General features: G+C 37.8%; 1 protein-coding gene and 2 long non-coding RNA genes across 3 annotated transcripts; all 3 read right to left on the reverse strand.

Annotated features, from left to right (window-relative positions):
- Positions 1 to 3215: 3215 nt before the first annotated feature.
- On the reverse strand, positions 3216 to 7033 carry LOC131512728 (uncharacterized). The gene is made up of 3 exons (XR_009262286.1): positions 6840 to 7033; positions 4259 to 4366; positions 3216 to 3306 (listed from the first exon to the last, which is right to left on the reverse strand). It is a non-coding gene; the product is annotated as an uncharacterized LOC131512728 (long non-coding RNA).
- A 37380-nt stretch (positions 7034 to 44413) lies between these two features.
- LOC131517761 (uncharacterized) lies at positions 44414 to 111077 on the reverse strand. Its single transcript, XM_058740358.1, has 6 exons — positions 111011 to 111077; positions 107657 to 107984; positions 76910 to 76947; positions 73187 to 73222; positions 52191 to 52279; positions 44414 to 44470 (listed from the first exon to the last, which is right to left on the reverse strand). The coding sequence occupies exons 1-6, from the start codon at positions 111075 to 111077 to the stop codon at positions 44414 to 44416; spliced, it is 615 nt and encodes a 204-aa protein (XP_058596341.1).
- On the reverse strand, positions 98836 to 101553 carry LOC131512846 (uncharacterized). The gene is made up of 2 exons (XR_009262336.1): positions 101435 to 101553; positions 98836 to 98964 (listed from the first exon to the last, which is right to left on the reverse strand). It is a non-coding gene; the product is annotated as an uncharacterized LOC131512846 (long non-coding RNA).
- Positions 111078 to 144179: the final 33102 nt, after the last annotated feature.

Raw genomic sequence — 144179 nt, forward strand, 5'->3', positions numbered from 1 at the left:
ATATTTTCAGAAGAAGGCATGCGTGGGCTGTTCTTGTGTCACGAGATCCCCTGGCAGCTACAGGAAATCTCCTATTTTAAGAAGGAAAAAATGTTTTTCTAAAGATTAACACAAGGTGATTGCCAAGAGTTTAGCTTTGGAAATGCCACCTACAGAGTTTGGGAAGAGTCTCAACATGCATTCAGTGACTCCTCAATCATCTTTTTGAGAAGAGAACTTGAAGTCCTTGGAGCAGGTGCTGCTCGTCCCTTGGACGCCAGCTAGAACCACCACCAAGGGACCTGTCCAAGCGGTGGGCCGTCCTGTACTGTTCATGTCATGTTTATGTCACTCCCCTTTTCTGGCAAGTAAATCTTTAAAAACAAAGTGATTTCTTCAAGAATAGAGATCCTAAGAATACTCTGGTTCTATGGCACAGAACTCCAGGACAATGTTTGGATGGGGCAGCTGGCAATGAAAATGAGGCATTCTGCTATCTTGTGTGGTTGATGAAATGTGCACAACATGTGCCTTCTGTTGGCCAGAAGCTCGCCTTCCATATCCATCAGGAGTCTGATAGCTGTCATAAATGAATCACCGCGTTCCAAACTAAACCTAAGAGTGGCTTTTAACCAACTATATGTAATCATTACAATTTGGAAATCTGATAGAGGGGGAACAAAAGGAAAGATAAATTAATTCTTAATCATCATAAGCCATTCCAGTGTTTCGCAGAGGCCTGACTATGAAACACATCTATGTTTCATACTGTGTTCAACACTCTCAAGGGTGTCGAATCTGTATCACAGCTTCTCCTGTTACCATATGTTGTTGATAACTTACTTCATAGCATTTTACCATTTCATTATCTTTTAGGTGATTATTTTTACCACCGATGTTCTTCTGTATTTTCACCTCCAGGTTTTCACCCGGAGGCCTAAGAAATTACGGGGTAAATTTTGGAAAAGAAACTTTGGCAACAATGAACCCACTTCCCCACATGGCACAAATTAGCCGGTATTGAGCACCAGCTGCAGTGAGTGGTAGAGAATGCACGTCCTGTCTTCACCGACAGGACATTCACTTCCAGGTTCACTCATTTATGCTGCCTGACTGGCCCTGGAGGCATCTGGGACTGTGACTCACACACTCGCCAAGCCCGTTGATGGAAAAAAATAAATTCATTTCCATATTCTTTGGAAACGTTATTTTTTTCATTATTTCTACAATAAACTACAAATTAGGTCAAGCAGAATAGATTTACAGGTTTAATAAAAAGAACCAAAAATTGTTAAGCAGTAGTAATCAAAGAAACAAACAAAAATATGATATAACCATGTAGTATGATCGAGTTAGCTCAACAAACCCAAATTCTGACTTACCCTAATGAAAGTGCTTTATTCGTGTACTGCTATGGCAGTGTAATATGGAATATTCATTTGGAAAGCAATTTCACATCACAAGAAAAACTTATTCATGCATTCATTCCTTTAAGAATTGTTATTGTTACTGTTGTTTTAACAATTACAATATGTCAGGCACTGTTCTAGGTGCAGAGACCATAAAGAGGATTAGGCAATAATTGTCAATCAGAAGTAGCAACCAAGGAGAATGAGATAAATTACAAAAAAAAAAAAAAGTATTCACAAAAAGTACTAGGGAATTAGGAAGAGCTGTATAGAGAAAGTGAGATTTGGGGCTGGGTTGTATATTATTCATTCATTAACTTATGCATTTGTTCAACAAGTGTTTATTTAGTTCCTTCTGTATTTCAGGATGTCAGGAATGGTTGTAGGCACTGGAGACACATCAGTGAACACAACAGACAAAAATCCCTGTTTGCTTGAAAGTTACATTCCAGATATGCAGACAATAAACAAGGTAAATAGGCAACACATAGATAAGTGTTAACGAGGAAAAGTAAAGAAAGATGAGGACAAGAGAGGGGATTGACATTTTAGGTAGGGTAACCAGCGAGGACCTTGTACAGAAGGTTACATGTAATAAAAAGTCTAAAGGAAGTTAAGAATTAAACCACACAGATCTACCTGGGCAGAACATCACAGGACCTATTGATTGTGGGTATGAAGGCTCTAAGTGGGGAACATGCTTGTGAGGCAAACCTGCTGGCTGGAGGGAAGTGAATGAGGCTGGGAAAGGAGGATATGCAGGCTAGGAGGCCATAGGAAGCCAGGCTGTTTAGGTCATGTGAGTACTTTGCTTTCTCCTTGCATGGGATTTTTGGTCATTGGATGGTTTGAGCAGAGGAGTGACAAACAGGTTGTATTTGTATTTCAATCAGTTCACTCTACTCTGCTGCAGAAAAAAGGAGGAGTGGAAAAAGGGAGACCAGTTAGGAGAATCAGCTAAGAGACAGATGATGTTTCTGACAACGGTGGAAGCAGAGGAGGACCTGAGAAATGGCCATATTCAATATGTATTTTGAAGGAAATGCTGACAGAATTTGCCAAAAGATGGCGGGTCAGGGGTCCTCCAGACCACCCCCAGGTTCTATGATTTGCTCAGACTCATAGGACTTGGCAAATAGTTGTATTTGCAGCTACAATTCATTATATGAAAAGGATACAAAAAAAATCAGCAAAGGGAAAAGGCACATGAAGAGAAGGCCAGAGGAAACCAGGAACTAGCTTCCAAGAGTCCTTTCCCCATAGAGTCACACAGAATGTGCTTAATTCCTCCAGCATTGAATTGTGATAACATGTGTGAAATGTTGTCTGCCAGGAAACTCATTAGAGAATGAATGCCTAAAGTTTTGCTGGGGTCTGGCCACACAGGCACTCTCTTCTTAGCCCATACCAAATTTCCAGACTCCCAGAAGTAAGCAGGTATCCTGGATGAACACTATATGTACAAGTAGCATAGGTATTACCAACCACTCTTACCAGATAGGGAATGGTGGGAACTCTCCAGAAATTCATATTCTTCACCCCAGCTGAGGGCCAGCCATGCGAGCAGATCTTCTGAAGACAACAGTCTCAGGTTGGCTACATTAACTCTTTTCTGGATAGACAGAATATGAGGGGTGCAGTAAAAAGCTGTTCAGGAAGAGAAATGGAGAGTATGGGTGTATTCTAGGCAGTGAGAGAACATATACAGCAGAGAACAAGAACAAAGATTCTAGCAGACATGGTCCCTCTCCTTGTGGAGAATATTTGCAATTTAATAGGAAAGCTGGATACTAATAAAATAGTCCTTAGATCTGTCATTACCTTACTAACTCAGGAGTGGTCAGCCCAAGCACAGCAAAACAGTATCACCATGGGAACCTGTCAGTGATCTTCACGTCCTCCTAACGCATCCTATAGTCTAAAGTCAAATGAGGTTTCTTAAAATCTGATTCCAAGATTATTGCTAATGTTTAAGAGTTTTTAATATTTTTCTACTTCTCAGGTTATATTCCAAGATCAAATAAATCAGAAACTATCCTTTAAGACCTGTCTATACGCACACATGCATGCACACACACACACACACACACACACACACACACACACATTCACACTACACCTTCTATAATGAGTTTGCTCATTTCCATCACCATACCTTAAGGTTACATTCTTCCCACCAGAAAAACCTCTATCAAATCCATTCACATGGTCCTGATTCTTTTTTGGGACACCTCTGGTGCTGCCTCCTCCACAAGTCATTAATTATCTGTCTGATATACTCAACTCTGGCCTCCTTTCTACACATCATAATATCTGTAGAACACAAGCACATCTTTTCCTGTGCTCTTCTCTTTGGTGATATGGATAAACTTTATCCAACCATATCCTAAATGTTGGTTTATCCAACCATTTAGGGTATGGTTTACCCAACCATACCCTAAATTATCTTAGAATTGGGGACATGTTTTTTTATTATAACTGTAGTGTCTACAATACAATCATGCTTGGCCATAGTAGGTCACTGAGTCACATTTATTGACTTGATTCTTTAACTTTAACATCCAAACTTCCAAGCCTAGATCCGTGCCATATACATATGCACTAGTTATCTATTGATGTGTAACAAATTACCCTCAAAATCACTGGCTTAAATAACAATAAACATTTATCATCTTTCATAGCTTTTATGAGTCTAGAATTTGGAAGGAGTTTATGTAGGTGGTTGTGGTTAAGGCTCTCTGATATGGATGTAATCAGGATGTTGTCTGGGTTGTCCTCTGAGGGCATGACTGAGATTAAAGAATCTGTTTCCATTAGGAGTCATTCATTTGGTTGGCAAGTTGGAGCTGGTTGATAGCAGGAGACCTTACTTCTTCCTCTGCTCATGGGCTTTCCATTGAGGCTGATTGTGTGTTCTTATCACATGGCATCTGACTTCCTCCAGAGCAAGTGATACAGAGGGTACAAAACAGAAGCTTCTGTGGATTTTCAAAAGCGACACAGTGTCATTTCCAGAATATCCTCCTTGATCTATCTTACACAGATCAACAATATTCAATGCATAAAAAGACCTACACAAGTATGTGAACACCAGGAGGCAAGTTACTGGGGCCATCTTAGAAGCTGGCTGCCATGCTCTATCTGATTAAATTTTACTACTGATGATTTATTGTCTCTGCAAAAGGGCATTACTTTAAGCAACTCCAAATTAAAACAACTGAAAATATTTTTTGAAAATATTTTTAATAGGGGCGCCTGGGTGGCGCAGTCGGTTGAGCGTCCGACTTCAGCCAGGTCACGATCTCGCGGTCCGTGAGTTCGAGCCCCGCGTCAGGCTCTGGGCCGATGGCTCGGAGCCTGGAGCCTGTTTCCGATTCTGTGTCTCCCTCTCTCTCTGCCCCTCCCCCGTTCATGCTCTGTCTCTCTCTGTCCCAAAAATAAATAAAAAATGTTGAAAAGAAAAAAAAAAAAAAAAAAAAAAAAAAAAAAAAGAAAATATTTTTAATAAATGAATAATTATTGGAAGCTTTTACATAAGGACTTATGCGTCTTCAAAAGAATGTCTTTACATTGCAAGCACACCAGATTTTGAGGATAGCGTCTATGATATTAGGTAGGGATTGTAAGCATCCTTGTTTTCCATCTCTTAGACTAAAGCCTTAATTTCTTAACTAATAAGGTAACTTGAACCCCACAGCATTACACAAATATTTCTCCTTTTTCTTTTCTTCTACTTATCCTCACATATATCCACTCATTTTCTCCACCATTTCACCTCAGTCCTGACTTTATAAGCCTGAAAAGCAGTCATTCTTATGTGTAGGCAAAGCAAGTGTGGAGCCTGTGTGGAGTAAATGGAACTTAAGATCTCCTTCCCCCATTGAAATATTTTCTCCACCTGCTCACTAATGCCTAACATTCTGCAATTAACAGATTCTTTTTTTTCTTTGACATGTGGTTTCTTGTCTCCAGTTAAAAATATCAATATTCTCAGCAAAAAAGAATATATTATGGTTGTAACAACTGTCTGCTCATTAGTATGAGTTTTTTTCTGCATTTCTCCTGAAAACACATTTTCAAAAGGGAGAAGAAGAAAAAGAACACTTGAGAGAGGTAATCCCCCAAAGGGAAAATTCAGGATTCAGAAAGAGGAACCTCACAGAATGGAAGGATGCACTTACAATTTTGTCCAGGGCCAACTCTTTTATGAGACTTTGCCAAGGATAGAAAGTCAAAGGCCTCTAACCTCATTCTCGTACCAACCAAGCTCACTATATTAAACTGTATTTCCTTAGTGCACCATCTGTCAGAGACCATCACAATGAGGAAATGAGGACAATCCCTTTTCTCAAAAAAAAGAGAAATGACTGGTGAACATAAGCCATAGAGATGACAATGAAGAACTGGGAATGCAGTTTAGAGAGTGGCTGTCTTGTTAAATCTTGAGCAAAAGCTTGTTTATTTTATTATTTTTTTTTTAATTTTTTTTTTTTTTTGCAACGTTTTTTATTTATTTTTGGGACAGAGAGAGACAGAGCATGAACGGGGGAGGGGCAGAGAGAGAGGGAGACACAGAATCGGAAACAGGCTCCAGGCTCCGAGCCATCAGCCCAGAGCCTGACGCGGGGCTCAAACTCACGGACCGTGAGATCGTGACCTGGCTGAAGTTGGACGCTTAACCGACTGCGCCACCCAGGCGCCCCAAAAGCTTGTTTATTTTAATGATGACTTTGGTCTGCAAGCCTTTAGCCCTGTTATTTATTCATAACCTTGCAGGGGTCTTGGATTCCTCATTTGCAAGTATAAAAATGAGAAGCAATTTGCACATGCCAGGTGTCTGGACAAATGTTCTCTATTATCTACATAAACCAGATGCTCAATGATTTGAACCAAGTTGAACAGAACGCATACTGTTCATTCGCAAGCTGGCATCACACTTCTAGAGAGACCCTGGGTTTTGCAAAGACTTTTTATCAATTACAGGAAAATCATTATCAAAAAAATAATGACTTTTCTTGATGACGTGCTGCTAACTGTAATGGTTGGGTTGTCCGGTAGAGTTTAATGGCTTCAGATTTTTCTTATGATGCTTAATATATGGCCCAAGAACACAGAGAGACTATGGACACCAAAGCCAGGTTTACCCCCCACATCAGAGCAGCCCTGTTCAATTTTATTTGAGTTAATTGCCAGAAGAAAGAGACCTAGCACTTACTAATAGACCTGCTGTAGACCAAGCATCCTGCTAGGAGCTTAAGTCACATTATTTCATTTCTACAACTGACTGGATCATAAAATATCAAATCTGATTTGATTGTGAGATTTAGTTTTTTCTATTAACCAAATTAGACTGTGTGTTGCTCACACTTTTATTTAGCAGAATCAGCTGTTCTGACAGCTAAAATTAAAACCAAATTCAGCTCCCCATGACTAATGTGCTCGCAGCCTTACCTGCTGTGCGGCGCATTCACACTCTCATGCTCATCGCCTAGATTTCCATGCAGGGCAAGGGACGCTGAAGATTTGTGGACTGGCTTGAGGCAGAGCAAGCCAGGAAGAGAAGGATCAGAAGCTGGGTTCAGCCACAGGGAGGAGCAGCCCTACCGAAAGCAGACATGCAGCCACCTTGAGCATGGAGAGTACAGTCCACCTTCAGGAATGGCCAGAAGAGAAACAATTTTCACAACTGGAGGGGATGCTCAGATGAGCATCAGGATGTCCAAACAGGACAAGAAGGCACAAGAGAAACTTAACCGAAGTTTCAAAACCCTCCCCACTGTAAACCAGGAAAGCAAAAAACATCAAAAATCTGAAAGACACAAGTTTTCACAGAACAGCCTCCATCACCCAGATAACGCTAATGAGCTTGTGTGCTATTCAAACAGATCCACGATTTGTGCTTCAGAATGGACGACATGGGCCTTCATCACCTCAGAGCCTTAAAATGGAGCTTGGAAATGGTGTTCTCCAAGGTGTGTACCAGATAAAAGAAACATGAATAGGGATGTTTTTTCTTTTTAAAAAACCAAAAAAATATATTTATTTATTTTTAACAGAGTATGAGTGGGGGAGGGTCAGAGAGAGAGGGAGACACAAAATCCAAAGCAGGCTCCAGGCTCTGAGCTGTCAGCACAGGGCCCCATGAGGGGCTGGAACTTATGAACCACAAGATCATGACCTGAGCCGAACTCATTTAAGTGGCTGAGCTACTCGGGCACCCTACGAGGGATGCTTCTTAACAGTAAATACCACCTACTGTCACAGAGTTCTCCCATTGATGAACAGTGGCATTTTCCAAGGACATTCTTGGTATACTGACATACTGATGACCTCTCTGAGCACATCTGGTAAACAGCCGCTTATACCTGTGTCCTGATATAATTTTATGTCAGTGCTGGAACATATACCATTCCAGACTAGGGCTTCTCAAACTTTGATGTGCACAGAAACCGCTCAGGGCTCTTTGTAAAATCCAGATTCTGATTCATAAGGTTTGGGTGGACCTGAGAATCCTTATATCCAAAAAGCTCTCAAATGATGCTGAGATCACTAGTTTTGGCACCATACTTTAGTAACAAGGGCCTATGTTACAGATAGGGGCTTTGTTTTGTTTTCCAGTAACAACTGATTCACATAAAAATTCAGGAACAAGCCACACAAAACTGGCATCTGAAAGAACACAGATTCTTGTTTTCTTGTTGGATAACTATTAGGATATTTATATATTTGGATAATGGTTTCCATTAAACAATACTCTTATTTAAGGATTCGTTCATATTGCAAGTAAATAAATTCTTTTGTTTGATGAAGTCAGGAGGAATATCAGGACCAAAGTTGAGTTTCCTTACCTCCAGCCAAGCACTGCTTCCAGGATATCACAAGACAATCATATCATTAAGAATGATCTTATACACATCATTGTCTTTATGAAAACACCCAGAAACTTTAATGATGTTCTCATTTGTTAATTTGGACGTGAAGTGTAGTCCGGAATTTCAAAAGTTATTATACTGCTGATTTGTTTGTATGATTGTTTTCTAATGCAAGTCACAAAGTTCATTGAATTTCTCCTGATTAATGAGACAGAGAAAAATCTTTTTATGTAGTTTTATGGCCAAGAACCAGTTTCAGTGAACAACAAGAATATGTGCTAAAATATGTCAGTGGAATTATGTGGGCATCTAAAAGAACATGCAAGAACCATTTCTAGTATGACAGAAAAAGCACTGGATTAAACCAAGTCACTTTGTTGAACCCAGCCACTCATTACCTGTGAAACTCTGAAAAAGCTAGTGATTATCTCTGAACTTCTCAAGTTGTGCATGTCATAAAAGGGGATAATAATCCCTAGTTTGCTTACCTCAGTGTTGTTGCTAGTCACAGCACACCTTGGTGAGGATTATAAAGTGTCTACTCTGGGGGCACTGGGTGGTTCAGTCAGCTTACCATCTGACTCTCAATTTCAGCTCAGGTCATGATCTCATGGTTCGTGGGTTTGAGCCCCATATCGGGCTCTGTGCTGACAACACAGAGCCTGCTTGGGATTCTCTCTTTCCCTCTTCCTCTGACCCTCCCCCACTCATTCTCTCTCTCTCTCTCTCTCTCTCTCTCTCTCTCTGTCTCTCTCTCTCAATAAAAAAAAACACTTAAAAAGTTTTAAGTAAATAAAAAATAATCATAAAAAATAAAATGTCCCCTCTGGGCAAATCTGGCCTGGTGCAGGTTCAGAGTTCTATGCTTGTGTGGACCAACTTGGAGGCACCAAGTGTCCTCTCAACAGGGGCTCATCAGCAGTGAACTAACCTGTCAATCCATGTAGATCACCATGCCCTATCTCATCAGGTAGTAGAGAGAATAAAATGAAGGCACTTTGCAAGGTGTAAAGTGCAACACAAATATAAAAGAATGGATAAGCATGCATACAATCAAAAGCTGACTTGCAAGGCAGAAATTTAGAAGGGTTCCATGCATATGAATCTCTCAAAATTCTTAAATCAAGAGACACAAATTATCAGGTATACACCAAATACATCGGTAGCAGAGTAGTAGGGCTATGGAAGGCCAGAGATACGTGAAATCTATTTAAAAAGACACATCTAGGGTACTACATCTGAAAGCTTCTGCATCAGGAGGCCTGAGAGAGAGAGAGAGAGAGAGAGAGTCTTTAACATTCTTACTGACAGTGTCTTTGATGTGCATACCAAGCTTAGGGAATTCAAGCCTAGCAAACAATTCAGGTATTTTTAAACCTTATTTATTTATTTATTTATTTATTTATTTATTTATTTATTGTTTATTTGTTTATTTATCTATTTATTTATGCCTGAATTATCCAGAGAGAAGAAAAGGTTCTAACATAAGGAATAATAACAAGCTACAGAAGATGTTATGTTCTCCATTAAAAAAAAAAAAATCAGCTAAGATATTGCTCAATAAATTGATGACTCATACACTGGCTTTTGGTTTTTTTTTTTTTTAACATTTATTTATTTTTGTGAGAGAGAGAGAGACAGAACATGAGCAAAGGATGGGCAGAGAGAGACAGAGACACAGAATCTGAAGCAGGCTCCAAGCTCAGAGCTGTCAGCCCAGAGCCTGATGTAGGGCTCAAACTCACAAACTGTGAGATCATGACCTGAGCCAAAGTCAGATGTCCAACCAACTGAAACACCCAGGTGCCACAGCTCATAAACTATTTATAGAATGCACATTCCACGGTACATAACATGTGACATGAACTATCTCTGTACAGTCCCATTCATTGAGCTACTAGAGCAAACATCCTAATCTTGTTCCCTACGCTAAGGGCCCACTGAGATACAAGGGAAATCCCAGATGACTATGTCTGTTATCAATTTTGGTATCCAATAAGGCTATCATAAATCAAATCAAAGCAATCGATAATCATTCTGCATTTATATAAATCCACCATCATCAAAAGCAAAGGCAATAATTCAAACCCAAGCATAGTGGTTTGAACCACTATGAATTAAATCCTTTATGAAAACACATGTTTCTACTTCCAACTTAGACATTACTGTATTTAGTTCTAGTCTTCCATCTTCTTTGCTTCTCTGTATTCCAGGAATTGACAGAGAAGAAACAGTATTTGGTACCTCTTTTAAGGTATTGTTAATACCACTGGGAGTGGATGCTATAAAATTACGAAAAAAATTAAAAGGACCCATTTCAACCTACAAAGAAAAAGCTAGTGCATCTCCTCAGGCTGATTCATTAAAGTACTGAATCCAGGATATGAGTACTCTACTTTTATAAATTCTCTGTAATTATGTTTAATTATCACAGAAAAGTAAAAAGGAGAAAATAAATTAGACATATGGCCAGGGACTCTGAATTTTGAATTGACATATTATTGTCCCCAACCTTACTAAACAGTCATTGTCTTTAGGCTATTGGCACACTAACCAGTGAAGAAAACAGTTGGGAATCTGATGTCTAATTAATCATAAAATATTTGAGGGGAAAAAAAGTCATCCATACAAGATTGATTAGATCTGGCATGTGGAGCCTTTTTATATAATAGATTTATAAAGTAACTATTGATAACCAATGACAAGATTAGAAAAATGAGTTTCTGGTTGCCATGACAATTCAGACAGCATTCTAGCACCCACTCTAACGGCAACACTTAAATAATGAGAATAAAGACAGATAAGGGAGCCCACACAGAATTCCGTGTTAAAAGCTAAGGAGCTGAAGTCTAGATACAGTAGAGACAATGGAAACCTTAACATAGGAAGTGACCACTGAGTAACAGAGAAATCTTCTTGAGGTAAAGCTCAGTCTGCTAAATCCAGGATGGTTCATGGATGCCCACACCTTACTCTATGCTAAAAGAAACTAACTTGTCATTCTCATGTCAGCAGGCAATTGCAGCTGATGATTTTGCAGAGTGCTTATCAGAGAAGAGAGAACATTTTTACGCCCCACTCACTATGTAAATGAGTGGCAGCAGATATAAACACATGTTTAAAACTATTAAAAGAAAAGCTAATGAAAATGTTCTATTTTAAATTGTGAATTATGAGAAATGAATACAGTACCTCTTACTGTAATGAAGGGACAGGCCTATCCAGCGGGAATACACAATACACAGGTAAAGAAGAAATGTAAAGTACATTTCACTGAGACTGTAAAGTGTATCATTAATTTTATATGAAAGAAAAAATGCTGCCAATATAAATTTAAGACTCATCTATTTTCAGAGATATTAATTAGAATGTGAAAACATTGGGGCGCCTGGGTGGCTCAGTCGGTTGAGCGTCCGACTTCGGCTCAGGTCATCTCATGGTCCGTGAGTTCGAGCCCCGTGTCAGGCTCTGTGCCGACAGCTCAGAGCCTGGAGACTGTTTCAGATTCTGTGTCTCCCTCTCTCTCTGCCCCTCCCCTGTTCATGCTCTGTCTCTCTCTGTCTCAAAAATAAATAAACATTAAAAAAAAATTAAAAAAAAAAAAAGAATGTGAAAACATTGCATCTTAAAAACTGATGGAATATGGTATATGTAACTGTTCCTGTCGTATGGGATCATTCACTCATTTAGTCACTGAATGTTTTTAGTACCTCCAAAGAACCAGCTACCTGTCGTACAAAGTGCCAGTTTTACATTATCAGTCAGACGTATTGTTGTTTTTACGGACCCTAAGATAAGAATCTCATTGAGTAAACCCACTGACAACTGTGAACACGATTCTGGGATTCAAAATGAACACATTACGCAAGTAACTCAATAAGGCATGTTCCTGGATGGTGGGTCATGATACACTTGCATGCAGGAAGAATGCTGTTTTTTAAAGTTACAGATGTTAGTGCCAAAACTTAAGGGGTGTATATATCTATTTATCTCCAACTTACAACTTCCTATGTTATCAAAAAGAGGTTTCCTTACAAATGGATGTATTTCTATAAAACAGTATGAACAAATTTTGCATGGGGCTGAGGCCAAATCATAAATGCTGCTTAATTCCCAACTAGCTGAATTATTACCCTCTAGTTTCATTTCAGACCACAAGAGACCTTCCCAATACAGGAACACTTCTCCACCCTCACACCTCAGAGCTTCTGGATTACCGTCACATCCCCATCCTGGTGGTGAGGGCAGGGCAAACATGCCTTACAGTTACTCATGAACATCATGGAGAATCTGAGGTCTCCCGGCATAATGCAGTGCTCTGGTACAGATAAATCTGGTGGTGTCAGTTAAAGCTGACATAGGGACACCTCAAAGTAGCAAAGATGTTCCTGAATTGGGTGTTTATATTTCCAGTGAGAGACAAGACAGATTAAGCAGGACAATAAGCCAGATTCTATACTCAGCCCCATTCCAGGTTAAAACACTCCTTACTCCAATGCAGAAAGATAGGGTCAATGTCATTCTTGCTTGACCTTATGAAATGAACATGTACCCTTTTACTAAAAGCCAGAAATGTGGAAGCAGGTAACTGAGAAGCTGAGAAAATTTACTAGTAGGACTTCAGGCAAGTTCCTCAACCTTTCTGAGCCTCAGTGTTCTGACCTCTAATTATGAGGTCCAAAGTTTTGTAAAGTACAGGTGTCAGTTATGATCATCACAGAAAAATACAAATGTTATTCTTTATTTTCAGAAAAAAAAGTTTTACAACACAGTAAAATGTTGGTATAATCTAGATGGTAGGTAGATAGATGTTCCCCTAGACATATGCTTAAACTTTTTCATAATAAACTGTTGAGAAAGAAAGGAAAAGCTATGGTCCTTGTAATGGGGCAAGACGTCCACCTCAGAGTTTCTCTACTGTCAAGAACTGTTAAATGTCTGAGATTTTACCCTTCTTGCAAGCTAACAAATCAGCTTGACACCATACCCTGGATGCTGTAAGAAGATACAGGATTCCTGGTTCAGAGACAAAAGACTTCATCACTCATAGAAGGTCAGCAGGTGGACCAGCTCCTCAAGCCCCACCTACCACACAGTGACACAAATAGGGTCAGGTGATACCGACATGTGCTCACCTTGTGCTACAGAAGAGGAAGCCCAAGTGTGAGAAAATCCAAATCTTTTATAATGGGCAATAAACCTGCCTAGCTTTTGCCCCAGAGGAAGACAGTGCCTTCACTTTAATAGACTATATTGCTCTAGAGGGAGCTTTTCTCTAGAGGTACATACCACCTCTATCTTCCAAGGCTGTTTGTTTTATAACACCTTTGAAAAGATCATCTGAAGCAAAAACAGTCAGGGCCTCTTCTTGCAAGGCATACAGGAACAAACTGTCTTCACCACTTACTATGCACAAAATAAAAACTGAAAAAAATCACCAAGTGGTATAATACAACAGTTCTCATGTAAGTAGTAGGTAATGTAGACATTGTGCCAGTTATTTAACACTGTAATACTTAATTGGTACAAAAAATTCCTAAGAAAAAGACACCCTTCCTATCCTCATTTCAAACAAACAAACAAACAAAACTAAAAAAGAAGCCATAATTCAAGTAAGTCATAAAACTAGAAGGCATAATATTACAAAATAATGGAAGTATAATTTGAATACAAAAGCTATGCTTTTAATCACCATGCTTTACTACCATTTTTAAATGATGTGCAGTATACTGTATTTCTATCCCTGCCTATACCTAATTACTTTGTAATTAATGGTCCATGTGTCTGTCTTCCCCACGAAACTATAATCTTGATTGTAATTTTGGTTGTTTTATTCTCAAAAACTGAAAGTATCTGGCTAGTACATACTAGATATTCAAACAGTACTGGTTGAAAGGATTTTTGTTTAATTAGCCTTCAGTAAATTAGTTTCAGAATAAGAAGCTACTTCTTGTGCTTTTTGGTGCTCTAGTCTGAGGATAACATCTAATTTCAGATAACATCTGATCTAATAACATCTAATCTAATCTAATATTAACATCTAATATCATGAATATTCATGATATGTTACAAAATAAGTTAAACATTTTTATTCTCATTTTTAAGATAAACTGCAAATTGAGGCATTTATGACATTATTTAAAATGATCTTCCCTGACAATTTTTTTCAAGTCTAACTTATTTTGGAAACATCATAAGCTGAATTTCTAAGGAATTTATTATGTGAATTTATGGAAGTTTTAACAATGAATCAGAACAGAACAGTGGAATAATAGTATTGTAGGGGCCCTTGGAGGTCATCTAGTTCACTGCTTAAAAAAGAAATAAACAAAGGAACCATGTGTCCACAGAAAATACTCCAAAAAAACCTAATATTTAAGGAGATCACAGTGGAGATTCTAGTTAAAATGGAATTTGAAATATGGATCCCCACCTAAGTATATTCTCTGCTTCCCACTGAGTGATCTTTGAAGGGTTTTAGGGACTTTTCTGAGGGATACAACTTGAGATCAGTTGATTTAATTCATACTTCTCATTTTTGAGTTGAACTACTAAAGACCAACAGTAACTCATACAAGATGTCTACTGAATTAGTGGTTGAACTCACATAAAAGTTCTTACCCAAGAACTTGAAAATTCTCAGTCTAGTGTTCATTCCACACCAGTGACCCTTAATTATTACAAAAAGAGAATAATATGACAGGTGCAGTGTTTCCCTAAATGGCATTATAAATGAAGATAACTAAAGCCAAAGTTATAAATGCCAACATGAAAGCACCATGCTGAAAACAGTCTGTGCTAACTCAACTTTCAGAAGTAATGTGTCAAGATGCCTTCATCCAATCTGTTTTCTTCACTGATGTAACAACTAAATGCACTAAGTTGTTGCCCTTTGGAGCCTTTTCACCCAGTGATTTATTCAATTAATTGACAAATTTCATTAAGCCTCTATTATATGTCAGATACTCCGTAGCCACAAGGATATTATGGGGAACAATTCAAACACCAAACTCTTTCTAGAGCCCAGTGGGGAAGAAACTCAAGAAAATGGGCAAACACAATATATTGTGATACATGCTAAGAAAAAGGAACTGAAGATTCCTGAGGAAGCACAAAGAAGAAATGCCTGACTTACACATAGGAAATCAGGGAAGGAATCACAGAGAAAGTAGTGCCTAGACTGAAACCAGAATAACCTGATAATCTGGCCTTTGTGCATGTTTCTCCAACTGTCAGAACTCTCTTCGCTTTACTCTTTACTTAGCCAGTTGTTAGCACTGTTTACATTTTAGTTTCCACATCACATCTTCAGGGATACTTACTCTCCCCCAGACTAGCTTCTGGTACCTTGCTTTCAGAATACGAACAACATTCTTCATTATCACTTTCTGTCTATCTCTGCAACCAGCCTGAAGGTCCAGAGTTAAGGACTATGTCGGTTCTGTTGTAATTGATTCAGGTTTGGAGTTGGTCAGATAAGAGAATGAAAGGGCAATGGGACAAGAGAATTAAAAATATTGGTGAGCAAGTGGTTGAGTAGACAGAATATGAATCTGGGCACTGATACTCCTGCTACTGCTACCAGATAGAAATCACCAAGCACTTGTTGTGAGCCAGAAAACATTCTAGTAAAGAGAGGAGGTGACTTAGGAAGATGGCAAAAAAGAGGATCAGGAGGCTCCAAGTCTCAGTGGAGTTGAAGAACACATGTGGAGCAAGGGAAATGAGTAGGAGATCCACAAGGACATCCTTGATATGTTGAATTTTAAAATGACAAGTAAAAGTAAACAGGTAAAAACTTGAGTCATAACAAGTCCCCAGGACAGCCATGGTGTGAGATGACTTAACTGGAGAGGAGGTAAGGACAGTAGGGATGTCAGGACAACACTGAGAAGTTGAATACTGATTGAGTTATCCATGAAGATGAAAATTTGGAAGACAACAAAAATTGCAAATTAGAGCAAAACGAAGGGCATAGATAGCATAACAAGATGGCTTCAGTATCAAATTAGCAGGAGTTTTTCACAGAAATAAAGGAACATATGGCTTGAAAGTAATGCTGGAGTACAAGAAGTATGCCAAACCTACTTTAGTGGGCTGAATGGTGGGCCTCAAAAAGATAAGTCCATGTCTTAATCCTCAGAACCTGTGAATATTACCCTACTTGGAAAATAAAAAGGCAATTACAAAAAAGTGATTGTAAATTTAATTAGGTCAAGGATCTTGAGATGTGGAGAACATCTGAATTACATAAATAATGAGAAAAGATTGAAATGATCTGGCAGAAAAACCAGCAAAACTCAGAAGAGAAAACAGAAAAGGTCAATACATTTATCTTAAAATGTACTCCTTTCATTAGGTATGAGATAGGGGCACCTGGATGGCTCAGTTGGTTAAGTGTCCAACTTCAGCTCAGGTCATGATCTGACAGTTTGCGTGTTTGAGCCCCGCAACGGGCTCTGTACTGACAGCTCAGAGCCTGGATCCTGCTTTGGATTCTGTGTCTCCCTCTCTCTCTACCCCTCCCCCACTCACTCTCTGTCTCTCTCTCAAAAATAACTAAAAATATTTTTAAAAAATTAAAAAAATAGATATGAGATAAATGCAAAGTTTAAAAAAAGATACTTAATTTTATACCCCCTATTTGGCAAAATTTTTAAATCTGATAATGTTGAATATCAGTCAGATGTGGACCATATGGGTTCTTACAGACTGTTGGTGGGAGTATACATTGGCTAACTACTTGGAAAATAATTTGGCGCTGTCTTAAGAGAAACATGGAATACACTGTGTCTCAGAAATTCGACTTCTAGAGAAACCCTTACACATGTGTGCCAGAAGATAATACAAGACTACTTATAATATCACAACTAAACTAAGAAAAGAAAGGATTAAGTATGGTACATTTATACCAGAGAATACAGTAGTGAAAGTAAGTAAACTACAAGCACACTCATCCACAGGTTAATTGTTTGGTTGGATGGTTGACTCTAACACACACAGTCACACCCAAATGTTGCCAGCCCAGAACCTGAAAATGGAGAAGTTTATAAGGATAACTTAGCTACACTCAAAGGCTGATAGGAAGTCAAAGATCCTCACTGATAGAAGAATAATGAAATATTAAATCTTTAGTCTTTTGTACATCCTATGGGTTTGATAAATAAAATCAGAAAACAGGAGCCTCCATATTTCATCATACCTATCATTCCATTAGTTGAAATATGTATCAACAAAGACAAAAGCACTGCAATGAAACTGTGGAAGACCACACAAGGCACATTCTGATTTTACAGATTTAAAAATGGACACCAATAAAATACAGTAGAAGAAGGAAGGACAAGTATACATTCCCATTTCTCTCTGATTTCTAATCTGTCAACCATCCAATATGCATTGTTATGGATCTAGAGGAATACCTATGCTGGGGAACAGCCTTAGAGATGATTCTGTCAGTGTTTAACTTTCCCCTAATTAATAACAGCATGGCTAAATCTTATAGGCTCATCAAAACTCCTTAATGGGGTAAAAATTAATAAGTGTTTCATGATCATTGTTATTATAATTTAATGAAAAGGGCCCACAAGATGATCAGAGGCATGATTTAAGACTAAGTTCTTTTTACTAAAGAATAGTTCACATTCTAGGACCTTCTAAAATATTACACATCCCTGGTATCACAGTGAATGATCCTGGCAAGTCCTCATTTCAATTACTGCTGAATCTTAATATATTTCAAATATTCTTAAATCTCAATGTAAGCATAATAAATAAAATTTTCATCAGTTAAATAGTATCATGGATGTCCATTGGCCAGTTTAAACCACCAGTAGAGATCTCTTGTTTTTATGACTGTGCCGGTCATTGTCTCATGTGGTTATGCCAAAAACCATATTATTTTTATTCACTTTTTATTTTTATTCACTTCCTTTCAGTTTACAAACAGAATGCCTATTTGCATACACACAGGAGAGTACATGAAGACTCTGTGGGTTGGTAGTAATCTAGATCATCACTTTGCACACATTTTTCAAATTAATGCATTAATTTGGTATCTTTCAATCATACTGCCCAAATCTCAGATGTCTGGGGTTCTTCAAGTAAAAAGTAATCCTACTGACTAAACATATTTTGGTTTAAACTTTCCTGAGAGGAAATAAATACGTGACTCACTTCAAAGATCGAGATTACAATAGGGCAGCCCTTAAGTAAGTAGAGCCTTTTCTTCATGTAATAGTTTAAGAGGTCAAGGCTATTAACAGTTTTTTTTTTGTAACTTAAGCTGGGCACATTTGGAAGGGCATCTCAAACTCTTGTCACGTTGCTCAAGCAGAAGTTGTAAGCTTAAATGCACTAGAGTTTAAAATTCTTTCTGATCTGTGATCTTTTACAAATCCCAACTATTGAGGAGTCAGCAAAAGACATACCAGAATGCCTTCCCTGCTCCTTCTTTCACGGCCCTGTTCTTTGCCCGACCAAAAGAATGTATGAGACACAAAAACAACAATGTACTGTGGGACCATGCAGAAACACCAAATCTTTTCACGTTTTTAAAGATTACGCTGGTATAGATGCTATGAGTTTTTCCTCAGTAAAATACAACCTGTTCACGTTAAGATGCAATGAAGAGCAATAAATACAGTAAGCATTAAGATATCAAATTTAAATTTTTAAAGACAAGTATATCAAGGCAGAATTCATTTGATTGGGCAGCTTTGATTTTCTTTTTCAAAGTTAGATTGACATTGGGCCAAATTCTCATGAGTGAAATCTATTACAATTTGCTAATGTGTCATCAAATAGTCTGCACAAATTGAAATGTAGAGTGAGTTGGAAATATGTTTTTGTAGGGTCATCTTGCACTATATAAATTCATTGCATGCTAGTCTAGATCCCACATTGTAAAAGTTGGTATTTACCAAGAAAATCTTTTTGGGGGTTGATCTTAAAGTGACAGAGCCAAAAAAAAGAGTATTTCCTGGACGTGAAATAAATTGTCTTAAGGGCAAATAAAATCCAAATTTAAATATGATAGTAAAATAATTTGTCCTATTTTTAACTATAGTTTTCTTATTTGATTTTACAGCAAAGGCATATTTTAACTAATATAGTTGCTAAATAGTCAAGCAATTAAAATTAAAATTTGATATAAAAGTTAATTTTTTTTTACCAATGACACATTATGACACATTCCTTTAATAGTCTTCCCAAATTATTTTCATAGATCTTGATCATGTCTTTTCTTGTTCCTTTTATTCATATCCAGACCTGAAAAGGGAAGAATTATGTGAAAAATTTCAATTACTTTCATAAAGAACTATGAATAATGAACTTAAAATCCTTACATTTCTGCATTAAACTTATTAAATAACAATTGTGTACACTCCAATAAATGTTGATGATCTAAGTGAAGAAGTCAACTTAATAAATTAGTGTCATAGATGTTTCATTATTAATGGTTAAATTTTTATCTTATATATAATATCCACAAGTACAGTATTACATTACATAAAATGTCAGTGCAGGACAATTGTTAAGAGTATAAAGATATACTATCTCACCTAAAATTGACTGAACAAATACATGCTATATTATTTATCTTCAGAGTATTTCCCCACATGACCAAATTAAATCTCTAACACCCTTATTTAAAGATACTAAAACCAGCCAGTGAGGTCATTCTGCAAATATTACTCTACCTTGACCATTTTAAATATTTTACTTGAATAATGCAAAAACAATCTTTACTCATCCTCGTATGCAAGCTAGTGCTCATTATAGAATTCTACCCATTTTAACTTGGAATCAATAGGGAAAAAAAGAAAAGAAAAAGTAAAGCAAATGAAATTTTATTTTAATATTTATTTTGTTTTAGTATTTATTTTTGGGAGAGTGCAAGCAAGGAGGGGCAGAAAGAGGGCATTCAACAGAGGATTCAAGGTGGGCTCTGTACTGACAGGCTGACAGCAGTAAGCCGATGTAGGGCTTGAACTCACCAACCACGAGATCATGGCCTGAGCCAAAGTCAGACACTCAACTGACTGAGCTACCCAGGTGCCCCAAAGCAAATGAAATTTTAAAAAAATAGGTTGTATAAGACTGAAAGAGCACTTTGTATTTTAATCTTCCTATTTTTTTCCATGTGATGACTTCTAATACTATGGAAATGATACACGACTAACAAAGAAGGAGAGTAAATAAGAGAAAGACAGAGCGACAGAGCTCCTCTGTAGTTGCCAAAGGTAGCAAGGAAGGAAATAGTAGAGCAGCAGATTTCCCTGGAGGATTTTGTAAAATTACAGAGATCAGTATACATACCCAAACCCCAGAATATTCTGGCCCTGATTATTCTATCCTTCACAGTGGCAACTTAGCTGCTACTGAGGCAGGAGACAGAGATGCTGGAAACAAATTCAGATTAATGGTCACCATATTACTCACTTAATGTACAAGATAATGTGTTGCAAAGCAATTAAAAAATATATTTCATTATGATCAGATTTTGTTGTTTCTCTAACACATAAACATTTTATTTTATATATTGACAAGGTTAGATTTTGAGATCTATATAGTTTTGATAGATTCTTATAAAGTTTGAAGAATATAAATAAAAGCAAAATAAAAAGGCCCAGTAAGCTGTCAGTGAATATTTTTGATTTTACAATTTACCTGGAATAAGATCAAAACACAACAGTCAAGTATCAGGCATGTCTATTGTGAAAATTATCACCTTATCCAAAGAAGAACATTTGATCGCTTACAGTAAATAGTGTTAATGACCCCGGTGACCCACACTTGATTGCAAGCCAAAGGTGAGGACACTTCCCTCCCAAGCCACTCTGATCCAACCTTTTAATTATGGTAATAATGTTATTTATAACATGTCACCACCAAATGGCCCTGAGGATTAGGCATGCATGGTTAATAACGATCCTAAAAAGGACAATGGGCCATAGAAATGTCACCCAGTAAGATAAAATTCTAAGCAGGTACTGTGACAAAGTGCAATGGAGAGACTAAAACAGTTATTTATAAATTGGAATTTGTAAAAGTTGGTGTCTTAAAATGGTGATATGTTAAATCATATGATTTTAAGTTTCATAAAAGCCTTCATAGCAATGAGTATAAAATGACAGAATTTTTCAAAATAGATACTTTTTATTTTATTTTTTTATTTTTTAAAATTTACATCCAAATTAGCATAGTGAAACAATGATTTCAGGAGTAGATTCCTTAATGCCCCTTACCCATTTAGCCCATCCCCCCTCCCACAACCTCTCCAGTAACCCTCAGTTTGTTCTCCATATTTATGAGTCTCTTCTGTTTTATCCCCCTCCCTGTTTTTATATTATTTTTGTTTCCCTTCCCTTATGTTCATGTGTTTTGTCTCTTAAAGTCCTCATATGAGTGAAGTCATACGATTTTTGTCTTTCTCCGACTGACTAATTTCACTTAGCATAACACCCTCCAGTTCCATCCACATAGTTGCAAATGGTAAGATTTCTTTCTTTTTGATTGCTGAGTAATACTCCATTGTGTGTGTGTGTGTGTGTGTGTGTGTGTGTGTGTGTGTGTATATATATATATATATATATATATATATATATATATATACCACTTCTTCTTTATCCATTCATCCTTTGAGGGAAATTTGGGCTCTTTCCATACTTTGGCTATTTTTGATAGTGCTGCTATAAACTTGGAAGTGCCTGTGTCCCTTCGAAACAGCACACCTGTATCCCTTGCCCAGTAGTGCAATTGCTGGGTCATAGGGTAGTTCTACTTTTAGTTTTTTGAGGAACCTCCATACTGTTTTCCAGAGTGGCTGCACCAGCTTGCACTCCCACCACCAGTGCAAAAGAGATCCTCTTCCACATCCTCACCAACAACTGTTGTTGCCTGAATTATTACTGTTAGCCATTCTGACAGGTGTAAGGTGGTATCTCATTGTGGTTTGATTTGTATTTCCCTGATGATGATTGATGTTGAGAATAAAGAGATACTTTTAACTACACATTTACTTGACCCAGGATCATTCTAGCAGAAGTTGTTGTTGTTTTTTGTTTTTTTTAAATGGGTCAACATCACTAGGTATTGTAAATTTCAAAGACTGGAGCACATAAAAAGGATAAGCACAGTACAGTGATGATGATAATGATGATAATGAACACAGCTAATACTTACTGAGTCCAACTATATCCAGACACTTTAAATACTTTGCATATATTATTTCAGTTAATTCTTTTAACCATATAATGAGATATATACTATTATTATCCCTGTTCTGATTGGTGACAATACCTAGGCCTACAACATTATGTAGGCTGCCTATAGTTAGTTCCAATGAAACCTGGACAAGGCAGATCTGTTTCCTGCTCAACCATTACATATGCAAATTGCGGCACAAAAGATATAAGTAATTATCTTCTCTCAATGGTCATCATGGACTAGTGAACACATTCACACTCTTAGTATTAATTTAGACTATGGCAATATGCCCTTACCAATCAAGAGTTTGTACTAACTCACAAAGAACCCAGAACACTGGGTTAGGCCAGAAAAAATGACAATGGGAACACAAGACGATTTTGGTGTTCTTCAAGTGCTCAGTATACAGTCAGAGAAAGGACTAAGGATCAGCATAAATACATGTACATAATTACAAGTGAGAGAGAATACTAAGACACCAAGCAGAATAAAGAAAGAAGATACCAGCATCATTAAGAGGACTAAAATCAAAGAAGGCCTATAAGGATCTTCTTTAGAAAATAGTTTTATCTTCTATTGAATTTCTGATTTCTACTTCTGCATGAAGCCCTGTTGTCTATCCCTAAATACAATATCTTTCCATTTTGAAGTCACAAAGACATTCTGATGAGATAAAGAAAGAATGGGAGTTATTATTTTATTTTATTTTATTTTATTTTATTTTTAATGTTTATTTATTTGAGAGAGAGAGAGAGAGAGCAGGGAAGGGGCTGAGAAAGAGGGAGACAGAGGACCCCAAGCAGTTTCTACGCTCCACAGAGCCCAATGCAGGGCTCAAACTCATGAACCACGAGATGATGACCTGAGCCAAAGTCAGATGCTTAACCGACTAAGCCACCCAGGTACCCCTATTTTTATATTTTTATATATAGAGAGAGTGAACAGGGCATAGGAGCAGATGGGTGGGGGAGAAGGAGAGGGAGATGGAGACGGAGAGGATGAGAGAGAGAGAGAGAGAGAGAGAGAGAGAGAGAGAGAGAGACTCTTAAGCAGGCTCCTACTTTACATGGAGCCCAATATGGGGCTTGATCCCATGATCCCTGGGATTGTGACCTGAGCTGAAATCAGCAGTCATATGCTTAACTAACTGAGCTATTCAGAGGCCCCTGGGCATTGTTTTTTGTTTTTTTGTTTTTTTTTGTTTTTTTTCTAATAAGATACTTATCTATCCTCTTTACCATCTACTCACCTTTTGTTTAGAGACTCTCATCAAAACTTACTACTCATTTTGGCACTTATCATTCCAGTATCATAGAACATTCAATAACATTATGCAACCAAAACTCTGCCCTTAAGTTCACCATTGGACACGGATTTGGATATGATTTTGTCCAAGCTGTTTTTGTCAGACCTGTCTCCATTGCCAGGGAAGGAATCTATTTCTCCCATTTCATATGCCTCTTCCCCTTTGAATAATCAGTAAAACTTTCAAGCCATGTTCATTCACTTAACCAACTGAATATGGAATGATCCTCATAACCCCCACAACAATTTTTACTGACTACTTTTTACTGAAACTGGTTTGATTTATGCTATTCGGGCTAAAACCTGTTACAACAATGACTGAAAAGTTCGATATGCATTGTTATTAAGGCCACTCCAAAATTCAGAAACTCATTATTGGGTTGGTAGTGACTGATGTCAAAAGTTTTATAAAAAATGTGGCCTTTCTATCTAGGAAGACTGATTGGACCTGAGATTTCCATAATTCCTTTATTTGCCTTGCTTCTCAGAAAAAAAAAAAAAGAAGAAGAAGAAGAAAGTATTATCACATGTCTACCTCAAAGAAAAAGAAATCAATGCTGCTCTTTGATAAAGATTCACATTATTTATTATGCAATAGTTAAGATTACGGTATATCTATATATATGGGCATTTAAGAAAACACCCTAAGCAACTGGTTTAAACTTCATGACGAAATACTCATAATGCTTTGTTTTTTGCAAATTTGGCAAGGTCAAGGAGTTTATGGAAGTGCTGTAACACCAATGTGATTTACTTAACAAAGGTAAAACCTGTCATTAACCAGGGATGTGCTATGCTGTGGGTGTGGAAAGGGAAAAACAGAGTTGCCTTGTCCTGGTAAGCAGAGTCAGCAGTAGTGTGTCTGTTTATTGGGTATTTTCATCTTGGACTTGGCAGGGCTCAGCCATCTAGTGACAAATGCAGGACTCAAGCTGGATCCTGGCCCAAAGGGAATCTTGCTCTGAGCTTTCAAGCAATCTCACAGGCTTGACCATCATCAATGAACTGACCCTTATTTGTTGATACGCAGCCCAGGGTTGAAATCATGTTCCTGGCCTCTAGGAGGTCTTCCAGAAATGCCAAAGTTCTGGCACAGTACAAGGAAGGAGGCAACTCTCTATGAAATCTCTGCATTCTTTGGAAACAGACTACAAATGACAAGGCTTGAGAATAAGGAGAAAGGAGGAGGGGGGTAGGAAGAGAAAAACAGAGGGAAGAGTCATCATTGCCACTAATAACATTTAAAGCTAGGCGTGATGACCACAAATTGTTTACATTCTTCCCATCGAGATACAGAATTGACATCACCTCCTCTGGAGTATGGGCTAGATTGTGACACACCTGACTATCATGCAAAGAGGCCCAATTTTGTCATGGGGAAAGACCATGTGGAGAAAAAGCTCCTAGCCAGCCAGATGGCCCTGCATTCATTAGACATGTGAGTGAGCCATTTAGCCATTCTAGGCTTAGTTGCTATCTTACTGCAGCTACAGGAGAGACTTCAAACAAAACTAGCAGAAAAATATGGTTGTTATTGTTTTCAGTCACTAAGTTTGGGGATGCCTTTTTTTTTTTTTTACAGAGCAACAGATGACTGAAATATGTAAGTAGCATCTCTGAAAAATATTCTATTCTTCCCTTTCATGTACATACTGCTGAGTCATTACAATGAGTTGATTCAAGAAGACCAAAGACAAATGAATGACATAAATGACAAAACCCAAAACAAGTCATGGGTCCATTATTTCCTAAGAATTTGAAGAACTTTAATGTGTCACCATTAACCCACAGTTTTGTTGATTATTATTTTCTTTACATTGTATTTTATTAATTAATCTTGACCTGAGTTTGCAAAAGAGAAAAAATTTAGGTTAAAGATTTAATATGAAAATCAGTTTAATAATAGATTTTGATCCACTGGACTATTAGGGAACAAAACAGCTTTAAATTATTTAAAAAAATTTTTTTGGCTATGTCTCAAGAGCTATACTTCCCTGAAGCAACATAACCTTTTCTTTGAAAATATACTCAATTATTGCCTTTGCATACTGTGAGAGGTAAATTGCTTTCAGATTCTCACTAGAGAGGAAAAATGCCATTTATATATGCAATTTTCTTCTTGAGTGACCCTGAGTAAGATCATGTACTGAGAAGTTAGGCTAAGAAATTTCCTTGGTATGTGATCATACTCAAGAATGCTCTTTGTTCCTTTATTTCCTGTAGACCTGGCCCTTGTACATATTTCTGCTTCAACTTTAAGAGTTTCTAAATAATCTCTACATGTCTTATTTCCTTGATACAGATCTGAATCTGTGGCCCATGTTTACTGTATAATTCATGTGTCTTGTTTTTAACTCAATACTGTCTTTCAGTAATTCACAAAACTTGAAAATATGTATCAGAATAAAACAAAACTCAAATGAAATCTAAAAAGTTCCCTAATATTTACATTAGTATATATTCACAGCACTTGTGATGTAGGACTATTTTACCACTGAAATATTTATTGATTAAGAGAGAGCACAACTCATGGTGATGTCATTGAGTAGAAGTGATGCTACTTTTCATTTAGCACATGGGAATAGAATTATTCCTATTTATGCCCTTATCTCCCATTTCTGCATTTTTCTCTCCAGCTCTATCTATGTCACCATGTTGTCTGAAGAGATCCCAACCCACAGAGCAAGATGTTCTGGATCAACTCAGTGTCTTACCCAGTACAGTGCGTGACTGGTTGCCTACACACACTCTTCCATCTGATCCGACCCTTTCCAGAGGTTTATGAGGTCCCCAAAAGAAATTGTGGTAGTGCTTCTTCTCTCCTCTCACAGAATTTTCCTGCTAACCAATATCACACATGAGAAAAACAGAAGCTCAGAGTAGTTTAGGCATGCCCCACCACCACAAAGCTAGAAAGTAATAGAATTAGGATTTGAACTAGTGTCTGCTTGACTCTAAATCCATTCTACAACATAAATATTAGCCAGTAAAAAACATATCTCTCACCCTTTTCTGACATGGAGTCCAAAAACATGAATGTTTTGAACAGTTGGAGCTATTGACTCTTCAAATACTTATTTGGCTTCAAATACATATACCTTTTGAGGGGCGCCTGGGTGGCTCGGTCAGTTAAGCGTCCGACTTCGGCTCAGGTCATGATCTCATGGTCTGTGAGTTCGAGCCCCACATCGGGCTCTGTGCTGACAGCTCAGAGCCTGCAGCCTGTTTCAGATTCTGTGTCTCCCTCTCCTTCTGCCCCTCCCCTGTTCATGCTCTGTCTCTCTCTGTCTCAAAAATAAATAAACGTTAAAAAAATTAAAAAAAAAAAAAAAACCAAATACATATACCTTTTGACTTAGGACAATTTGAATTGCATCACTATCTCCTACAACCATGAGGGTCTGGAATAATACGATAATACAAACATGATATTGAAACCACAAGCAAATGAAAAATACATTCTTGTTTATAATTTTTTATAGTTTATATATTTATTTTAAGAGATAGAGAGAGGAAGGGAGGGTCAGAGAGAGAGACAGAGAGAGAGAATCCCAAGCAGGCTCAGCTCTGCCAGTGCAGAGCCTGACATGGGACTCGAACTCACAAACCATGAGATCATGACCTGAGCTGAAATCAAGAGTCAGACACTTACCCGACTGAGCCACCCAGGTGTCCCAAAAAATATATTCTTTTTTTTTTTTTTAATTTTTTTTTCAACGTTTTTTATTTATTTTTGGGACAGAGAGAGACAAAGCATGAACGGGGCAGGGGCAGAGAGAGAGGGAGACACAGAATCGGAAACAGGCTCCAGGCTCCGAGCCATCAGCCCAGAGCCTGACGCGGGGCTCGAACTCACGGACCGCGAGATCGTGACCTGGCTGAAGTCGGACACTTAACCGACTGCGCCACCCAGGCGCCCCCCAAAAAATATATTCTTAATAAGGCATTAGAAAAGCCTGCTTTAGTGGATAATGTTTTTATAGTTAAACTGTACATTGGATAGCAGTTGGGACTAAAGAATAGCCAAGACATTTTTGGAAACTCTTTTTTTTCAGTGCCTTGGCAACCTCAAAGCTTCATAATAACAAAGATTTTGTTATTGTTAAAAATGTTTTTCCACACACTTTCTACCTTTTAAAAGCTACATGTATACTTCTCAAGTAATTTTCTATGGGTAAAAAAAAATCCTCCTAAATTTGAATTGTGTTTGCCCACAGCTTTTATATTTATTGCTTACATTCATGTAATGTTTTTCATGTAAAATCCATGCTTTAAAATCTTTTTCCTATACTTGCCCACACTACATACATCCTAAAATTGGAAAAATGGAAGTGGTGTGTAATTTAGAATATCTGAGTTTCAGATTTGGGGAGCAAACATTTTGTTTCTTACCTAAGGAATACCTGTTTATTTCCTTTTGTGGCATCATATTTAGGAATTTACTTTTTTACTAAAAATCAAATTAATTTGGCTTCAAGATATTTGTTAGCTCATGTTTTGGTGATGGGCAAGAATGATGATTTGGACTCAGTTCAGTGTTGCTTTTACTTACGTACTTATTTACTCCAAAAGTAGCTAATAACAAGTGCGAAGAATTTATACAGAGCAAAGATGTAAGTGAGTGGTCATGAGCCCCATTACTTACTTTCTGTTCCTACAGGAACAAATCCAAAGCTGCCGATCTTGGCAGTCTGGATAGAGGGAAATACCCACAAGATAAGATGAGTACAGTACTACTTTCTGTTATATCCTGGGCATATCAATATCTGAAATAACTGATAAAGCAATCAGGCTCCCAGACTTGAAATGTTTGCCATGCCAACACTGGGTAATCTCCTTATAGAGATTGATGCCTCCTTATGGGCAGGTCTAGCCAAGGGTTTTCATCACAAGTAACTAGTTATTGCTACTCCCTCAGATACTGATTCTCAAGAAAAAGTAGCAAAAATGGATTATTATAAAGTAGTATATGTCAGTTTTATTTATTTATTTTTTGTTTCCTTTGCCTTTGGAATCAGACTTAAAACATTATCGCTAAGGTAAATGTCAAAGGGCTTACCAGCTATGTTTTCTTCGGGGAGTTTTATGGTTTCAGGTCTCTCATCCATTTTAAATTAATTTTTGTATATGGTGTAAGAAAGTAGTCCAGTTTCATTTTTTTGCATGTAGCTGTCCATTTTTTAAATACCATTCATTGAAGAGATTGTCCTTTTCCCCATTCTACATCCTTGGCCCCTTTGTCAAAAATTAATTTACCATATAAACATGAGTTTAATTTTGGGCTCCCTATTGTATTTAATTGATATGTGGGTCTGTTTTTATGCCAATAAGTACTGTTTTCATTATTATACCTTTGTGGTTTAGTTTAAAATTTGGAAGCATGATACCTCTCAATGTTATTTTGGCTAGTTGATGTCTTTTATTGTTCCATAAAAACGTTTTAATTCTTTATTCTAGTTCTGTTAAAAATGTCATTGGGATTTTGATAGAGAATGCATTAAATTGTAGATTTCTTTGGGTAGTTTGGACAGTTTTAACAATGTTGATTCTTCTAATCCATGAGCACAGATTATCTTTCCATTTATTTGTATCTTCTATTTCTTTTATCAGTGTCTGATAGTTTACAACCTAAGAAGTTCTTCACAGCAAAGGAGACCAACAAAGTGAAAAGTCAATCTTCTGAATGGGAGAAGATGTTTGCAAACCATATATCCAATAAAAGGTTAATATCTAAAATATATAAAGAACTCATACAGCTCAACAACAGCAATAATTCAACCCAATTAAAAATGGGCACAGGAACTGAATAAGCATGAAGAAGACAAACAGATAAAGAAAACAGACAAAGAAGATGTACAGATGGCCAATAGGCACATGGAAAGATGTTCAACATTACTATCAGCGAAATATAAATCAAACCATAATGAGCTATCACCTCACACTCTTTTGAATGGCTGTTAACAAAAAGAAATAACAAGTGTTGGAGTGTAGACAGATAAAAGGGAACTTTTGTTAGTGGGTATATAAATTTTAGTGCAACCATTATGGAAAACTGTTTGGAAATTCTCCCCAAAAAATTAAAAACAAAACTACTATAAGATCCAGAAATTCACTTCTGGGTATGTATCCAAAGAATACAAAAAACACTAATTGAAAAAAATGTGTGTGTGTATCCCTGTGCTCATTGCAGCATTACCTACGAGAGTCAAGATATGGAAACAACCTAAGTGTCCAACAATGGATGAATGGATAAAGAAGTGGTATGCATGTATGTGTGTGGTATGTATATGTATACATATCATGGAATGTCACTCGGTCATAAAAAGGGAAATCTTTCTATTTGCAACAATACAGATGGAGCTCAAGTGTATTCTGCTAAGTTAAATAAGTCAAACAGAGATAGACAAATACTATATGATTTTACTTACATGTAAAATCTAAAAAAAAAAAAGAAAAACAAACAAATGAAAAACAAAGAAAACAAAAACAAACTCATAGATACAGAGAACAGATTGGTGGTTACCTGAGGAGAAGGGGGTTGATGGGTGGGCAAAAAGGGTAAAAAAGAGCTCATTTGTATAGGGATAAATGGTAACTAGATTTATTGTGGTGATCACTTTGTGGTATATATGAATATTAAATTATAATGTTGTATACCTAAAACTTATATATTGTCATATACCAATTTTACCTCAATTAAAAAAAAAGAGAGTATGTCACTTTCTCTTAAATATTCTTCATTTAATATCATCATCCCTAGTTTCTTTAACTTGGTGCTATGAAGGAAAATCTAAAATTTGATTCCAGAATTCATCAAATAAAGCAGGAGATATCATTCTATCTTCCCCTTCAATTGATTAGAACATTGCCGTGTCTTTCATCATAAGGTGAAACTGCCTTTCATCCACAGAAGAATAGAAAGACATTCTCATGTCTGCTACTCAAGGTTTAATGGAAATATTTTTAGTAATAACCACAAAATAGACCACAACCCAAAAGATGAAAATGTTTAAGAAGCATTGTTTTGGATATATGTTATGTTCCGAACAGAAGGCTCATTTGTCTGGCTTATGGACAGAGCTCAGGATTGAGTTCCTATCCAAAGGAACTGTGCCAAAAATGAGGATTTTGAACTCATAAATTGAGTGAAGCTAACCTATTTAGACTGAAATTCTATCTCTCTAGGTTGAGGGATTTTGAAAAGGCTAATCCAGCAAAGCAATTTTCATAAATACCAGTGGTTTCATCTCAACGTTTATATCTTTATGTGATTTTGAAGCAATGTCAAATTGTATATAAATGAAACTGGATATTAAACATGAAATATAAAAGTTTTTATCAAATATGACTTAAAGAGTTCAAGAAATAAAGATAAATTTGTTATATCTTTGAGATGTTCTAAAAATATGTAATTATCTCTCAACCACCAAACACAGAACCTTAGCCTAAAGGAACATATGGAATATAAACACATTTCTTCTTTTTTTTTAATTTATTTATTTTTTGAGAGACATAAAGAGACAGAGCACAAGTTGGGGAGGGGCAGAGAGAGAAGGAGACACAGAATCCGAAGTAGGCTCCAGGCTCTGAGCTGTCAGCACAGAGCCTGACGGGGGCTCAAACTCACAAACCATGAGATCATGACCTGAGCCGAAGTCGGACGCTTAACCAACTGAGCTATCCAGGCACCCCAACACATTTCTAAAATTATTCATCTACATACTTGCAATCTAATAGACATTTTGATTGATAATAAACATAAATTCTGTCTTGCAAATGAGAACAGTGTAATCGTTCTAGCTTGAATAAGGGAGATGTGTGGTCTACCAGGATCACGGCAAAAAAGGTAGTGAGTTGGCATACTTTATTATGACAGGTGGTAAAAATAACCCCTAGTTTACTCCTACGACCCAAAACAAATATGAAAACTTACCGAATGGAAACAAGTTAACTGGTCTTTTGAGAAAATTATTATGGCTATAGGGGTTGAACTCTATATGGGAATAGAGAATACAATATATTAGCTACTAATTGTTGTCAAATGTTTCCGTTCTTGTATTGGTTTCGAAGTAAACACATACAGGTTTAAATCTCAATTCCATGATTTACAGCTCTGTGAGTAGAAATTATCCTCTCTGAGCCCATGTTTCTTCTTACATATATAAAACAAGCCTGAAATCTGTGGGGTTCTATAGGGCTCATCAGATAAAACATTGAAGCCCTAAATAAGAGCCTGATCCATTACAGAGGTTCATTTCATAGAAGCTGTTATTATTTTTCTTACTATTCTATTTTAATCTTGCAGCATTAGAGACAACACAAAGAAATAGAAGATTGATAAACAGAGTTTGGGTCATATATTTATTATTTTATCCCCATCTTAAAAAATACTATTAAATGACTCCATATAGAACCTGCAGGAGTCTATGGGTTAAACTTCAGTCACCTCCCCTAGGCATCTACCACATAGCTCCTGCACCCTGAGGTCCTGCATACCTATTCCAAAAATGCAGCCCTTACAGGTTTCTACAGTTACCTGGACCTTGGAAATTGTCCTATTTATCTCCTCTGTATGTAAGCATTCCCCACAGATCAGTTGCTCTCACCAAAACAAAAGCAGTTTCATTGGGCTTTCTGCCAAATGCATGAGCAAGTAGGACTTCCTTTTCTAGTGTGAGAACTGCAAGCAAGCAGGTCAAACCACAGCTCGTGGGCCTGCATGATGGTTCTGGATTTGCTACCACAAATGTCCCTATTCCTATAATTATCACTGAGGGTATCACTAAGCTTCGTCCCAATTTCAGGGCACAAAATAAATTATTCAGCTGTCAGAATCATGCTGGTGACAACTTGGTAGAAAACATAATTAAAATACAGTGCAGGGCGTCTGGGTGGCTCAGTCGGTTAAGCGTCCGACTTCGGCTCAGGTCACGATCTCACGGTCCGTGAGTTCGAGCCCCGCGTGGGGCTCTGGGCTGATGGCTCAGAGCCTGGAGCCTGCTTCCGATTCTGTGTCTCCCTCTCTCTCTGCCCCTCTCCCGTTCATGCTCTGTCTCTCTCTGTCTCAAAAATAAAAATAAAACGTTAAAAAAAATAAAAAAATAAAATAAATAAAATAAAATACAGTGCAAATGTATTTAGACTGAATGTATTAGCCACCAAGTCTATGGTATCCTGTAAAAGTGGCACAGGCTTCAAGAAATACTGCATACTTCAGGCTGGACGCTAGGATTTCTCATGGTAATAAGTTAATTCTTGAGGTTATTTACTATGTGCAAGTTGCTATGTTTCACACCACTGGTTATCCCTAAGTGAGCCGTGAATTCTAACAAACTGCACAGTGGAGTCAACTTGTAAGGGTTCAACCCTGCATCTACCACATGAAATTTCAGGTAAGAAACTTACCCTTCCAAATCTGTTTTATCATATATAAAATCAAGATATTAACAGTATTGATCTCAAAGGATTATCAAAGGCATTTAAATAAAATGATGTATACAGAGTATTTGATACAGTCAGTATGCATTGGAAGGCATACGAATGCTTCAATAATTCCATAGTAATGTTATTACTGGAATAATCTAATAAACACTATATTAGTACATGAAATAAATACTACAGTGCCCAAAGTGCCACTGCAAACTTAGCCAAGATGAACTGAACACTGTAAGGATATAGACACAGAATATGCATATACATTTTAGAGAGTAATTTATGAAAAGTACTGAAAAGGTGGGACATCACACAGACCAAACTGCAAACTATACTGTGTTAGTGGTTTGTGCTGCTGTAACAGGATACCATAGACTGGGTGGCTTAAACAACAGACCCTCATTTCTCATAGTTCTAGAGGGTGGAAGTCTAACATCAAAGTGCTAGAAAATATGATTCCTGGGGAGGACTCTTCCTGACCTGCAGAGAGCCACCTTCTGTGTCCTCACATGGTAGAGAGAAAGAGAGAAGAGACAGTGTGTGTGTGTGTGTGTGTGTGTGTGTGTGTGTGTGTGTGTGTGCAAGTTCTGGCTTCTCTTCTGAGAACACTAATCCCATCATGAATGCCCCAGCCTCATGACCATCTAAACCCACTACCTCCCAAAGACTTGCAAAAACCATCACATTAAGAATTAGGGCTTGGTGGGCGCCTGGGTGGCACAGTCGGTTAAGCGTCCGACTTCAGCCAGGTCACGATCTCGCGGTCTGTGAGCTCGAGCCCCACGTCAGGCTCTGGGCTGATGGCTCGGAGCCTGGAGCCTATTTCCGATTCTGTGTCTCCCTCTCTCTCTGCCCCTCCCCTGTTCATGCTCTGTCTCTCTCTGTCCCAAAAAAATAAATAAAAAACATTGAAAAAAAAATTAAAAAAAAAAAAAAAAAGAATTAGGGCTTGGCATATGCATTTTGGAGGGACACGGACATTCACTTATTATCACATATGCTGAAAAGTCAGTTTGCTCTGATTTATTTCTATAGCAGCTTTTGGGCTACAGAAGAGTAAAATGATCAAGCTAGGGATCCATCCATCATTTCCTTGAAATGCTAGGCATGAGGATTTATGCAAATAAAATCAGGGTAGATATGGAGACAGAAAGTAGCACTAAGAAATGGAGAGGAAAACAAAGTTAGGAGAGAGATTATTTGCACATTAAGACATACAATATGACTTGCTAGCTAAAAACTCAGACTTGAAGAGTCCTTTCCAGCAGACATTCCACAGAATCCCTCCTATCCATCAAATGGAGTTCATTACCTTAGTATCAGATAATTACATGTATATATTTATAAAGATACATTTATAACATTCAAATTAAATACAATGGACCTAAGTCAAATAGATTCCCAAAAGGTTTGCCTTTCCCTTTTCACCAAATCTGATCTGCCTGAAGTTCTCTCAAATCAGGATTGTTCTATTTAGACAAAGTTTTAAGTCCTTTTTAAAGACACCCACATTCCAACCATTAATTTTAGCAAAAGATTTACTCAAACCCAGGCTCTGTACCTATTAGCCCTGTGACTGCGGACAGTGCACTGAACTGTAAATGCTTGAACTCATTTGTGTAATGAGGTTATGAAGACCTGTCTCAAGGGACTGTGAGAATTTCTCAAAGTCTATGAATACGAAATAATTTGCAAATCCTGAAGTTACTCCAGTTACTCAGTACAAATGCCTCTGGAATAGGTGATAGTTTAAATTGCTTCCATTCTTTTATGCAGAGGCAATATATAAGGCAGACCTCCATCAGAGCAAGTTTTCACTGTTCATGGCAGCTTGAGCAGGAAGGATTAAGAAGGAGGATGTTAACAAGAGGAAACAGGGACAAAACAAATTCCACTAGCTCAGAATTTTGTGCTGGTCCAAGTATGCATTTCCTCTGGGCATGGCTTCTTGTGATAGGTAGAGAAGAAAAGAGGGAGTAGAAAAAAATTAGACTTGGTTGAGGCCAAGATAGGTCAAGATGCCAGTAGGTTTGGAAGGGGATAGATCTCCCATTAGAGCAACATTTTCAAAGTGCACAGCCACCTAAATGTTTATATCACTAAAGAGATTAGGGGACATGCCCCTTAACCTTAACTGGTTAAGTGTCAGACACTTGGTTTTGGCTAGGGTCATGATGTCAGGGTCATGATCTTACAGTCACAATCTTACCGTCAAGTGATGGAGGCCCTTGTCAGGTTCTTTTCTCGGCATGGAGCCTGCCTAGGATCCTCTCTTCCTCTCTCGCTCTCCCTCTCCCTTTCTCTCTCTCTCTCTCTCTCTCTCTCTCTCTCTCTCTCTCTCTCTCTTTCTCTCACTCTCTCTCTCAAAAATACCAACCAAACAAAACACAAAACAAAACAAAACAAAACAAAACAAAAAATCAAGGGAAACCCATGGGTTGTTTCCATTTCTATTTATGAAGTCAATCCAAGCCTAATTTGGGCTCTAACTGGTGGAAATTCTAAAAAATAACATGGTCCAGTGTGAACATTTATGTTGTCCTCCTCCAGAACAAGAAAATATGATTGATCTTGCTTCTACTATGATTCATATGAAGTTTTTTGGCCTGTGGATGATTTTGAGTAATTTTTCAATTTTATTAGTTTTTAAATATATTAATTGAATTTATTATTTTTAACAATACACTAATTGAATTAGTAATGATTATAAGTCTTTTGTAGTATGGTATACAATTTTTAAAGTCACTTTGGGTCATGGTTAAAGTTGCACAAATCTTACTACTCCTGGAGGGTTTTGTTTTGTTTTGTTTTCTCTTTATTTGGGGATATTTAAGTTATAGAATTAGGCTTTTATTTTTGTATACCACTTATGACCACAGACCATTAGGTCTCTGGCTTAAACCTTTTTTTTATCAGTTGAAATACTTGACTGGAATAATTGAGAATTTTTAAAAAACTATGAAACTGCATAATGTATCTATAACACATATGCTATGTATCACAAAATGAGGTAAGGGGCAAAAAATGAGGATATAACAAAGATGGTAAAATAAATTTCAGGAATTTTAGGCATTCCCAGAATAATTATATATGATAGTGGGCAGGCGATATAAAGTCCCATTCCCAGCTACCAAAGGAAGTTGATAATACATCTGTCTCTATACATAGTTGCATTCCATTTCAGATTTCAGCTTATTATCACAAGCATTTACTAAGAATCCTTCTGGCAGAATACAAAACACTTTAAGAGAGAGGAACAAAACTTCTCAAAACAGACACATCACTAGTTGAAGATACATACCCATGGAAAATGTTCATGATCAAGCACATCATAGATGCACAGGTAGCAGGGAGTTAAATTAAATGATATATATTTTTTAATCAGCCAAAAATTTCTTTGAATCAACTTGCACTGAGATTTAATGTTAAGAGAAATGAGTGTCCTTATTAGGAAGCTGAATGCACAAGGGAATCCCCAGCCATAAAATTACAGCATATATAAGGAATGTTATTTTTTTGGAAGTACCTGACAGTTATTTCAATCAAAGCAATGATATTTGGATGGAGTAACTAGTTGTCTCCCTTCTAATGTTGGATATTTAAGATGGGAGCAGGGAATTGACAATAGGAATCTGAGAAGATGAAAATTTTCCATTACTTAGAATATTAAGGAACTCCATGTTATCAATGACCAGCTTAAGCATAGAGGAAATTTTTAAAGCCTAACAAGATGAACAGAGAGAAGCAGGGAATCACTACACACACAGAGAGAGAGGAGAAGAGGCTGTGAGGAGGAGAAGAGCTTGTGAGGGCCTAAGGCAAAGTGGCCTTGGTCTCTGGAGGAAGGTTCATCAGCTCTTCAGAGGTGGGAGGACAGTAGGGCTATACTGGAGCAAGGCTGTGTGGAAGAAAATGGCTTTCGAGGTGATTGATTCAACATGGTAGGTGGAAAGTCGTCAGGATATAAAAACAGACTTAGAATACAAACTTGGAAAAGTGGATTGTTGTAACCGATTTAAAATAAAAGTTACATACCAGGGTGCCTTACAAGAAGGGGGAACTTCATTGTATTCGATTATGTGTTATAAAGCCTGCTCATTTCTGATTTTTAAGATACTCCATGATGGGGCACCTGGATGGCTCAGTTGGCTGAGCATACAACTCTTGATTTCTGCTCAGGTCATGATCTCAGGATTGTGGGATCGAGCCTCCCACTGGACTCTGTGCTGAGCATGAGGCCTGCTTGAGATTCTCTCTCCTCTGACTCTGCCCCTCCCCCATTCACACTCTTTCTGTTTCAAAATAAATAAATAAAGCATTTCAAAGAAGATTTCTGTGGGATGATACAATTGTAACATCTCTTGATCAATTTGGAACAAACATACAAAAAAAAAAACACAGTCACCAACATTACCTCAAGAAAATAGAGGTTGAAGTTGGAGTGATGAGGGACTTTTACTTTTTATCATTTAGAATTTTATCCTAAACATAATTTTATTAAAAGCTAGTTAATTAGGAAATAAAATTATTTAGATAAGATTTTTTCAGTTTTGATGCAATATACACATGATTCTCTAACACGGAAAAATATATGTATGCATATTAAAGGAGTAGAGATGATGCATCACAATGCTGAAAATCACCTGTGAGTAGTATGTTAATAGGTTTTTTCTATTTTTCTATATCAATTACTGTGTTTTCCAAGTTCTTTGCAATGAACCTTTACTATTTTTATAATCAAACAAAAGAGAAGCTATTTTTATGTTATACAAGAAAGTTCTTTTTTTTTTATACTGCCCTATTGAGGTATGACTGAAATACAAAATGCTGTACCTATGAAATGAACAGAATTTCATGAGTTTGGAGATAAGCATACAGTTGTGAAACTATTATCACAATGTGGCCATAAGTATATCCATCACCTCTAAAAGTTTCCTCCCATACTTAAAAGAAAGTTCTTTTGGCATTTATTCTAATTAGCAACTATTTTAAAAATTCCCCTTAATCATTGGAACATACCCCGTAGTTGAATATATTTTGATGTCATACCAAGAGAAAGAATATTTTGATTTTAGATCAATGGCAGAATATTCTATGAAATAAAAGATGAACTTAAATAATCTCTTTCTGATTAACATAATTAAAAGCCATTGTAAATAGGCCTTCGATTCTGTGTTTTAAGTATTCCATGGCCATTCTCTTCTTAGACCTCAAATGCTATGCAAGTTGTTCTGCATACACATAGCTTCAATCTATATGCCAGATTTCATTACAGCTTCAAAGATAGCAGTGTGGGCATAGTGTCAATTCAAGGACACCAGAGAGAATTTTTCCACAGGTTATGTAAATAAGCATTAAGAGAGATTATTTGGTCTCATTCTGCATCTTTACATACAGTGCTCTTATAAATAAATAAAAGCACACATAATTAAATGCATTTGATTTCATCATACGCAAAAAGCCAAACCAATATCTGTTATCATGTTAACAAACGCAATTTGATCCTCGTGGATTTTAATCAAGCCCCTGTTTTCTTCTCTAGCTTTATGCAATCTTGCTGATAAGTTCCCCTGAGAAGAAGGAATCATGAAGGTTAAGGACTTTTCTCAAATGCATTTCTTATTGTTACAATTACAAAGAAGAGCATAGAACTGGCTGAAGTGTTTAAAAGAGCCCAAATTCATCCTCAAAGGTGTGGTTTAATTCTTCTCTGCTTCCTCACTGCATGCCTAGGGAGGACTTAATCCCCAGATCAGAACATAATAACAACTCCCTGAGCACTCATTCCATGTACACTGTTGAGACAGTAAAACCTCCAACCCTTCGTGGGTTAGCACTGTGTTTGTTTGCAATCATGTCTGCACACCGTCCTAAAGGGAGGGACAGCTTACACTCTTCTCAGAAAAACAAAAATTCAAATATAAAAAATGGTACATCATCGCGCTGTTCTTGGGAGCTATTGCTAAGTCCACTCTGCTTTCCATTTCTAATATGCAATAGTGCTGTGTTAGCCAGCGTTCTCCAGAGAAACAGAACATATATAGATCATATATATGATCTATCTATGCTTTATATATATATATAAAGCATATAAATATAAAGCACAAATCCAACCTTCCTCTTCTCTATTTTTTCTTTCTTTTTTTAATATGTTAAAAAAATTTTTTTTAACGTTTATCTATTTTCAAGAGACAGAGACAGAATGTGATCCCCAGAGGGGCAAAGACAGAGGGAGACACAGAATCTGAAGCAGGCTCCAGGCTCTGAGCTGTCAGCACAGAGTCTGATGTGGGGCTCCAACCTACCTACCATGAGATCATGACTTGAGCCAAAGTCGGACTTAAGGACTGAGCCATCCAGATGCACCCCCCCTTTTCTTTCCATTCAGGCCCTCATCAGATTGGATGACACCCACCCACACTGGTGAGGGTGATCGGCTTTAATGGGTCCATCCACACAAATGCTAATTTCTTCCAGAAACACCCACAGACACACTCAAAAGCAATGTGTAATCAGATACAGGCATCCTGTGGCCAGTCAAGTTGACACATAAAATTAACCATCGCAGGGTTTTACATTAAAACCAGCTTTTGTTAGAAGACCTAATAATAAAGAAGTGGTAATCAGGTTTTTTGACTGATTTCCGTTTTGATTTTTAAGGACAACCTGAAATCCTACCCAGCTGACATTACTCTAGTGCTCTTGTTCTCCTCCAATCACAGCAGTTTTGCTCCTATCTTTGGGACATGTTCTGGCATTCCAGATGCCCAGACTGCTCTTCCTTTAAGGATCTATAGGGCTAACTCCCTCACCTCCTTTCCATCACTGATTAAAGAGAAGCTTCCCCAAGAGGCCTATGCTGACCTTCCTATTGAAGTCACAACTGTCCCTACACCTGATCCCCTTTACTTTGATCTTTCTTTATAGCACCTATCACCTGCGACACAGCTCTTTCTCATTTACCATGAAAATTTTAGAATTCAGGAAACTAGGGGCCCCTGGGTGGCTCAGTTGGTTGAGCTTCTGACTGTTGATTTCAGCTCAGGTCATGATCTCAGGATCACTGGATCAAGCCCCACATGGGGCTCTGTGCTGATAGTGCAGAGCCTGCTTGAGATTCTCTCTTCCACCCCTCCCTCAGCCCCTCCCCTGCTCTCTCTTGTGTGCTTTCTCTCAAAATAAATAAATAAATATTTTTTAAAAAATAAAATAAAAGTCAGACAACTTGAGTACAGAATGCCAAGCATCTGGCTCTTCAACTGGATAGTTACTGTTTTTCTTAATTTTTAAGTAAATGGTTGGGGCAGCAGAATTATATCCAGCTACTTGTTTTGCTTCTGAAAGTTAGAAAGACTTGTAAATCTCAAGAAGAAAAAATACTTTGTCAACTGCCTTGTCTTAAAAAAACCATAGTACCTGCCAGTATCACCCAGGATTTTGGAGTTTGCCATTGTAAAGTTAATGGAATGACTATCAGTTTTACTCTACAATAGGCCTATTCATTGCTACTACATCACAATGTCCACAAATCATAATTGGATTCTATAAGTGGTATTCTTTATAAAAAGGTATTTCTGTGGCATACTATTATGGGAGAACAAACTGTTCAAGTTTAAGGGTACTGGTTAGGAAATATAGCAGATAGAAGTCTCTCTTAATATGGCTATAGTTCAATTTTTAATATAGAAGAAATACAATCACCAGAATTATGTCTATTATTTGTGAAATTCCCACAAACATTTCCTCAGTTTAAAGATTTTTGGTGGGTATTTATATAGAACTCCCCTTTTCATGTGAAATAACTCAAGTTATAAAAGATATTATCAAAGGATTGCATTTGTTAATTGTTCATTTCTCAGACTATGACATTTGCTTTAGGGATAACTAAAATATACTGAATAAGCTACTTTAAAATATAGAAAGAAGGGGCACCTGGGTGGCTCAGCTGGTTAAGTGACTGACTTCGGCTCAGACCTGATCTCTGAGTCAGTGAGTTCGATCCCCACGTTGGGCTCTGTGCTTACAGCTCAGAGCTTGGAGCCTGCTTTGAATTCTGTGTCTCCCTCTCTCTTTGCCCCTCCCACACTCATGCTCTGTCTCTCCCTGTCTCTCAAAAATGAATAAATGTTAAAATATAGAAAGAAAAATATTAGGGATTGTTTTCAACCATGTATGAGGTAAGTTTAAAAATGTTTAATCAATTGGGCCGATCAACCTCTTTCTCTTGAAGAAGACCTGGGGCTTCTAACTTATTGTGCCATGGTCAAATGGGATACTTTATAGGGAGACCCTCATACTAATCATTCTCAAATTAAAATCCAGATTTGTTTTTGCAATTTGAAACATTTTGAAAAGACAGGTTTCTACTTATTTCAAACTTACTTAGTTTTAAAGATGTAATTAGATCTCAGTGCTGAAATTCAGATCAAAAAGAAGACAGTCTAGTCTTAGCCTCAAATATATCCTGTAGGCTTCATATTAAACTCCATGATGACCATCAAAACCTGGCACATTTACAGCAAAAGCCAGCTTTGTAACTTCCCACATAAGCAATATATATGCCTAATGCGTTATTCTGGCTCTGCAGAACTAAGTGTCAAATTACACGTGCAGCTGTTGTTTCACGGATAAGTCAATAGCCTCAGGATGATGATATTTAAAACAGAGCTGAATTATCAAGATGGAGACTTATCCAGAACAAATGAAACGAACTAAAATGGTTATGGGCTGGGGACTCAGACAATGGTTCTCAGGCTGGTATCACCACGTTTTTAGTTGCCTGACCTCAATGGATTTGGGTTTCCTGCCTATACTTCCTGATTAGGAAAATGAAGAGGATAAAACTCACCTTGTAAGATACTGGGGGACTTCAATAAACTGAGGCAGGTGACTCACTTAGCACAGTAGCTGGGACTTACAGGTTCTCAGTAAATGATAACTGTTACACATAGGAGAGGAAGCTGAGACTAATGGCAATGCATTGAGTAAGCAGCTGGACAATCACAGACTCAGGGCCAGCTTTCCTCATGCCCAAGCAAAGCTGCATCCACTTGCCAGTGAAGGTTAGAGCTTCAGAGCAGCAACACGGCGCTGAGGTTAGGCATTCCAACCCTCGCCCAGCACCGAGCATCTGAAATCCTTTTCATCCTGCCACACCAAACTTGCAGTGTTCATTCTGCATATGGTCAGAATACCATGTATTCATGTGGTCTCAGCCATCTGTGGTCAGTCAGGGCATGCCTACAGAACTCCTCTTACTGTAATAGTTGACTAATGACAAAGCATGTTCCATTTGTCAAGCTGCAGTGGAGAAAATACCAATCATGCTCCAGCCTGTAGGATGGCCTCAGACTGTGGAGGTGAACTGCCCCTCAGGGCACATGAACTTCCATCCACCCTCCCTTCAAGCCACCTGGTGAATTCCTACTCATCCTTCATATGTAACACAAATGCTACCTTCTTTCTGTAGCCTTTCCTGACCTCTGTGTCACGGACAGTTGTGATAACTCCACCCGTGAGCTCATGATGCTGTGCACAGCTCTATTATATGGCAATTCTAATGTAGTCTTCTAATTATCTGCTTACATAACTGTCAGTCTCTGCAATGGTTGTTACTTTTTTTTTTTTTTTAACATCAACTCCTTTAAGGATTGTTTCAAATCTTGGATTTTGCTTGCTAAAGTGCACATGCACACACACACACACACACACACACACACACACACACACTTAAGAGGATTACACACATCTTGAAAAAGTCATTAAATCTTAGGGATCCATGGATCTAATGTTAGGAACTCCCATTCAAGTCCTTGTGCATATCCATTTATGTTTTCCTTGCACATCACAGTGACTGGCACATTATAGTCATTTGATAAATGAGTAGACAAATAATAGTCTATCTAAAAGAAAGGCAGGATTTTTTTCCCTAAAAGCATACACAAAGAATTCACAACAATCTCAGAGACAACTAGATGTTAGAGAGTCTCTGAAGAAGTTTTGATCAATTCATGCAAGGCTTTCTAGACTCACTGACCTAATCCTATTTTGATTCTCTTTCTAATGCTTCTGTATAGTGAAGACCATGGTGGAGGACAAAATTAGTTACACTGGGTTTCTGAAATACAAACTACAGCAATTTTTCACAGGGGCACAGGTTAAATGAGGGGAGATTATTTCCCCCTTTGGCCTCCTGTTTCTATTATAGACCATTCAAAGGCAAATGGAGATTAATGTGTTTTGCCTTTTTGGGAAAATGGTGAAACTTCATCTACCAGTCTCACCTTACACATGTGTCCCATCCATGGCTATTGAATGGGGTCACAGCTACAGGCCTGCCACTGAAGGTGGCAAGCACCTACAAGAAGGCTACCTAGGGACTGCAGCAAAACATTGGGACATGGTGGGGTATGAAAGGCATTTGGTTCAGTTTCATAATAATATCCTGGATCTCACTGCCTGTAAGCGGCACTCACCTTTCCTCTAACCTGATAGGAAAGACTCTCAAATTCCAAGAACTGAGGCTGGCTTCCAAGTTTCAGTATGGATAGCTCCTTGGAGAAGGGGCTTTTCTACCTAGAAAAATCTCTATTTTGTCATTTCCATGGTATTTCTTTAAGACACATTCTTTCCTCTCCAATTTTTTACACTGTGCCTGCTTGAATAAGCCTCAGTTGTTCTAAAAAAGAAAGAAAGAAAGAAAGAAAGAAAGAAAGAAAGAAAGAAAGAAAGAAAGAAAGAAAGAAAAGAAAGAGATGACACAGAATTATTTTTCTTTGATGGTGAACTTCACCTTCTCCCAGAGGCCACTGGCAAACTCTTAACTTTTACTGCCTCAGTTGTTCTAAAAAAGAAAGAAAGAAAGAAAGAAAGAAAGAAAGAAAGAAAGAAAGAAAGAAAGAAAGAAAGAAAGGCAAGAAAGAGATGACACAGAATTATTTTTCTTTGATGATGAACTTCACCTTCTCCCAGGGGCCACTGGCAAACTCTTAACTTTTACCACTTGTGGAGGAGCTTTGTGAGCGCTGGTCCTCCCCAGTCCTCCTGTGAGCAGCTAGAGGTCTCTAGTGGAAACACAGAGCCATCACAGCTTAATCGGGTGTGGCAGGCTGGGAGGGCCCAATAGCGACAGCACAGGGCCAACAAGAACTGCTAGCAGAAGCCACTTCCCAGATACATAAATACACGGGTTGGTTAGAATTTCATTAGTCACAAGTCCCCAACTTCAAAGATTCTTGATATCTGGGAGAGCTCATTGGGATCAGGCTTTGAAAAAAGAACAAAAGATGAAGGCAGTCCTTGCCTCTTTCTCTTTCTTATCTGCTTGGAAACTGTGCTTCTAGTTACAAAGTGTACAATTCCAGGAGCTGTGAGTGTATTACCAATGTAAGACCTATTCTTCCATAAATGGGGAACCCTGTGAGACTATGTAAATTACCACAAAATTGTCAAGAGTAAGAGGCTTGTAAATATCCTAGCTCCACCACAGCAACAGAAGGATAGGAGTTTTTCCCTACACACAAGATGTCCAAATGTTACAGATTCTCCTTATCAGGCAGCACAACATTTTAATGTCTTTTTCTTCTTATCTTTTTTGAAGTATGGGATAGCCTCATGATTCTTTTAACAGAGAAAAGACCATCATGGATAGAAAACAACAACATTACTGGACATCATTTGTTTGTACAGCCAAAGTTTCATTTCAGTGAGAAAGATGCTCCTAACATACAGTCACTGATAGCTTTTAAACCTACCCTTGGCTGTTTGGAAGCAAAATTCTAATGAATTATTTAAGAATCTTTCTGTTTTCACATCCTTGGGAATAGAATGTGATTTACTTCAGTTAAAAAAAAATGTAAGTTTGAAACATTTGCCCCACAGGGTGCTGATAAAGTCAAGGTGAAGACAATGTGGGTAATTTGGAAACAAGGTGGTTAGATCTTGTCAGTTTTGATTGCACTCACCAGATCCAAAACCTGCTCTTGCAATGTAACTGCTATGGACCTCTACAAGTGTAGAGACTGGTTTTTGTCACCTCCATTGGCAAGACTGAAGTGTACCATAATAATCAATAAAAAGTTGGCATATTTTAAAGCCTAAATTAGGGAATGAAACAATCCCCTAAAATAGGTAAAGTCAAAAACATGAGTGAAATTGATTTTTGTGGCAACCGCAACAATAAATCCCTCTAAGTATTGTTTCTACACATCAGAATGTTCAGGTTCTCTTAAGCCTCCACTGTAAGCCTCTCTACAATACTGTGTAGTTCTTCCTTTGTGCTGGTAACAAGTCTTGTAATTGCTTGTTAAATGTCTATGCTCCCTACTAGAATACACACTCTGCTTTGTGTGAGAATTCAGTCTTGTGCACCCGCACTTCTGGGATGCCTGATACACTGTAATACTTACCATATATTTGTGGATTGCTTTCATTGTTAATATATGACTATAACACAATGATTTCCAGGAATGATACCACTAATAGAAAGGCCCCAAAGAATATGATCAAACTCTTTATATTAGATTGTAGTTTTTATATTCAGGGACCATAAGACTAGCAATAAAAAGAGAAGAGGTTATAGTAAAAATATTCAGTGGAAAAAGAAACTAAAAATAAAAGTTACAGAAAACTCCTCAGTCTTTTAATGGGTATATCTCATCCATTCTTCCCATCAACCCTTGGAGGGAAATATTGAAGAGAAAGGGCAAAGGGATTTTAAGAAGCAAGGGCAGTCTTATTCTAATCTGTGTGACACAGACAACAAACATAATCAACACGCTTCATTTAAGGAGGAAGAAAGTGTTAGTTTATGTCTGACAAAATGTATTCTTGAAGGGGAAGAATAGTCTGGGATTGAGATATGGAACAAGGAGGGAATAGTAGGCTTACTTCCAAGCGATGGGAAACATGGAGTAGCATGTGCAAGAGAAGACGACTGTACTAGATTCTTACTTCAGTACAAGACAGCCTGGCTCCATCCAGGAAAGCTGTGGGAATCTACACCATAATTTGGGAGACCAATGGTTGAAGCTTTCATCAAATCTCAGTAATCAGCAATTCTAATTTCAAAGTGAATAAAGACCTGTTAAAATATGAACATATTTACAAACGTACATCCTGGTGTTCTTTGAAGGCAGACCTCTCCTAGGAAAGACGCTTCCATAGATAACTCCAGATCAGAACTCTTGTGCTCAGACCCTTGAAAAGACTTTATGGCTCCCAGAACAGAAGACCCAGCCTGGCCAGGATATACAAGGCTCCACAGGAGTGACCCCCAGTTGCCTCTCTGCCTCATCGTCTTCCACTTTCTCTACTCGGTGCACTGCAGTTACAACTCATCTCTTCACCAGTCTCAGAACTTTCTCCACAGATCATATATCTTTATCTATATACCCACTTGGCTAACCCCTCATTTCCTGTAGGTCTCTTCCTTGGCAACTCTATTTTTTTTTATTAAATATATTTTATTGTCAAATTAGTTTCCATACAACACCCAGTGCTGCACCTTGGCAACTCTAAAATCACACACACTCACCCAGCCTACTCCCTCTGACCCCAACAATTCATATCTCCTACCCTGCTATAGGGTTTGCTCCTTAGTGCTCCTCACTAATGTGAGAATTGCTTATTTATCTTTTTAAAATTTTTTAACGTTTATTTATTATTGAGAAACAGAGAGAGAAAAAAGCATGAGGAGGAGACAGAATGTGAAGCACGCTTCAGGCTCTGAGCTGCAAGTACAGAGCCCGACACGGGGCTCCAACCCACAAACCGCGAGATCATGACTTGAGCCCAAGTCAGATGCTTAACCGACTGAGCCACCCAGGCAACGCTAGAATTTATTTATCTTGATTATTGTCTCTCCCCCTTACTGTAATGTAAGTTCTATCAAGGCTGACGTTTTTACCAATCCAAAGGGACTCAAACATTCTGCTTGAGTGGGTGGTTGGAGCACAGAGGGACTTGTCATGTCTCCTTTTCAAAGCCCAGAGAAGCACATGCAGAGGCTGAATTACATCTTTGTGCCCCTTGAGGTTGCAAGAGGCAGGAAGCAATCTTCCCAGATTCTGAGATTGCATGTTTGAAGACAGAAGCTGATGCTTCCGGGACAAATGAGAGGGAGCTTGAGAGGTGTGTTCTTTGCAGAAAATTCCTTTGTGCAATTTGCTTGTTCAACGCAGATTCAGGCTTTCTAGGAGAACTCAATGATTCTGTCTGATTGAATTCATTTTCACAGACTCCATGTGTGCCCAGAGAAAGCCACACCGCTTCTTTCCAGTCCACACCTGCTTCTCACTGCTTCTCACAAATGGCCGCCACAAGCCCTGGGGGCAGGATGGGGTGGGACCTACATGCAACATCTCAGGTCCATCTTTAGAGAATGAAAGAGGTCTGGTAAGACTGTTGCAATCATGAGGATGCCTCTCCCGGCAAGGAGGGAAAATGGCCACAACCCAGAATGCCTGCCAAGAATGAGAGAAACTCTAAGGGCATTCATGTTTTCAGGGATGACTCTTCTTTCAGACAAACCTCAAAAACATAATGCTGTATTTATCTTTGAAAGCATACATTTAGACATCTTTATTACCAGCTTGACTCTTTTGAGAGTTTCTGGTGAGTAACAGGAACCCAGAGTGACAGAACATTAATATTAATTATCAGCCATTTTCTTACTAATGGATTTCTTTATAGCAGCTTTGGTTTATTTTTTTAAAAATGTGATATTTATACTAAGACCAAAAAGATGTATAAAAGATAGCCAGGAAGGCTGGTGGGGAAGAGTATTTCAGATAGAGGAAACACCATACAACAAGATCAGCTGTCTCCAAATTCATGACATATAGTAGCCTTTAAGAATTGGCAATGAGCCCGGGCGCCCAAGTGGCTCAGTCGGTTAAGTGTCGGACTCTTGATTTCAGCTCAGATCATGATCTCAGGGTTCGTGAGTTCCAGTGCTGCACTGGGGTCGGTGCTGACAGTGCAGAGGTTGCTTAAGATTCTCTTTCTCTCCCTCTTTCTCTGCCCCTCCCCTGCTCCTACTCTCTCTCTCTCTCTCTCTCAAAAGCAATAAATAAACTTAAATTAGCAATAAGAAATTCAAATTCCCAGAAATTCGTGGAAATTCTCAAATCCTAAGTACATTTTTAAAATAACAATGAGTGACCACAGTGCTAAGTAGTGAACAATAAGCAGTGAACCATTTTTCAGTGGTGGAGTTACAACTAGAAGTTTCAAAGGCATTCTTCAACTTCATTCTCATAAAGTCGAACAATCTTTGAAGCTTTATACAATAGGGCTTAATAAATTTTTCAAAGAATGCCTTTAAGACATTAGGTTTTCCTGTTGTTTAGAAACAAAACCAAAGAGAAAGAAAGAGAGACTTTCCAAAGAAATCAATACTACAACTATCAAACTGTCACTAAAATTTAGGTTTTGGGGCACCTGGGAGGCTCAGTCGGTTAAGCATCTGACTGCAGCTCAGGTCACAATCTCAAGGTTTGTGGGTTTGAGCCCTGTCTTGGGCTCTGTGCTTACAGCACAGAGCCTGGAGCCCGGAGTCTGCTTCAGTTTCTGTGTCTCCCTCTCTCTCTGCCCCTCCCCAACTTGTGTGTGCACGCGTGATCTCTCTCTCTCTCTCTCTCTCTCTCTCTCTCTCTCTCTCTCTCAAAAATAATTAAACACTAACAAAAAAAAAATTTTTAAGAATTTATGTTTCAACTGGCTGCTATTTGTAAACTCACTTTATACTTCTCTCTCAAAACAACTTGGAGATCCATAAGTGGCTCGGCACTGAGGTAACAGGATCAAAATGCCAGAAGAGCATGAGATAAAAATGACCTGAAATCTAGAATTTTATTTCCCTAGGTTTAGTATTTGAAATCATAAAATAGTTCTAAAGAGGGATTTCCCTCTTTGAGCTTCAGACACCATTAGTGCTTAGAAGGACACTAAATGGCTATCTTATTCATCTACTCAGACAGTATCCCAGATAAATAGAAATATGCCCTACTTTCAAATACTTTTATACAGATTCAACAGTCTGTCTCAGGAAATGATTCCAGTTAACAGCCCTTGTTGTGAAGAACTATGGTATTTAGATTAAGTAATATATATGTCATTAAAATTGTAGTCTCATCCATTCCATCTATTTGGTCAGGGAGGTCAGTGACATATGAAAGTCCACATATTTGATAATGGGTTTGGGCTTTGGGGTTGCACAATGCTGAGAGGCCACCAGGGACCTGGCCCCAGCAGCTTCACTCCAAGTGAATGAGCTCAGATCTTAGCCCACCAGGAGACACATCAGTCCTGACCACACAGTGCTAGGGAGGAAGGTCTTTCCTGACATCTGCTAGCCTGGAGATTGCAGGTAATGTGTGCCAGATGGGAATGGAAATATCAGCAGACATTTCTTAGACTCCAAAAGAAGAGAATCAACAACATTACCCGGTTCCCTTTCCCTTATCCCTAAAGTTCTTAGGTGCAGAGGTTGCTTAAGAGTTCTTAGGAGTGTTAGGAGAAGAGAAGATTCAGGTAATGAGGTAAAGCTTCGAAGGTGATTTGTACAAGTATGGGTACATGTGAACATGTGTGCATGTACTTATCTAAGAATGTGTATTTGTAGTTTCGTATAGGTGTGTATTCCCATCCTTCTGTTTGTGTCAACATTTGCATATATCCTGTATCTGAGTAATTATATGTGCATTTGCATATGTGCTTGTGTTCATGTATATGTATGTATAAATGGTTATATGTGTACTTGAGTTTATATGTGTGTGTTTGTGTGTGTACATATGCACATGTATGCATGTGTGGCAGAGAAACCAAAGACTGGGGATCTGGAAACAGCACTAATGACCAAACTAAGTGAAGGGAAGACAGAGTGACACAGGCTTACAGATTCCAATTCTAAGAAAAAAGGTTGTAAAATTCGAAAGGATATTTGGAGGAAAGCATGCAAGGACTATTTCTCTAAGGTAAAGAACTATTGTTCACTTCCCTTGAACAAAGCAATATAGCCTCTGCCTTCATAACAGTTAATGTCCTAATGTCCTAATGTCTTGTGACATTAGGACCCTACCTGCTTAGACCCTCTAGCTCCATGATTAGGATGGGATGGATCTGAACTGAGAGAACTCATTGCCAAGTCAAGAACTCAAAGTTTCATAAAATTCTTTCCTCCACAATTTTGAGGAATAAGCATATGATTAGTTGTACTTTTCCAAAATTATAGGATAAGAAAAGAGACACAGACAGCCAAAGATGTCTCACAGATTTACAATTATATTTTCTCTTCAAGAGAAATAATAATAAAATAATGCACTGGCCAAAAACATTTTGGCTTTATGTTGAAATTTTATTTTTTGAAGGCAAACATATTTTGGAACTGAGAGACACTAAGCTGTGTGACAATACTATAAATAATTGCAGCTTAATGTTGATAATAATATTACTATTGACATTCAAACTACTTCATGAAGGTACATGCTAACATGATAATAGTTATTGAGCATCTACCATGTATTGAGAAAGCCAAGCATAAAACACAGTCCCTGCCCTTAGGGAGACACAGCTCAGAAGAGTCCACAGACCAGTAAACAGATAACTACTGTGTAAGCAGCTGAAGAAACCGTCTGCCTGTGGAAAGTGCAGGGGAGCATGAAACAGGAAGTGAGGAGGACAGCTTGGGAGGACTACTGAAGGTATTCCACCGGTGAGGGGTTATTCCACCCGCGTCTTTCTTGAAGGATGAATAAGAAACTTCACAGGCAAATGGAATGGAGTCTTCTGTATATATATCACCCAACATATTTATGTGTATAAAATTGGAATTAGTACTATATATATTACATATAGAAGATTAGTATTTATGATATATAATACCAATTGTACATACATTATAAACTACACACACACACACACACATATATATAGATATAGATATATCCATTAATTCTGTATAATACGAGTCTACCTTCCTTTCAATTATAGATATTTCTATGTTGTTGCTCTTTAGGGCCTTTATATTATTCCCCACATCTACCCCTACTCCAAACCAAGGAGAAAAACATAATAACATAATTAATTAATTTCCTTAGTGACGAGAGTATTATATAGAAAAATTATTAGCAGGAAATATAAACTTTTGTGGCTTTTAAGTTGGGACACCTCAGAGTTAATGCTAAGCCAGCCCCTGCATTTATTTGAAAACCTGCCAAAAACTTTTTGTGAGAATTCAGCTGAACTATTTGTCATTTCTCTGAGTTTCTAAATTGATCCACATTATAGAAAGGGAAAATGTTCTTGCCCAATTTTTTAAACTACCTGATATTAAAATGAACTGCAGTCTTGGGGGATTTGAGAGCCACTCCAAGCTGGTAATAAGCAATACCCTGGTTAAGGAGAACTGCAAGAAAATGCAACTCACACATCTGTAGAGAAACACAGGAATGTGATTAAGAGCAGGGTATCCCATTGGCTACGTCACATACAGCTCCAATGAGTTTGGGGCATGTGCAGAGGGTCAGGAAGCAGCAAGACTGGATTCATTTCACCAGAAATGGGGGAAATAGGACATTTGGTGCCATCCACCTCACACATTTTCATTCAGCCTCTGCAACTGAAATGTAGTATGTTTCACAGTTGGAAGGAAAGAAAAGCTATGCCAGTGACAAAACTGGAACATTGAGGGGAAATTAACAACACTATGCACTTCAGGTTTCCTGGGAGGGTGTGCCATACATATTAAGTAATCATGACATGATTTAACAACAATAGCCTTGCTTGGCTCAAGCTGATCATTTAAAGCTCCAGGTACTGTAAGGAAGAATCACTTTGATAGAGAGACTGTAAAGACTTTTGGGGAGAGGGGAGATGAAGAGAAACACTCTTGCAGAGAAGTAGGCCTAAAATCAGAAGAGCTCATGAAGAAAGACTCTCCTGTGCACTTAGAGGGCACTCATGGGAATTGTGAATGGCATTTTACAGCAGGGAATTTTTGCACAGCTGCAGTCACATCGGAGCTAGAGTTGCACTGGAATCGAGGGGGCTTCGAAAGCACTGGAGTAGGTGATGCTGTTTAGAAAAATCTGGACATTTAGCAAATACACATTAAAAGCCTGCGGATTCTGCCATGCAGTGTGGTCGTTCCCCAAACAAGCTTAAATGTGAGGCACACCTAGATTTTTCTTTCTGGCTCTGACAGAAACCTGGGAACCTGAGCCAGTTACCTCATTTCGTAGAACCTCAGTTTGCTCATCTGCCAGATAACTGCACTAGTCTCACAGGGAAGTTAGGACAATTAAATTGAGTAGCATATATAAAGAATCTAGTCTAGTGTCTTGCAGATGGCAGTGAATAAAAGTCAAGCTAGACAAGCAGCAGGACACTTCCTTTTTGTGGTGTACCATTTTACTCCCAAGGTGATAGCAGAAGTGTAAGTACTATTAATCATAGTAAGAGTATTAAGTCATAGTATTAGTATCTAACAATCATATTAAATACTTGCCTATCATATTGAGTACTGACCATATTAAAGTATTGTAGGGGAGCCTCAGTGGCTCAGTCAGTTTAGTGTCCAACTTTGGCTAAGGTCATGATCTTGCAGTTCATGAGTTTGAGTCCCGCGTCAAGCTCTGAACTGACAGCTCAGAGCCTGAAGCCTGCTTCAGATTCTGTGTCTTCCTCTCTCTTCCCCTCCCCAACTCATGCTCTGTATCTCTTTCTCAAAAATAAATAAACACTTAAAAATTTTTTTAAAAAGATACTGTAGTCTTAGCTTTCTACAAATTATTCCTTTTAATATTCATATAATCTCAAATAACTTAAGATGTTATTTTTCCTTCATTTATACAGATGATCAGACTTGGAGAGATGAAGGACTTATTTGAAGTCACACAGAGCTCATAAAATTCTGAGCTCAAATTTAAACCCAGGTCTGTCTTACTCTTAAACTCATAACTTTCATAGTTGATTCCAAACATTAGATAAACGTAGCTGGGATTAGTATAGCTTCTGACCAAGGGAGGTCAGAAAGACAGGACCAAAGAGACAACATTTTAACAGACTCTTAAAAGATGGATATCTTTTTTCAAGATAGGGAAGTGTCTCCCAGGCAGACCGAACTGTCTAAACATCTAACAACAGCCTGAAAGTATTTAGCACGTGCCATGTGTGAAGGTCTGGGCCTGTCGGGGGGCGGGGTGGGGGGGGGGGGGTTGAAGCAGGGCCTTCAAAAGAGGTGCCACAGCAACCACCATAGTATCACAGGATACTGAATGTAACTCTTTGTTGCTTTGGAATTTTAGCAGACATGCCAAGGTCAAGAACAAAATGGTAGGTACCACTTATCTACAAAGTTTAAAGTAAGGTGCTAAATCATCTCAACAAGATTAGAAGAGGACCACCCCCAAGCTGGTGCTGCCAGAATTAGGTGATCATCCCCTCCAACCATGTAAAAAGTTAAAGTTGAAAAACATCAAAGCAGAAATTTCTTTGGAAAAAAATTGTTATTTTACTTCTCCTTGGATGACGGTAGAAAACAGCTGCAGCCTCACTTCAAACCTAGTAAAACAGGGTGAAAGAGACTAATGGGAAAGCTTGACATGTGTCTTCAGGAATCTGGGGAACACAGGGACTAGTGTCTGATGGATGTTGGGAAAATTCAAAGGTGAAAGACTAGAGAGGGAAAAAAAGGAGAGAAAAAGACTTTGTTCTTTCATAACAAAGAAAAAGAGAACTGTGTGGGAAGGGAGATGTTTTTCCACCCATGACATGGCAAAGGGGCTTTTACTTCCCTGTTTCTAGAAGTAGATCCTGTGGGGAAAATAAAGCCTCTCTGACCCAACCGAAAACAGACCCTCCTCAAGGAGAACATATAGGGCTACAAAGTGTCCCCAACAGTGAGGTGGCCCTTGAGAAGTCCACGGGATGAGGTAGATAGTTTTAAATGACCAGCAGGTGAGAGTTACTACTCATAACATTCACTGAAGTGTGAGATCTTCAGCAGAGAGGGATTCTAAGGATCCCACAAAAACATCCCCCAAGAGAAAGAGCCAACAGTAGTGAGTCCATCGTCCAGAGGGCAGAAACGCAGAGGGCAATTGCAGCAACCTCCCTCAACTCTCCCTACTAGTTCATTGTTCTTTCTGATACCTCCAGGGCCAAGACCTATTTTTAAACTGAACTGAAGTTTTTAATTATTGAATGTAACTGGAATCTTTTTAGTAAGAGTGTCTTGGAAAGCTCTTCCATCCAGTCATGGGGAACAATGGTTTTAACATCGTCAACAATGAGGAGCAATGAGAAAGCACAAAGTTGCTTTCAGGCTTGTATACTACTGAGACCAACTAACAAAATAAAAACCAACCAGAATTGTAGTAGCAATTAGAATAACAACAATAATAAGTCCATGCAAATTCTTCACCTACCACATATTCTTCCTCATCCTTTTGTCCGGTCTCTTCACCAACTCATGTGGGCTTTGAGTTTCATTTTTGTCCTTAGTCTCTCTCTTCTTGTTAGGTGTTAGAATCTGCTGAGCCACATAGATTTTTCTCTTTTATCACCACTCAGACTAGTTTGTTTCTGCTAAATCCATACTAATGTTTGAATGGCAGGAAGGAGAAAGTGTTTTTAGGTGAGGGGCTAATCCATGAAATTGGAAAACTAGACTGGGTCTCGATTTTGAAGGGACACACCTCTCATGCTAATAAGTTCATACTTTCCCCCCCTCTTTTTCAGATACAGGGAGATATCGAAGGATTTTAATCTGAGTGGTGACATATTATATTTGGGGGTTTTCATCTTTAATTATTTTTGGCAGGAAGTGTGGGGAATAGATTGAACAAGGAAGAAACTAGAGATAGGGAAATCAATTAAGAGGTAACCCTGAGATAAATAACCTATAAAGTTAGTGGAAGAAAAATTAAAATTCTCCAATGACCGATCTAAAGGCAGGTACTGAAGTGCAGTAAGCATGGAAACACTGAAAGATCAGACTAATAAATCAAGCTGGATAATCATCTGAAAATAAAGACTTTGATGGCAAATGCAAACTGTGCATTGATTGAAAAATTAGGACTATGGACCTTCTAACTATCACAAATTTTATTTTCATGCATTATCCTGGAGTCTTGGATTGTAAATTTCAAGATTTTCTGTCTCATGAACTTAATTGTATGGATCTTCTTGCAAGGTTAAGAAAAGGAAAACAGCTTCCTGTCTCCTAAACATCTGCCGTCCTTAGACAAAAAGGAAATTGTCTTCCCCTCTCTCCCTTCAAGCACATCTTACATTTAAATGACAAATCCATTTTTTATAAGTAGGTTTTTTATTATTATTAAGCAAAATGGTATTTGTATTTCACTTCCAGTCCCATCTGGAATGAGTCTTCTATTTTACATTAGCTTTAACTTTGGTCTTATTATTTTCACAAACATTTTTAAAACTTCTTTGAAAATAACATTAAATGCTTTGGGGCATTAGCCAAATTCAATTCCCTGAGAAACATCAAAAGAAAAGCTGGCGTTACTGAGAACAATTTTCCATTGTAATATACCAAAGTAACAATGAAATTTTTGTTAGAGAAAAGACATGATAATATTCAGTGCCAATTTACATACCCTATTTCTCCTGTAATTAATGTGCCACACATTCCTGCCTCTGTCCTTAAGAGCCATCTGGTCACACACTTGACCCTTTTTCACCTTGTTTCTCTAGTCACAAATACAGGATAATTCAGCCTACACCTATTTTATTTTGGACATCCTCCATCTTTTTATCCTTTTTTAAAAAATTATTTACTGTTTATTTATTTTTGAAAGAAACAGGGACAGAGCATGAGTGTGGGAGGAACAGAGGGAAATACAGAATCCGAAGCAGGCTCCAGATTCTGATCTGTCAGCACAGAGCCCGATGCAGGGTTTGAACCCACAAACTGCAAGATCATGACCCCAGCCAAAGTTGGATGCTTAACAGACTGAGCCACCCAGGTGCCCCAATCCTTTTTAAATCTTCATATTTATTATCAGTTTTTATTAGGATGATTCCCTTGTAAATACAGGGAATAATTCAAATAGTAATACAAATAGCAGCCATTTATGGAAAGCCTCCCATATGCCAGGTATCACAGTCAGGATTTTCTTACATTATGTTATTTGCACAAGTCCAGGATAGAGAAATACTATTTCCATTCTACAAATGATAAAATAAACTCAAAGAGGTTAAGTGATCTGTCTGAAGTCATACAACTGATGAATGAGTTTGAAAAACCAGAAAACCTTCTGAGAGTTAAGAACAGGAATCAGCGGGGGAAAGAGGGGCACCAGGTAACATAGGCACTGGGATTCCACTCAGGAATATTGGGAGGAAGTGATGTTTACCTGCTACCTTCCAGCTTTGAAATTATAAAAAACTAATTAGCTCTAGATGAAAAGCTTTTGACTGGGCCTTGGAAACACTAAATCCCCTTCCTGACACTGACTCATGTTGTGTCCTATGCTAGTCACATAACCTTGTTGAACCTCATTTTCTTCACTTGCAAAATGGAAATAATAATATGTATGGCACAGAGGTGGTGTGGAGTTTAATTAGCGTTTCTAAGGTACTTTGAGATGATCAGATGAAAGGTGTACTTTACATTTACAACATTAATTATTATTTTTATTGTACATAATCATTTGAAAATACAAGAAGCTCCTGGATGTTATTTTGCCATAACATATATTATAACCCAAGACTCTTTCTGAAATCTGTGCTCTTGTGGTTAATATGACCTGCTCATTCATAGATAATTCCCAAAGAAATCAACTTGGGAACAATATGCAAAATAGGGTAACTAACAGAAATAAGGAAAAGTATATCAGGTAAGTATTGGTTTGACCAATTAGAGCAGACACACCTAACTGTTGAAATCAACACAACAGTCATAGTGATAACTGAAGGAAACAAAGATACAGCTTGATTGCAAAACAATATAATGGTGCCTCTATTTGAAGTGTGCTTTTATTGTTAGGAACCCAAAGCAATTTACCAATATTATCTCCATAAGAAGGAGAGCAAAGGGAATCCACTTTAAATATAGATGAATGGAGACTTAGTGACTAAGTGGTTTGCCCAAGGTCACTGAGTCCATTGCTAACAGCAGGGTTTAAGCTGTCCTCTTCCTTGATGAGGTCAAAGAGTTTGAGGTGGAGCTGAAAACTGAACTCAGATGTTTTGTATCTAATAACTTGGTAATGTTACCTCTCTTCAAACAAATGGGTATAGTCTGAAGATAAAGGCGTCTTTAAAAAGAATCCTCTGCAATATCGAAATAAAACCTCTTGGTGATTAGAGGCTCTAGCAAGGTTGAATAGGTCTATCCTAGATTAACAGTACCTGGGAAAGCATGTTTCTTATTCCATTGTTTAATTGCTGTGATTTCTGTTTCCAGTAGTAATGGTAAATATTCCAAAGGGATGTTATTTCTTATCCTGCATTTTCCATCAGTAGGGAAGAAAATAGCCTCCTACAGAGAAGGTGATTAGGTCTTCAAAACTTGTTCAACAGATAATTTACTTCATATCAGGAAATTTTCAAAATATTTGACTCCAGCCTAAGTCTCAGGAAGCACTAGAATGTATTCATCTCCAATAAATCAGGCCTTAAAACTCTCTTTCCTCATATCTTTACTTTTTGGCATCCTAAACATCCTTAATATAATTCTCATTCAAACTTACAAGTTACAGAATGCGAGAGAAATCCCACTGATAATTGACTTGGATGTCTTACAATATCCAGGACAACTCAAGTACCAAAAAATCACCAAAAATGTCATTACCAGGTTTTATTTTATGTCAACTTGAGTGGGGTTATTAGCAGAAATCTATGTGATTAGGATCCATCATGAAATAACACATTGATGATATTTCTGCAAATTGAGCACGTATTTCTCATTGATATTCTGTTTTTAAGTTTAAGAAATTTCTCCTTCTTTCTCTCTCTCTCTTGATAAAGGCATACTGAGTTAGAGCCTCTCATCAGGCTCTGTACTGACAGCATGGAGCCTACTTGGGAGTCTCTCTCCTCGTTCTGGATCTCCCTCACTCATGCACTCCCTTTCTCTCTCTCTCTGAAAAATAAATAATAAAAAAGTAAACTGAGGGGCACCTGGGTTGCTCATTCAATTAAATGTCTGGCGTTGGCTAAGGTCATGATCTCACAGTTCATGAGTTTGAGCCCCATCAGCACAGAGTCCCCTTCAGATCTTCTGTCCCTCTCTCTCTGCCCCTCCTTCACTCTCTGTCTCTATTTCAAAACTAAATGAAAACATGTAAAAAAAATGAGCTTAAAAAACAAAACAAACAACAAAGGATTAAAACAAGCAGAAAGTACCAACTTACTGAAAACTCGCCAGAAGCACAATGTATGAAAAACTTCCCTGATAAGACCAAACAAACTTATTTGAGAAAAAGGTGAGATGATGAAAAATTTGATCAAGTCTAAGAAATTATCACATTAGGGATGTTTACACATTTGCAAGTTGATACAAATAAAAACTCGTAAAATTCCTTCTGTTTAATTCATTATGACTTACTTGGTATTTATTATTGAATGCATCTGTAAATATAATTGTGTTGAGTGGCACTGTCTTTAAACAAATCAGTTCTGAACTTTTGAATCATTTTCTTTTTGTGTGTGGCATCGAGATCCCAAATGGTGGTTGTGTTACATCTAGAACAGTTTTGCAGAGCAATTCTACCTGTTTGGATGTCTCTGACTCACTCCACTGAGGTTCACAGGATTCTGATTAATTAGTGGGGCAAGTTTCTACCCTGCATTATTTATCACACAATCTCCAGCTTCAAGACTTGTATCAACACCCTGAGCCAAACAATACAACATACGGCAACTTGTGAAGACTTCTTTTCACATAAACTTAGCTTCAAAATAACCAACACCCACACTAGTCTGCAACGGTTAGTCTTCTAACGCCCAGACACAACATCAAACTGTGCAGTGATGATATAACCAAGAGCTAATAATCCAATAGCTTGATTTCCCAAGAGATAAGTAGAAAGTATGCTTGAGTGACTTTGATTTTACCAATAATATTTCAGAACCTAGATAAGATATTACGCATTAAGCTTTTTAAAAATGTCTCTATAAATAAATAATCTTGGTCAAAAGAATAAGTTATAATAATTGCCAAACACTCAGAATCTTCCTTCTGTCCGCCAGTTAGCATTGCTTTGGGTTTTTCTGTGACAATCCAGAACACTGATATCACCAAATGGGAGTGAGGATGTGGAACAACAGGTATTCTTTGCTGGTGGGAATAAAAAATGGAACAGCCACTTTGGAATTTTGGCAGTTTCCTATAAAACTAAACATATCTTCCCATGTGATCCAGCAATCATGCTCCTTGGTATTTACCCAATGATGCTGAAAACTATGTCTGCACAAAACCCAGCACACAGATGTTTACAACAGTTTTATTTATAGTTACCAAAACTTGGAAGCAACCAAGCTGTCCTTGAGTAGGTGAATGTATAAATAAACTGTGCTATATCCAGATAATGAAATATTATTCATTGCTAAAAAGAAACTATAAAGCCATGAAAAGGAGAAAACTGGAACGCATATTACTAAGTGAAAGAGGCCACTTACATGGTAATGATTCCAAATATATGGCATTCCGAGAACACAAATTATGGGGACTGTAAAAAGATCAGTAACTTCCAGAGGTTGGGAGTGAAAGGAGGGATGAGTAGGCAGAGTAAAGAGGATTTTAGGGCAGTGAAAATACTCTATATAATACCATATTGATAGATACATGTCAATATACATTTCTACAAACCCAAAGAATGTACAACACCAACAGTGAACCCTAAGCTAAAATATAGACTTTGGTGATGAGATGTGTCAGTGCAGGTTCATCCATTGTAACAAGCATCCCTCTGGGGGAGGATGTTGATAATGGGAGAGGCTATGCGTATGGGAGGGGGGGCAAAGGATGCATATCGAAAATAGATCTTTCTCCCAATTTGCTCTGCATCTAAAATTGCTCGAAAAAAAATTATTTAAACACATACACACATACATGCCTCTTACCCTGTTTAAGTTGAGTTAGAGAATCTGTGGTTGACAGCAGCATATAAAGGACAAAAATCAGCCTACATTTATGACAAACCCCAAAATACCATATTAGATAGAATCAGCATGAGCTTCCATTCCAGAGGAATAATGACGTCTCTGTTGATAAAATCTTATTGGAAACATGATGTTCTGTTTTATTTACCTGTCTTAAAAAGGTACTCGTGTTGATTTTGGAAATGGGATATAGGTACCCTAATATAATTTTAAGGGTCCTCATGCAAACAAGGTCTTGTACATAATCTGTTCTACCTGCAAAATGTTGCATGAACTGCTTCTAGAGCTGCAGCTAAGATATTTAAAAGTTCTGAGTAAAAACATCTTTCCTGAAACGTGATGAAAGCCTACCACATTGTCAGGAGAGGAGTCAAGGCTACAGTTGGAATGTATTGCATTGAAGAACAATGACTGAATTACATGCAGTTGAACAGCAGCAAGCTCTCCCAGAGACATATCCTTGGCTTCCATGCTTTTTGATTCAATACAGCCTCCCAGGTATCTTGGATAAAGCTGCGTAAACTTCATCCTCAATGTTCCTTTCATTTCTTTAATTTTCAAACATGAGTAGGGCCAGAGCCACAAGATGACAGCCTCTTTACTTATAAATGTCCTCCCCCCTGGTTCAGAAGATCACACTCAGCTCTACACTAATTCAGCAACTGAAAAGGCAAGTAAACGAATCCTAGGCCGATCTCACCCAACTCCCTGCAAAGCTGCTTTGGCTCAGCTGGGTGTCCAGTGGACTGAGTCATGTAATTACCCCATGGGAAACAGAGAATGGGACTGCATTTAAATGCCATGGACTGATCCCATAAGCTCCATTATTTATTTAATAAAACATGGTTGTGCTTGTTTGGTGTTTGTATTTTTTTAATAGTGATCAAAATTTTAAGAACTCTAATTTTCCACAAATGCATCTTCATCATACAGAAAGTATAATTAATTGGTTTAGTCAAAGAAGCCTCTTGCTCCCACTCTGCTGTTTCAGACCATGAAGACATTTAAATTTTTTTAGGTTTTATTCTCTCAGCAGACATTAACTGGGACTTTTGTGGTCTCCTACAAAGAAAGAACAAAAGTAAACATTGACCATTCTATCACTTGTACTCAATGAAAGATCCCAATATGAAGGTCTCTTGTGACTGTCCATTCAGGTTTATGAAATATTGCATATAAATCATTCCATCTAAAGTACTGTAAGGCTTATTCCAAGCGTCATTGCTGCACATGTCCATGATTTAGTGCTATGTGGGCAGGAGCTTTCACTGAGGACTTCTTGGCTCAGATATTAAATCACGATCAGGCACACAGCCTGGGTGACATTTTCCTCTTCTTAATTCCCACATAAAACTCCCACTGAAGTGATGGGGAAGACTCATGTGTGTGGGAAGCTGACTGGGTATTCACACAGATTCCTAACTAGCAAAGAGGAGTTGCATTTTGTCTGCTCACAATGCGTTAAGGCATGTCATAATCTCCCCTCCTGGCATCAACAATCCAATTTCAGTTCAGAAATTAGAATGGCTAAGTATTGCACACGCTTCAGAATACAGGCATATAGCCTCTGTTAAAAACATTTGGCTTTTCTAGGATTTAACAGCACAACTCTATTAATGTGAACCAAGCTCAATATGGCAAAATCCCACGCAGCTTGAAAACTCAGCGTTAGGAGTTGAAGTCAGCCTGCCCAGCTGACAAGTGACTCAATACTGAAGTTTAATTGTCTTTGCTGTTTGCCAGTAACTGTAAGCCAGTACTTATCTTGGCCTCACTGCGCTGGTTCACCAGCATTTTTCAGTTGGGAAAGTAACTACATGAACTACAGTGGTTGTGCTAGTTGAAAATAGGTGTATTATCATTGGCATTTTGGACAAGCCTTTGGCATTTCATTGTGCTGGCAAAGTACATGACAGCATTACATTGTGTATGAAGAGATCAGCCAAGGTGATGAAATGTTGGCTCTCCTCCAAAATTTCAAGAGGTTTACACCCAGTATCGGCTAGGAAGGCATTTGTTCACACATAGGTTGACACTCTCAGCTTAGAAAAGCCTGGGAACTTACCTTCTTTCACTCACTCATCCACTTTCACACATTTACAAATATAAAACTTGATGTCTAAAACTCATAGTGCTTCTAACAGAAACACAAATCACGAGGTAAACTCATAACTCAAGATGAGTGATTTATATGACTGAATAAGGTTCAACATTTGAATTGTGAGTCACGAAACATTGGAGATTTTACAAGAAAATGTATTTTCAGTTAAGCTTTCAAATTTTTTTATGTTCTTAATATTGTAGAATAAATAAAATCTACAAGTAGCCACCAAAACTTATTTCAATCTTTCCACCAGCCCTTTCTCTACACAACCTGTCCCCCACCCAACCACTTATAAGTGAAAGAATGACCATGTGTTTTACCTCCCTTATTTTTCTCTCCTCCCAAGAACTAACTATGTGAACAGGGAAGTAAACCAAAAGTGAATGGGAGGAGCCATAAGATAACTGATCACCTGAATAATCAAGAGCAAGCAGTCCTTCTCAGAAGGAAGGAGCTTCACTGTGGTGGATGAGGAGGATGCTATGTTCTTGTTCTACACAGTGCTTCTTGATTAGAAGGGACTCTTCTATGAAACAAACCTTATAACCCATAAATGTTATAGTATGGGGGATGGGAGACTACTTAAAGCCATCAATGACCTTGGGCTCTTTGGGACTCAGTTTCCTCATGGGTAAAAAATTTGGTTTAATTATTTTTAAGAATCTTAATATACCTGGATTCTATATTATAACCTTTGGACTGCCATTTATACAATGACTTCACTATTCTACTTTACTGGAAGAATGAGGGAATGAAATTCTCTCATTTTTCTCTTTGATTTTCTACCAATGTAAAAATGCAGTATTGGCACATCCAGTGGTAGAGCAAAGATGGTGCTTATGCCTCTCTATGCTGCCTTCAGAAAGGGAAATGCACTTTCATCCCAGTCTTTCCACACTATTGAGCTCTCTTATAGCTTTACAAATATGGAGAGATGTATAAGCCATTACTAAGAAATGACTGGACAGCACTGTCATTCTCTGTCACTCCAGTTTTTTGTACCTTTTAAGATGCCATTGCCCTATAGAAACAATTATACATTATGGTTGAGGTATTTTTCTGCTAGGAAGGGACCCAAGAAGATAATTTTTCATCTTTACCAATCTAGAAGTGCCTTGATGTTCTTTGCCCTGTTCCAGGTTCATAAACACAAAAATGGTTCTCTATTAAAGGAGAGAATCTCCTCCTCACCCCAACCTCAGCCCCAAGAACAAACAATTGATGACCACTTCACTTTACTTTTCTTTTTTTTTTTTTTTTAATTTTTTTTTCAACGTTTTTTATTTATTTTTGGGACAGAGAGAGACAGAGCATGAACGGGGGAGGGGCAGAGAGAGAGGGAGACACAGAATCGGAAACAGGCTCCAGGCTCTGAGCTGTCAGCACAGAGCCCGACGCGGGGCTCGAACTCACGGACCGCGAGATCGTGACCTGGCTGAAGTCGGACGCTTAACCGACTGCGCCACCCAGGCGCCCCTTCACTTTACTTTTCAAAGCAGTCTCCTTTAATTTTATGTTAAATCTATTTATAGTGCCATCAAACAACAGCCATCTGAAGCCTTTGAAGTCCTAATGGACTTTCTTATCTCCAATCACCAAAGCCTTTGCATTTTTCAGAATAAATCCTATCTGCAATAAGGAAAGAAAATTCATTGCAGGAAACCATTATTGTAAAGGAGTAGAATCCTTTAGAATAGGTACCAATTGACGTGGGTCAAAGGATCTCAGAACTGCAATTGCAATTATTTGTTTACACAAGCGCTATGCCTTTAACTCTTGCCAGCTCATTCCATGGCCAAATAAAAACAAGCTTTTAACAACCCACGTTGATTCATGGTCAGTGTCCTGGACCTGCAGGCTTTGCTTCTTCCTTGACCCTCACAACCAACACTGGTCTTGCATTCTCCTGACTCAAGGACTCTTAATTCATTTAGGAATTTTGGCTCCAGACACTTATTCCTTGGATAGTGTCATTCTCTGACACTAACTCTCAGCCTTCACTTCTAGACACAACTGGACACTCAAATTTAAGCTTCATTCTACTTCAGATCACTAGGAAAGGGGCTTTCCTAATCTAACTCCAGCCCCAGAGCCTATACCAATGACAGATCCTTTGTTTTGTGCTTTGGCAATATCTGACTGTGCCTGCTGCCAGGTCAGGGGTGGGGGGTGTTGGCCCCTGTGCAAGAGTCCACAGGCTCTGAGATCTATCAGCCCATAGAGGCTATAGCTGGTGTTGGACTCAATCTATGGACTCAGTACAACATAGCAGAGACAAGAGTGTAGTCTGGCTGAAGATTTATGAACCAGTTCTGTCAACTCACCTACTGTGCATTTGGCCTAGTCAAAAAAGAAAAGAAAGCTATTCCAAAGGTAAATAGATTCATATCTGCTCCTTTACTACATATTTACCAGTCCCCAAAACCACCCCCTATTAGTGGTTCTCAGCTTTCATTACACATTGGAATCTACAGAGCTTTAAAAATTACTGAGGCCCACCCCCACCTACAGATTCTCATTTAATTTGTTTGGGAAGCAGCTCAGATACAGGAATATTTAAATGCCCAACTCTAGAATTCAAGGCTTATCAACATTTAGTTGAATAAGATTCACCTGGTAATCTTGTTAAAATTCGTAGTTTGGTATAGTAGTGAAGCCTGAGATTCTGCATTTCTAATAAGCTTCCAAATGTTGCTAACCCTGTTGGTTCATGAACAGCAGTTTGAGCAGCAAGATGGAAACTAACATCTAATGCCTTAGAAAAAAACTCACCGTATTTGCTAAGTTGATTTTTACACCTGCATGTGGTTGACTTCTCACAACAAAAGCCAGTGAAGACCAACTTTCTCCATTTCCCTCCGCAGTTTTATAAGCTAAGTTCACAGAATACATAAGTTGCAATATTTAGGTCCATCCTGTCCATAATTACTGTTACCTACCCATCCTTCTCCCTGAAAGCCATCCCAACTGCTCCACACAACATTCGGCTGAAAGTATCCATAGTAGCAAATCCCCTCACTGCTTTTATACAAACAGAAAGTCCACCAAAGCCACATGGAAATAAACCACACTAAATACCTATTGTGCAAAGGACTACAGAAAAATGCAAAAGAATATAAGACCTCATCACTGCCCATCCTTCTCAGCTACTAACAAGGCTTTTATTAAAAAAAAAAAAAAAAGCCTATAATTCAGAGCAGAAGTGTTCAGAGTCAAATGAGTGGTACGGAAAGGAAGTGAGAGGTGAGAAGAGAGGTGAAAAATCTCCCAGGAGGCAGGGTAATTGGGGACAGGGTAGGGGAGCATAGGGAATCTTCAAACAAAAGAATTTCTACCACTCAAGACAGGAAGCAAGCAAGTGGGGAGGATCCCATAACCATGGCAGAGAGGATTAAACCAGCCCTACAAAAGGACAGAAGTGGAAGAACCAAGATTGAGATCAACGATATTGAGAAAGCCACTTCCATAGGACTACAAGGAAGTCTTTCCACTAAAAGAAGAACCAAAATTTACTAAATTCTAATATATTGAAGCCTACATTTCTTTAGGGCTGGTACTTGCAACGTGCTGTCATGTTAAGGAATAAAGGGACACCACAGACACTCATAGCTTTTAAGTCTACAAAGATCAGAGTTTGGTCTAATAATAGTAATACCTAGTAGATATTATGTACTTTCTATATGTCAGGCACTGTTCAAATGGCTTTAGGTACAAAGACATATTTAATCCTCACTACGATGTTAAAATAGAGGTTATTATCATCATCACTAGAACACAACCTACATAAAAATGGGGGTTTTCGAATTTTGTTTATTACTGCAATTCCCAGTATCAAAACAGTGATTTAATCATCAAAACCTGATTCTGCTATTGAGAATGGGAACACAGAGAGATTAAATGACATTTATAAAGTCAAAGAGTCAATAAGCAGCAGAGAGGGGACTCCCACTCAGGTGGCTTAGCTCTGGTACCTATGGCATTCCATCAGGCAACATGGTTTCCAGTTTAAGAAGAGGTCTGAAGAGAAATCTCTAAAAACAAGTTTCTGTAGCCAATGTAAAAGAAATTACTGCCTGTGTTTTCTTCTAGGATCCTTATGGTTTTAGGTCTCACATTTAGGTCTTTAATCCATTTTGAGTTTAATTTTGTGTATGGTGTATGAAAGTAGTCCACTTTCAGTTTCATTCTTTTGCTTCCCCAATACCATGTATTGAGGAGGCAGTCTTTTCTCCTTTGCATATTCTTTCCTCCTTTATCATAGATTTATTGACCATATAATCATGCATTTATTTATGGACTCTCTCTTCTGTTCCACTGACCTGTGTGTTTATTTGTGCCAGTGCCATATAGGTTTGATTACTATAGCTTTGTAGTATAGTCTAAAATCTAGGATTGTGATACCTCCAGATTTGTTCTTCATTCTCAAGACTTCTCTGGCTATATTAAGTCTTTTGGGATACCACAAAAATTTAAGGATTATTCGTTCTAGTTCTGTGAAAAATGTTGTTGTTATTTTGATAGAGATTGCACTAAATCTGTAGATTGCTTTGGGTAGTATGGACATTTTAACAATATTGGGCAGTAGAAACATTTTCCTAGCTGTGTCTCCCAAAGTAAGGGAAATAGAGTAAAACCTTGGTTTGTGAGTGTAATTCATTCCAGAAACATGCTTGTAATCCAAAGCACTGTACATCAAAGCGAATTTCCCCACAAGAAATAATGGAAACTCAGATGATTCATTCCACAACCCAAAAATATTCATATAAAAGTGATTACAATACTGTAATATGATACAAAATAATAAAGAAAATATAAAATATAAAGAAAAATAAACAAGTTAACCTACACTTACCTTTGAAAACCTTTGTGGCTCATGTGAGGGACACAAGAGAAATGAGGGTTACTGTGTAGAACAACTTTCACTATTACTAATGGAGTCATTGCTGTCTACTGGCTCAATGGAATCTTTTTCTTTTTGAGCAACTTTAATAAGGAACCCATCCAATGACACATGCTTTTGCCTCCTTTTGAGGATTTCATGGAAATATGAACTCGCATTGTCATTAAACAGATTCATCGCTCAAACTGCTACAGCCTTATTTGGTGGTGCTCTTCTACAAAATTTTGCACCGTTTCCCTTTTTACACATCTCTCTAATCTCATATGAAGGGAGAGATTCCTCCGACTTTTTCTCCTCCTCCTCTACAAATGAGATACAGACAGAGTCTTCTTATAAAATCTTTCAGTTTCAGCCATTCACATACTTCATCATACTTTTCAATGATTTCCTTCTTAACTTCCACCATAATCATCTCCTTCCTCTTACCTCCTTTCTTTTCAACCTTTTCTGCATGGAGGCCATTGTGTACACTCACACAGATGTTGACTACAGTATAGTATTAATAAGCTCTTGTCATATACTGTATTTAATGAGACTGGCAATAAGGCAGCAGAGGAAAGGGTCTATATCTGCAGGCAGCCTGACCTAGAATGAAGCAAAGCATTCCTAAGCTTACACCTGTATGAAAAAGCAAAGGACTTCCATAGGTGCTTTGAAGTGACAAAAAGTACACTAGTACCAGTTGTGGGCACCTTCCAACATTCTGAAAAATCATGGATTTCTGCCAAATACCACAGCCTGAGACATGCAACTCATATTGCAAGACAATGCTTATTTATCAATTGAAAATCTATTGGAAATGTTTGCTCATCTTGCAGTACACGTGCAAAACAAGTTACTCGCAATCTAAGGTTTTACTGTTAGAGCAAAATTAAACTATTGAGACTACACCAAAATAAAAAGTTTTTGCACACTAAAGGAAAGCATCAACAAAATGACAAGCAACTTATGGAATGAGAGAAGATATTTGCAAATTATCTATTCAATAAGGGGTTAATATCCAAAATACATAAAGAACTTATATACCTCAACACCAAAAACACCACAATAATCCAATTAAAAAATGGGCAGAGGACCTGAAGAGACATTTTTCCAAAGAAGACATACAGATGGCCAATAGACACATGAAGAGACGCTCAACATCAGTAATCATCAGGGATATACAAATCAAAACCACCAGTGAGATGGCACCTAACATCTGTCAGAATAGCTAGGATCAAAAGGGCAAGAAATAACTAGTATTGCCAAGGATATGGAGAAAAAGGAACCCTTGTGCACCACTGGTGGAAAGTTAAATTAGTACAACAACTGTGGAAAATACTATGGAGGTTCCTCAAAAAATTAAAAATAGAACTACCATATGATCCATTAATTCCACTACTGGGTATTTACTTATAGAAAATAAAAGCACTAAATCAAAAAGATGTATGCAGCATTATTTTTATTGCACTATTTTTATTGCAGCATTATTGACAATGGCCAAGATATGAAAGTAACCCAAGTGTCTACAGATTGATGAATGGATAAAGAAGATGTGGTATATGTATGTATGTATGTAAGTGTGTACACACACACACACACACACACACATACATATATTTACAGTAGAATATTACTGAGTCATAAAAAATGAGATCTTGACATTTGCAACAACAAAGATATACCTAGAGTATATAATGCTAAGTGAAATAAGCCAAACAAAGAAAGACAAATACCATATAATTTCACTCATATGTGGAATTTTAAAAAATAAATAAATAAAGGAGGAAATGCACAACAACAAAGACAGACTCTTAAATACAGAGAACAAACTGATGGTTGCCGGGGGGGCAGACGTGAAATAGAAAAATGGAAAAAGGGAGTTAAGAATGTAACTATCATGAGGAGTGCTGAGCAATGTATAGAATTGTTGAATCACTACATTGTACACCCGAAACAAATATAATGCTGTGTGCTAATTATACTTCAATTAAAAATACACATACTTTTAAAGAAATAAATAAAAATTTTTAAAAAGTAAATAAAGGGACACGTGGGTGGCCCAGTTGTTTGAGCATCCAACTCTTGATTTTGGCTCAGAGTATGATCCCAGGGTCATTGGATCCCAGGGTCATTGGTCATTGGGCTCCACAGTGAGCATGGAACCTGCTTAAGATTCTCTCTATCTGCCCATCTCCCCCATGAGCAGTCTCTGTCTCTAAAAAAAAATTAAAAAGTAAAAAATAAATAAAAGGAGATATTTTGGAATTCATTATCTTTACCATGTTAAATCTAATTCTTTCCTCCACAGATATACCTATAATTAATTCAACAACAAAAATTCAGTGTGAATTGAGTGAGCAGACCTGGGTCTAGACCAGAAAGAGCACTGTCCTTTTGCAAACTGAAGTTTTCATTCTTGTAATGAGACGGAGTGTAAGTGTAAGTAATCACCTGAAGGTAAGCAAGGTTCACCAAACATCCAAATCACACAGCTAGTACCTGACTTAGAGGGCTTGAATTCAAGTCCTCAGATTCCAAGTCTAGTAATTTTTCATCCTAAACTTGTCTCTTAAGATATAAATCTCTCTCTCTCTCTCTCTCTCTCTCTCTCTCTCTCTCTTATTCCTGATTACTTGCTTCTTTACTTAAAACTATTACTAAGATACTTCATTTTTTTTCCTTCATCTCTGAATATACATTTTTTGATGTAGGGACACAGAAAGTCCATAGCCCAAAGGCCCGAAAGCCTGGGCTGGAAGGCTGAAATAAAAACAAAAAATAAGAAAATGAGATGGTGGCCCCATAGCATGATAACTGAGGCCCATCTAATAAGAGCAAGAATTCTTCTTGCAAGATCTGGGCAGGTTTTTTAGGTAACATGTCTAAGGATGCTTTCATAACACTAAAGTGGGCACATGTGTGGCTGCCTTCTTCTTAGGGCCTCTGCTCATCCTGGATGCTCTTCAGTTCCTTGTCTTCCTGCATCAGACCTACTCCCAAGCAAGCTTCATCTCTTTAATGGAGACTCTCCTGAACTACCACAATCACTCCTTCCTTTGTACCTGCACAACATCCCATCTCATATTTATATTTATAAGATACCTATAATATTTTATTTCTCTTAAACTGCTACATGTTTGTCTCTGTCTAGAAGACTACCAGTTTCCTACAGTTAGAAACTATATCTCAATCATCTTTCCACCCTTTATGACTAGCCTTTAGCTATTCTTGGGTGTTCTTCCAGAGGTGATAGTTTTCAGTGGCTTATTTGTTCACCAGTTTCCAAATACACATATAGGCTACTTGTCCAGAATTGAAAAGAACAGAGAAGATACACTATAACAACAGTAAAGAGTCTGTATCTGTGATCAACCTGGAGGATTAGAACAGAAACATTCACAGGCAGCAGCATAAGTGAACATTGGTCACTGGTGAAGAAAGTGATAGAGAGATCAACAGTAATCACTCCTGGCATTCATATAGCCCTTGTATTATCCAAAATTCTTTCACATATTTTATTTTCTTTTATCTTTAAAATAATGATATAGTGTAGGGAAAGTACTTATCTACATTTTACAGAGGGTAAAACTGAGAAATAGTGAGATTGAATGACTTATCTATTGTCTATCTATAATCAAGTAAGAACTCAAATTGAATCTCTTGACTCTAGCCCTACGTCCTTATACTACAACATGAATGATATTATTTTGGGCTTATTTATGTATTTAATATATATGATATATGAAATGCACCATACTCATTCTGGTCCTTGAATACACAGAAATAAAAGAAAATTTATAACCCTCAAGAAATTTATAGTTCAAGTTAAAATATAAGCAGGTAACTGCATAATTACACATCAGTGTATTAGGTGTTAATGTTATGGACTAAATGTTTTGTCTCCCCAATACCCAGAACAATTCACATGTTAAAACCTAATCCTCAGGGCACCTGGGTGGCTCAGTCAGTTCAGCATCCCACTTCTGCTCAGGTCATGAGTTTGAGTTCAACTCATGACTCGAACTCATTAAGTTCATAGGTTTGAGCTCAGCATTGGGCTCTGTGCTCATAGCTTGGATCCTGGAGCCTGCTTCAGATTCTGTGTCCCTCTCTCTCTCTCCCCCTCCTCCACTCACTCTCTCTCTCTGTTTCTCAAAAATAAATGTTAAAATTTTTTTTTTAACTTCTCAACAAAACAAAACAAAACACAAAAACAAAAACAAACCCTAATCCCCAACATGATGGTACTTGAAGATGTAGCCTCTGGGAGGTGACTAGGCCATAAGAGTAGAGCCTTCATGAATGAGATTAGTGCCCTTATAAAAGAGACCCAAGAAGGCTCCCTCTCCTCTTTAGCCATGTGAGGACACAGGAAGAAGACAGCCATCTATGGACCAGGAAGTTGGTCCTCATCAGACAACAAATTAGCTGGTGCCTTGATCTTGGACTTCCCAGCCTCCAGAAATAAATTTCTGTTGTTTATAAGTCCCCCTCCCCAAACCCCGCAGTCTCTGGTATTCTGTTACACCAGCCAAACAGACTAATAGAGTTAATAGAGTTAACATAGAAGCATGTTAAAAACATCAAGGTGACTCAAAGGATCATTTAACCAGCCAGGAAGTTTGTTAGGCAAGTAGCCTTGAGGTTGAGGGTGCTGAGAAAAGAAAAAAAAAAAAAAAGCTACCCTGAGAAGCCAATGCTTATAGGACAGGTCTCAGTTAGCTAAGAAAAGAATTAAAAGTAGGTAAAAGAGCATTTGGGACAGAAAAGGCAGAATGTACAAAGGCAGAGCCATGTAAAGAGATGGCACAATCCTTCTGAAAGTTTCTTCCATAAGTTCCTCAAATTGCCACTTCCCTAAAAGGATTAGCTCTCATGTCTAGATCCCTTTTCAATAGAGGACTTATTGCCCCCACTGCTTGGAGAGCTGTCAGGTACCTGTTAGCTGTCAGCCCCTTCAAGAATTGCCTGGGGGATGCCTGGTGGTTCAGTCTGTTGAGCATCCAACTTCAGCTTGTGTCATGATCTCAGGGTTCATAGATTCGAGCCCTATATCAGGTTTTGCGTTGACAGCATGGAGCCTGCTTCAGTTTATCTGTCTCCTGCTCTCTCTCTCTGCCCCTCCCCCCCTCTCTGCCCCTCCCCCTCTCATATTCTCTCTCAAAAATAAATAAACTTTTTTAAAAAATTGCCTCCACTGGAGAGTTTTCATCCAAGGTAATGCCCTTTCCCTATACCTATATCCAATGCTTGATCAACGCAGGAGTACAAATATCTGATCATCTTGGCCAAGCTCAAGACATTTATGAAGGGTCATTTCAGCCTACAGGCTCTCTCTGGTGTTGGCTGAGGCTGTATTTGAGCCCTCATTTCAGTTTCTAATTAAAAACAGATCTTCCATGCCAAGATTAGGACCCGGGCTAGGAGAGAATAGGACCTTCACACAGATACTTTAGATAAGTATCTAAAGTAGAGATCAACAAAAATCCTAAATCCTTAGATCCCTGACAGCCTATAAGGCTGAAAAAGTGCACCCCCACCATCAACAGCTAACACACTCTACTTTTGCAAGAAGAAAATGCAGAGGTCTCCCTCTGAAAGATAATGTTTGCTTCTTTCAGGATATATCCCTATCTCCCAATCAGGTCACTTGACCAATAGCTAAGGTTAACTTTCAGCATAACCAAGCCAAGGACATATTGGGTCCATAAGAGAAGAAAGACAGTATACTTTCTAAACCTGCAGGATTTAGAATCTTAGCAAGGACCTCAAGAGATAGTGCAAAGTCACTTCTCTGCACCTAGCCATCTACTTTGTGGAGAAAGAGAAGTGACACAAGATGGGAATACATATATAGACTCACGAGTAGTGGCAATTGGCTTGGTGGGCTGATCAGGGCCTGGAAAGAAAAAAAATAAGAAAATCGGGGACAAGGAAATTCAGGGTACAGGCATGTGAATGAACATATGGAAGTGGACACAAATTACAAAAACCTTTGTATAATTTTATCAAGCCCACCAAATAGCATCCAACATAGAATAGGTACTAAATAACCACATAGATAGAGCATTGAAATATCCTTCCAAAGGCACAGATGAAATTTCAACTCAGGACCAATGATTTACTAGGATGGGGTATCATCTTCCAAGGTTAGTATATTCTTTGAATCAAAGAATATGGGTCATATTCCCAAACGATAAATATATGAATCTAGGAACTAAGGCATGGAAACAAAAGTTGTCCTCTCATCTTTCCCAGTTCCATGCTTGAATCATTTGTGTGCCCTTTCTATACAACTCTGGGCTCTATGCATTTAAAGATGCTTGTTCTTGGGGCGCCTGGGTGGCTCGGTCGGTTAAGCATCCGACTTCGGCTCAGGTCATGATCTCATGGTCCGTGAGTTCGAGCCCCGCATCGGGCTCTGTGCTGACAGCTCAGAGCCTGGAGCCTGTTTCAGATTCTGTGTCTCCCTCTCTCTCTGCCCCTCCCCTGTTCATGCTCTGTCTCTCTCTGTCTCAAAAATAAATAAACGTTAAAAAAAAATTAAAAAAAAAAAAGATGCTTGTTCTTAAAGAGAGAATACTTGATCCAAAGAATAGAGTATAATCCCATTGTATTATAAATGTTTACTATAGCCTTGGCAGTCAGTCTCCATGTGCCTAGGAACCAGTTGGCAAGAGGAGGAGTAATCGTTTGGGCAGAGTAACTGACCAATCATCAGGTAGAAGCGTTGCTATCCACTTGGTGGTCCACTTGAGCACCTCTTGGTCCTCCCCTTCCCAGTTATTATGGCAAATGGGCAAGTGCAGAAATCTTGTTTTGAGAAGGGCAGGGTGAATGGGGGCTGAGACTACTTAAGCGTGAGGGTATGGGTTACGCCATCAGGTAAACAACTGAGGCCAACAGAAATGCAAGGTGAGAGTGAGGAAAACAGAGAATCAATAGTAGGAGGCATTAAGTGTAAGTTGTGATACTGAGGCCAGCTATAGCATTGGACTACAGTTTGTCTCACTAACATGCTGTTCATACTTTAACCCAGGAAGAGAAGTCAACAGAATCTTAAAGAGCTGCTTCCTAAATGTAATATTGAAATGTGAATCTGAATGGAGCAGGGGGGCAGGCTTTTGTGATCACTGTGCACCATCCAGATGTTCCTTTCTTCCTGTTCCAGCTACTTAGAATTCAGCCAGCAGACATCTAAGTTGTCAGCTCCTCAGGGTTGTCTCAGCTACAGAGAGCCCTCTCAACCATGGGATGCCCTTGCTAAGGATGCCCACATCCGATGACTTATTGATGTGGTAATATTGAGGCCTGCCATCTTACCCCAACTCAGGGCAACTGTGAGGGGCCATTCTACTTCCAGACATCCCTGTGGAATTGACTAAGATTTGTTTTGTGTCTCAGCTGAGCATATCCTTCTTTCCAATTCTGTTGCTTTTCCCAGCCCTCCAGAGGTGCTACCCCAAGAACACTCTATAATAATATTCTATCCTCAAAATTCCATTTCAGAATTTCTCAGTGTAACCCAACCAGCAACAGATGAGAACATCTAGAAAAAGAAATAATTCTGAGCCATTTGTGTACTGGGAAAAGAAAATAACTTTTTATTTCTGAAAGCACTATGGTAGTAAGGTATTAAGGAGCCAAGAATAGAGTTATTTAATGGAACTAGGGAGGGAGTGAAGCTGCCCAAACTTTGTGTTCCTCTACAGTAGATGTTCTGTCAAGATACAGGGGATAAGGAATGGCATGGGGGTAGTAGGAAAGAGAAAAATTGGTCATGTGACCAGCCTTGTATGTTTTGTAGATCTATTGATTATTCTCATGAAGAAGGATGCCCTACAACTCAAGTCTCTGGGTTTCTGCCCAACCAAGATTTGGCAAAAGGCTTTTACTTGGAATACAGAAGAGGCTACCTTGGCTCAGCTCCAAAGTGAGGCCTGCTATTTAGATAGAAATGACATAAGTATGTCCTCTTTTCCCTACTGATAGGTCTCAGAGCAATTGACCCAAGAGGCCCCAGAGACTCAGAGAATCACAAGATCATGAATAAGCAAGTGCAGGAAAGAGTGCAGCTACCGGTGCCTTAAAAGATATTGCAAATAGCCAAATTTCCAGCCCAAATGACCATAACTTTGGCAGACAAATCGAATTCTGAGGGCAGAAGGAAATCTTCAAATGTTTATGTAATTTTGTACAGGGGAAGAGATTGCTGAGTCTAGGAAGGGTGGGGCCCCCCAGGCTAGCTGCCACACTCCAGTGATTACTCTGAGCCTTAATACTTTGGAAATTCACCTTTAAAATTTCTTGTCTGAGTTTTAAGGCACAATAGGCAATTCATTCATTTCCTCCCAGAGGACCTGACACATGTGACTATCTCCTGAGAAAAGCAATTATCACCTCAAGGTGGTCTGCCTGAAACACTCTTCTTTAATACTGATTTAGAGGAAGTGAGCCCATGTGACTGCCTCAGGAGGCTAATCACAAGACTGGGAAACAAGGCACTGTGAACAATTTTTACAATATGCTTCTCAGTGAAGCACACACACAACTTAAAACCCAGCAAATATTTTCATAAATTCTCTCACTTTCATTTATTATTTCCATTATAATTTCTAGGTCAATAGAGTTTCTATCATTTTGTGATGATCATATTTAAACTCATTTCTTTGAGAGTTGAAATTATAATTACTTTCTATTATATATATACCGCACAGCTATTCATACTCAGGTGGCTCCTAGAAAACAACGTATTCTCAATTTGCAAGATAGTATCTTTAGAAGCTATATTGGTGTTTAAAAGGGACATTGAAATGGTGGACCAGGGATTGGGAGAATATGGTTCAGAGTGTTTTTCTCTAGAGGCACATTTCTGCCCATCCTCTTTTCATATGATTCTAGTCCAGAGCTGCCTCCTTCACAAAGTACTCTACACCAACCCAGTCAACCCTCTAGTGTATCTGTGGCTCAGGACACTTGTTCTTTCTTTTGTCATAGTACTTAGTATAGACTGCCTCTCTGTAGGTGTCTCCCCACTCCCTCAAAGACAACTACCGTTCTTCTATGTCTTATATATATTCGACTTAGAGTGACTTTCATATATTAATTATTGTATATGTGTTGTTGAAATGAATCAAAACAATATAATTGTGTTATATAAATAGTTCCTCCAAAAGATAGAAGAATGCAAAATAGGGAGACATATTACCCTTTGTTTGTACTCAGGATTACTGTCTACTCACTAGTTGTAAGCAATTGGCCATAACTATAATTTTTTATCTCAAAATTGAATGCTTGTCTTCCATCTATGTTTTTTAATAGAGACAACACGAAAGATGAAGGTGATAATGTTTGTGAGATGTTCTAAGGTCCTTTTATAAAACTCTTCAGATATTATTTCTTTATTGGGAATAAAAATCAGTTTCTCCTGAAGGAATTCACATCCACAAAAGCAAATGAAAATGTGAGGTTATGGGGGAGTTTATATGTTGGTGATAAATCAAATAAGGCTGAACTATATACTGTGCTAAGAAAATATTAAAGGCCAGATAAGCCAAGAGATTAGATAAAGAAATGTGTTGCATACCTGTGTAGGTGGGAAGCACACCAACAGCAAAGGGCAACCTAGGGGAGAACAGGAAAGCAGTGGTGAATGCCATGTTACAGAACAAAGAGAAGCATTCAAATTAAGAAATAAATAATCATGGAAACGAAAAATGCGCAAGGTGAGCCAAGAACAATTCCAAGGAAGCTGAGTTGTAGGTCAAGCATCCAGGTTGGGATAACAAGGAAACAAACTCTGAGAGAGGAGGAAGAAGTAGAGAGAGGCTTAGGTAAATATTAGTCAACTCAGGAGAGTGAGATCTGACCATGGAAGATAAAAGCTGCTGTTCATCTATTTACCTGCCGAGTTCACTCCAACAAGGTCGCAATATGGAAATCTTTTCAGACAAGTCAACTGCACCCAGCCATTGCAAACAATGCTAAGTCCTAGCAAGAGACAAGTAAATACCATTCAGCTGTCTTTGGGCAAAGGCATACAAAGCTACTGGTGATTTTTATGAAAACCAAAATTTATGTTTTCAGTGATAGAGATAGAAAAAAAAAAAAGTGCCTTAACTTGAATTTGAATCCTAGCTAATTACGCTATACGAGAGACACAAACCCATGCATGAAGACACTTTCTGCAGGATGTTATCATTCTATTGTTTTGTAATTTTCATATAATGGTATGAATCCATTCTTTCCTCCTGCATCTCACTGCAAATCATTCTTCCTCTTATCAGTCTGCACCTCAATCACAAATGAGGCTCAAACAGCAGGAGTCCTCCAGACCTCTCCAAATCCCAGCTTGTTGCTGTTCAATTGGGCATCAGAAGCAGAAGAGCCTGGAAGACAGCAGCTAAAGACAAGAAAGAGATGCAGAGGTTAAGACCCCCGAAGGCCCAGGGGCACCTGGATAGCTTAGTTGGGTGAACATCTGACTTTGGCTCAGGTCAAGATCTAACAATGTGAGTTTGAGCCCCACATCAGGCTCTGTGCTGACAGCTCATAGTCTGGAGTTTGCTTCAGATTCTGTGGTTCCCTCTCTCCACTCTTCCGCTGCTTGTGTGTGTGTGTGTGTGTGTGTGTGTGTGTTTTCTCTCTTTCTCAAAGAATAAATAAACACACACACAAAAATCCTTGGAGGCCCCAATTATTCCCATTTTAAACTGCTGAGATCTATAAAGAGATAATAATTTTCCATTGCACCAAAGTTCATGATAATAAATTGGTGATTACAGAGAAGATCAAAACTAATGACTTTCAACTCCAGGTTCTACATTCTCCTTAGTCAACTCCTGGGCCTAACAGGAATATCTCTCACAGAAATGAAAGCATGATGAAACTTAATATCAGGGAATAAGCTAAATCCATTGCTGACACATTAGTGTTATATAAGTCTAAAGACAATAAACTACGTCTACTTTCCAAAATGGTAGTGTCACTGTGCCTTTATATTTTTGTCCAGATTTTTGTTCCATAGTTATCTGGAACAAAGATCATAACAAGTAAGGTGATTCACAGACTTATAATGATTTCATTTTATTTGATATGTTTGATTGCTAAGTGCTTAAATTAATTGGTATAAAGTTTTTTAAAAAACCGAAAAGGTAAAGAAAAAGAATGGCAAAGAACAGACTGAGATTTGTTATTTCATGTTCTACACAGTATATAAAACTGATTTTACTTCCTCTTCTCAGATCTAACATCCAGATGGTCCTGAGTTAAAAATCTTAAGCATGTTAATCACACCATACATCAAAGAAACAATTATTCAATATTACAGGGCTCCTTCCCACTGACTCAGCAAGCTAATTACCATCACCTATCTCACTACGCAGCTACTACCAGGTTGAAGGCATAAGTGATTAAAGAGCAAAGCATCCAAAAAGTTGACCACCAATGATTTCACTATCTGGAAATATGCCATATGAAAAGATTTCAAATGGCATAAGCTTTCTGATCCAATTTCAACAGGTAATAATGAGCAATTTTGGATAAAGTTGTGTTTCTTAATTTCCCATGTACCTCAAAAGAGACAGCTTTATTATTTTTCCCTTTTTTTTTAGATTTTAGTTTTTTGACTGCTTGAGATTGGAATGGAGTTCTTTCTTAAAAGTCATATCCTATTCTTTATTAAGGAAGCCTAATTACTGCTCCAATATTTGGATTTAGAAAATTTGGGGATTGATGAAAAACAAAATCTTGCCACTTATAAAGTCTCACTATGAATCTGATTCTGTTGGGCACAAGTACATTCAAAAAAATACCATTAGCACATAGAATAAAGTTTAGTTTTAGCCAATGGATTAGTTTATTTGAGAGTAATTAAACTGCCATAAAGTACAAAAACAGGAAAGAAATACTTGGGGTATTGATTTAATCTTAGAATTCACTCTCTACAGTGAAAGGATGGAAAAACAATTGCTGGGGGGCTATGGGGGAAAGAATCATTGTATCTTCAGAACCAATTCTCATTGGCTGAAGTAGTCAGCACCGCAAGAAAAGAAATACGTTTGTTAAGCCTTCCAACATATTCTCAGCTCCTAATATACAGTAAATGCTCCACATTTTTTCAAAGTATGTATATTGTAGAGGGACCCTTTGTCAAGATACTAGTTGTATTTATACTTTAAGTAGTGATACTTCCATATAATATATTCATAACTATTTTATGTAAATATAAATATATTAATATATAACCCTAAAAAATAAAAGGACTATGATTATCCCATGGAAAAAGGACTATAATTTATCCCACAATGAATTAGATATGCGATATTATGAATTATCCATTTATCCATTCAATAAGTATTTATGTACTATCATATGCTAGAATGTCTCTATCTTCAATGACGGATTATGGACCTGCCAAAAGCAAAAGATGTGCAGTGCACGAGACTGGAGTTAGCACATTCTTTCAAATTAGTCTTCTAGAATTGAATTTAAAGCGATTTAACTGTGTTTGAAATGAGATATCTCTGAACAAGATTTGGTCTGCTCCACAGACCAATGGTTAGGAAATTCCTAAATTGAATGTTTGAGATGAACAGTGTAAAGAACATCATCAGAAGGAGAGCTAATGGATTGTGACTCCATCTCCCCAGTAAAGTAGTAAAAAGGCCCTGAAAATAATTGTAGCCCTCACATTGGGCAAAAATATCCCCCCAGAAGAGACTCGAAGAGTTATTCCAATTGGGTCATTAAGAAAATACTTAGATCGAAAGTTGCCATTGAAATTGTTCTTTAGAAGAGTTCTGCTGTCGGCAGGAAGAAATGAACCATGTAATGCTTGATGCTTGGCATTTAAAAATAGAAGGAGTAAAGTATAAACAGCATGTTGCAGGGGAAGAATTCCACAATATGTTTGAACTAGATGACCTGCTATAATCTTTACCATCTCTCATTTCTATTGCAGTTAAGTACACCATAAAAATAAAGCCATGTGGGAACCAGACCATCAGTAACAACAAAAATAATAACACTCTGAACTCCTTCCTTAGATGAAAGGCTCTATGCTTTTACAAAACACTTTGTAAACATTATCTTTCTAATTCTCACAACACCCATGGTGTGTGGGAGGTAAGTATTATTATCCCATTTTGCAAATGGAGAAGTTGAGGTTCATGGAGTTTGGCCCAAGGCCACAAAACCGACCAATAAGAGAACTGAATCTATTGATGCTCAGAAGTGAGCTGCTAGAAAACAAGATGACAAAATTTGGGGGATCAATATAAAATTCTCCTGGTATGTAGCAATGATATAAAAAAGAAAAATGGAATGAAATTGCAATTCTAATAAAGGAATTAAAGCAAGATGAGGCAAGTTTTTACGAAGGTTAAAGCACATCAAAAGAAAATGAATTAAAGCACCTTCCCTAGTGATGACTTTGCAGAAGAGAAACAAGAAACACTCAGCCTTCTGAATTATGACATTATTTAGAAAAAAAATTAAGAAGAAAATAAATAGAAAAAGACAGTTGCCTCCTATTCAATTGCTATAATAATCAGACTAACTGGAATTCTGTGATCCTAAAATCCAGATCTAAATTCTCAATATTCAGTGTGCATGATGACACCGGTTCTGTACTTTAACCTTAGAGCAATTACCTGTACTACCTGGCCACAAAACAAAATAGTTATTTAACTATAAGTTAAGAGTAAATGATGGAATGAATAAATAAATAGATCAAATAAAAACTTTTAAAAAGAACATATTTGACTCATTCACATCTTTTGGGTGTGACTAAGACGTCCTAATATAGGTAATAGCTGAATCAGACCTCACTCATTGCCCAAAAACACAGGAAAGGGCTAATGGAAGAAAAATGCCAACAATGAAGGTGACTGTCATTTTAGGAGGGCCAGCATTTTCCAGATTGCCTTGGGCAGCCGTAGTTCCTAATTCAACACACAGTTCAGCTCATCCTAGGTATGCACTCCATACGATACAGCTCTACATGAACAAATTGAAGCCACTTGCCCTTTCAATCACTGTGAGCAAGTTACAAATACCCTTCAGGCACCAGCTATTAGGGACTGTGCTTCAAGGAACCACAGAAATGTGGAGCACTCTTGATTCAGACTGCTGAGTCAGTGACAGGGATGGGCAGAGGAAAGGAGACAGTACGGCAGAGTCTCTTAAGCTTCTAAACCTAAAAGAGATGAATATGTTAGGCATCTCCTTCTTTTTGTCTTGGACATGTGAGGATTCTCTACATTTATTGACTGTGGTTAGTTATTTGCCTTCTCAGATTTCTAGTACAACTGTTCGTTAATGGGCATAGCTAACCCAGGAAGAAGTTGACAAAGTGAACAGAGGCTGGACCAATGCAGTTTCTAAGGAATTCATGTTTTTTTAAGTTTTTAACTACATAATGATTTTATTATCTGTTTGTTTTCTTGGTCTTCAGAATAAGCAAATGCGTAAAAACAGCCAATAAGCCAAGCATCATTCTCTGTACATAGTCCACATCACTTGATGGACTTAAATTCTTATTATTGGTGCAGCAACAATACATCACATGGTGGTAAAAAGCATGAGGGTCTCAAGAAGTCTCATACACTTCTGTTCCCTCTTGAACCAAAGAGAGGTCACCCTGCATTTTCAGTTTGTAGGAACCACACTGTCAAACATATTCTTTCTTTTTTTTTTTAAACATTTATTTATTTTTGAGACAGAAAGAGACAGAGCATGAACGGGGGAGGGTCAGAGAGAGGGAGACAGAATCTGAAACAGGCTCCAGGCTCTGAGTTGTCAGCACAGAGCCCGACGCGGGGCTCAAACTCGTGGACCGTGAGATCATGACCTGAGCCGAAGTCGGCCACTTAGCCGACTGAGCCACCCAGATGCCCCAAACATATTAATTCTTTAAAGTCCAGCTTTCATCCTGATCCAGGTAGTTAATGCCTTAACAAGTTGTCTATAAAATATATATATATTTTTATAATTATATGAAGTAAACATTTATATGTTGCATATTTTCATATATTTTGCCGCATCTTATATATTCAATACATATATATATATATATATATTTATTGTATATACACAGATTTATGAGGAATTACATTTCTCACAGTGGTGAATGTTGTGAGGTATCACCCAGATGCCCTCTGGAGAATGAAGGACTTATTTCCCCAGCTACTGGAAGTGGTGCCAGAAAACAGCCCTTGGCTGAGGGTCTTGCTCAGGGATTCCCTCACCTGAATAATAATAATTCACGTGAGACTACACCTCCTTCTGGTAACTGGTCTTCTACATTCGGGAACTGATCAACATGTACAGCCCCCTTTCCCAACTCAGAACAAAAGAGGACTAGAGCCGCCAGTAAGCTCTCTAGACCCTTAATCATATTACATCACAGTTTAACTTTTTTCTCTGCTAAACTCTGCTTCCTGGCGCTATCTTCCTCAGGGCTGGTTCCCAAGAGCACTTCCTGACAAATGCCCCAAACACTTACCTCCATCTCAGTATCTGCTTTCTGAGGACCTCTCCCAACATGCAAGTCAAAGACTCAGAAAGATATGATAATAAATACATGAGTCCAAAGACTGGGTAGATCAAGGGCACCATGATTGGGCCTGAATTTTGAGAGATGTAGGGTGCAAGATCCTTATCATTCGATAGGAAAATAAACCTTCAAAATGAATTCCATGTTTTTAGAAACCTGTATATAGGATTTTAGAGTGATTTTGTGTGGAAATACATCCAAATGTTATTTTAATGTTCCTGGCGAGAAAGCTGAATACTAAGTTATTCTTATTTGCACTCATCATAAGGGTTGCTTAGTGACAGGTAAAAATTGTGGCATAGTAAAAGGAGACCTACATTTAAATACCAATGCCTGCACTTGATATGCAGCCTCAGGCAAGTGACTTACTCTCTCTGAGCCTCCTTTCCCTCATCTGTTACAGGAAAATTATGACAAAATAAAATACATTATGTAATCTGCCCAGTTCAACACTTTGGCACATTATGTTAGCTTAGTAAATGTTTGGTTTCCCTTGATATTGAAGGGTAGCATCACCTTTTAACTGCATGATAAGAGAAGTTCACATCACAGCAAGACTAGAAGGAAATGCAAAGAATGGTTAATAGGTATGTATGGTATAATAGAGATTTTTTTAAGTATCTAGAGGTTAGAGAAACTTCACTGAAACTTTCTCTGATGTTCCAAACCCATATTTTCCACCTTCTGTTTTCTGCTTATCTTCTAGAACTCAGTTACTCCCTAAGAGGCTCTTGTGTGTTAATGTCCTCCTTTTTTTATCAAGCCCCACCCCAGATTATAGATAAATAGCATATAATGCCTATCAGAAACGAGCCCTTCATATTCATTCATTCTGCTAGAAATCTTTTGATGATGGATTAACTTTAGAAGAATAACCTGAACAACATTATTTGGACATTCAATTCTATTCTCAAATATAACCTCCATTTCCTCCAATTTAACCCAACAGATGGGTTTCATTAAGAATCACTCAAATCTCACTGACTCATGCCCCCATTAGCTGACATCCCTCAAGGCCCTTTGGTTCTCCTCCCATTTGTTTTTCTGGAGCCTCCAAAGGCTCTAAAGTGTTACATGTCCTCACATGCTCTCGCCAGGAGTCCTGTCCTGTGCTCCAGGCCCCCTCATGTGCTCCAGAAAATAGCTTGGCAATGTTACCTAGACTGCTGTTCCTGCCATTCCCTCCATGACAACCTCAAGGCTCAGCCCAGGGAGTCTCTTCTGAAGTCTACAAGAACATCATCACTGGAGTAGCCAACACCACTCTGTGTCCCTGGCAATCTTCAGTGCACTGAAACCATGCCATGTACTGAGTTGTGGGAAAGGAGTCTGGACAGGGGGGCAAAAGCCAGACAAGGCCTTATACTCCATGCTGAAAAGCTTGACCCAGGCAGGTAGTCAGCATCAAGTCATCTAAGAGCTTAAATAGGGGCTTGACATATATATTGGTATCTCAGCAACATTGCTGGCTCAAATATACAGGATGAATTGGAGGGAGACTGAGATTACAGAGTCAAGGGAAGGATTAAGAAGATTCTGTAATGGTGCCAGAAAGAGACAGCAGAATCCTTGATCTCAGCAAGGTAGTGTCTCTGTGCTGTGTGGAAGGAAGGTTGATTTCCTTCGTTTACTGGATTTCCATGGTGGCCCGTTCCTAATTAGTTTGGGCCAGTGGAAGTTACCAAGAGGAGACTGGGAAACAGGAGGATAGAAGAATCCAGTGTGTTTCATCCTCTTTCTTGATTGCCTCTACTCTATGGCACGTGCACACATACCACCATTCTGGCTTCTGCCCAAGGGTCCGCCCACCAGAGGTTCTGGGAACCCTATTTCCTTCTTTTGTCCCTCCCGCGCAAGGTTGATTGTGGCTTCCTGCTATTGCTAACATCTGAGTTGCTGCATTGTCTCCTTCGGCTTCTGATCTCTTTCATCACCTGTGTAACTGATTCCTTGTATAAAATTCTTTTAAATATTTGAGGATGTTTCTCTTTTCCTGGTTGGACTCTGACTGATACAGGAGAGGATACATCTGAGAAATATTTAAGAGGCAGAACCATTGGAACTGTATGAAGATAACGCTTATTGCCTAACTCAAAGTTGTTCTCACTTTTTTGCACATTCTGAACTGAACTGGTGTTTATTGTCTTCGTTCCTCAGCCAGCTGTCTATATCCTGTTTCTGGGAAGCTATTTGCAGCATGGCAGATTGAGAGTGTTCAAACTCCTTATAACAATAAGAAAAGATAAAAAAACAATGGGATAGTGAATGTGTGGACCAGGCAAGTCTCTGTTTGGGTCTCCCAGGCTTTTGTCTGACAGCTTCCACAAGCATGGAAGGAGAGCCATGCTAGGGAAGGCCACATCTGATGCCCCAGATATCAGTACTTGATTTAGAACCAGCCACATGAAGATGCCACAAAGTTGTGAAGACATGATTTTTTTGGATGTAGTCAGGATAGGAACTAAGGATCCAGTGACCAATAAGGAAAAGGACAAGGAGAGGATGCTGAGATGTGGATATGCAGGTTACAGAGGATGGCATGGCATGAATGCAGAGCATGCCCAGCCTGGCCAAGAAAGAGACCGGGAAACAGATGCACAAATGCTCTGGCTGATGCTGAAGATGCCACGCTGTCTATATAGTAGAGGGAGGACATCAGAGAGGAGGCACCACTATTGTAGAGAACTCTCAAGTTTGCAACTAATAAAAGCTCAGGTTGGGGGAGGGAGGGATTGGCATTTTATTTTATTTTATTTTTTCATTATGTAAACTCATTTTAGAATACTTTAAGATTTTAAGAAAAGTTTCAAAGAGAGCACAGACAGTCCCCGCATAACCCTCACCCATTTTTCCCTATTACCAGCTTACATTACTACAGTACATTTGTCAATGAAACCAACATTGATACATTATAGCAAACTAAAGTCCACATTTTATTTGAATTTCACTAGTTTTTTTTTCCTAGTATCTCCCACCATGATACCAATGCATTACATTTAATATTTATTTTTGAGAGAGTGTGTGTGCATGTGAATGGGGGGAGGGGCAGAGAGAAATGGGGACAGAGGATCTGAAGCAAGGTCTATGCTGACAGCAGAGAGCCCAATGTGGGTCTCTAACTCACGAACCATGAGATCATTACCTTAGCTGAAGTCAGAGGCTTAAGCAACAGAGCCACCCAGGTGCCCCATAGAGGCATTTTATTTTTATTTTCAATCTAGTTTCTTTCTTAAAGAGAAAAATATTTGTTCTCGTTTCTTTTATTAAAGGAGTACACAAAAAATTATACATATATACATATACATATATATGTATATGTATATATATATATATATATACACACACACACACGTTTCAAACTTTAATAAATATATCCAAGGAAGACCAGGGTCAATTCTCTTACTTAGGAGAGTGTATTTAGGCATGAAGCACAGGACTCAAACCACATGGGTTCAAATCCCAGTTGGCTCTTTTCTTTTTTTGAGAGAGAGAGAGAGAGAGAGAGAGAGAGATCATGAGCAGGGGAGAGGGGCAGAGAGAGAGACAGACACAGAGACAGAGACAGAGAATATTAAGCAGGTTCCACACTCAGGGCAGAGCCTGATGCAAGGCTCGATCTCACGACCCTGGTGAGCTAAAATAAAGAGTCAGACATTCAACCCACTGAACCACCTAGGCACCACTCAGTCAGCTCTTTTCTCTTGTGCAGACTTGAAAAAGTTCTTCAGTGTTTAATAAGTTAGGGGTTAGCTTCGTAATCTATAAAATGGAAATAGTGATAGTACCCTACATCATGGGTAGCATATGGGAATTAAAATTAATAGTACATATAAATCATTTAGAATAGTAAGCAATGAGTTAATCTTAGTTGCTGGTACTGTTATTATTGCTATATGATTCCAAAGTGCCCTTCATATCTCTTTTCTTGACACACATTATACATTTAATTACATGTTTCATATTGGTCTTTACTTCTACACTGGAATATTCATGAGTTCAAGGACATTCCTGTCTAACTCAAAGTAGGTGTAAAAGTATTGTATTCAAAAAAAGTATTGTATTATCAAAGTATTGTAAAACAATAATCACTTGTTTTACATGCTGAATGAAGAGCCATCCACCAACCTATGAAATGAAATGTAAAAGCTTGAAGGAAGAGAAAGTGAATGAGATGCAGTGAGACAGAAGATACATACATACATGCATAGGTCAAACTGAAGCATTAAATAAACTTTGCTTCTAAGACATTGGTATAAGACGTTCTGTACCTACTTGCACTGAAGCTCAATTTCTCTTCACGTGCTATGTGATACTGAAAGGCATATGTTTTTCTGAGATTAACAATTAAAAATTCAGCAAGAGACACTGCTCTTTCAAGGCATTGGTAATGAAGAAAGGCAGAGGGAATTCTGGACGTAATACCTAGCTACAGCTTTCAGGTAACATTGGCACAGCTAGCGCACATGAGATGAACAAGCAATATATTCAAATGGTCGATATTCAATTGTCTTGCCAGGTGCCCTGAAAATCTGAGTGCTCCATGTATAAATGCACACTTGGGCTGCGGGAATCCCAGGCACAGATGTCTGTAAGGCCACATATATTTCTGCCATAAATACAGCTTTCAAATGTGCTCCAGTCTTATCCAGACCTCCAGACGAGGAAGTTGTTAAATGCAGTTTTTCCCTCCTTTCCTGTAAGTTGCCTTTGCCTTTGAAATATTGCTAAGCAGCTGTCCCAGAGGGTGGAGGTGGAATTAGCAGCTGCAGCATTTCTTCCAGCGTCATCTCTTTGGTATGTCGCTTCCTTTCACTCTCATGCTGGGGAAGATCCCACCCCTCCTTTGCATTCCTCCTGAGCAAGTTGTGTCAAGGCGAGGCAAGAGAGGAAGCGATTCCCATCCTCCAGGGTGCAATCAAAAAGGAAGATTTTAATTAGTTTCTCAGGATGTTCTCAGTTTCTGCACAGAGCAGCCCTTCCCTTCCTTGGCATCAGAGCACTTCCTGGATTCTTCAAGAAACACAGTTTTACTCCCTCAGGTGCAGACTCTGTGTACCGAAATGTAACAAGGAGTCATGAAGCCTGCCTTTGCTAGCCCTTACCGCAAGTGCAATCCTCTATTTATTTGTGTAATTAATTGATGAGTGACTGTCTCTCCCATGTTGCTGAGGATTCTGTGCAGGAACGGGTGTGTCTGATTTGGGTCTCCATGATATCCTGAGCACCGAGCAGTAGGTCTGGCACATAGTAGGCACCGCATAAATGGTTGCAAAATAAAGTGATGAGCCTGTGATTGAAGAAGCTTCTGCTCCAGCAAGCAAGATAGCACCTGAAGCATATGTGACCCTCAGAGGTTGCTTCTTCATGAGCTTCTTAGAGAGAGCAGTGTTGATGACAGTCTTTTCTATGCACCAGACAGTTTATTTTTGTGCATCATATCTGTTTTATCTATTAACTCAAATAATCCTCCTAACAACACTGTGAACTAGATTCTGTTATTTTCCCTATTTTACAGATTAGAAATATGAAACAGGGAGACAGAGCGTTAGTAAAATGTCTCAAGGTCACACAGCAGCTCCTGGCAGAGCCTGGAATAGAACAAGTTCTATTGGCTCTAGGCTCAGTACACCAACTCACTATTCAGCCTCCTAGGAGGCTGTATAGTTAGTGCCTTTCACCCACCAACTACATGCAGCCTAAGTGATAATCATCCTAACTGGCCAAGAAAAAACAAAAAAAGACTTTCGGTCTAGACAGATGTGGATAAATTTATAAACCATCTTTGATATTTAAGGGAGCCCCCAAAACAAACATACTCTTCAGATTTAACAAGTTCAAGGGCTGTGTACCATCACTGGCAAGAATAAATATGGTCAAAAAACACCTCTCGAATGCCTTAAAGTATATTCTTAGATATCTAGTCAATCAAAAGTCTGCCTTATTTTTTTTTCCTAAAATATCACTTGAGGATATTTATGTGAACATACAAATTAACTGTTCACTCCACGACTTCATGGAATCCCACGTGGCCAAAGAATAGAGGTTAAATCCCATTAAATTAAGATTTCTTTAAGAAATGTGCCTACAGTACTGAAAGGCATATACTTCAATTCCAAATGGAGTTTTAGACACAAAGAAGTGGGCAGGAAAACAGATCTTTCTCCTCTAAATTCCCATTGCACACTGAGCCATTTTTCTTGTTCTTGACATTTAATGCATTGTATTCTTATGTCTGCACATTTGTCTTATCTCCCTGCAAAAACTGTAAACTCCTTACAACAGGAACTGTGTCTTGCAGTAAAAGGCAGTGTGCTAGAAAGAGCAAGAATTTATTGGTAAGTGGAATTGCCACTTACTATTTATACAACCTTGAACAAGTTGCTTAACTTCTCTCATCCTTGATTTATTCATCTATAAAATGAGGTTAATAAAGGTATGTAGTATGAGTAACTAAAATTTTAAAAGATTATTTGGGACTTTGTTTTCATACAGCACATTGAAACAGATATGCTTTACTCCAGAAACACATTAAAATTTTAGTAAATAAATAAAAATCTTCTTAAACCCGTAAGGGCAAAGAAAGCAAGGGAAGAGAGATAAGACAGAAAGACATGTACATATGGAAAGCAGTGGACTGAAGCAGTAAATGATTTGGCAGACCAGCAACATGGAAACCCTCCAGTGAATGAAGTCATGAAGAAGGCTCATTTGCATTTCAGAACCTCAGAAGGCTCAGGAGTTGGAGGCAGGAGGCACTTTGGAAGTGGGTGCTGGTGGGATGAAAGCAAGAACACCACTGAAAGTCTTTGTAAGGAGTAACGAAGTCCTGGGATCCCTTCCCTTCCCCACAGGGCCAGGTTGTCTACATGGCTTAACTGTGAATAATGTTGATGTAAACAAAGCAATATGCAGGTGAATATTAATATGCCAAAAATTATAATTTAAATTCAATTATAAAAATAGAGAAAGAAGTGTGTGTTTGGGGTGAGAGGAGTTGTTTAAGGAAGCTAAATCGTGGTCTCCCATTGTTCTGAGGGAGGATCTAAAATCAACAAGTTAAAAAGGGACAGTAGAGTACATTATGTAAAACAATGAAGGCAAATACCAGAAGAAACAGCTAAAAGGATTAAAAGTTATTTCCCCTAGGGGATGAGAAGTGAAGTTGGCTGGGTGAGACAGGGGCTAATATTCTGCATTCTAAGCCTTGAAAAATGATTTGACTTTTTTATCTATGTACATTTTCAATCATAAAAATATTTTTAAAAAATGAATGCTGGGCTACAGAAGGCAGTCAATAAATACCACTGCCGGCTCTCTTAATCCCTGTTCATTTTATTTATTTATGTTCATATTTATTACCCTGTAGATTCTCCTTAAATGTTTACCTAATGACTGAGCAAATGCACCATCAAGATTCACATATTGAATCACCAACAAAATCTTCAGAAGGGAAAAAAGGAAGGGACACATTTATTACCTCAGATTTTATAATGTAAGGAAGGAACTGTCACCTGGAACAAAGTTTTGAACAATGTATGATCAATCTTCTTGGCACTTTTTATGGGAGGGACAGAGTATCAATAGGAAATCAGGTACCTGTTCCAAAGGCATGACCTGACAAATAGGAGAATTATGTTTAACTTAAAAACTTCCTTAAAATAATGCAAGCTACCTAAAACATGACTAGTAAATTAATCTGACAGCCTCAACTCTTAAAATGACCTTTGCTGTCACCACTGTTCTATGGGCTCACATTTCCCTGCACCTCCTCCCCAACCACACAAGCATGGTGGTGATTGATTTCTCACTAGTAGCGACCAGACAACATGATCCCTGAGTCCGGGTATATTTACTCTTGGGGAGCCTTGCACATATTAGCATATTCACACACATACTCAGGACTTACATGGCACAAATAAGCAACTATCACCTTTACTAGCCTATGTCACGTTTTGGTTGTATATGTACTCTTCTCTCCAGGAAGAGTCTCCTTCCTGGAGTTTTCCATCTTTGCATTTCACCCCTCCAGCATGTTTTCATCAGGATTAACGAGCAGAAAGAGATTAGGTAGGAAGAAAGAAACAGATCCACATGGGCGAGTTGCTTATTCCTCTTCTACTCTACTGTTCCATTTCTTTTGTGACTCCTGTCTGCCATGGCCACAACTTCTTCGCTGAAGGACAGATCAATGAAAGTCAAAGTCTGGACTTCAACCAAGGAGAAATTTCACAGGTCCATCACTCGGCTTGCATGTTTGCTTGTTTGTTGAGATGCGTGAAGGAAGAATAGCATGAGGGGACCGCCCAGATCATTTCTTCTCCAAAATAATTGCTTCTGAAAATCCAGATGACATGTACTTTGGAAGATTTTTTTTGTTACATTTCCAGTAGCAACAATACATTAAACTCTCTCTCCCAACAACCACACATACAGCTCAGCAGAGCTGGTTGGTGATTTATGATTAATAATGCCCTCAGAAATACAAAACCCAGTCAAACAACAAAGGTTCAGATTAAATCCAAGTGAAATCAACAGATTCCTGGCACCATAAATACCACCAACTGGAGGCTCCCATGGAATGCATGAAGGAGGGAATTCCAGAGACACTGAGTCAGTCTTAGAGCTAATGTGCCATTCTTGGCAATGGCAAGGGACACGGGAAAGTCCCAGGTGAAGAGTTCAAGTTTTGTCAAATCCATTTTGTTACTGAAAATTTCCAATGGTATAAGATTCCTGAGCATGAAATAATTAACTCATTATGACAACATTAGGAAACTAACACACCATGGAATATGGAATATGTATTTCCAACTAGGACCACCAGCAACTGCAGGAAACAGAAACTAACCACTACAGACATCCCAATGTTAATGCTGAAGCACTTCAAAGTAAATTATAGGCAACATGACAATATACTATGTTGAAGTAGATACAGTAGCATCTACAAGAGTAGAATTGCCATATATAAGTTTTTAACAACTCTATTTTTGAACAGCTATACAAGGCAGCTAAAGGCTCACAAAAGACACAGATCACCTTCACACCCTTGAACCTGCAGATCCATCTGAGTTTTCTTAAACTTAGAAGACAGGGTGGTTTCTATCTCTTCTATTCCAAGAAGTTTTGGAGACTTTGTAGGGCATGGCTCATTCACAGGCATAGTTTGCTAATGGTCAACAGACATCATTTGTGCCAATATAAGAAACCAAATCCAATATATAAAACATCACCTATCTTTTGTTTAATGCTTATTTATTTGAGAGAGAGAGAGTGAGCAAGAGAATGCAAGCAGGAGAGGGGCAGAGAGAGAGGGAGAGAGAGAGAATCCCAAGCAGCCTGTGCAGCGGTCAGCATGGAGTCCAATGCTGGGTTCAATCTCACAAACTGTGAGATTATGACCTGAGCCTAGATCAAGAGTCAGACGCTTAACCCACTGAGCCACCCAATTGCCCCAAAACATCACCTATCTCGATGAAAAGTTTTGTTTTTTGAGATGAAAATAAGAAAATTTGAAAAAAATCTTTTGTGATTTTTTTCTCTAATGCAGGAGTACCAAAAAAGGAAATAAAAGAAGATCATACAGTTTATTGTAATTTATTCAAATTACTTGTGTTTTTTCAGCACATGCATATTTTATTCAAATCCTTGTATTTTTGTGACTGTTGACTTTTTGGTGCTAAATCATCCTGAGTATAAATCTTAGTTCTGAAACTTCTTGTGTGACCTGGAGAAAGTCTTTGTTTGATATCTGCACAAACCATGATAATGTGCACCTCAGAAGCTTATAATGAGGATCCAATGAAACTAGATATGTCACATATGAATCCCATGAAGTGTACAATGCTAGATAAATATGTGCTTCTTCCCCCATTGACAAAGATCTTGCATTTTCTGTTAGACCTCATTTGCTCCAGTATGGAACCCACCATTTTCTGTTATGGGATCCAGGAATAAGTGATAGGCATAAAAGTTCACATGCTCATTCCAAGTTTGCCTACAGACTCCAGAGTGCTATGGATCAAGAAGAAGCAGACCCCTGCAGAGAGGAACGTCAGTGTGACTTTTGCTCCAGGCACTTTCTCGAACAGATTGATAGTGGCTAGAAGAGCTTTCAGCTGGAATACATTTGGGACAAGCTGAGCTATATCTCTCAAGTACACCCCTACACCACCACCACTGCAACAGCATCCCTAGACCTCCACTTTTAGGACCCAAACTAGAATTAGCTGAATGTGCTAAACATGAGGCACCACCATTCATATTAATGACCACAGCACTGTCTTGCCTCAGGGGAAAGCACATGAATTTGGGAACCTGAATGAGTGGGTCTGAATCCAGAAGCCACCTTTTACTACCTGGGTCATCTTGGGAAACTTAATTTTAAGTTCTTCAGCCTTAACTTCTCACTTGGAAAAATGGAGCTCTTACTTCCCCTGTTGTTGATTTGCAGTGAAGATTAAATAAGATAATATGTATAAAGTCCTTTGCATAGTGCCTGACTCAGAACTGGCTTCCAACAAACAATAGTCCCCCACGCCAACCTTCTATATATACTCCTCTATTCACTGTGCCTTCCCTCCTCTTTTACTCTCATGGAAATATTCTTCACTCAATGTCTGGCTTCACACAACTTCTTTCAACTTCTTTCTTTACCTTCATGCTCAGTGAACTCTTCCTATACCACTTCTCCTGCTCTTACTTCCAATGGTAACTAGAGATCCCAGGTTTTTGAGCCTTACCATGTTCCAAGAACTCCATAAATGCTCTCAGATTCTCACTGCAACCTTCCAACATAGGTCATACTTTCCTTAATTTACATAAAGGAAAATCACAGCTAGGAAAGATTAAATTCACCAAGCTAACAAGTGAGTGATTTGAATCTCATGTGTCTAACTACACAACTCCTACATTTCATCATCTGTAAATTTATTTCATCCATACCGCCTGTCATATTTTAGGCAGGCAATGTACCTATCAACTGACAATATGCATGAAGGCAGGTTTAATACCATGTTTAGCCTATAGGAAATACCAAATACATGTTGGTTAATTCTTACTAAAAAAAAAAAAAAACAGTTAATTGGTAATTCACTAACTAATGATTAAATAATTGTGAAGGTGCTTGTTACCTCAAAGACATTTTCAGGCAATAGAAAATCCTGAAAGAAGGAATGATTCTTTCTATTTCTTCAGGAAAGAGGATTTTTTTCTTTATTTTAGAGATAATGCACATTAGTGGGGGAGAGAAGCAAACAGAGATGGAGGGAGGAATCGTAAGCAGGCTTCATGCTCAGCACAGAGCCCAACTCAGGGCTCGATCTCTCAACCCTGTGATCATTACCTGAGCTTAAATCAAGAGACAAATGCTAAACCAACTGAGCCACTCAGGTGCCCCAGGGAATATTTTTAAAAGGTTATGGATTAAGTCAGAATCTAGTCATTAAAAAAGAGAGAGAGAAAAAAAAGATGGTTTAAAAAAAATTAGGAAGGTGGGCACCTGGGCAGCTCAGTCAGTTAAGCCTCCAGCTTCTGCTCTGGACATGATCTTGTGGTTTATCAGTTTGAGCCCCATGTCAGGCTCTACCCTGACAGTGCGGAGCCTGGTTTGGATTCTCTATCTCTCCCTCTCTCTCTGCCCCTACCCTGCTCATATACTCTCTCTCTCCCTCTCTCTCTCTCTCTCTTTCTCTCTCTCAAAAACAAATAAATAAGCATTTTAAAAAAAAATTAGGAACTCTAACAAGATCCATCCCAGAACTATAATAAGGCTCTTCCTCAGCATAATCTTCAATAATATTTTTAAAGGAGGTATGTTGATGTATCAACATGACAGTTGTTAAGGCTATGATGAAAAGATATTAAAAGGAGAAGGGTAAAAATAAGACCAGGAGCCATGTAGAGATGGTAATCAAGACGAAGCCCATTTTTATGTACTTGCTTATCTCCCTGACCAACAGTGAAGGCCCCATCCCATCCTCCTTCACTCCATGTTATAATCCACCTATACCATAGCCATGAGTTAGAGTAACACAAAAGTAATTCATTCATACTTATGAGAATCAGACTCCTTTAACTCTAGTTATAATGAAAGACTTCTTATTATCCATCAATTTCAGCCAGATTATTTCAATCTGATTTTGTTATATGTATATTGAGAATTTGGCTTCATGTCCTAATTCTAGGAGGGATTGCTAAGTTTTCCCACCCACTTTTAAAGATCAAGTCGCCAACAGTGGAGGAAACCAAGATCTCTGCCTCAGATCTTACAGAGGAACACTGCTGGGTCAGTGCCTAGGACTCCTGACATTTCAATTAAGAAAAGCCCAAAACAGTATCTATGCCCATGTGAGGAAGAAGCTGGTTACGCTGATAGAAATCTTACCAGTGATTTCCTGAGAATGGAAAAGTGAGATATAATGTGTCTGGCAGAGCTATTGATGCTGAGTGGTCATAGGCAGTTGTTATTGTTTTGTTTTGTTTCCCCGAAGGAGGAGGTGAACACATGTTTTGGCTTTACATCTGGCACCCAGCCTTCTCCAAGGAAGGACTTATGACTCTTGCCAGCAATAGACTTAGTTGCTTTCGACTGGATTTTATTAATCTGGATGGTCATGCATCCAAATCACAAACAGAAAGGCAGTTTTCCCCAAGCCAGAGCCAGGTGCAGAATAACCACACACTGACCCTCACTGTAATGTGTGATGATAGTCTGAAACAGCCTTGACCTGTGTCCAGTGGGAACAAGATGCAATTCTCTGTAACACGGTCACAATTGGACTTTCCCAGACTTCCCAAATTCATAGATCCAATAACAGTGAAAACAATTCCTGCTCAGAATGACCATTAAAAACAAAATTTCTAAAACCTACCATGACCTAACTACCATTATTTCATAAAATAAGGATATTTAACAGCAAAACAAGTAGGACAATCATAGTCTCAGAATAAAGGAGTCTTCTAAATTATTAATTTAGCATTATGTTTTTAAAAAGTATTCTGATTGTTCTTGTGAAACTATTAACCAAGGAAAATGTAAAAAAACAAAAAACAAAAAACAAAAAACAGAGTGTTTCCCATATTCTGAAAAATCCTTAAACATGATCAATTGATCCTAGAGGGGCACATATCATCAATTACACATATTTTATACATGTAAGAGTTTCGCTATGAAAAACATGAAACTGTAAGTTTGGGTTAATGGAATCCTGAAAATAACTTAAAATCCTGGAGACAGATTTGTAGCTGAGACCAGAGATGAGTCTCAGCCCTCCCATTGTGCCATCCTGATACCACCAAACACACTGCTCACTTCTGCCCCTAAACTCTCCCATGGGGTCATGATTATCCTCTTGGCATTTAATCCCACATCTCTGATAATGACGGCTCATGGCACTAACTGGCTACATTACATTCCATACATACTTTCTAGATGAATAGAATATCTTCCACATTCAAGGGCAAGAAAGTCCCTGGCAAAGCGCAGGGCTGAAACATAAATACAGTAGCCTGTGTAATAAGATTACCAGTATCAAATATTTACATGAGCAGGAAGATTACATGAAAATTTGAATTGTGTAGACACATAAAGTCCAATTTAAAAAAATTACTGAGGCATCTCAAAAGAAAATCGGGGAGTTAAAACCAGGTTTTCCAGGCATCACATCTTTTCTTAAGCCACCTTTTCTACCATGTTTCCACTTAAGAAGGCTTAGTCCTTCTTCTTTTCAAGTCTACCTCTCTTCTCAAAAGTCTTTCCACCTATCCCAAACTTTGAAGATTTTTCCCACCTATGAGTTCCTGGAGTGTTTGCTATCTCTTTTCTCCCTCAAAGCAAAAATTTAAGCTTATTATAGACTCAATGATGGGTAAATAACAGACCTTTTTCGATCCTACCTTCCTCTATGCACACTAAGCAAGATATATCCACCCCACCTTCTACATACAACGGAGTCCTATGGATCCCTCAAAGTAAGATCAAAAGAGTTGCTTCCTCCTCCTTTATACCTGCCTGGACTCTTTTCCCTCCTACCCTAATGAATTAGTTCCTTCTCCAAGCCTCCATGTGAACTTTTTCCATTGAGCAAAAAGAGCACTTATGTTACTGTGAAATTGTTGAGATTAAAAGTCAAATGGCCCACTAATACTGTTGGACATTGCCTTCAGTTTCTCAATCCAATCCACAATGACAAATTAAACCTTCTCTCCCTTCAATCTTCTAAAACAGTTTTGATCCTCTAGGTTTTTAGCTTATAAACTTGCCTCTTAAACAGAAGATAGGAATTACCTGATGTGAATTCCCAAACACCAATTATTTCTCTAATATTACCTATATCAAATAACCCACACTGAACCCCCACTATCCTCCTCTTTTTTTGTTAAAGGATATTCCTCTTCTATTACCTAAGATTAACCTCTTTGGATCCACCATTTTTTATCTTCTCATGAGCTATAAATATTTGTTATCCCTTTTTTCCCTTTGTGTAATCAAACTCTCAACTGGATTCTATCAGTTTGTTGTTGCTGTGGTCTGAATGTCCAAGTGCCCCACAAAATTCCTATGGTGAAATCCTAATGCCAAATGTGATGGGATGAAGATGTGGGGCCTTTGAGAGGTACTTAGGTCAGAGGATGGCATGGACTAAGACATCTATTAAATATACACAAATCTCTCCCATTTCAAAAACAGAAATATGAAAAAAAATGTATCCTCACTCAACCCTTCCTTCCTCCATTTCTACCCCAGCTCCTGCAGCATCCGCCTTATACCTTTTATAGCTAAATTGCTGCAGGGCTGTCTATAACTGCTGTCACCATTTCCACGTCCCTATAAACTCAATCTGCCATGGAGTAGCCTCTCCATTCCTCCTTCCCATCACCTTCTACCATGAGTCATGGGTTGTAAAATTTAGCCAGTAAAACTACATAGCGTGCTCAAATAAATTTGAATTTCAGGAAACAAATAATTTTAGCAGATTTTTAGATGAGGCATACTTATACAAAAAAAAGTATTTGTTGTCTATCTGAAATTCAAACTAGTTCTGGTATTATATCCAGCAACCCTATCTCTCCCACATAGTACAATCCAACCTGGATATCTTCTGGTCCTTTGATTTTGGAATGTTTTTCATTGCCACAGACTTTTATAAATGCTGGGTATTTTCATTTCCTAAGGTTGCTGTAATGAAGACCCACCAACTAGGTGGCTTAAAACTATAGAAATACATTGTCTCATAATTCTGGATATTAGAAGTCTAAAGTCAAGGTGCTGTCAGAGCTATGCTATTCCTAGTTCCTTCCTTCTGGCAGCACCAGATGACCCTTGGCTGGTAGCAGGATGACTTCACTCTCTGGGTCAGTCTTCATGGAGCCATCTTCTCTTTCTGTTACTTTTACTCTTTTTATAAGGACACCAGTCATATTGGGTTAAGGACCCAATCTACTCCACTATGGCCTCAATTTAATTAATTACATTGGCAATGACCATATTTCCAAGTTAAGATTACATTCTGAAGGAATGGGGGCTGGGACTTCAACACATCTTTTGGGGAGACACAAGTCAACCCTAACACTAGTTCTTGTGGTAGGAATACACAGTTTTCTCTTATTTCCCTGTGCACTCCTACTTACTTCTACACACATTTTAGATTTCAGATGAACAATTCTCTGGCTTTCTTGAGCACTATCCTCCAGTTTTCGTACTTTAAAAGGACCATATGCTTCTCTTCATTGAACTTTTAGATTCTGTGTGATGAGTCCACATGTGCTACCTTGATATTGTGATGAATGTCTGTGAACTCCATTGGACTGCACTCCATGAAGGCAAAAACAATTCCTGTTTGGTTCATTAGTACCACCTTAGCTGTAAGCCTTACACTTAGTAGTGTTTAATGAAGACTTGTCCTATGAAGGAATAAATCAATCATGATTTTGATGAATTATTTTACAGCACAAATGGCTTAAGGACAAAACAGAATCTTTATAAAGATCTTTACAAAGCCTAGAAGAGGCCTAATAGAAAATGTGTTCAGTAACAAATTTCCGAGTAAAGTAGTTGTTTTCATTCCTACTCTTTTGTTGTTTTTATCCTGAAAAGAAATCAGGAAGACAATTACCAGGCAAAACAGAGATATGTAGTTGTTTATTAAATATATAAAATACTTAATTCATTTTTTCTATTTGAGTTTCTTTTTTTGACAGAGGTATAACTAACATAACATTATATTAGTTTCAAATGTACAACAGAATGATTCAATTTTTGTATATACTGCAAAATTTATATATGTTGCAAAATGAGTTTCTTAGATCCAGATTTGTCACCAAAAGACCATGTCTCACCTGTGTTTGAATAACAAGAGTAAAAGTGGATTCACTTTTGAACACATATAGGAAAAGTTATCCCCAACAAGTTAGTTTAAACATGTTTACTGAGCTTTATACTATTCTTCAATACTAAAATAGACTTTAAATATTTTTAATGTAGTCTGATTCTTTAATATGCTCCAGAGCAGTTGATTTCAAATATGTTTAATAGATACTTGCTAGCTTCCTACTATTTGTGATAACATGCTATTGCATGTTTAATAATTTGATAGGTGAGTAGAGAATCCCACTTTTTTTCCTTTTGTAAACCCTTTGCTCTTACACTACTACCACACTCCCAACACTTCTGACACCAGATGTGTGCATTTTCCCCACACCAAGCAATTCTGTGACATCAGCTGGGTATCATACAATTTAATTCAATTCTGACACTATCTACCTAGAAATAGCATTTGATCCCACAGATTAAGAGCTCAGTCCCAGAACACAGCTCCCCACTTCAGATGCCAATCATACTTAATAGGTCCCAGGTTGCCCACAACTTCTGTCCAATTAGGCTATAAAATAGAGGCTACCATGACCTCCTCCTCAGATTTGGTTAATTTCCTGGAGTGGCTCACAGAACTTGAAGAAACTCTTACTTATGTTTACCAGTTTATTAACGGATATGGTAAAGGAAACAGATAAAGAGTGAGATGAAGAGATACATAGCATAAGGTCTGGGAGGGTTTCGAGTATGGGGGCTTCTGTTCCAGTGGAGAAGGGACATGTCAGTCTGCCAGTATATGGATATGTTCACTAACTCACAATCTTCCTGAACCCCATACTATTGGGATTTTATGGAGGCTTCCTTAATTTCATTTCCAACTCTTCTACACTCTGTGCAGAAGCTGGAAGTGAGGGGAAGAGTTGAAAATTGCAAGGTTCTAATCATGGCTTGGTCTTTCTGATGACCAGTCTGCATCCAACAGCCCATCCAGCATCACCTGGTTAGAACAAAAGATTATCCTAGTGCTCTTATCATTTAGGAATTTACAAGGGTTTTAGGAGCTCTCTGTTAGGGACAAGGTCAAAGATCACATGTTAAAACAAGAGATGCTCCTTATTCTTAGGAATTTACAAGAGCTTTAGAAGATTTATGTCAGGAACTGGAGAGCAGAGACCAATACATATATTTTCTGTTATCTCACAATGAGGAAGCAAATCTTTCAGGTAGGCCTTCTTATGTAAGTATCTAATTTTCCAAAGGAATTAGAATACTCATTTTATCCCCTTATAAGAATTTCATTGATGAGTCAGTTTCCTTCAAATGGCCTCACTTGAAGAACACCCTAGGATTTGCTTTGTTTTATGAATCTTCAAATTATATCCATGTTTTAAGACAAATTTCATTGTTTTATCCATTTTTCTCCTATAGTTTGTTAATAACTAATCTAGCTTGTTTGATTCATCTACATTTTCAATAAATTCCAGTAGTACAAATTGTTTTCAGATGGACATAGCAAGTTACTTCAATCCATTTTCCCTTTGTTTATAAACAAAGTGTTTCAACTGTAGAGGTATTTAAAAGCTTTTTATTAAATCACAGAAGCAAAAATTATCTCACCTTCACCAAAGTAAAGGGGAGAAAAGAAACATTTACAATAAGAGATATTTTAAAATCTGACTTCTATTCAGAAAGCCTCTGGGTAAAGGCTGCGGTGGTGATGGGTGCTCTCAGGTGGGTATTCTTGGTAGTCGGCATGGTCCCTCAAGGAGAGCCCAAGCCCCATAAATAGTTGTTTAAAAAATGTGTAAATCAAAGTGCAAATAGAAGCAAATATTAGACTTTCTAGAATTAGAGCCTCTAAGAAGATAAAACCTTTTTTTTAATTTTTTTTTTAACGTTGATTTATTTTTGAGACAGAGAGAGACAGAGCATGAATGGGGGAGGGGCAGAGAGAGAGGGAGACACAGAATCAGAAGCAGGCTCCAGGCTCTGAGCCATCAGCCCAGAGCCTGACGCGGGGCTCGAACTCACGGACCGTGAGATGGTGACCTGAGCTGAAGTCGGACGCTTAACTGAGCCACCCAGGCACCCCAAGAAGATAAAACCTTAAGTAGACAAACCAGCAGTGCTATTTGATAAGATCTTCTAAGCAAAGATGTTCTTTCCAAATATTGCTCTATTCATTCTTATTTTTTAATGAAAATAGGAAGTTGTTGGGTTAGAGAATAAAAGAGGGTATGACTAACCTCAAGGATGCAGAGATGATCCTGAAGAGGTTTAAGACAAGGTTAGGTTGTACACTTCCTTTCTCACATAATGTAACATGAAAAGGCAAATGGATACAGAGCTGAAGTTGGCATTCAGCTCTGGCCTGGATGGAGAAAAAGAGCAACAAGTATCCTCATATCCATTTGCCAAAGCATGGTAAACTCAGGGAGGTCCAGGATACTAATCTTGTTCAATGTTTTGTCACCAGCACAATATAATGGCTTCAAATTAAATTCAAATAGCATGGGCATTAATTATTCAGGAACAGCACCACCAAGCTTTGAATGAAGCTAGATCCTCTTCAGACTGTTGAAGAAGACTAGATAAACACCTACAGCTACTCATATAGAGCCACCAGTTCTCAGTTCTCCTCAGAGAGAACCCTGGGGAGGGCCTAGTGGGTCTTCTCTGAATGCTGATTATCTGAATAAATGCATAAATGTGGGCTCTTGCATAAAGCACCTGAAGGTGAAATGTGTTTAAACACCAGGCAGAGGTGTTTTCTCTAACATAGGACTAAGAAACTTGATACAGGTATGGATTTGCTCTCTTGTGTGCATGCAGACAGGTGACAAGAAGGCTAAGTAGTTATTTGAGAGCTTCTTCTGGAATACAATTCACTAAGTTCTCAGAAGAAGATGGGTTGGAACATATGCTTTGCTATTAACTCTTTAATTTTATTGGAAATACCGATCATTACATACTGTGTTGTGTTAAAGTAATTATTGAGAAGCAACACGTAGATTAGATCATCTACTTTATGAGTCACAGGGTAAGAGGACAGGGAAGGATCCAAGAGAGACTGGAGAAGCATTCTAGGTGCAGCCAAGTATGGAGTATGTAGACAAATAGAACTGTCATCTTGTGTCTACCACTTCCTGGCTGAATGACCTATAGCAAACTATTCAGCTCTTGGAAGTTGTCTTACTCCATTGGTCAAATGGACATAAAAATATCTACTGTAAAGACTACTGATGTGGGATAAATGAGATAAATAATGACTATTATTTGGTACATAGGGCAAGGGTCTACTCAGGTAAAAAGAAATACAGTTGATGAAGCAAATAAGTATGGGGTGGTTGGACAAAATATCTCTATCAGCTCCAGACAGTAGAAATAGTTATAAAATGACCCATTGCAGCAGACTCACCAGCAACTGGTTTCCAACTTCTAAAAACTATACTTTGTTATGCATTCATGAATTATGCTAAAAGCAAGCCATACCCAACTGGCAACTGTGGAGAAAAAGGATTGGTCAGAAAATGCTTTCATATGAATGCCCTCATATTTTCCCAAGTGTTTTGTCACTAATAGCAAGTAGTTCTTGATATTTTTTGTTTGTGCTTACATTTAATAGTGTTGAACTAATACCAAATGGAGGGGAAGATTTGGTAAGAGTGCTTCTCCTCATACTCTGTCTCTCCAATGTACACCACCCCCTCAAAGACACAGTGTCATGGATGTATACACACAGACATTCACAGCTACCTATAAGACTATCTTAACCCAACACATAATCTCATTTAAATTATTAGGAGCTATGAGGAATTTCAAATAACTTCCATAAGATTACCAGCCATACTCAATTTTAAAAAAGTTAAAAATCATTTTTTTTCAATGTTTAGGAAAAATTTTTGGAATCCAGCTATGCTTCTGTTCCTATTTGACATTTACACACAGAAAATGAATCATAGATATCACATGATTTACTTGATTCAAATTTGGTAAATTTTTGTAGCTATTAGGACAGTCAACATGAGAATGCTCTGCTCAAAACTGGATATTTACCAATTTATTTTAATAAAATAATAGATCTGTAACTATAGTCTATAGCTGGGTAGCATTTGGATGATTATAAAGAGGAAAAAAAATCCTGCATCTCCTCTATGATCTAAGACAGTGAAAATATGTCAGGGAAACAAACAAGACAGAGTACTTTCCTTATATAGAGAGTAGAGACAATGGAATGAGGCAGAGATGATAATGACTGAGTGAGCAATGCTATGGACAGAATGACTCTCAAGCGAATCATGCCAAGCAGGTAGCAGCCGACTGAATGGAGAGCACCACCTTGAACCACAAAGCTTTCATATTTGCATGGTAAGAAAGAATCAAGATGTGATGACAGAACTTGGAAAGACTAGGACACAGGTAAACAAAGAAGTACAAGAGTTTAGTCAAATGCCATGTATTGTATCTGACTCATGACTTTATAAACGTCTGAGGAAAGTCCCATCCCTGCATTTGACTGCTTCTCTTGACACTAAGAGAAGAGCATATTTGTGAACATTCAGGAGAAAATATTGTTTTATTGATTCCTACTCTGTCTTCTCCCAGTTACATAATGATGTTTATCCCTGCAATGATTATGCCCCCAAACACTGTACATCCTGCCTTTCCTAGTTCATAGCTCCACACAGTTTCTCTGTAATGCTATAAGGGGCAATGTATTGCACTTACCTCAGTTGTTACGTGGAAAAGATCAGTGTTCACAGTGAACATAGGAAAGATTGGCAACTGGAAATGATCTTATAGAACCAAGCAGGAGCTTTGAGCCAATATCAACATGTTAGGAGGATTAAATGAGATAATGTCTATGAAAGTGCTTGTAAACTGTACAACACTTTTTGAAGATACAGTAGGTGAAATCTAAAAGATGCAAATTCATCCACAGGACAATAAATCCATTGTGTGAGTGTCAAATGAGAGAAACCTGGTTAGAGAACATTTTGATAGAAACCAGGAGTCTGACTTGGCTGCTGGAAAGTCTTACATCATCTGCAATTTACAGGTAAGTAGATCACATCTGTCTATGGTGTTTATTTCTGGAAGCCACATTTTAATGGCATATGGATAAATTGGACCCTGCCCCTGCCACAGAACAGAGTATTCAATTAATGAGAGGTTAGAAACTTTGTCATTTGAGCAATAAATATTTCTTCCCAAATGTTTGGAAAGAACAGTTAGAGTGAAATATGAGAAAAACAAAAGGGGGGGAAGAAGATATATAGAGGCAGATTTCAGCTCAACATAAAGAAAAACATTCTCATCATGAGAACTCTCTCGAACTATGTAATGGGCTGCCCCTTTCCTTGTTTTTATTTATTTATTTTTAATCACTACACTGAGAAGCCTATAATGAGGTTTTCAGAGAAGCCTCTAAGTGGCTACTATGTCATAAAAGGAACCTTCTCCACAGAGCTCCTATGCTCTGTGGCACATGTCAATGGCCATGGCTGATTGGAACAGGGAAGGATGTCTAACCCAAAGGCCCCAACCAGTGAGGTGACTGAGCCTGATATACCAGTCTAATGGGGCCCTCTATTTAGGATAATGGTTAATAAAGCCCATCAGATCCTATCTCTTTGAAAGTATGATGTTTATAGGTTAAAAAAAAAAAAAAAGCATCTGCTAGGTGGTAGTAAGAGGAGTCAAAGCAGAGACATGAGAGCAAGAGAAGAGGAAGAAAAAAATCGAGGGAAAAGCTGAAGCCATAGGGGCCTAGGTAGAGGTGAAAAGTCAGGATCAATGACCCAGAGCAGGCATTGAACAACTGTTGGTTTAATCTTTTAGGTTAGTGGATGTTACAGCAGGGATGTGTCAGGACTAATATTTGATTGATGAGGAGGCATGGCTATGATGTTGGCTCTACCAACCATGGTTCAGCTGAGAAGACCTTCCTTTCCTCCCTGCTTTCCTGTGTGTTCTTATTTTCAGTTCCCACAGAGGTGACATGAGAATGTTTCAGGGTAACCTTGCAAGTCAGGAAGCCTGACACTATTACAATATTACAATATAAACAAAGAAAAAGAAAAGAAATAAAAATCATCAAAAACCGAACCTAAATTAAAAAAAAAAAAAAACTGCTAGTATTTGCCATATGCATCCTTGGGTCTTTATATACATGTGTTGCTTCATGCAACACTCACACAAATGCAAACACACACAAACACATGTACAAAGGGGTCATATAATGCATACAGTCTGGAATGTGATTTTTTTTTTACTCAAGCTAATATGATAATCTTTATTTTGAGAAGTATCTTTTAAAATAATTGTAGGGTATTTCCTTATATTATTGTATCACAACCTGTTCTTTCTTATTTGAATATAGGTGACCCCCAATGTTATGTTAGTTTCAGGCATAAAACTTAGTCACTTGACAAATTTATATATTATGCTATGCTCACCACAAGTTAGCTACGACTTGTCCTGTTACATCATTATTATAATATCATTGACTGTGGTCCTTATGCTGTGCCTTTTATTTCTATGTATCACAATTTATTTTTAAATCCATTTTTTCAATGTTTAAGTTGTTTCTAATTTTTCTTATTATAAGAAGCTTTGTGTTGAATATTCATAAAGGTCAACTCTGTAAACTCATTGACAATTTTTTAAGATACTATCAAAAGATATGAGTATGTTTAAGACATTCATGATTCAGACTGCCAAAATGACCTTCAAAAGATTTTATCAGGGCACCTGGGTGGCTCAGTCAGTTAAGCATTGGACTTTGGCTCAGGTCATGATCTCATTGTTCATGGGTTCAAGCCCCGTGTCAGGCTCTGTACTTACAGCTCAGAGCCTGGAGCCTGCTTTGGATTCTGTGTCTCCCTCTCTCTCTGCCCCTCTCCCACTTGCGTTCTGTCTCTCTCTCAAAAATAAATTTAAAGAACATTTAAAACATTAAAAAAAAATTTATCAATTTCCATTTCCAATTGTGGGTGTTCTTTGAACTAGAGTATCCATTACTTAAAGAAGAAAAAGAAGAAGAAGAAGGAGAAGAAGAAGAAGAAGAAGAAGAAGAAGAAGAAGAAGAAGAAGAAGGAGGAGGAGGAGTAGGAGGAGGGAGGAGAAATAAGAGGAGAAGGAGGAAGAGAAGAAGACAACGACTAAAGTGATGATCACTTTTAGAAAATTTTAGAAAAACTATAGGATTTTTCTCAATTTGCATGATAGTTGATATAATTAATATCCACACACTAAATATTTTACCACAAAATATCATACAGCTAAAAATATGATTTGAAATATAATCAACGACTCTTAATGTTGATTTTTTTTTTCAGCAATATTCTTGGAAGTAATGAGCTTCAGTGTTGATATTCTAGAGTTTTCTTATCATTCCTTAAGATTTCAACACAGAATTCAGGTTAGATTGCCTTCTATCTAAAGGTACCGAAGAGTTTCACAGGCACAATTCTATTATTAAATAATCATTATAATAGATGTCTCAGCTCAGATTTTGATTGACCTAAATACATTGTTAACAATAATTATGAATAGTAATGAAGATTATATCCAAGATCATGCATGTACCACAATACGTAATCAATAAGCACATGTTGAATAGAAAAATGGATGATTAAATTAGTGTTATTACTTGAGATGTGGAACGTGTGTACATGTAATGATTATATTTTTGCAAGTAAAAAAAATTCTGTAGTGTATAAAATGAAATGAAATGAAACGTATTTGTCTTTGATTACATTCCACAAAAAGCTAAGGTGGTGGTTTAACTATCTGAGCAAATTTGAAAGACACTAATTTAACTACTAATAGGCGAATAAGACTTGTCAGTTCCTTTAAGAGATAATGAATGTTTTAGATTTGAAAGCAGAAAGCAACAAACCAGCTCTTTTGGAAGAATAAATGTACACAGATATAAAGGTTGTAGGCTCAAGGAAATAAAATTCAAAAGAGATCTTTTCCTTATGCAGTAGCTCTGTTATTGATGAATGCATACAGTAAGAAATGCACACTCTTGTTATTTTCTAAAATCAAATTAATTTCTTTATTTCTGGATTTACTCTTCTTCCTGAAACATTCAAAGAAACAAGACAAAATGTTTGAAACAATGGTTTTCAAGACACTGGATACCAGGCAGCATAGGTTAGTGATCCCTGAGACACGGGAAACAAGCAAGATGAGCCCAGCTCAATATCTTGAGTGAATTTCCAGGCTATGGTACAGTTATGACCCTGGGATCTCTTATGTAAATCGATATTGCTGAAAGTCCAGAGAGACCAAGATGGCTAGAATCACAGAACACAGTATCAGAGAGGAGATAGCTGTATGCAGAACACTGGAGATCTATAAAAAGCTCCACTTAGGTATTCGGTGGAGTAATGATGGTGCATCAACTCTGGAAAAACAATCATCCAAAAGGATTAAAAGGAATAGTATTTGATACTTACATAACATTGAGGAAAGTGGCTTCTCCACAAGTATAGTTAAGAGTATTTACAAGGGTCTTGCCTCTGTAGTGTAGGATAATTAGCCCTAGATTCAATGCTGCCTCATTCGTACCTAACAAGACCAAAAACTGAACTAAAATAAAAATTTCCAAGTAACTTAACTGTCTGTCAGAACAAAGCTTGAGGTATCTAAAAGTACAAAAAGATATAACACTTAAATAGATTAAACTCACAATATGTAACACCCAATTAAAGATTAACAGGAATGAAAGAAGAAATAAGATGACCAATGATGGAGGGGGGCGGATTTTAAATGATCCAAACCAACCTAAAATTGACACAGATGATAGAATTATTGGACAAAAAACATTAAAACAGTAATTATAGTTTATTTTTTATATTCAAACAGTTAAGTAAGGATATGGAAAATACCGAGTCCCAAACTTCTACAGATGAATACTATAATGCCTTAAAGAAAAATCCATTGGATAGGATTAATAGCAGATTAATCATTACAGAAGAAAAAAATAGTAAACTTGAAGATAATACAACCTATCCAATTTGAAAAACACATAGAAAAAAATTTATGAATTGAAAACCTCGGGGCACCTAGGTGGCTCAGTCAGTTAAGCATCTGACTTCAGCTCAGGTCATGATCTCACAGTCTGTGAGTTCGAACCCTACGTCGGGCTCCGTGCTGACAGCTCAGAGCCTGGAGACTGCTTCAGATTCTGTGTCTCACTCTCTCTCTGCCCCTCCCTCCACTCGAACTCTTTTTCTCTCTCAAAATAAAATAAAGACATAAAAAAAAGACAAAATCACCAGTAAACTTGGGAAAATTTCAAGCAGCCTAATGTAATATAATTGGAGTCCCCAAAGGAGAAGTGAGAGAAACAAGACTGAAAATATTTGAAGAAATAATGACCAAAAAAAATCTTCAAATTTTAGAGAAATACTTGCTTTTTTTATTTCTAATTTAATTCCACTGTGGTCAAATAGCACACTGTGATTGAACAACTTTTCTATTTATTTAGACTTATTTTATGGCCCGTCCAGAATCTGTCTTTCTAGATAAAGGTTTCAAGTGTGCTCTAAGAGCGTTTGTTTTATGCTTTTTTGGGATATAGTATCCTATAAATGACAATCAGGTCAAGTTGTGTTGAAGTTATCTATACTTATTTGTGTATGACATGATCATCTTTGTAAAAGAATCCAATGTAATCTATAAAAAGCCACTGGAACAAATAAGTGAATTTAAGAGAGCTTACAGATACAATATCAAAATCCACCATATTTTTATACGCTAGCAATGAACCATGTAACATTAAAATTTTTTAAAGATATTATCCATAAGAACATCAAGCTATTTAGGGATAAATTGGACAAAAGGTGTACAAGACCTAAATACTAAAGCTGTAAAACATTGCTAGGAGAAATTTTATAAGTTCTAAATAAGAGAAACCTTATTCATAATTTAAAGTACTCAGTCTTGTTCAAATGTCAATTCTCCTCAAATACCTATAGAATCCATAAAGCCCTAGCAGGCACTTAGAAATATTCATTTGGAAATGTAAAGTATCTAGAGTAGTCAAAACAACTTTGAAAAAGAAAGAAAAAAAGAACTAAATTGGAGGATTAAAACAATCTGACTTCAAGACTTACTATAAAGCTACAATAAAAAAAGATAGTATGGCATTGGCACCAAAATAGCCAAATAGATCAATGGAACATAGCAGAGAATCCAGAAATACACTCATTTATATACACAGACAAATGACTTTTGACCACACTGAAAAGGCAATTCTGTGGAGACAGAATAGTCCTTTCAACAAATCATGCTTGAGCAACTCAATACTATATTAAAAAATGAAAATACATTTTGAGGAGTCCCTCCAACATATAATTAATTAATTTAAAATGAGTGACAGAGCTAACTTTCAAACCTAAAACTATACAACTTCTAGAAAAAATAGAAGAAAACTTTTGTGACCTTGGATTGATGAAAGATTTGTTATATATATAGAATTCCAAAAACCAAAATACAATTAAAAAATGATAATTCGGGGGCGCCTGGGTGGCTCAGTCGGTTAAGCAGCCGACTTCAGCTCAGGTCTTTGATCTCGCGGTCCGTCAGTTTGAGCCCCGCTTCGGGCTCTGGGCTGACGGCTCAGAGCCCGGAGCCTACTTCGGATTCTGTGTCTCCCTCTCTCTCTGCCCCTTTCCCCGTTCGCGCTCTGTCTCTCTCTGCCTTTCAAAAATAAATAAATGTTAAAAAAAAATTAAAAAAATGATAATTCGGACTTTTTCAAAATTTAAAGCTACTACTGTTTGAAAGATTCTGATAGGGGGTGGAGATGATATTTGCAAATCCCTTATCTGATGAATCTACATCTATAAGAACTTCTATAGTGTCCAGTTAAGAGTATGGTTTCCAAAAGCAGACTGCTTACGTGATATCATTACTTGCTGCTATTTAACCCCTTACAGTTTTCTTAAGTTCTCAATGCTTCAGTTTTATTATGTGAAAAAAAAGAAAGAAATTTACACTACCTACAGCAAAGCATTGTTGCAAGGATTAATTAGTATAGAGCTCATTGATTAGTATCTAATACATAGTGTTCAATAAGTAGAGGAGTGTGGGAAGGGGGAAAGGGAGAAAAGATTAATTATTTACCTCTACAATATTGGAAGGACTAGAATTGTAACTACCTCTGGCTGTTGTACTTTTAAACATTGGCCTGAAAAGTAGTTTCTCTCAAATATAAGTGAGGACACCTATTGTACTAACACTTATGACACAAAAATGAAATCTGCATCCAAGAAGCACCATTTTGTCTTGAGAAGAAAAAAAGAAAAAAAACTAGGGTCAGCAATTCTATTTTCTGCAATCAGCACAGCTTTTCTGTGTGGCTGAGAAATCACTTAATATCTTCCTAATAAAAGGGAGATCAAACCTCTGCTTCCAAATGGAGTTGAAACTGGGAGGAAGACAGCAGCAAATCTTGGTCAGAGATGACAGATATGCCAGAAAATTAATCCTCAACAAAAATGCAAAGTATGATCCTGTGAATTTCTACTTGGGCTATGAGTTGACCAAAAGACACTGCTGTCTGTGCCAAAAAAAAAAAAAAAAAAAAAAAAAAAAAAAAAAAAGCCAACAGCAAAATTCATCCCAAATAAAATGTTGGGTTGATCTACTTCTTAATCAACTGCCTTTCCTCCTAAAAGGAGATTACAGATTTTCAACTGGCCTTCATGGTTCCTGACTTTACAAGTGATGCACAGATTGACAAGGCTTCAAACTTTTCTAATAATGAAGCTCTGGTAAGTGGTATCTGGAGACATACTACTTACCATGTCCTGAGTCTACTACACTTTCACCCTCAGGGACCCTTTCCTGAACAGCAACATCCCATGTCATCAAAGGATTATTACATCACAAAGGTGGATGTCACCAATTGTCTCTGCAGTTAGTAGGTTTATAATAGCACTAACACCTTGGTTTTGAGGAGCGGAGCTAGAAGTTGAGCACAGAACAAAGAGGATAGGACATTTAAAAAGGAAGTAACAGAAGCCTATGTCACTTCTGGAGTCATTTTGGGGGAAGCAATAGATTGCTCTGGAAAAAATATACTCCCATATGCAACCCATTTTCAGCGTGGCTACTGAATTTCAGCATGAGGCACTCTGTAGCTCAAAAGTGAAGACTGTTCATACATTTCGGCATTGGAAAGCATTTCTTTCCTTTATTCCCAAGGTGTTGTTCACAAATCTCTTGTTTCTTATGGGTTAGACCTGATACATCCCTTCAAAGCAGAAATGGGAACATTTTCAAGGACAGAGAATTTGTGAATCTGTTGTTTATTTGGAAAACTGGTATTGCAGCTTCCAAACAAATAGCCCTGGCTCTCTTTGGGACCATTCCCTACTATGCTCTTAAAAGCATTTACAACAGTTTGGAGACAGAGATAGTGAGCTTTATAGCTCAGACATGCAAAGGAAGCACTCTCCTTCCACATATAAAATGTCTAGACGCAGCAGGATATTCTCACTTGTAACAGCAGTCTAGTTCTGCTACAAAGTTTTTCTTCAGTAGAGACTGTCCTTCAGATGACACAAAATCCCAAACCAAGACTACCAGTGTGAACAGCATGCCAACCACATTCTTTTAGCTCAAATCTGGCACACTTTGTACAGCTGTACTCATTTAAAACTTCAACAGAGCAACTGTTTCTCATTTATTCAGTACATCAACAAATATTAAGTACCCACTAAGTGCCCTGAACCATTCTTCAACAATGCATAATTCAACAATGCTAACTCTCAAGGAGCTCCTGATCAATGGCAGTGATTTTTAAGGGCTGGCCTTCCTCTGACAGGGGATTTACATTATTCTGGAGAGTGTTAAAAACAGACAGAGAGGTTGAGAAAGACCGACCACTTGTGATGCCTAGATCCCAAGAGAATGTCAGTGGGTCTTCAAGATGGAGATAAGACTAGTTCTACTCTGTCCATTCTTTGAGAAATGCACAGGATACTAAAGAGAAGGAGAGGCAGCGTCAGGCCACTTTGAAAATTTGCAAGTGGACCAGTCTCTGCAAGAGTCTTTCCACCTTCCTGCATAAACATATACAGAAGCCCTGACCAGCCTCCCTTTCTTTGGGTGTGATGACTGAAGTCAGTATTGTAGTGTCTCTGGAATTTTGAATTGGCAGAAATGGCCAGGGAAACCACCACAGAGATTTCACAGTTGCATGACTATTGCCAATGAAGTGACTCACTCACCTCAGAATGCATTGCAAATCATGAGGTCAACTTCAGAGCAGGCAACAGCAGTCAGCCAGAGAACCAATCAGTGGGAGATAAATTCTTCAAAGAGTGAATCCTTCCAGGGAAACACAGTAAAAGAAAAATACAGCCAGAGAAAATATATCAGACCTTTACCACAGACGTACAAATAGAACTGACTTAGCTGCTCTAGGCAAGCTCATAAGGGCTTAAAGAGCTTAAATAAAAATAAACATATTTGTTTTTTCCTCTACAGATATAAATAAGTTTATGGGAAGAAAGCAAACAGAGACTATAAAAGAAACTGAATGACCTTATGGAGAAACTCTGATTTTCTCTTATGCTCTTAAGCACCATTTGTTTTGCTGTTCCAGCAGTTGAAATGTTTTAACCAGTTCAGTATGGTTTATCACTACCATTGTTAAGCTATGCCTCAGTTAATTCCACCCTCCTAATTCTTCTCTTCCAAATCATTACATCAAATGTCTGATGTCACTTTGGGGTCAATTCAACTTCACTGACTACTGGGAGACTGTACTTTATGGAAAAATGAGACAGCATTTGCCATAAGACTATACCAGGAAGATTCTTGAGGTCCTCCTATGTTGTTCTTTGAGATACTTCCTTAATTGACGAATCACAATTTTTGGATAACTGAGATAGAGGAAGCTTTTATGATAAAATAATTTCAAAATAAAATAAAAGGGAAAATAATATGTTTCCCGAGTTGTCAGACTGGAGGTGGCAGGCTTCAGCAAACAGTAGGGACATCAACCTTTAAAAAAATAATGGTAATGGCCTGTATTATTTGAAGTTTGCTTTTCCTAACCAGATCTTGTTGGTACAGGCTCTTCATGTCTACTAAGCACCACTACCAAGTAAGGAGACAAAAAATTGTTCACTACATGTTCCACCCACTAGAGGATAGATTTCATGTAGGCAGAGGTTTTGATTGTTTCATACACTCAGGATCTAGAACAATGCACATCACACAGTATGTACACAATAAGTATTTAGGAATGCAATGAATCAATTAAGTGCAAGTTTGTACCTGTGACTTAATTTGCTGAAGAAATATGCAGGAATTTAACTTCTATCTAATTGATGCCTCTTAGAAATTTGAAGGATTCACAGATTCAATCTGCTTTAACACAGAGTTTCTCTACTAATTTACACATTTCCTTTTGGTCATATGCACATAGGACTTTTATTACCAAGTTTGGCATGGAAAATAGGGAAGCCTAAGCTAAAAACACTCCTTGGGCATTTTAAATTGACGTCAGCAGGTCAGCAAAGAGGTCAGAAGGAAAATCAGAGAGGACTTTAATAAATCTAGGCCAGAAGTAGAGTCAGTAGAATCGAAATTAAATCAAAAGGTGAGGCCAAAAGTTGAATTTGGGCTTCTTCTTTGTCGAAGCCTTAGATCATTTGGGTTAAGGATGAGAGAGAGCCTCTCATCACTTCCTTTTTAAGAGGAAGGGACTAAAAACTGGCCACTGGAACTGGGTCATGGGGCATAGCAATCCAGGTAAAACAACTACCTAATAGGAGCTAGTATAAAACAACTCTAAGCTGAACCTTTATTTTTTGTAGCAATTGAGTCTTGAGAAAAACGGTCACGCATGAATTTCAAGTTTCCTATCAGAAATAAGCGTGGAAGTAATGTATTCCACAAAAGTAGATAATTTTATAGAATAAAATAAATGTTAAACACATACACACACACACATGTGAAACCTATAAATTCTACAAGGTATATTTCCTTTCTAATCTATGGCTATTACTAAGAATGATCACTTATACCAAAATTAATTTAGAGGCAAAAGTCTCCAGCTATTGAATGATCCATTTTGGGATTTCCAACTAAAAGTTCCTAGTACATTATCTAAGCTTCCAGCTCATTTAATCCCTGTATGAAATTTTTCCTATTCATTCCATCAGCCCACTGACCAACTCTCAAACCCCCTTCCTAAAATTTTGAGGCAGGACAGTAAAGAAAAGGATAATAGATGAGACCTATATAAAATCTGTTGCATGTATCTACAGTAATTCTACCAATTAGGAAATACCTACTCAACTGAAAAAATCCACAAAGAAGTCCACATCAAAACTTTGATCTCCCTCTGTCCTCCACCCTCCATGATGGCCTTTAAAAACACATCATGGGGCACCTACATAGCTCACTTGGTTAAGTGTCCGACTTTGGCTCAGGTCATAATCTCACAGTTTGAGTTCAAGCCCCACATCGGGCTCTGTGCTGTCTGAACGGAGCCCGGTTCAGATCCTCTGTTCTCTTCTATCTCTCTGCCCTTCCCCAACTTGCACTCTTTCTCACTCTCAAAAATAATAAACATTTTAAAAAATAAAATTAAAATAAAAACAGCATCTATTTGAAGTATCTACTTAGTTACTTGTCAGTTAACAATTCTTAGTTGGTTCCCCTTAGCAACTACACTACATCTTTAAGCACATAGACTAGACAGTTGAAGAACACACAAAGCAGCAAACTAAATAGGAAGTCATTTTATCAAATGTAATTATTTTTAATAACCCTGGAAAATAATATAGACATCATAGATATAGTTAAAAAAAAGTTAAAGCCAACGGTCACGCATGTAACCTACTCTTCCTGAGCAAAAATAGTTATAGTTACATTACATTTTTAAAAATTTACTCTCTGGTTTGTATTTTTTACTCCCCTAAGCTCTTATATTGTTTTTTAAAGATTTGGAAGCAAAATTTTCCCCCCAGCCTTAACCTGTAATATTTCAAAATATTGAGTTAATCTTTGATCTTCACCTGAAAAGTGAGAAACTAATCAAAAGTAGTTATGTGGTTGTCTTAAGAGATGGAAAAATGACTTTTCTTCGTGTCATCTGAGCAATGGCACACAGTCTGTAATACTTTCAAAGCTTTCTTTTCAACACAGCAAGCTCCAAACTCATATATATATGTTATATATATATAACATATATATAATATATATGTATGTATATTATATATATATGTATGTATAGATATATAATACATATTATCCATAATATATATCATATACACACAATTATATATATAAAATTTTCTCCTTATGTGTATATATATTCTATGTGTGTATATATATATATTTATATGTGGAGATATATATATATATATTATATATATACATAAATATTTCCAACAGTAAAAAGAATCACTCAGAAAAGGATTTGCAAAACTCTAGTCTCACAAACTAGCCAGTGTTTTGTTTTCCCATCCATGGTAATGACAACTGCTAGATTTTCTCAAGCCTCCTCTGGATTTTCCCAGTATATTTATTTCATTTAATGTTACGTATGTAGGAAAGAAAACTTGGTACATAGTGTGAATGTAAAACCACACACAGATTTTTAAAAATCATTTAAGTGAGCCTATAGCACAGAAGCAAGACACTGATCAGATTTCCAATTGTGAACAAAAGCATCTAAGGGTAAGAATTCTTTCCAACTGTCTTCTCAAGAGTCCCATAACAAATAAGACTTACTGGATTCACACATAATGTTTTCTCCTGTATCTTTTCTGGTTTTAAAAAGAGCTATATGAGTTCCGGAAGATGGCGGCGTAGGAGGACGCTGGGCTCACCGCGCGTCCTGCTGATCACTTAGATTCCACCTACACCTGCCTAAAGAACCCAGAAAACCGCCAGAGGATTAGCAGAACGGAGTCTCCGGAGCCAAGCGCAGACGAGAGGCCCACGGAAGAGGGTAGGAAGGGCGGCGAGGCGGTGCGCACTCCACGGACTGGCGGGAGGGAGCCGGGGCGGAGGGGCAGCTCGCCGGCCAAGCAGAGCCCCCGAGTCGGGCTGGCAAAAGCGGAGGGGCCGGACGGACTGTGTTCCGACAGCAAGCGCGACTTAGCGTCTGGGAGGTCAGAAGTTAACAGCTCTGCTCAGAAAGCGGGAAGGCTGGAGGACAAAGGGAGGGAGAGCTGCTGAGCCCCCGGACGGCAGAGCTCAGCTTGGCGGGGAACAAAGGCGCTCGCCAGCGCCATCTCCCCCGCCCATCCCCCAGCCAAAATCCCAAAGAGAACCAGTTCCTGCCAGGGAACTTGCTCGCTCCGCGCAAACACCCAACTCTGTGCTTCTGCGGAGCCAAACCTCCGGCAGCGGATCTGACTCCCTCCCGCTGCCACAGGGCCCCTCCTGAAGTGGATCACCTAAGGAGAAGCGAGCTAAGCCTGCCCCTCCCGCCCCCGTGCACCTTGCCTACCCACCCCAGCTAATACGCCAGCTCCCCAGCACCACAAGCCTGGCAGTGTGCAAGTAGACCAGACGGGCCACACCACCCCACAGTGAATCCCACCCCTAGGAGAGGGGAAGAGAAGGCACACACCAGTCTGACTGTGGCCCCAGCGGTGGGCTGGGGGCAGACATCAGGTCGGACTGCGGCCCCGCCCACCAACTCCAGTTATACACCACAGCACGGGGGAAGTGCCCTGCGGGTCCTCACCACTCCAGGGACTGTCCAAAATGACCAAACGGAAGAATTCCCCTCAGAAGAATCTCCAGGAAATAACAACAGCTAATGAACTGATCAAAAAGGATTTAAATAATATAACAGAAAGTGAATTTAGAATAATAGTCATAAAATTAATCGCTGGGCTTGAAAACAGTATACAGGACAGCAGAGAATCTCTTGCTACAGAGATCAAGGGACTAAGGAACAGTCACGAGGAGCTGAAAAATGCTTTAAACGAAATGCAAAACAAAATGGAAACCACGACGGCTCGGATTGAAGAGGCAGAGGAGAGAATAGGTGAACTAGAAGATAAAGTTATGGAGAAAGAGGAAGCTGAAAGAAAGAGAGATAAAAAAATCCAGGAGTATGAGGGGAAAATTAGAGAACTAAGTGATACACTAAAAAGAAATAATATACGCATAATTGGTATCCCAGAGGAGGAAGAGAGAGGGAAAGGTGCTGAAGGGGTACTTGAAGAAATTATAGCTGAGAACTTCCCTGAACTGGGGAAGGAAAAAGGCATTGAAATCCAAGAGGCACAGAGAACTCCCTTCAGACGTAACTTGAATCGATCTTCTGCACGACATATCATAGTGAAACTGGCAAAATACAAGGATAAAGAGAAAATTCTGAAAGCAGCAAGGGATAAACATGCCCTCACATATAAAGGGAGACCTATAAGACTCGTGACTGATCTCTCCTTTGAAACTTGGCAGGCCAGAAAGGCTTGGCACGATATCTTCAGTGTGCTAAACAGAAAAAATATGCAGCCGAGAATCCTTTATCCAGCAAGTCTGTCATTTAGAATAGAAGGAGAGATAAAGGTCTTCCCAAACAAACAAAAACTGAAGGAATTTGTCACCACGAAACCAGCCCTACAAGAGATCCTAAGGGGGATCCTGTGAGACAAAGTACCAGAGACATCACTACAAGCATAAAACATACAGACATCACAATGACTCTAAACCCGTATCTTTCTATAATAACACTGAATGTAAATGGATTAAATGCGCCAACCAAAAGACATAGGGTATCAGAATGGATAAAAAAACAAGACCCATCTATTTGCTGTCTACAAGAGACTCATTTTAGGTCTGAGGACACCTTTAGATTGAGAGTGAGGGGATGGAGAACTATTTATCATGCTACTGGAAGCCAAAAGAAAGCTGGAGTAGCCATACTTATATCAGACAAACTAGACTTTAAATTAAAGGCTGTAACAAGAGATGAAGAAGGGCATTATATAATAATTACAGGGTCTATCCATCAGGAAGAGCTAACAATTATAAATGTCTATGCGCCAAATACCGGAGCCCCCAGATATATAAAACAGTTACTCATAAACATAAGCAACCTTATTGATAAGAATGTGGTCATTGCAGGGGACTTTAAAAAGAGCTATATCGTAATGTGAAACATGAGCCAGGTATTTTGTATTTCAGGAAATTATGTGGAATGATTTCCAACACAATTCCAACAGATGTAAGAGACTTCATTTTTTTTCAACTTTTTTTTTTTTTTTTTTTTAATTTTTGGGACAGAGAGAGACAGAGCATGAACGGGGGAGGGGCAGAGAGAGAGGGAGACACAGAACCGGAAACAGGCTCCAGGCTCCGAGCCATCAGCCCAGAGCCTGACGCGGGGCTCGAATTCACGGACCGCGAGATCGTGACCTGGCTGAAGTCGGACGCTTAACCGACTGCGCCACCCAGGCGCCCCTGTAAGAGACTTTATTTTGTTTTGTTTTCAACATTTTTTATTTATTTTGGGACAGAGAGAGACAGAGCATGAACGGGGGAGGGGCAGAGAGAGAGGGAGACACACAGAATCGGAAACAGGCTCCAGGCTCCGAGCCATCAGCCCAGAGCCTGACGCGGGGCTCGAACTCACGGACCGCGAGATCGTGACCTGGCTGAAGTCGGACGCTTAACCGACTGCGCCACCCAGGCGCCCCTGTAAGAGACTTTAAATGACCGTCATTAGTGGCAGTGTCCTTTCCCTCCCCCAAACCCATCTACTTAGTTCTCTTCATGGACAATATCTTTCTTCCTCTTATTTATTTTTTCTTTCAACTTAATTCAGCCTAATTCTCAATTATTTATTAAGTACTTCTGTGTAAGACAACTGTAAGGATTTCAAATAATAACAAAGCATCATGTCTCCACTGGAATTAGAAACTCTTTCAAAGGCAAATTCAGTGAATACCATAGAGATGGAAATGAAAGGATCACAACTAGAATCTTCTTGTTTATTTGTAGGGCCTGAGAATATAAAAGTTAATAGATTACACTCTCAAATGGAGATTTAATATACTTTCTATCCTTTTACCTTGACATATTTACCTTTAAACAAAAAAACTGAAAAAATATTAAATTTATGCTTTTATAACTTTAGGTTTCTAAAACAAAGTTATATATGTTTATAAAAACATAGATATGTTTTTATATGACTAAAATTGAGCAAAACTTAAAAAAGTTTATTAAATTTACTTATTATTGTACATATCTGCATAATTTGTTAGTGGGTCAGCAATTAGATGAGTAATTAAAGTAAAAAATATTTAGTATAATTTATAAACTAGTATATATTTCTTCAAATAAATTTATCTTTGTTGCCTTTATCTCAACAAGAATTATGTTGATCAATATCTCCTTTTTACATTATTTGTCTCCTATTGACATCAATGATCTAAATGGTTAAGAATGTAAACATAGTTTTCACAATTCAGATGTATTTTGTCAAAATTACATATGAAAACAAATATAAAAAAGTGAAGGTATTTCTCACATATAATTTCAGAAATGTTAGTTTTTCTTTTAAAATATTCAAAAAACATAAAATACTATAATTAGTTAACATCAAATTTTAAAATTGATAATTTTAATAAAGCTAGAGATTTTCATTTAATTTTGAAAACCATGTAATTCCGTTTTATTTATCCTTATAAAGTATTTTTATAAAAATAAGACTATTTGAAATTCTAGGGATCGACCTTCATCTAGTTGCTAATATAAAGAATTGGCTTCATATGTTATAGCTAGACCTGTAAGTATACTCACTTAGGAGTAATATGAATTATTTAATATTATAAAAGGTTCTTTATTCCCTATGTCCAACTGTGATAAATAATGTGTTAACTTAAGAGTACCTCCCAAACCATGAATTATAAATAATAAGAAGTAGAAAAAAATGATTGCTCAGCACTACCGGGAAAAAAATAGTATTAAAATTTATTGCATTCATGATGAGGAAAAAAATATGACAACTTAAAATAATTTGTATTTTTCATTCTTAAGATTTCACTGCTCAAATCCTCCCCATACTCCAAAGGAGTGTCCATATTCAACATAAGAGGGGCACAGTCCACCAAATTTGGGGGCTTTAGTACACTTTTCCTTCCAAGGAAATAGGGTAGGATATGTTAAGAAGCATTTCTTAGAGCCACAAAAATATCTGTGCCAGTGCTGAACTCTGGACGCCTAGGAGTTTTAAAGTAATTCTGAATATGGATATATGACACACAGGGTTCTCAAAAGCTTAAGGGCTCAAGGCAGAAATATCCGTAACTCAAGTCCAAGGGCATTACTATCCAGTACCTACATACTGTCTCATTCACATGGTAGGGTGTAATTTATGTTGTAGTCATTAAACAAGCTGGTGACTGGGGCGCCTGGGTGGCTCAGTCGTTTAAGCATCTGACTTCAGCTCAGGTCATGATCACGTGGTCCGTGAGTTCGAGCCCCAGGTCGGGCTCTGTGCTGACCACTCAGAGCCTGCAGCCTGTTTCGGATTCTGTGTCTCCCTCTCTCTCTGACCCTCCCCCATTCATGCTCTGTCTCTCTCTGTCTCAAAAATAAATAAACGTTAAAAAAAAAATTAAAAAAAAAAAAGAAGTTGGTGACTAATTACACAGGTGTGGGGTAAGGAACATGTAGAAGAGTAAAACACAGTGGTAATGTTTGAAGTCTGCTGATAGGAAGTTTTCATAATTCTAGAAAAACACGGTATAGTGAGAGAAGAGGATAAATTTATCTCTAAACAATTTAAATGTGAGGTATTAGAATTGCTCAGAAGAAGTTCTGTTAAGTAACTGGACATCTTGAACTGGATCAAAATAAAACAAATGATAAAGGCTGAAATCTCAAGGACCATGCCTTCATTTTTTTTTTTTTTGCAAAAGTTAAGAAATTACAAAATATCCCAAAAAGTAATACAAAGGATTAGCTATATTTTCAGGAAGCTGTCTGCCTCTGAACCAACAAAGCAGAAGAAAGACCTTACATTGTCAACAGTCCCGACGCTGGTGAGAAGTAATTGCTATATGAATTCCCCACAAGCCCAAGGATCTTAAAATAATACCAGTTAGTCTGGAATATAATGACAACTCCTCCATCACACACATTTTCTATCAGTACCAGGTCCAGGAAAATTTTACTTCCTTTAAGGGTGAATAGTGAACCTAATAGATCAGCACAGGATCTATACAAAAATGCTACAGAAATGCAGAAATAAAAATATGAAACAAAAGTAAAATAAATAAAAGCCATACACATACAAAAAAATAAGATGGGACATATAAAAATTATCACAAAATATTCCATTAGTTATAGTCCTCCAAATTAACGAATTAATCATCCCTATAAAAAAAATATTATGGGTGTTTAAGGATGAGATGTTTGTGAACTAAAAAGCCCAGAAAAAGATTAAACAAACAAAATACATAAATGAAGACAAAAGTGGAAGAAACATAAGAGAATGAATGATATTAAAAACACAATAATGGAAGGCGATAACCAATGTGAAAAAGACAAAGAAAAAGTAAATCATGATAGTTTAACATGTAAGAGAAAAAGACAAGAAGTACAGGTAAAGAGGATTCAACATATACATAATTGGAATACCCAAAGAAGAAATCTAAAAATAGTGACACAAGTGAGTCAACACGAGCTGTATCCCAGGTAAAAGGACTTCAGATAAAAAGAAACACTTCTTTATGAAGTCAAAAATATAACCAAATGATTAAATACATGAAAGTTATCTCCTCTTACAAGATAAACCCAAATCAGAACTGCCCAGACAAATAATTTTCCACTTATAACACTGGGGAAAGATGGATAATGTACCCTGTTGAGGATGGTGTGGAGAAACATGAATACTTACATATGCCTAACCAAAGTGTAAATCAATATGTCACTATTATGGAAAATTTGCTTATAAATTTACCAACTTCAAATGCATTTCACCTAGACACAGCAATTCCTCTTTCAGAAATTCTCCTGTAAATATAATCTTATAAATTTGAAATGACATATGTATAAGTCATTCTTTGCAATATTTATAACAGAAAACAATTAGAAGCAACACATATATACACACATCATACAATTAAATATCATACAGTCATCAAAATGAATGAAATACTAACATAATAATAATAATAACAAAATTATCTTCAAGATACATTGTGAAAAATATTAAGCTGTAGAACAACTTGTAAAGTCTGCTATCAGTTGATTGAAAAATAATGAAAGAAGATGTGTTTGCATACATGAGTGTGCTATTTCTATTTGTGTGAATCTCAGGGAGAATACACACAACTGATTACAAGAGTTGCCTTTGGAGACGGGACCAGAGATACAGCTAAAGAATAAATAATTTGAGTTACAAATTTGGAAACCACATGAAAACTTTTAATAAGAATTTACATGCTATTCAGGTTTGGTAAGCATATTTCCTTATTAAAGGAAATATAGTGGCCTAAATAATTTAAGGTGGATCAAGGAACAATCTATATCTTAAAAAAAGTTGAATATACCAGCACTGCCCAGGAGAATTTTATGAAATGATGGAAATGTTCTATAATTCTGCACTGACCACTATGGCAGCTATAAACCATATAACAGCTATAAACCATATAACAGCTATAAACCAAACCATATGGCAGCTATAAACCATATAGCATATGTAGCTATAGCTATTAAGCACGTGAAATGTGGTTAGTGTAACCAAGGAAGTGAATTTTTTATTTAATTTTCTTTAATTTAAATTTAAGTGGCTACATATGGCTAGTGGCTACCATATTGCAGTGCAGAGCTTCAGATGAAAATGAAAATGGTGCACTCTAACTACTAAATACTAAGTTCTGAAGCAAAAAGATGTCATTAACAATTTAGATTTTTTTTCCATGTTAACACATCGCCCTGTGTAAGTAGCTCAGTCTTCAGCTAGGTAGCTGTTTCTCAAACTCTTCCTTTTTTTTTTTTTTTTTTTTTTTAAGTCTCTTGGAGTAATCTCCACATCCAGTGTGGGGCTCAAACTTACAACCTCAAGATCAAGAGTCACTGGCCCTTCCGACCAAACCAGCCAAGCACCACTCAAACTCATAAAGTCTCAGCTGAGCCACATGTTACCTTTGTAGAAATTAGGAAATGGGAACAGCTCCACAGGCAGATGGCTTGGCCAATGATCACTGGTATGGGATGTGAGGCACCCAGAACCATTCTCTGGGCAGTCCTGGCTCCGTGCTATGACACAGACCTTAGGGAGCAGAATATGGGTGGGTTCATCATAAATTTATGTCCTTGTGGGTCCTGCTACCCTAGTGCTATGAAACACCTGACTAACTATACATAGTGGTTCTGCCTGTAATCTTTCTCAAAACTAAGACGAAGAGGACCAATCAACCACAGCAGAACTCCCAGGTCAAATCCCTCTTATCGCCCCTACTTGTTTGTGTTTACCTCTTAAAATTCCAGCGGAAACATGACTCCACGATCTGAACTTTATTTCCTCCATAATTACTCTTTTGATAGGAATCATGGTAATACGTGCCTCAACATATCAGTTTGAAGGCTCAACAAGGTAATTTATGTACAGCACTAAGCTTTTGTCTAAGCTAGGATGGATGCAAAGTAAATCTTAGCTCTTATGTTAAAAGGAAACTAAACTTATGAATTTTTCAACTGCCACCTGGCTGCTGGGTGAAGGGTGCACAAATCCCTGATGAAGTGATGGGAAAAGGGCCTAAGAATGACTCATAAGCCTGTGTGTGTGTGTGTGTGTGTGTGTGTGTGTGTGTGTGTGTGTGTACGCATGCATGCATGGATGTATGTGAATTGGGGGGGAAGGGGGAGTCTGCTGAATGGAATTAATTGTATTAACCATGACACTTATTACAGCTATATCTTCTGACTTTCCTCGTTTAGTCAGTAATACCGAAAAATTTCCATCAACCCATTTGGTATATTTTCCTGTCTTCTGTGCCATGTTCAAATTAATCCCATTTTAAAGAGGAGGAAATTGAAACAAATAATTTAAGTGATTACCCAGAATCACACAGGTAGAGGCAGAGGGCAGTTCTTATTTAAGTTGAATTTGTTTGACCAAACTTCAGTTGTCTAAAAACAATATGCCAGTCTGTCACAATTAATACCAATGACCCAAAGAGAGTATGAATTAGAAAGAAAGTCTGTCTTTAACTCAATTGGTTACCCAAGTCCTCTTATTAGAATTTATTCTGGGACAAATCCTCCCCCTTACAGAACTCCTGAACTCAGAGCAGAAGAGGTCATAAAACCCACGGTCCTCAATCTACACATGAGTAGCAGTGATTCATCCAGAGTGAGTCATCATTTCCCTTCTTGGATCTTCTAATGGCCAATGTCACACATGAGAAATAACTGGACAAACTATAGCTAAGGATTATTTCTCTACAGGAGAAATGAGAGATAAAACAAGTTTCTTAAGGGATAGATCCTTGGACTCTGGAATCAATTGCAAGGAAAGAAAGATAAATCTTTTTATATATTTCATTAATACTCACTGCAGCAAATAAAGCCACAAATACAACACACCCACTATTTGTTAATACATATATAAATTATTATTTTGATCTCTTTTGACTCAAATGAGGGAACTAGGAAGGGGGTCTGATCTATTTCAGGTCCCAAATTAAATATAACCAATTTAAAATTATTCAACACAGAATTTATAAATAAAACAAGACTCAGTTGAGCTGGTAACACTTCCTCTCTGTCTCCCACTCTCTGAAGTGTGGCAAGCTAACCTTTAGGACTAAAAATAGGGCAGCCTTGCTGAGTCACTAATAAATTTTAGCTGTACACCTCACAAGAAGACAAAATGCTCTACAACAATACTTAGCTTGTCTTCCTGAGTCCATACTCTTGTCATGAAACTGAAACCAAATTTCATGATGGTTCCAGAAAACTATTCCTGGCATATGAGACCAATGTCAGTGACTTAGAGGCTCCCATTCACTTTGGTACAGAAAGGGGACTTTCCTCCCTACAGAAGTAGAAATGAGGTTATCTACCTTAGCTCCATCAGTCACCACATTCCCCTTATTAGTGATTTATTCTCAGAAGATTCTTCATTCTTATGGTTACTCACAGATTCAGACTCACTAAGTCTGGAAGGAACACAGAAGTCAGAAAATCCATGTTCCTAATTATACACCTGAAAACACCACACACAGTACTGTCAGGAACAGTCTCATGTGTTACTAGCAAAGTTTCTTTTTAACTCCAGAGTTCCAAATGTCTTTATCTTGCATTTTCTCAACAGCATGGTGACATGGAATCCAGTAGATAATATAAAATGGCTTTGTACTGCATGCATTTATTCATTTAATAAATATTCAGCTCCAATGTGTGCAAGCTCTTGTACTAGGTGCTGAGTATACTACAAGGAACACAATTGACATGCTTTCTGCATTCTCAGGATTTGGTTAAGTGGGTTACATAGACAGTAAGAAAGGCAATTATGATAGTGTGACATTTATGTATGAGAGAAATACAGGAGTGTTCCAGAAGAATACGGGCAGAGAAATCAGTAGAGAGGAAGACGTAAAAAAAAAATCCCTAACCTGAGTTTGGACATGAAGGACAGCTTTCTGGAGGAAGTAATACCTGAGCTATCACCTGAATGATTAGTTAAGAGTTAACCTAGAAATGACAATGGGGTCAAAAAAGGAAGAGGGTTCCAAGCAAACTTAAAGACCCAGAAGTGAAATAAAACAGGCCAAATAAACCAAAAGCCATTCAGTCTAGCAGACTGCATGGGCCAGGATAGCATGGTGAGCCATGAGGTTAGAAAAACAAGCAAGAATCAGATCATAAAATGTCATTATTATAAGCTGCATTAAGGAGTTTGGACTTTTGTCTAAAAGCTTCAGAACACAACAAAGAATTTTAACATCTGAGAAAGATTATGGAGGGTAATTATGTGCAGGGAAAGAATTAGAAGAGACAAGATTTAAGGCAAGGAAACCAGTTATCAAGCAGCAGCTCAGACATCCATCCAAGCAATGTGGTAGTCTGAATTAAAATTGGGAATGCACTGAATAAGTATTTATGCACTTGAATAGACAGAATTGTGTTTTTACCAGGGCAAACCAAAGTGTACCCAAGGGCTTATCCCTCTGTTGCCCCATCGACCATAAATTCAGGAGATCACAGATCAATCCATCAACAAAGCTTCCAGAGTAAACCACCCAACCTCCAATACTGCCAGATTGGAGTCTTCTGGGTTTACGGAATAAAGGCTAACAGAAGCCATCCTCTCTCACTAGCATTCATCCTACAGATGCTTATTGAGGGTCTGCTTTATTTCAAGCATTGAGGTCCACGTCTTGGGTATAGAAGTAAAAAGGACAAAATATCCCCACCTAAAGATTCCTTTATTGTAGAGGTGACAGATCTGTAAACAGATAATTATAAAACAATGTCGTATGTGAAGTTATAGTTACTCTGAGTATACAGAAACACATAATCCAACTAAGGAAATCATTAAAGTCTTTGTGGGTGGCTTTACTGAATGAGTACAGGGCTGATTCATAAAAAAAAAGTAGGAATAGATAGAAGAAGAGAGGAGAAGGGGAAAATGGCATCAAATACATAAGGCATGAAAGTGAACAGGATGGTTTCTACAGGAGGAATATAAGCAATATTGTGCAAATGAAGCATGAAGTGAGAGACAGACTGTTGTAAGATAAAGCTCAAGAGGTTCATAGAGAGAGCCTATTGGGCCATGCTAAGAAGGTGAGATTTTATTCATTAGAAAATGGATAGTCATTGAAAATAACAATAAGAAGAGAAAAGAATAGAATCAGATGTACATTTCAGATACAGATATTGGTATACTGGTTTCTGTACAGAGAAGGGGATTGGATAGAGCATATCTAAAGGCAAGGACACAGGGTAGGAGTCTCTTAAAGTAACCAGAAAGAGAAATGATAAAATTCCAACTAAGGCTGGTAACATTAAGGATGAAGAGCACAATGAATGAGAGAATTTCCTAGAATAAAATATCAGCAGAATTTTAAAATGCATTGGATTGGAGTTGGTAAGGGCACAGGAGAAACGGGTGGGCAATTAGTTTCTAACTTTGGGGAATGAGCAGGTTCTACAATTGACATAGATAATACTGTAGATGAGTTATTTTGCATATTGAGTTTGGACAGTCTAGGTAACATGTAGATGGAGACACAGCATGTTAATTATATATATGAGTTATCAGCATATAGGTGGCATTGAAAACCTTAAGAACAAAGGAAGCATCTATTTGCTTATTTTCCAACTGGACCAGATACATATTAAGTACTTTATATGCATATAAGATCATTAAATAGAGTGAGAAGAACTGGGACAGGAATAGAACACTGATAGCTAATAAAATTAACATTCAGGAAGTGAAAGAAGGCAGAGGATTCTACAAATGAAATGGGAGAAACCATCAGTCAATTCAAAGAGTAATGAGGGTGGGTATTATAGAGGTCAAGAGAACAGAGATCAAGATGAGTAATTCCAGTAAGATAAGGAATAAAAAATGATCTTTTATTTGACACTGTCAGACTTTTACATCATATGAGTGAGAGAATTATCACCAGAGAAGTCACTGACAGAAATAGGGCATTCAAATCGGCCTCCTTGTATACCAATGGCCAACTATCTTAGAGCTTCCAGATGCTGGTCCCTTGTTCCCTACAACTAGGAAACTATGTTGGTATAGTTGCTAAATGTTATATTTGCTAAATGCCTTCTTCAGAAAGATGAATGTTTCAACTACATGAATATTGCAATTGCTTAAAACAAAGAGATTCTATGATTGCTAAGATGCATAATTTTCCCAGATATGTCCTGTTGCAAATCTAAGCAGCTTCATTATTGAATCTAGTTGTTGCAGAAGAATTAGGAAAGTAAGTTCAGATATTGAATGAATCTACAGAATTTATTCCTGTACTTTTAATATCAAATGGGATGAGTATGGATAGCAAGGGATACTAGCCCTATCTCAGTAATTTTATCTGAATCTATTCAGTTCCTATGTTTGGCAAGTACAGATAATGAGAAATGTGTATGCCATATCATGTCTTAAATGTTGTCTATGTGATGCAGGAGCTTAAATGAATAATTTTATTTTTTCTTTGAAGACAGTCAAAATGAAGGAACTCTCTGAAGTAATGTTGGGAACAGAACAGAAACTTTTCTATAACATGGAAACAGCACTGAACCAAGGAGTCAAGAGAGCAAGTATTTGGCCAGTATTAACCTGCCTGGTCGTCTTAGGTAACCCATTTAACCCTCAGGATCTTAGATTTCTCATCTACAAAATCTGGTTGGACTAGATAGCCTGTCAATCCTTCCAACAGTGTTAGTATTATTACAGGTATGATTAGGCATTATGATATACAAATCCATTATCTCATAGGACACCTCAAGGACTCCAGGAAGGCATGGGGTCTACCCTTACTTTGGAAATTTTTGTACTCCTTCAAAATAGAAAAGCAATATGAGAGGTGAAACTTTTGTTTTCTTACAAGATGAAAAACTTCATTTATAAATCTGAGGCAATGCATGCCAATCGCACAGTAAACACCCTCCCAAGAATTTACCTAATCCAAAAAATTAAAGATCCCCTGAGGAACACAGAACCTTTATCACAAGTTTTGCTCTGAAATACTTACCAAGTCACTATGTGAAATGCATATCTCATTAAATCACAAACCTTGAGCTGGGCCTGAGAAAGATGTTCATGAGTGGAATTGCAATGTTCTGACAGCTCTTTGGAAGGAGACCTCAGAGAATTTCAAATAATTAAAGCATTTACACTTCAGAAGCAGGAAATAGACTGAAAGACTTTCAAATGTATCTTGTTTCTGCAGTCTTATCAGAAGGTTGACACAAAGCAGTGAAAGAACAAAAAAGATAATTACCTAGAAATATTTGGACATAAAATTAAGAAACCCAATCATTCAGCATCTGAAAATTCTAATTTTAAATTTTCATTTTCATTTAAAACTAACACAGGTGCATTTTAAAATATTGAAAAATAGAACAAGGGGGAAATGTTTATCTTCCCTTTCCACTTTCCCCCAAAATCAAATAAATAATGTGAGGGAGAGAATAGGAGAGGACAGAAAAGAAGATTTTCATTCACTTGAGGATGCATATAATAGATAGATATCATTTATAAAACACATTTTGTACCTGGGACTGGAAAAAACCCAATCAAAAAACCTAAAATAGTTCTAGGATCAAGTAAACTTAGTCCATAATTTTCTTAGGGCTCTAGTGACTCCTGAAAATGTAAATATCTGTCAAATGTTACAGGGTGATCTACGTATCAGAGAGAAAAGAGAGAAAACAACAAATATGAACTACTCAAATTAGTACACAAAAACAGATCACTTTATGAAGGCTGTGGGAAGGAAATTCCTGTAACATTAAAGGTTTAACTTTGGCCATCATGTCAATATGTTCACAAACTGCCTTCCTTAACTCATTTACTTTGGTATTTTCCTCACATATCGTATCTCTCCACAACTCCAACCACTCAAAATTCCTTACTGTTTCTCCTTTTAGTCTGGGTGCCCAAAAAGTCCTTTAAAAAATGGGCTTTGAGACTAGACAGATGATTTGGCAGGATCCAAGAAAGGATGCATAGGTATATAGCAAAGTAGGACTAGGGGGAAAAAAAAGAAAAAGCTCTAGCAGGATACATTGTAAGCAAGTAACCTTAGAAGGTAACTGGTGTTCAATTTCACTGAGAATTTAGGAGAAAATATAAAACACAACTCAGAGTTATCACATTTGAAAGGTAGGGAGCTGGAGTATTTATTCTCCAGCTTCAACCATCATTGGCTGAGGGATACTCCCAAAGGCATGAATTCCACTTGCTGGGTAGCCAGGTCAAGGGGCAGTCTTCCAGTAGAGAGCAATAGGAAGTCAGCTTACATACTGACCCTTGAATGCTGAGAGGATATGGGTCGGCAAAGGCAATCTGCTGCATTTCTCAAACACACTCCACACATTACAACTCTCATACTTACATACATGTTATTTTTTCTGCCTATAGTATTCATTTATTTTTTATTTCCCTCCTCTAACATTAAGCACTTACTGATTTACTCTTCAAAATTCTTTCTAAATGCCAAATCATTTCATGAAGTCAAGTTTATTTAACAGTTTTGGTTTATGGAAAAATAGTATAATAGCTAATATTCACATAGTGCTAAGTACCTCAGCACCTTCTGAGAAGTGTACTACTACTATGTTCATTGTACTGTAGAGAGCAAAGTAATGGTGTCTGAGACTTCAAAGGTAGTAGGTGATAGAGCCAGAATTCAAGGCAAGGTGATATATTTCTAGAATCCATGCTCTGAGTCACAATACCCCAAAGACATATAAGATGTAGCCAGCCAACTGCCCTCAGGAAGCTTAGCATCTAGTTGGAGATACAGGTTATTCACATATAAAGATAAGGCATACCTTTAATAACTGATAAATTAATAAAATAAATACCAAGTGCTCTTTTGTACACACCAAGAAAAAATAGATTGGAAGGAACTAACGAGAAAACAATAGTAAGAGGTAAAGAGGTATAAAACATAAAAGAAAGCTGGGGTGCCTGGATAGCCCAGTCAGTTAAGTGTCCAAGTATTGATTTTGGTTCAGGTCATGATCTCATGGTTCATGGGATCAAGCTCAGCCCTGAAAGCACAGGGCTGGGAAATCCCTGCCTGGGATTTTCTGTCCCCCTCTCTCTCTGCCTCTCTCTCTTTCTCTCTCAAAAATAAATAAACATTTAAGAAAATAAATAGAATATAAAGGAGAGATAAAGGATACAAATAAGAAAAACTAACATGCATCCACTAGGAGTTGTGTAAGGAAAAAAGCATTGGAAAAGGCACCATTCAAGTACAAAATGGTAGTTAATTTTATAGAATGGATTAAAGACATACTTCTCAGATTAAGAAGCAAAGTGAATATCAATAAAAAGACTTAAATATAAATCCACAGTAGACACATGTGCAGTAAAACTGGAGAACACCAAAGAGGAAGATTTTTTTTAATTTTTTAAAAATGTTTATTTGTTTTTGAGACAGAGACAGAGACAGAGTCTGAGCAGGCCAGGGGCAGAAATAGAGCGAGTCACAGAATCTGAAGCAGGCTCCAGGCTCTGAACTGTCAGCACAGAGCCTGACATGGAGCTCCAACCCACAAACCATGAGATCATGACCTGAGCCAAAGCCGGATGCTCAACCAACTGAGTCACCCAGGTGCCCCAAAGATTTTTTTAAATAACCTAAAATCAAAGGCAGGAAACATTAAAAAGAACAAGAAATAGACTGACAGCAGGCTTCCCAAGAACAATCACAGAAGTCAAAAGGCAAAGGGGTATTTCAAAGTACTGAGAGAAAATAACCATCAACTTAAAATTAAATGTTCAGCTAAATTATCATTTAAAAGTAAGAAGGAAATCAAGATACTTAGACAGAGAACATTAAACACTAAGTGACCCATGATAGGAATATTAAAATTATAAAACATTTTGTTTAAGTTTTATTTATTTAAGTAATTGCTATACCCAACAAGGGGATCAAACTCATGGCCCTGAGATCAAGAGTCACGTGCTCTTTTGACTGAGCCAGCTAGAAGCCCCAGAAGTACAAAATATTTTTCAAGAAATTTAAAGGAAATTTGACATAGAAAGAAGGAATGGGATACTTGAACAAAGGTGAACAAGGGAATTAGCAAACATTTTAACAAATCTAAGCATGAGTTGACTGCATAAAAATAAACATGACGGGGCACCTGGGTGGCTTGTCAGTTAAGTGTCAGAATCTTGGCTTCAGGTCAAGTTAGGATCTGGTGCTTTTGTGAATTCGAGCCCTGCATCCATTCTCTGCTGGCAGCATGGAGCCTGTTTGGGATTTTCTCTCTCCTCCTCTCTCTCTGCCGCTATCATTTGCACTGTACGTATTTACAAAAAATATAAAAATAAACATGACAACTAAGTTGAGGAATTAAATATTTGGTGATACGAACATACTTGACAACAACATAAAAAAAGTGGTGAGAAAGGTTAAGATATTCTAAGTCTGACATATTTAGAGGAGCTACTGATTACTTCCAAGAAATATAAATGGAAAACTTCCAAATCATCGTTGTGTGTATAGAGAGAAGGGAAGGAATAAAGGAAATTCAGTGAATCCATGATGTTGGAAAGGGGGGGAGGGCTGGGTGGCTCAGTTGGGTAAGTTTCTACTCCTGATATCAGCTCAGGTCATGATCTCGTTTTTAAGATCGAGCCCCACATCAGGCTCTGTGCCTATGTCATGGAGCCTGCTTGGGATTCTATTTCTCCTTCTTTCCCTGCCCCTCCCCTGCTTGTGTTCACCCACTCTGTCTCAAAAATAAATAAACAAACATTAAAAAAAGACTTAAAAAATGTTGGAAGGGGGAAAATCAAATAAAAAGTCGATTAAATCTAAAGAACAAAACAAGGTATTATGTATATGTGCTGCCGAAGCCAGCCCCAAAACAAGATATTATGAATAACAACAACAGTTACATAAAGCTTATATATGCTAAGTACCGCTCTCAAGGTTTTACAAGTCCTTTATTCCTCACAGCCTCATCAAGTATGTCACCTGATAATAAACCCTCACATTACCAATGACAAAAGTGAAGCAAAGGGAGGTTAAGTCGTTTGTTCAACAGCTAGAGCTATTAAGTGCCAGAGACTGAGTAAAAAGACACAAAGTATATACCAAAGTCCATACAAAGTCTGTAGCTAGGACCTTATGCTGGTTCCAGAAATGAATCCAAATATATTAGTAACTATAATAAATAAACTGCATTAAACTCACAGAATAATAACAAATTCTCATAACATACTATCTTTTTTAAAAAGGCCAATGAGATCAAAAGCTAGATATTTGTAAATATAATTTAAAAATCTCGGTCAAGACTCTTCATGAAAAAGAGAATGAATAAAGAAGAGGTGACATTTAAACAAGACAAACTTCAGATAAACTGTTTAAATTTACAAGTTTCACCAAGGTTGCTAGATGGATAAAAAAAAATCAGTATAAAAAATCTATTGCTTTCATCCCTATATTACCACAGCAAGTGATTTGAAATGTACTTTAAAAAATACTATTTCCAATCACCCTCTAAATGCTTAGGAATAAAATATATATTAATTTTTAAGACTAAAATGTAAACAGTACTAAAAAGACATCCAAGACAACTTTACCATATGAAAAGACACACAATCCTTTGGATGGGAAGACAGAGTAAGGTAAAGATGACAATTATACCCAAGTCAATCAATAATTTAATTTAATTTCAATAAAAACAACTGGAGTATTTTGGTGAAATATTGTAAACAATCCTAAAAATCATTTGAAAGGACAAGAATATTCAAGACAATTTTGAAGAGGAAGATTTGTTTCATCAGATAGCAAAGTTAATTTAATAATAATAATAATAATAATAATAATAAAAAAAAAATTGTAAAATTCAGGCTCCAGTCCTAATTTAGCCACAGAAGAATTGATGTTTCTTTGGATTATGTATTTAATCCTCTTGGGCCTGTTTCCTCATGTACTTCACATGCAACAGTCCAGATATTCACGCAGACACTAGATCTTCCCTGATTATCCAATCTAAAACAGCACCTAACTATTACCTAGCCTTGTTTGGTTTTCAGGGGTTATTTTATGGCAGTTGGCATCTTTGAAATATTAGTGATCATAAAACTATTATCTCTCCCCCTCCACAACCAGGAAATACTCTACTGCCCCTTGAATGTTGTCAGTCTTTTAACATTAGTTCTCCTTATACCTGGAATTGGGCCTGTCACCTAGTACTTTCTCAATAAAGATTCATTATACAAATAAAAGTGCCAATTCTCACCTATGCTCTGTAATCCCCAAGGGAGGTCATCTGGGAATTATATTCTGAAAGCTCTGATCGTTTAGAAAAGTAAAAAGTCTGATGGAGGGTATCTTCATGTTTTTTTCTCCAAAGGCAAGAGAGAATGGAAAAATAAAAAAGGTAACATATAAACAAGACAAGCGTGAGACAAACTATTAAAATAACTGTCTAACAAACCCCAAAGGGCATAGCCCTGGCTAGGAGAGTTTGAACTTCTCCTCCAAACAAGGTACAGAACGTTGATCACTATTCCAAAGACTGTCACACAACTTCCAACTGCAAAGGACCATTCCATCAAAATTATTCCACATGGAATACTTAAATAAATAAATAAATAAATAAATAAATAAATAAATAAATAAATAAAATGAATAGACTTCATTGTTCAGTAGTGTTAAAGAGAGTTGGATTCAGACTCCAGCTCCCCTAGTTACCAGGTGTGCAAACATATATCAAACATCTATATGAACCTCACTTTCTCATCTGTAAAATGTGGTCAATAGCAACCATTTCTTATGGCTAATATGACAATTACATGAACTTACAAATTTATCATTGTAAAGACTCTAAAATAGTTCTTGAAATCTCTTGGGCACTGAATAAATTGTGTTCTTTCCAGGAAACAATAGGAAGAAACTGGTGGAACCAATAGTAACTAATCTCAAAATAACAACCAATGCTACTATTATGTGTTTTAGAATAACACAACAGGGAAGAAGAAAGAAAGATGATCCGGACTAGGAACTTTCTTTATACATGCAACCTTCTACTTCCCATGGCCCATTGCTTGACAAGCATGAGCATGTTTGTGGAATGGGGTTTGGAGGAAGTGTTTAAGTGTGAGGCCATTTGTACATGCACATACTGCACTACACGATGACATCAGAAAGCGTTTAAGGATTCCCAGTGATATCTAGGTCTTGAATACAATGGGCTTATGTGCAGAATGGTAGTAAAGGGATTGTTTTGTCACCGTATGTAGCCCTTTATTTTCAGGGAGAAAAGTGAACTGGATTAGCACTACAGGAGAATGCTTTACTTTATAAAACCAACAAGACTGTAAATTACTAATCAGTCAGAGTGAAAACAAGTCAAAATGAATTCCATGTCCTGTGGATGAAATAAAATGGAGGCTCTTGGCCAATTTTCTCCAGTTTGAAGAGGGACCACTGTGTAATTGAAGGCTCTGTCAATTTCCGCAGATTCAACAATAATAGATTGAGTGTTAAGTCAGATATTGTGCTAAACTCTAATGTTGTACCATTTTATGTCCAGTTCTACCAGATGTATCAATTAATCTACCTTATACAGTTCCATCAGATATATCAATTCTATTCTAAGCTTTTTCTATTTTAGGTTTGTCTTCTCTATATAATTCTGATACATTAATTTTTTCAACCAACCAATTCTAGGAATCTCAGGCCCCACAAACTCAGATATTTATCTTCTCAACTCAGTAAGGCTACCTGTCTCTATGTGGATTTCCCTTCTCAATACTGTGGTTTGCACACTGCCTTGAGACAGAAACCTGGATAATCACAGAGCCAAGCACTGTACTAGATATTAGAAGGCCAATAAAAGGCAACACGAATAGGCAGGTCTCTGACACATGGGGATTATACTTTATTGGGGTAAAGAGAAAAAAAATTAAATTTACAAATTACAAAAATAAAATGATAAATGTCATGTGGGAAACAAACAATGGATTAGAGTGACTTCTTTAGATGGAATGATCAGGGAATATATCTCAGAAAAGGTTGTTTATAAACTAAAACCTTAAGGATAAGGAAGTGACATACAGAGAATTGGAAAAGTGCACTTTAGAAAAGGAATTCATATGCAAAGCTTTTTGAGACAGCAAGTAGCCTATGAACTACAAGTAGAACTGCATGGTCAGAACACAAATAGCCCATGCAAGGAGAAATGGATAGTCACAACACAGTGAACAATGGGAATAGTGGTGCACTGGTAAGATACATAAGAGCTAGGTGTTGTGGGACTTTGCAGATTGCATTAAGGAGTTTGAATTTATTCTGAGTGCAAAGGGAGACATTTAAAGTTTGAAAAAGAAGAATGATAGGATTCAATTTACATTCTAGAGAAGATCACTCTTGCTACTATATGGAGAATGAATAAGAGAAGAGCAAAATTGGAAGATAGCACATCAGTATAGAGGTTATTACAATAATTAGATGAGAGGTAATAATCCAAGTGGTTATCAGTGAGATGATAAGAATTGGAGGGATATGAGAGAGGCATATCTTAAAACTGACAGAACTGTTAATGAGTTGAATATGGGGTATGAAAGAAAAACTAGAATGGATAAGACTTCTACATTCCTGGCTTGAATAATTTGGTAGATGTTGATGACACTTAGTCAATAGTAAAGACAAAGGGAAGGATACTATGGATGAGACAATGCTTGAGAAATTAGAGTTCTTTTTAGGAGAATGTTAAGTCTGGAATATCTATTAGAGATCCAAGTGGAAATATCAATTAACCTGCTATATATGTACAACTAGAATTACAACATAAATTCCAAATTTCTAACCTTTAGAGCCAATTTTGTTCATGTAAAAAAATACAATTATTGGCTTCAACTTCTGGGTTTTTTTTCAATATATGAAATTTATTGTCAAATTGGTTTCCAAACAACACCGTGTACTCATCACAAAAGGTGCCCTCCTCAATACCCATCACCCACCCTGCCCTCCCTCCCACCCCCCATCAACCCTCAGTTTGTTCTCAGTTTTTAACAGTCTCTTATGCTTTGGCTCTCTCCCACTCTAACCTCTTTTTTTTTTCCTTCCCCTCCCCCATGGGTTTCTGTTAAGTTTCTCAGGATCCACATAAGAGTGAAAACATATGGTGTCTGTCTTTCTCTGTATGGCTTATTTCACTTAGCATCACAGTCTCCAGTTCCATCCACATTGCTACAAAGGGCCATATTTCATTCTTTCTCATTGCCATGTAGTACTCCATTGTATATATAAACCACAATTTCTTTATCCATTCATCAGTTGATGGACATTTAGGCTTTTTCCATAATTGGGCTATTGTTGAGAGTGCTGCTACAAACATTGGGGTACAAGTGCCCCTATGCATCAGTACTCCTGTATCCCTTGGGTAAATACCTAGTAGTGCTATTGCTGGGTCATAGGGTATGTCTATTTTTAATTTTTTTTTTTTTTAAAATTTTTTTTCAACGTTTTTTATTTATTTTTGGGACAGAGAGAGACAGAGCATGAACGGGGGAGGGGCAGAGAGAGAGGGAGACACAGAATCAGAAACAGGCTCCAGGCTCCGAGCCATCAGCCCAGAGCCTGACGCGGGGCTCGAACTCACGGACCGCGAGATCGTGACCTGGCTGAAGTCGGACGCTTAACCGACTGCGCCACCCAGGCGCCCCTATTTTTAATTTTTTGAGGAACATCCACACTGTTTTCCAGAGTGGCTGCACCAATTTGCATTCCCACCAACAGTGCAAGAGGGTTCCCGTTTCTCCACATCCTCTCCAGCAACTATAGTGTCCTGATTTGTTCATTTTGGCCACTCTGACTGGCGTGAGGTAATATCTGAGTGTGGTTTTGATTTGTATTTCCTTGATGAGGAGCGACGTTGAGCATCTTTTCATGTGCCCGTTGGCCATCCGGATGTCTTCTTTAGAGAAGTGTCTATTCATGTTTTCTGCCCATTTGTTCACTGGGTTATTTGTTTTTTGGGTGTGGAGTTTGGTGAGCTCTTTATAGATTTTGGATATTAGCCCTTTGTCTGATATGTCATTTGCAAATATCTTTTCCCATTCCGTTGGTTGCCTTTTAGTTTTGTTGGTTGTTTCCTTTGCTGCACAGAAGCTTTTTATCTTCATGAGGTCCCAATAGTTCATTTTTGCTTTTAATTCCCTTGCCTTTGGGGATGTGTCAGGTAAGAAATTGCTACGGCTGAGGTCAGAGAGGTTTTTCCCGCTTTCTCTTCTAGGGCTTTGATGGTTTCCTGTCTCACATTCAGGTCCTTTATCCATTTTGAGTTTATTTTTGTGAATGGTGTGAGAAAGTTGTCTAGTTTCAATCTCCTGCATGTTGCTGTCCAGTTCTCCCAGCACCATTTGTTAAAGAGACTGTCTTTTTTCCATTGGATGTTATTTCCTGCTTTGTCAAAGATGAGTTGGCCATTCATTTGTGGGTCTAGTTCTGGGGTTTCTATTCTATTCCATTGGTTTATGCGTCTGTTTTTGTGCCAATACCATGCTGTCTTGATGATGACAGCTTTGTAGTAGAGGCTAAAGTCTGGAATTGTGATGCCTCCTGCTTTGGTCTTCTTCTTCAAAATTACTTTGGCTATTTGGGGCCTTTTGTGGTTCCATATGAATTTTAGGATTGCTTGTTCTAGCTTCGAGAAGAATGCTGGTGCAATTTTGATTGGGATTCCATTGAATGCATAGATAGCTTTGGGTACTATTGACATTTTGACAATATTTATTCTTCCAATCCATGAGCACAGAATGTTTTTCCATTTCTTTATATCTTCTTTAATTTCCTTCATAAGCGTTCTATAGTTTTCAGCATACAGATCTTTTACATCTTTGGTTAGATTTATCCCTAGGTATTTTATGCTTCTTGGTGCATTGTGAATGGGATCAGTTTCTTTATTTGTCTTTCTGTTGCTTCATTATTAGTGTATAAGAATGCAACTGATTTCTGTACATTGATTTTGTATCCTGCAACTTTGCTAAATTCATGGATCAGTTCTAGCAGACTTCTGGTGGAGTCTATCGGATTTTCCATGTATAATATCATGTCATCTGCAAAAAGTGAAAGCTTAACTTCCTCTTTGCCAATTTTGATGCCTTTGATTTCCTTTTGTTGTCTGATTGCTGATGCTAGAACTTCCAACACTATGTTAAACAAAAGTGGTGAGAGTGGGCATCCCTGTCATGTTCCTGATCTCAGGGGAAAAGCTCTCAGTTTTTCCCCATTGAGGATGATGTTAGTGTGGGCTTTTCATAAATGGCTTTTATGATGTGTAAGTATGTTCCTTCTATCCCGACTTTCTCGAGGGTTTTTATTAAGAAAGGTGCTGAATTTTGTCAAAGGCCTTTTCTGCATCGATTGACAGAATCATATGGTTCTTATCTTTTCTTTTATTAATGTGATGTATCACGTTGATTGATTTGTGAATGTTGAACCAGCCCTGCATCCCAGGTATGAATCCCACCTGATCATGGTGAATAATTCTTTTTATAAGCTGTTGAATTTGATTTGCTAGTATCTTATTGAGAATTTTTGCATCCATATTCATCAGGGATATTGGCTGTAGTTCTCTTTTTTTACTGGGTCTCTGTCTGGTTTAGGAATCAAAGTAATGCTGGCTTCATAGAATGAGTCTGGAAGTTTTCCTTTCCCTTCTATTTTTTGGAATAGCTTGAGAAGGATAGGTATTATCTCTGCTTTAAACGTCTGGTAGAACTCCCCTGGGAAGCCATCTGGTCCTGGACTCTTATTTGTTGGGAGATTTTTGAAGACTGATTCAATTTCTTTTCTGGTTATGGGTCTGTTCAAGCTTTCTATTTCCAGGGGCACTCAATTCCTGATTGAGTTTTGGAAGTGTGTGGGTGTTTATGAGTTTGTCCATTTCTTCCAGGTTGTCCAGTTTGTTGGCATATAATTTTTCATAGTATTCCCTGATAATTGCTTATATCTCTGAGGGATTGGTTGTAATAATTCCATTTTCATTCATGATTTTATCTATTTGGGTCATCTCCCTTTTCTTTTTGAGAAGCCTGGCTAGAGGTTTATCAATTTTGTTTATTTTTTCAAAAAACCAACTCTTGGTTTCGTTGATCTGCTCTACAGTTTTTTTAGATTCTATATTGTTTATTTCTGCTCTGATCTTTATTATTTCTCTTCTTCTGATGGGTTTAGGCTGTCTTTGCTGTTTTGCTTCTATTTCCTTTAGGTGTGTTGTTAGATTTTGTATTTGGGATTTTTCTTGTTTCTTGAGATAGGCCTGGATTGCGACTATAGACAAGTTATAGTGGCTGGAATATCTTCTCATGATAAATATTAACTACGCAAAAAATATTTTTAGACACTGGAAACAGCCCAGGACTTTGATACCTGACATAACAAGGAAAAAATGAGATGAACTCTATCATCACCTGCCTAGAGGCAATTTCCAGACTACAACACTGGGAGAGAGAATCTAAACAAAGGTAGTGGTCTTATTGAATTGAGATGAATATCTGAGTTCAGGGGAGATGAAGTTTCTAGAATTGGTGGGAGACTTTTTTTTTATTTTTTTTAATATTTACTTATTTTTGAGAGAGAGACAGACAGACAGACCATGAGTGGGAGAGGGAGAGAGGAGACAGAATCCAAAGCAGGTTCTAGGCTCTGAGCTGTCAGCACACAGCCCAATGCAGGGCTCCAACTTATGAACCCTGAGATCATGATCTGAGCCAAAGTCGGATGTTTAACCACTGAGACACCCAGGCGCCCCAAGGGCGAGACAATTCCTAAGAGCAGAAATCAACACAGAGAGAGAGAGAGGCTCAAATGTCTGAGTAGGAATTCTCTTGACTCTTTGGTCGAATATCAATTATTACATGTTGTGTACAAAATCAATTTCTGAGAAAAGAACAAATACTAGGAGAAATACAGCAGAATTCTTTGTGGTGACATAGTAGTAGAAATTGTTTAGCTCTGCTCCATCCAAAGTAGAGAGACCTCATTGAATGAACATAAAAATCAGTAGACACACAAATGTCTATACCTTAAAAGTAGGGATGAATCTGCTCTGGAATAAAGCCACTGTAGCCCAACTCTCAGAGAGCTTACAAATAATTTGCAAAAAAAAAAAACAAAAACAAAACAAAAAAAACTAAAAAACAAACTAATCTGTAACTAACTTGGCTTTTCATAAAAAAAAGTTTAATACTTTTACAAGGTAAATAACAAAAGTAAGCTATCAGCAATGTAAAATTCACAATTAAAAAATGCCAAAAAATGCTAGAATACAAAGGAGTGGGAAAATGTTGTTTATAACTGGGAGAAAAATAAAACAAAACAAAGAAACCCAAAAATTACAGAGATGATAAAATTAATGGGCAAGGACATTAAAGCAGCAATCATAGGGGCGCCTGGGTGGCTCAGTCGGTTAAGCATCTGACTTCGGCCCAGGTCATGATCTCACGGTTCATGAGTTAGAGCCCCGCGTCAGGCTCTGTGCTAACAGCTCGGAGCCTGGAGCCTGCTTCGGATTCTGTGCCTCCCTCTCTCTCTCTCTGCCCCTCCCCAGCTCGTGCTTGCACTCTGTCTCTGTCAAAAATAAATAAACTTAAAAAAAAATTAAAAAAAAAAAAAAGCAGCAATTATAGGGGCTAGAGTTCCAGGAGAAAAATGGTGGCAGGGGAGTGTGGTCAGAACAGGTAGAATGAGTAAAAATATTTGAAGGAATGATGACCAAATGTTCACACTTGACGACAATTATAAACCTATAGATACAAGAGCTCCATAAAACCCAAATAGGATAAACACACCTATGTATGTGTACATACATGCACACGCAAATGTACACACACACCCCTATGCACTTTTTAATATTGCTAAAATACAGGAGACAGAAAAAAATTGTTAATTATTCAAAGAAAAAAATGTGCATTCATCAGAGAAACAAAGATAAAATTTAGTATAGATTCATTATCCAAAACTACGTAAATACAAAGACAACGGAATAGATCTTTACACAGGTGGCAGAAATTAATTGCCAACCTGCAACTCTTTATCTAGTGGAAATATCTTTCAAATTAAAAGCCAAGTAAAAACTTTCTCAGACTAACTGAATCTAAGAAAATTTGTAAACAAATTCTAAGGAATCTTAAATAAATTTCTTTAAGCAAAGAGAAAAAAAAACACAAAGAACAGATGGAACACATAGAAAACAAACAGTAAGATGGTATACACACTTGATCCATGAACAACATAGGGGTTGAGATGCTGACCCTGCTCCATGTACTCAAAAATCCTCCTTTAACTTTTAACTCCCTGTAAACTTAACAATAAATAGTCCACTATTGGGCACTAGCCTTACCAATAATATAGTTGATTAACGTATATTTTATATGGTATATAAATTAGATATTATATCCTTACAATTAAGCTAAAGAAAACATTATTTAAAAAATCAAAAGGTGGGGCGCCTGGGTGGCTTGGTCGGTTAAGTGTCTGACTTCGGCTCAGGTCATGATCTCACGGTCCGTGAGTTCCAGCCCCATGTAGGGCTCTGTGCTGACAGCTCAGAGCCTGGAGCCTGTTTCAGATTCTGTGTCTCCCTCTCTCTCTGTCCCTCCCCTGTTCATGCTCTGTCTCTCTCTGTCTCAAAAATAAATAAACGTTAAAAAAAATTTTTTTTAAATCAAAAGGAAATGAAAATACATTTGTAGTACTGAACTATAAAAAATCCACTTATAAGTACACAGGGTGCAATTCAAGCCAGTGCTGTTCAAAATCAACCATACAAACCAAATCCTATCAATAACTGCTTTAATTAATAAAAGCCAAATGGCCCAATTAAATAACAAAGACTGTCAAATTGGGTTAAAAAATCAAGCTCCTAGGGCACCTGGGTGGCTCAGGTAGTTAAGTGTCCAACTCTTGATTTCAGCTCAGGTCATGATCTAACCATTGTGAGATTGACCCCACATTGGGCTGCACACTGACAACAACTGCTTGGGATTTTCTCTCTCCCTCTTACCTGCCTCTCCCCCACTGGAGCGTGCACTCTCTCTTTCTCTTTCTCTCAAAAATAAATAAATAAACATTGAAAAATAAAAGGAAGATCCAAACTAGATATTGTCTTGGAGAAACCTATTTTAGATGCAAAACCAGAAATTGTTTAAAAGTCAAAAAATGAGAAACAAATATACCATAAATTCATCAATGTAAAAAAGCTGGAATAACTATATTAATATCAGAAAAAGTAATCTTCAGAACAAGGCAAACTTCCAGGCATAAAGAAGAACAGTTCATAATTGCTAACAGGATCAAATTTTCAAGAAGACATAATAATCTAAATGTACATGCAGCAAATGGTAGAGGTTCCCAACACATGAAAAAGCTAATCCATGACACTGAGAAGAGAAACCTACTCTAAGAACTAAAAGAGTGAAACAAAAAAAAATGTAGAGTCATAAATGGAGACTAGAATATCCCTCTCTCAGTAATTAACAGAACAAGTAAAAAATCAATATAGACATAGAAAATCTGAACTATACCATCATCTAATTGAACTTAATTGGCATTTATAGAGGATTTTTAATACAACAGTAGAATACACATCCCCTTCTAGTGCCTATGAAACATTCACTAAGATTGATCACACTCCTTGCACTTATCATTAAGGTAAAGATCTCGTATAAGATCACTCAATGTCATCTAGTAGGCCTGAGATCCAGGGTAAGTCCAAAATCCAGTGACAAGAGTCCTTGTAAGAGAAAGGGAAAAGAGAAGACGTGAAAATGGAGGCAGAGATTGAACATACACAGCCCCAAGCCAAGAAATGTCTGTAGCGATCAGAAGTTGAAAGAGACAAGGAAAGATTCTCCCACAGAGCCTTTGGAGGGAACATGGCCCTGCTGTTACAATGATTTTATACTTCCAGCCTCAGGGACTTTGGGAAAACTGGTTTTCACTTTCTAAGCCAGCAAGTTTGTGGTAATTTATTATGGCAGCCTTAGGAAACTAATGTAATGCTATTCGCTGAACAGTGTAAGGAACACCACGGAAAGTCTGCCTACAGCTGACCCTCAACCCTGTCTTGGCAGTGACTATCCAAATCTGAATTCCCAGGATGCCTTGCAGCAGTACCTCCCTGAGTAAAGGCATCTGTGTCCTGTGGTCACTCATATCTCACATAGCCTATCTATTCTTTCTCTCAGTTTTTAATGACATGACACAGGATAGGGAGACAAACACCAGATTTGGACTGTCATCTTGATTCTGCCAC

The sequence above is a fragment of the Neofelis nebulosa genome, chromosome 1 (assembly GCF_028018385.1).
Source record: "Neofelis nebulosa isolate mNeoNeb1 chromosome 1, mNeoNeb1.pri, whole genome shotgun sequence".
Classification (NCBI taxonomy): Eukaryota; Metazoa; Chordata; class Mammalia; order Carnivora; family Felidae; genus Neofelis; species Neofelis nebulosa.

Excerpts from the sequence above, each read along its gene's own strand:
- LOC131517761 (XM_058740358.1), bottom strand. The coding sequence starts at position 111,077 with ATGACATGGGATGTTGCTGTTCAGGAAAGGGTCCCTGAGGGTGAAAGT. Across the intron at positions 73,223-76,909 it reads TGTGCTTCCCACCTACACAG|GCCCTGATCAGCCCACCAAG; the intron begins GTATGCAACACA and ends TTTTCTTTCCAG. Across the intron at positions 52,280-73,186 it reads CAAGCCAATTGCCACTACTC|CATCACCTACTCCAGTGCTT; the intron begins GTGAGTCTATAT and ends TTTTCTAAACAG.